The sequence below is a fragment of the Lycorma delicatula genome, chromosome 3 (genome assembly GCF_047948215.1).
Source record: "Lycorma delicatula isolate Av1 chromosome 3, ASM4794821v1, whole genome shotgun sequence".
Taxonomy (NCBI): Eukaryota; Metazoa; Arthropoda; class Insecta; order Hemiptera; family Fulgoridae; genus Lycorma; species Lycorma delicatula.
Window position 1 is genome coordinate 215,217,593 of NC_134457.1, and position 144,179 is coordinate 215,361,771.

Here is a 144,179-nt window from a genome sequence, read left to right on the forward strand (position 1 = left end):
TGATTTTATCTCAGAAAATATATTTAAAATTTACTCTACAATTCATCCGCAGCGTACATGTAATTTATTATAACGACCGCAAAGTTTACCGCATATATTTACTTTCCCGAGATATATGTATAAAATTAATAAACTTCATTCCAAAACTGTCCTCGTAGATAAAAAAACCTACCAGCATTGAAAAAATTGTACGAGTATTTCATTTGTTTTTTCCCACGAGATTCATCAATAAAACTCTTCTATACACACAAGCGCACGCAAACACACAGACAAACACAATTTTACAATCTGAGTCGGTATTTCAGAGAATCATAAAAGGAATTTTTTTTTTACTAATATAACTGGATTGCGCAATCGCTTGTCATTTAAAAAATTTAGAAAAAAATTTTTATTTAAAAAAAAAAAGTTATTATTTTCTTTTCCTTTGTAATCCAGATAATAAGTTTTTTCCCGAAAGATTCACCTACAAAACTTTTCTATTCTCAATCGCGCGCGCACACACAATTTTCCAATCTGAGTCGGTATTTCAGCGAATCATCATATAAATTTTTACTTACTGGATTGCGCAATCTGAATGTTTAATTTTAAAAAATTAGAAAAAATATTTAAATTTAAAAAATTTTATTATTATTATTATTTTTAATTTATTAGTATTTTTTCTTTTCTTTTGTAATCGAGATAATTTTTTTACACATGTAACTAACTACATTGTTGTTTAAAAGTATTTCCAAATTTTTATCAAATAATTATCTTTCCCTCCGGGGTTCTAAATGAAGAGTGGTAATTTAAAAATTTAACTGCAAATTTAACTTGTCCATCTCCGTGGCGGAATGATAGAGGCTCGGCCTTTCATCCGGAGATCCCGGGTTTGAATCCGGGTCAGGCACGGCATTTTTCAAACGCTAAAAACATTCTATTTCTACATTCCCACGTACAAGCTTTTAAAGCTTCTGAGGTGAATTAATCGTCAAAAATAATAATAAATTAACTACGATTAAACATTCCAACGTACATTTATAATACGTCATCGTTTTCACAAGATTTGAAACACTTTAGCTAATTTTCTAAAACGTTCTACCCTCATGGGATCTAAAATACGTTTAAAAATCTGGGCCATAAACCTTGTAGAAAGTTTGAATATTTTGCTAAATTTATATTTATAATATTACATAAGGGAAAAGAGGACCCAACTCCGACAGTTGTAAGGAAGCGGCCTCACGCCATACTGGACGAACAACCGTGATGGTGCGGTGCGGTAGCCGAAAATCGACAAACCAGGCTTAGGGGCCTCCATATCGCATGAGCCATAAACGGAATAGTGCGTCAGACGCGTTTCCGGGGTCGCGAGTGAATGGTTTTCGCGAGTTATATAGTTTGAAGACGTCAAACACGGTAAGTCGCGCATAAAACAAAAACGCGGTTTTTTTTTCCGCGTGTGTTTTGTTCTGTTTCTCTTGTTTCAGAAACGGGAGAAACGTGGATGTGGAACGACTCGACGTGCCGTCTCATCCTGCCAGCCGAAAGAAAAGTAATAATTAAATTTTTTTTTCTTTTTTTTTTTTTTTTTTTTTCGTGTGTGTGTTCTGCTTCTTTTGTTGCAGATACCAACAGCCACCACAAAAACAAATGGTTTCTTCACTGCGGTCACGCGGTCCCCCCAACCCCTTCTCAGACACACGTGTGTCTGAAGGTTAATAATTACGTGGAGTGAATAATTACTGTTTACTTCTTCCACAAAAATCGCCGCCCCAAAACCGCGATCGCGAATAGGTATCACCATTAGTAAGTTCCCTATTACCTTCCTTTCCTTTCAAGAAAGAAGAAAGAGGGAACGAGCGCAGCAGTCATCAGCCCAGCAGCCACCTGCCCAGCAGCCACTGACAGCACAGAAGAACGAAGAAACCTGCACTTTCCCCCGTTCAGCCCTTCGGGGCTTCGGGAATTACAAGGTTAATGGTATGTAACTTCGGTTACTACCAATTCTTGGAAAGTGCAGGCCAAAGAAGAACGAAGAGGTCTTCGGAAGAAGAAGAGGGAGAAGAAGAAGGAAGACCAACCACTCGCCTCAACATCACGGACTGGAGTCCGGAACAGAGCCCAGCAGAGATGCGTCCTGAAGGGCAGCCATACCAGAAGCGGATGAAGAGCTTCTACACAACCTCTCCTATTTCAAAACTTACAATAAGACAAAATAACCCAGCAATTGCGACTCCTCCGGAAAAGGGGACGCATTGCTCCCTCCTTATAGCTAGTGCCCCGTTGTGGCGTATTCCTGCTAGCCTATTAAAGAGTTAGCACCGAAAGGACTTCAGTGGACGGTCTGAAGGGGAATTACGTCGGGAGGACAGGCTTTATAAGCCTGGCCTTCCGCGGTCGGCCCGTAAAATGGGTTCGATAACGCTGGTTTAACAACGGATTGGAATGCAATTAAATCCGTCCTTAAAACACTAAATAATAATAAACAAAATTTGAAAAATTAGACCCGCCATTTAAAATTAACCCTTTTAAAAAAAAAAAAGCCCGATTAGAATGATCCAGCAGCAAGGGACTCTGTCCAGGTTCTGCGATAAAGTAGGGAGTAATAGACTCCTGCCAACTTTGCATTCCATTCCATAAGGGAAAGGTGAAAATCATGTAGGAGAAATCGATGTACATGCATTTTCATCCCAAAAAGTCTCATACTCCTAATCTCTCTCCTATCAATTATTAATAACATGATGTAAAACTATAAACCGTTTTTTTTTTCAAAACTTTTGCTATCATAAGGAAATAATTAAAAAAAACATATAAGAAGTTAATATTCAGTCCTTCTCCCTCCCAAAGATCTATCTCGCTTAAGTTAAAAAAAATTGTAATAATACTATATACGTTATTTTCTGATCTATTTTATCTTCAGAAAACCTTTTTTTAAAAACTACAGTATCTTAAACGTTTTGACCCCAGGTTTTTTCTTAAAGGGCTGTAGCCTTCTTGTTCCTTTTTTATCTGCCATCTTCTATTGAAAGACGATTATCACTCTGGCGATCGTAAACCTTATTAACTGCGGCGTAAACTAATTCTACAGTAAGTAACAAAACAATCTTGGTAATAGCTTACACGATAATGGATGCAATTGATGTAATGAACCGAAACTGAAATCGATTCAATTTTGTACGAAACAGGAAAGATTTTATGAAAGCATTCCCAGAAATTTTGCCTAAACAACACCTATTGAATGTAAAGTTAATAAATACAAATCGCTACGAGAAATTACGTCATTCATTCGCTTAGGAAAATCATAAACAAAACTTTTCAATGAAATCCCTAATATCTGAAGAACAGTTCATCCGATTATGAAAAATGAAATAACAACTACGTTTAATAAATCTAATTCACGGAAACTACTGTTACTATGTTAAAATACATTATTCAAAAAAATACTACCACATGAAAAATGAAGTTGTAAATACGGGACGCTTTTTCGATCAATAAGCGTTTAAGCTTATTTGATAAAAAAAGGTTAAGTTTAAAAGTGCTTAAAGGCTTGAGCTTTATTGATCAATAGAAAAATTACCTAGATAAAATTTACGGCTATACCTTGTTAAAGTTCAATAAGTACAGATGGTAATTGACCGACCAAACATTATTCTAGCTTTAATAAAAAAAAAATATATATGCAAATTTAAAAATATAGATTTCCTTTGATTTATATTTGTAAACCATTAAGCGACATCGATTTACGTAAGTATTTTAATAGTTTCATTAATCGTTTTTGTTTTACAATTTTTAAAAGTAAAATAAAAGAAAAAAATCGTACGTTAAATTCACGAAGGAAATTTTACTTCAGTTGGAATTATAAATTTATAAAGGAAAATTATCTAACGTTAGCTTTCACGCTACCTGTTCTTTTATGCACACAAGATCTTTAAAGTATTATTCCTCCTACTCGAGGAGAAAGTTTATACGTACATTTAAGCGAATCTCTAATGGAAATTAACTAACAAGTACGGTAAAGAACACTTTTTTCAACCTTTACGTCGAACCAACCGCACGATAAACAAAGACTTTTAAAAATGTTTCTTGAGGATAAAAAAATATTTACCTTTTTATGTAGATGTAAAAGAGAAGTTTTTTAAAAAGTTATAATCAACAAATTAAAATTTCATACTCCTGTAAAAAATTATAAAAAACACATAATGAGGAGGAATCGCGAGGTTATTCTGCGCGTTCTTCATATTGCGAACGCGTACTAAAATTTTTATGACCATTATTATTACACAGAAAACTACATTTATTTCTCTAATTCAAAAACTTTTGTTTATTTTATAATAATCACTTCTTACTGTTTAATAACAAAATAACCAGTAAAAACTGATGATAAATAGACTTAAATTATACTTAGAACTTAAAGAGGAGATCAACACTCTGTAGTGTAACTCCACACGAGGTAAAAAAAAATATTTTTCAGTGTAAATTTCCAACATTTAAAATTTCACATAACGATATAAAACTAGACAATTTGATTAAAGATTTGTTTCTTTCTCTTAGGTAGGGGTAAGAACAGTAGAAAGCTTTTCAACTACGGCCACACCTAACAACCTGGAGGGCTTATCTAGCGGGACCTTATCTTTTTCTTTCTATCGTTGTATTTAAAAAATCAGTCCCCTCGGATAAGATGTAAAAATCATTTTGTATTGTATCTGTCATTTCTATTAAAAATAATCGGTTATTGATGACACAAGAAACGTTTTATGAACAATTCTATAAAAGTACGTCATAAAGAAGTATTTCTGAGAGACTGATTTAATTTATTTCTATATTATAAACTGATATTTATCGTTAGGAATTTTAATCCTACTGGCGATTTAAAGATAATTCAATCTAACGTATATTAATGAAGGAAAAAATCGTATTTATTTTATTATTAAATTAATTAAAAACAGAAATCTGTTTATTAATAAATTCTGTTATAATTACTATTCAGAGCTCTTTAATATGGGACAATTACTATTCAGAGTCCAGCGACTGCACTTAAGTTGAAGGACAAAATTTTCTTATCGATTTAAGACCTGGTGAGAATTTAATCATTGACAACAGACAACCTAACGCCTGCTATTTCAATAACATGAAAAATATATTTAAACAAATAAAAATTGTCTGAAAGCTGATCGGTCACCCGTTATTTTATTTAATTAAATACTGCATAACGATGTTTAGTCATTTATTTCCATACTTTGTTTTCTTTTTTTAGTTCCATTTGTTTTTTTTTTATTTCAATTTTTAATTTTTTTTACTTATTATTTTATTGGCAGTAATGATTTTTAATTTATATAATTTTTTTATTATTTAATACTTTTGGTGATCATCGATAAAAATTTACGATTCGAAAAATTGTGGATATAACTTATTTAACGTATCGAGCCAAATGAAGAAATTGAAAGCATTTCGATTTATTTATTTAATTGGCGTATACCAATCTAAACTTACAGATTTCTCAAGCTATTGAGTTCCTCGAGAGACTTTTTATGCACCGTCAGCCCAGAACAAAATTACTGGAAGTATACGCCGTTCCACTTTGCCCTGTCCCCGTAAAGCATCAAATTCGACAATACTCAGCTCGATCCTCAATCCGATGCCGACAGCATTACTTCTAATCGTACTGTCATCAAACTCTAAAAAAACTAAGAGACTAAGAGATTTTTTTGCAAGTTCGGTTCGGCCAGTATTTAAAATATTCTGAAACTGAGTTTTATGAAAACGATATATAAAATTTCAAGTACGTTACATGGCAGCTTGATTGTATTTATTTTATATTATTATCGCAAAAAATATTTAATGGTTATTAAATAACCGTTCGTTAATTATAAGTGTAGTTATTATTTCAATCGTAAAAAAGAATGTGTGGCTTTATTTCATTACCTCTAGTTGCTGACAATTATTAAATTATTTATTTGTTATGACTTTTTTAACTTCCAGCATTATTACACTGTGAACTATTTGTAAATTTGCAATAGAATTACAATTCCTAGTAATAAATATCGGTTTATATTTGTAGAAATAAAATAGAATTATCGAGTTTTATTACAAATTATTTATTACAATTTTTTCTATCAATTATTTACTAATACAACAGATTGCATCAACCGATTTAAAATAAGAAAATATCCACTAAGATGTTGGTAGATGCTATGTTTCACAACAGTTATAATAAAAAAATGTTAACAATTCCGAGTTAGCTCGATTATCAAATAAAAATGAAAATTAAATGAGTTAATCAATTTTCTCAGGGTTAATTGTTTTATTGAAAATAATTTACAATCTATTATTAGAGAATATGTTACACAACAATCGATACTGTGGTTTGTATAAAATTAAATAATTATATATATATATATATATATATATATATATATATATTCCAGGATGCCTTAATATGTGGCTTATAAGTGTGTCTCTTCTTTTAACTACATTTTTCCAAATGCTTCTTTCTTCATCGATTTGCCGCAACACCTCTTCATTTGTCACTTTATCCACCCATCTGATTTTTAACATTCTCCTATAGCACCGCATTTCAAAAGCCAAATCTTTTCTTCTCAGATACTCCGATCGTCCAAGTTTCACTTCCACATAAAGCGACACTCCAAACAAATACTTTCAAAAATCTTTTCCTGACATTTAAATTAATTTTTGATGTAAACAAATTATATTTCTCACTGAAAGCTAGTTTCGCCTGTGTTATTCGGTATTTTATATCGCTCCTGCTTTGTCCATGTTTAGTAATTCTACTTCCCAAATAACAAAATTCTTCTACCTCAATGACTATAACACTCTTTTTGAAGTCTGACGGAACTTCCCTGTTTTCATAAATATTACACACCAGTTTGTATAATGTACCAATCGCTTCCTCACCTGCACTGCGCAGTAATGCTACAGGTATTTCGTCTGTTCCAGGAGCGTTTCTGCCATTCAAATCTATTAATGCTCCCTTAAATTCAGATCTCAGTATTGTTTCTCCCCTTTCATCCTCTTCGACTTCCTCTTCTTCCTCTATAACACCATTTTGTAATTCATTTCCTCCGTATAACTCTTCTATTCCACCCGCCTATTGAGTTTGCCTTTCGTATTATAAATCGGTGTACCATCTTTGTTTAACAGATACTAGATTTTAATTTATGTATCCCAAAATTTTCCTTAACTTTCCTATATGTTCCGTCTATTTTACCAATGTTCATTTCTCTTCCCACTTCTGAACACTTTTCTTTAATCCAATCTTCTTTCGCTAGTTTGCATATCCTGTTTGTAGTATTGTCTATAGTTCCTTTTACTTTCTTTAAAGAAAGTAGAAATTAAAGCAAAAAAATTAATTATAAAATCATAATTAAAAATAATTATATCTTCGCCAGAATTCAGCGGTTTCGGACCGCTTCGGTTTTTAACTTATCGGCTACTTCCGATCAATAAAAAAAGAAACCGGTTCGGTTCTTTTAATAAACTAAATAAGAAAAAATTAAAAAGTAACCATTATTTTAACGATAAAAAACGGTACTTGAAAAAAATTGTAAAGTAATTTCTACAATTAGTATGCTGAAGAGAAAAAAAAATATTCTAACAGTCACGAAATCAAGTAAGTACATGCTGCTCATAAAGCGTTAGGCCCGGCCCATTTTCTTGTGAAAATCAGTTTTTTTTATATATATACACCTCAATCAATTTGTGACATTTAAAATGTACTTTTTTCAAGTATGCATTTTCTTAATAATTTTATTAAAACGAACATTTCTAAATTTTCTTTATATGTTTGAAACGGTCGAAAGTTACGAGTAAGGTAAAAAAAAATTAAATTTTGTTAAATAATTCTTTAGTTTTTCTTTTTTTTTAATAGAACGATTATAGTAATGAAATGGTATTACATCTCGACTTTATATAAGAAGCTAAAATTATCTGTTCATACAAATCAGCAAAACATTTGGCTTACCAGGATGTACAATTCGGTAATGTTATTATTTTATATGAATCCAAAAACCAAAAAGAAGAAACCAGATTTTCATGGAATAAAGTAAAAAATAGAGACGTTTAATTAAAAGAACTCACACGGTAACAAAAAAATTCGTGACTTTTTTTAATATTTCGCAAAATTAAAATAATAAAAATTTATTTAAATAATAATTTTTTATAACGAACATTATCTAAGTAATAAATTAGTGGCATTATTTTAGTTAACATCAAATAAATTTCGATAAAATTTTACAATACTCATCATTACTTAAGATGACGTAATAATAAATAATGATTTATCGTGAAACTAAATCATTCTAAAATTTTCATCATACACTGATTTCTATTTTTTTTCTTTATTAAAAAACTGGTTACACCATATTTTTAACAAACAAACAAAAAATACTAATTACCTATTAAAATTATTATAATATCATATATTTTTCTCACATTATTATTTTTTTCTTAAGTTATACTAAAAAAGAAAAACAAGTAATAATAACGTTAATATTATTCGCATTAATTAGTCATTAAAATTAATTATCGTTTATTAATAAGAATAATATATTATAAAATCAAATCAGGCATAACAATAGGAAGTTTTTTCTTTTTATAATTTCCAAGAAGTGCTCTATTTATTATTTTTTTTATATTACAATAAAATAAAGACGCTAAATACCATTAAATAATTATCATTAAAAAGAAATTTGACACATTCGTTAAATAAAAAAAGGTGACGGTCGTGACCTTAGGTAACAATTTCTTCTTTTTACATATAACAGTAAATTATAATATTTTTATGGCACAATTATAAAAGTGAAAATAATTTCTGATGTAATACTCCATTAATAAACAGTAAATTGCATTGTATGTATAAAAACGTATGAATTTATTATACATAACGTCAAGTTGGTATAGTTATAAAAGTTAACATAATAACAGCATTGATTTCTTTATAATGTACAGCCTATAATATATACAGTATTATATCTTACTGCATTGTTAAACAGAAAATAAAAGAAAAACAATCTATCGTATATAATTCTAAATTCCTTTAGGGTATATTAATAAATACTTTTGCCCTGTGTAATATAATAAACATCGTACATTTAAATCGCAAGAAACTAAAAGTAAATAAATTTCCATTTAATGAGGTGCTTCATCCGTTCAATCGAAACTTTCTATTCGTAAATCAACGTACATAAGGTAAGCAAATGAATAAATATTACAATGATAAAATAATCCATTAATTCTTTTCTATTCTAAACAGATTCCTTCAGGCAGAATATTATAATTATTAATAAATAATCACTACCTAACGGTTAGCGAATGCATTAGGATCGACTCGTTATAAATTTTCCAGACCTAGCCAGGAATCGAACTCGGGACTTTCAATTTATAAAACAAGTACTCTTCTGCCTGCACCGTTTAGAAAAATTATTTTGTAGTTCCTACAAGTGCTTTAAAACGTTTTTAGAAATTAAAGCACAATCTGTAATAGTTATTCTAAAGGAAAAGGTAGGCTACACAATACTTCATAGAAAAGTATAGTTTTCAGTTAAATATTTTTACTTTCCTGGCGATTATGGTGCAAAATTCTAAAAGGAATGTAACGGTTCAAAAGTTTATAATAAATATAAAAGACGTAAAGTTTCATTTATTTATTTCTTTAAACATTTTTATGGATATGTTTTTACCGATTTTTCGAAGGAAAAGTAGGAATTTTCTTTAGGTTTTGAAGTAAAGGAGTGTGAAAGTACCATTCACTTAAAATATAATCTCCTTATATTTATAGGCGCACGTATAAAATTTATGGCTCGCAAATCTCCAAAACTACAGGATCAATTTCAATGAAATTTAGATATGCTGTAGTAATGTATATGAAGTTGTACATGTAGAAATTTGATTTATAATCGTCGAGTAGTTCTTCAGTTACGCTCAATTTAGGGTCGATACCGAGCAAAATAACCTCAATTTGAGGTTATGTTGACTATTGGTGTATTTTTCATACGCGCTCATGAAGTGAGTCACAGTGGTAAGCTAGTTCAAACTTGATGCTTGTGTGTAGTGTCTACTACTTATTTTTAATTATTTCATCAAATTACGGTTACAATAATTTAATCTTCTTATAAACAGGAAATATATTTTAATATTAAATTAAACGACCGTCTCTCAGGGGCGGATGACCTGAGTCTGTTCAGGAATACATGTTTACCGGCACGTTTACACCTACATATGCATCTACAAGCCGGTAGTACTAACTGCATTTGCATATACACAAATATACAGATCTTGCAGCAGCTGGAAAAACTGGTCGAAATAATAATATTAAATTTAAAAACTTACAGCTGTTTTAGTTTCCTCGTTTAATTTACATTTTGTATATTCTTGCGTAAAAAATTACACAAGATAATTATAAAATAAAATAACGTAAAGTCGGTCTTCTTGCATATTGCTGTTTCATTAATCAGCATATCTTACATTCAAAATTTAATTTAATTTGTTTAAAAATAATAATTTTATATAATTATTAGCGCCAAAGTACGTAAAAACTTTGAATTAAATAGGTTATTTATTAAAAATTTAAATACAATAACGGATTGCGCTAATGCTGATTTATTCTGTATCGTGATAAAATTAAATTCTGTAATAAAACACTTCACAATTGATATACTTGAATAAATTAATGATCTTAAATTTAGCGGTACTTAATTTTATAAATTTATTCAGAACTTTGATTGTATAGCGCTGACTTCCGAAGCCGAACGATAGTATCTGTACTTTTCATCCGACAGGACCTGAGTTCGAATTCTGGTCGGGATTGGTATTTTTTACATTGTTACCACATATATGCCTAATTTAATGTCGGCGGGCAAGCACGGCGGCAACTCAGATGCGAGCCGGGGCACAGTATACGGATGCGCTGATACAAGCATCACTACCATCGCAGATAACGGCGCAGTTCTCCCACCATAGCGGCGCTGCAGCCTCACCACTCTCATGCTCTAATAAAAGAGCGTGTACGAGAGTGAATTTTCAATTCATCGTCGACCACCACCTGGAGAAGACCAAGAAGAAGAAGAAGGAATAAGACAGAAGAAGTTCCCTGGCCGTCTCAAAGTGGGACCTCCCGGCGGATGCCAACATCTCCGCCGGAGCAGCAGGCCTGGCCGGCCCGCCGAAGGAGACGCTGGACACGGACGCTACCTTCCCGCACCAGCTCGCCGGGCTTCAATCGCACTGGCCGGCGGAGTCAGCAGTAGCCGGCACAGCGTGGTATCGCTCGGGGAGAATCGCTTCGGCCAAGGACGACCGACGCCGACCTGACACTGCGGGACTTTACAAAGGTGTCAGCGAAGCTATTATGCTGTACGCTGCGCTTGTCTGAGCTCACCTCATGGCTTTTAGGTATTGCGCAGACATTTTGCTGCAGGCCCAGCGACTCCTCTTGGTGGCTGTTATAGGCGGTTAGGCGGACCACGACTGCCACGCTGTAGTGGGGACCAACTGCCGCTGAGGGAAAGCCCGGTCGGACTTCAATGGACGAGCTGCAACTCCCCGACTTCACCGGAGACCAGCTTCCGGACCCAACAGCTTTTCTCAGGGCTAACGCAAAAAACGACCTTTTTCAGGGCTACCACAAGGTTACGAATTACGAGCCGTCGAAGCCATTCGACGACATTAGCCCTTCTCAGGGCTACCATAAGGTTAGTAATTACAGCTCGCTGTAATTACTAACCTAACAATCTACGATTGTTATCAATTGTTAGTAATTAATTACTAACAATCTACGAAAAAAACGGCCCTTTTCTGGGCTACCATGAGGTTAGTAAGTGCGAAGCCATTCGGCGACGACATATTATAAAAATCATCTATCATAAGCTGCAGTAATCGGGCTTTGATTTGTAGATAGTTTTTAAAATGAAAAATGGTTACGAGAAAATACTGCTCATCGAAAAATTCAACATTTTACAAAATTGTACACAGTTTAAAATTTTACCATTACAGATAATGGCGCTCAGTAAAACTTCCTCTAGCATAAATATTGTATCCAGATTTAATGTATTTACTCATTTTATTATCGAACGACAACTCAATTTTTATAAATTTAATCATGTTCTAAGGCATTGATTTCAAAACTTTTTCGCCCACCGTCCACATTAAGAATCAAAAATTTTCTAGAGCCCCAAACTTTTTAATCTCACCAATCTGTTAAAAAATAATAATTACAATTGCTGTTTTTAAGATGCGCTCTTACAAACAGCAACTGCAATTATTGTTTTTAAACGTGGCACATCTTATTTCTGAGTTGAAACTTACCTTTTTAATGAGATCAATTAGAACGCATATTTAATCATACTTGGAAGTATTTTTCCATATTTATTTGTATCAATACTGTTGTTTAGATCTGGAGATATGCAACATTAAAGAAAAAGTGGCTTTTTCTCTATAAAGTGGAATATTTCAGTTCAGAAAAATCGTAGAAAAACATACAAGAAAAGAAATTAAAGCTAAAGTCTTAAGCTTTTAAACGATTTTAACTCAGTTTACTGAAAAAAATTTCGTTTCCCCATGCGTTCGATCAAAAACGAAGAAATACTTTTAAATTATTAAAACTTTTCTCCTCACCGATTTTTTTTTAATCTGATAATTTTTGAAAGCTGAAGTATACTGTCAAAATGTGATTGTTCAAACTTGAATTTTTTTTTTATTCGTCTCTTTAAGCCTCTTGGTTGCAAACTTAAAGTATAGGGTGTCCCATATAAAACGCAACCCAACCTTATATTGGTAGGTATTGAAATAATAAAAAGGCATGTGCAAATGTAAATGTAATTTTTATTATTACCATCCATTACCTTACATTTAGAGTAAATGTTGGAAGTGGCCGCCATATTCTTGAATACAAGCTTCAATTCTTTTTACAGCGTTTCTTGCAACTTTTTTCAAAGTTTGTGGCTGAATATTTAATACAGCTTGTTCAGTATTGACTTTCAATTGTTCAAGTGTTCGTGGTTTGTTGCTGTAGGCTTTTTCTTTGAGGTAACTCCATAGAAAAAAAACCGCCGCAGTCAAATCTGGAGATCTTGCTGGCCACAAGCCTCGACCGATAACACGATTACCAAAGAATTCCTCGACGAAATCAGAAGTTGAACCTGCGTAGTGCGATGTCGCACCGTCATGTTGTAGCCAGCAGTGTCTGTCTTCCTCTTCCAAGAGTGCGATGAACTGAAATAAAATATCCTGATATCGTTCTGCATTAATGGTGTACTCGAAAAAAGTAGGACCTATTATTTTCTTCTGCGATATCGCGCACCACACGCCCGACTTCTGCGGGTGTAATTGTTTTTCGTGATAAACGTGGGGATTTTCAGCGCTCCAAATTCTACTGTTTTGGGTGTTTACGTAGCCGTCCAAATGAAACCGTGCTTCATCTGTGAAAAATAACGAATCCATAACGTTAATTCCCTCACGCACAAATCTATGGAACCGTTGACAATATTGTAGCCGTTTTTCATTGTCGGGCTCACGATGAACCGTTTGATTGCGATAAGGTCGTAATTGTAATCGTTTGGTCGCCCGATGAACAGTTGATTTAGACAAATTAATTTCAGCAGACAAACTTCTGATCGATTTATTTGGCGAGGCGACTAATCGATCTTTGATTTCAGTGACTGTATCTGTATTCAACACTGACGCAGATCTTTTGTGTTCCTTGTTATTAACAGGACCGGTCTGAAAACCGGTTCTGTTAAAACATACTGATGTTTTGTTAGGAGCCGGTTTATCTGGGTACTTATGGCGAAATAAATCTTGCACTGCAACCGCTGATTTCGTACTGAAGTACGACTCGACAATGAAAACACGTTCATCTAGCGAAAACACCATCTTGTCTCTAGCAATACACTGAACGTTATGATTGCATTGTTGTTACTATCGGTAGTGTTCTACTGCGTCGCCGCGATGTTCAGATGTTGGACAAGTCCATTTCAGTAACGAGTAGGGGAGTAACTTGACTTTTCAAATTTAATGGATGAGTGATTGTTGGGTTGCGTTTTATATTGGACACCCTGTAGTTTGAATACAATCATAAAATACAAGTGTCCATTTAATTTTTTGTACTAGTATAGTAGGTATTTAATTATAGTTTGGAATATCAGGAAAACATAATTTTTGCCTTTTTTTAATTAGCCATCGCCTTCCTAGACCGCCTGAACACTCCAATTTTTTTGTAGGCCTTCTATCACCCCCTCTGAAGGCCTCCAGCACCCACAATCGGGAGATATCGCTCACTTTGAGAACGAATGTTCTAGTCTTAAAGATATTATGAAGAATAATTTAAAACATTTCAGTTGACAATGTTTAGACTGTTTGAACAAAATATACTTGAAAAAAAAAATTTTCGTTCTTATGTTTTTATGTGTCCGTAACGGTTGTAAGGAACCTGAAATAGGTCAAACGTCACTCCCAAAATCAGGAAAACCAATCAGTAGAGCAGTTGGATTCTCAGCTAGACTTATCAAGGAAATTTAAGTATGATGTTACCCTTTCCAATGAGGAGAGGAATAGGCTTTTTCTGTTACATATCATCACATCAAGCCTTTTCAAGCGTAACATTCAGCTTTGAAAGCGATAGCTTCAACCTGTTCACCACAGGGTATAATGAACTGTACTCTGTAATAACTGTAATGAGCTGTATAATGAACATCATTGTAAGAAAAAGCGATATAACTATGACTTATATGATAGATATAGTGTAAAATAAAAAAAAATAAAAAAATGATAATAATTTACCCCGATTCTGTAGTGTAACTATGCATTATATAAACACATATCAACTCTGGAGGGGAAAAGCTCATCCAGCAATAAACGCAGAACGTCATTTCCACTTCGATAACGGCCTCGTTCACAAAATGAATGGTCGAATCAATAATTCATTTTATAAATTAAACAAATTTTTCAGAATTCTTTTTCCCACACTTCTAGATTAATTAATTTTCCCCACAACTATGGAAAACTAGAAAAAAAATTGAAGTCGATAGGCTAAAAGATTAAAATTTTGGTAAGTGTGATGCGACCAAATATTTTTAGAGCACGGATGCTTTTATAGAAAACTTTACCTATATATTTTTTTCTGCGGTACTTAAGGTGATGTTTTATTTTATAAACATGCAAGAGAAAATTTTTACGTAAACCACTTTTTGAGACATAATTAGTACACACGCTTTAATTATTTCATTTATTATTTGTTATTTTTTTATCGTCTGTAATATCCAAGTTACCGGATACATTTTTTTTTTTTAGATTAAACCTTTCTTTTATATAAAGAAAAATCAACAAACATAGAAAATTTTGCAAGGAAAATTTTATTGCTGATGGTCGCAAGCAATCTTAAAACTTTGAAAAATATGAATATATTTGGGGGGGCATTTTTTTTAAGAGTAGGAATTCAAAAAATAATACCACTGACTCTAAAATAACTCCATTAAGAAGATTCGAGAAAAAAAATTTTTTTTAAGAATGTTAAGTTATCTTAAGAATATTCGGGAAGTCTCTTCCAGATATCCCAAGCAGCTTTCTGGATTCGGGGCTCGTAGGCAGTTGCGTCCCTTGTTCAGTGAGATGTAGTCTTGAGACTCGACCGACCATACCGAGATGTATGGTTAATTGAAATACGACCGCCAAAGAATACCGGTATCCACGATCTAGTATTCAAATCCCAATAAAAGCAACTACCTTTATCAGGTTTCGAACTTGAGAACTCTCGACCTTGAAATTTGCTGGCGTGAGTTTTACCACTAAACCGACCCGGCGAATTTGAGGAATAATATATATTTATAATAATGTATTTACAGAAATATAGTATAAAATAAAAATACGTTAAGTTGATAAGACTATGGAAGTTCTCCAGTACTCACCGAAATAGTAAAAATTTGATCGACAGCAAACAATATAAAAGAAAACATTCCTAAATTATATTAACACTGATCAAATTTATATTAATAAGAAATTGCTGATAGTACTTACGTCACCGTTTATTAGAAATAGCATCAAACAAGGGTACAACTTACCTGTAACATAAAACAAGAATTCTCATTTATTATTTTTTTTAAATTACGTAGAGGGATAAAATAATGATATTGCAAATGACATTAAAAAATGAAATACATTTAATTTTTAAACATTTTATCGAAAGTCTACTACATGACAATTTCTTAATCAAAGAAAAATCGTGATGAAATAGTCATTCTTGTTTTACACAAACTTTTTTTTTTTTAAAAACAATAATTACACTAACGAGGAAGATACTAAACTACACTAGTTTGATTAAGAGATATTTAATTAACTATAATATAAAGGACCTTGACCGTCGTCGTTCTGAAACATGAAAATATTAAGCCTACCATAAACTACATAAACTATACAATTACAACGATATATATATATATTATACTATATTGAGTAATAAGGTTACTTATAATGATATATATATATATATATATATATATAAATATAAGGAGTGACAGATGAAATAAGCTAATAAACTACACTGGTAACGCTATATTTTTGTCGATGAGTTTGAAGTTTAATAACTCTCTTCGTAATAACGGTAAAAATTCGCGAATGACCTTATTTTATTCTCCAATTAGTTTCCTGTTACTGGAATTTTACTTTTAAAAAGTAAGAAAATAATCTTTTTATAACTTAACGTAATATTACTTTTACTGCTTTACTACTTAAGTCCGTGTGATAAGCATAAAAAAATATTCAATTAACTTCCTTATAACTATCATTTTGTCCTTAAAAAGGTCAGTTTTTCGTACTTCAATCAGATTTTCAGTAATTTTTCATAAAACAGCTAAAAATCGGAAATAAGATGAATTTTATAAGAGAACAAAAAAATTAACTAACATTCCAACGAGAATGAAATATGTAAAAAGAGGTTTCATTGAACCCTTCGATCCATTGCGGGCGATATACAGAAACTGTCACAAGTATATAAATATAGATTATGGATATGAACTGTAATAGACAACGTAATTTGTAACAGATATTTTGTATTATTAGAGCAGATTTTCTTTCTGCGGCAATTATGTCAAAAAATTATTTTTTTAAATATTCCATCATTTCCGTTATAATAAAGGTTAATTGGACTTAAAATTTCTTACGAAAAGACTAAAATGATGGCTATAGATCCTTTAGTTATTAATTCTGTGAATATTAATGGAAACAAAGTAGAACTTGTAGAAAAATTTAAATATCTTGGAGAGATCATTACTTGTAATTGTAACGAAAAACAAAATTGGACCGAAAGACTTAATAAATTATTTAAAGTGCTACAAGTAACCAAAAATACTTACAACAAAAAATCGCTCTCGATTAACACTAAAATTAGACATTACAAAACTGTGGTTAAACCAGTAATTACTTATGCGAGCGAGACTTTATTTAGATTAAATCAGAAAAATAGGACTGAACCTTTGCTTAAAGTTGAACGCAGGATTCTTAGAACCTGTATAAACAAAAAATATAAACACGAAAATCAGTACAGATTATCGCCTAATAAATTTCTGTACGAAAACTTGGAATCCTTAATTGATACTATGAAAAAGAAGCGAATTTCTTTCTGCGCACACTTGTTAAGATTACCGCAGGATAAGATCACCAAGAGAATTATCGATCGATTTTGGTCTTTAAAAAATCCGCCATTATGGATCAAAGAAATTAAAGAAGACATGCAAGAATTAAATTTGGCTTACGAAGATTTACTTAATAAATCCGAAAAATTAAAATTTATTAAAGATCCGAATACCGACTTTAAAGTAAGAACTTCTAATTATACGAAAAGTGTTAATTCAGAAGAGGATCGTAAAGCAAGATCATTAAGAATGACTAAATATTGGGAGAAAGTAAAAGCTAAGAACTTAAAGGCCAAAAGATCGGCAAAAAAGACTTGAATTATTCTGACTAAAGTGATCCTTTGCGGCCTTAAAAGTAAAAAAAGAGAAGAAAAAGGTTAATTTATTATACCACTGGACTACTGCACTCATACACCCCCTACACAATTAAGGGGACAAAACCAATCGAAAACTACAGAGGAATTTTACTACTAGATTGCATGTATAAAATACTCTCAAGAATAATACTGAATAAAATAAAAGATCATCTTGAAAATGAACTGGGAGAATATCAGGGGGAATTTAGACCGTGGAGAAGCTGTCCTGAGGAAATAATCACTCTCAAATGGATGTACACATAATGGATGTACACAAAATGAAACGAAGACAACTAGTAATATCATTCATAGATTTCCAAAAAGCCTACGACAGTATTCATAGACCATCACTGCTGAAAATACTAAGAAACCTAGGATTACACCCGAAACTAGTAAAAATGATTGAACTAACGTTAACTGACACATACTCCAAAATAAAATTCAGAGGAGAAATATCAGAACCATTCCTAATCAAAACAGGTTTAAGACAAGATTATTCCCACTGCTCTTCAATTGTGTCCTAGAATATGTAATGAGAGAATGGTACAAAAAAGACCCACCACATGTAACAATTGAAGCAAGGAAACATGTAAACCGTATCAAAGTAAACTGTCTAGGATTTGCAGATTACCTAGCGTTTCTAGCCGATAACATCGCAGAAGCTAGAATCCAAGTAACTTCATTGGAAGAACTAGCAAGAAAAATATGCCTAAGAATATCATATGAAAAGACTAGAATAATGGCCATATATCCTTTGGTATTGAACCACGTAATAATAAACGGACACAAAGTCGAGCTGGTTGAACGGTTTAAATATTTTAGAGAAGATATCACACATGACCTCAAAGAACAAAAATAAACTGGAAAGAAAGATGATAAAATGCCACCAAAACAACAAATAATAAAAGATGCATCTTAATAAATACGAAAATCAGACATTACAAACTGTAATCAGACCTATAATATATCATATGGAAGCAAAGCACTCTTGAAACTAAAATCCAACATTTCCTACTCAGCAGAGATGCAAAGAATAGAAAGAAGAATTCTAAGAACATGCATACATAAAAGACGACTTACTGATGGGGAGAATGGAGACTCACACCAAACCAAGAGGTACAGATGTAGAACCCATACTACTTTAGAAAGAAAGGAATCTCCTTCTTTGGACACATAATACGAACACAACCGAACAAGTTTCTTGGCTCACCAAGAAACTGGTAGAGAAATACTGAAAAATGTCCAAAACACCGACCTGGATAACCGAAATTAAACAAGATATGCAAGAACTAGAAATCACAATAGAAGATTTACGAAACAAAACTGACTATAAAAATACTAATAGAAGCAAACTCCAGATTTAAAATTAAAAAAAAGAAAACAACGAGGATTTGTTCAGAAGAACTCAAAAAAGCAAGATCTGACAGAAAGAAGAAGTATTGTGAATCAATCAAGAAAAAAATAAAAAGAAAAGAAACCAGAGTTGACTTACGGGGTCCACTGTGACCTCAAAAAAAAAAAAAAGGTTAATTTACTAACACTCTTCTAATAATTTTTAAGATAAAGTGTTACCGATTTAAATAATTATAATAACTAGGAAAATTGAAAACCATTAAACCAAAAATATCCAAATTTCGTGAGGAGATAAAAAAAAATATCATTTATTAGGTATATTATATAAGACATATATTTCTGACTTTCCCGGGTGGAGGGATATATGCTGTTGTAATAGTTGTAGCTATAATGGGATAGTTATTTACCATTATAGAATGGGAAAAAATCGGTTTTTTATTATGTTTTGTGCCTTAAGGAGATATTAAAAAACAATTAAAACAAAGAAAAAATAAATTTAAATTGTAAACAATGTTCCAAGAAATTTTGGTACTAACGTATTAACGCCACCGCAGCTACAGCTTTATTTAAAATTGAGTATTTATTTCATTGAGTCTCTTTATTATTTTAAGAAATGGTTATTTATATTTATTTATTTTATAAATATAATTTAACCAAACTTAATTTAACTCAAAAAATTACGGTGTTAATTAGTCAAGGTTAGCGAGCGAAGCGAGCGTAGGTTAAGATAAAGGGTAGGTTAATTTATTTAAAATAAATAACCATTTATTAAAATTATTAAAGAGACTGTTTTGAATCTATGTTAAACTCTATATCGGCCCATTTTCCACCGAAATCCGATTGACTACTTTGTTTTTAAATAAAGCTGTAGCTGCGGTGGCGTTAATACATAAGTACCGAAATTTTTTTATTTCAGTGTTCCCGAGTCCAAAAATATCTGTTTTTGTTAGGCGGAAGTTTGCGCGTACCTATGTACCTACAGATTTAGTCTTTATAGTCCGTATAGTCTTATAACTCTGGACCCCGTTCACCAATTTTCTTCATACTTGGCCGAAAGGAACTATTTTCGGGGTAAAGAATGTATTAAATTTTAGTAATATGTACTCAGTATCTTACAAAATGGAATGTATTCAATTTTACTAGGCCGAAATAAAATTTTCAAATCTTTATTGAGAATAAATTTAAAAAAACATTTCTTACAAAAGTTGGAGTTTTCAAAATCATCGGTAAAAATAAAACAATGTTTCCACGCGTAATTATACCTTCTTTTACTTGTTTAGCCTCCGGTAATTACCGTTCAGGTATTACTTTAGAGGATGAATGAGGATGATATGTATGAGTGTAAATGAAGTATAGTCTTGTATAGTCTCAGTTCGAACATTCCTGAGATGTGTAGTTACTTGAAACTCAACCACCAAGGAACACCGGTATCCACGATGTAGTATTCAAATCCGTGTAAAAATAACTGACTTTACTAAGACTTGAACGCTGGAACTCTCGACTTCTCGATGAAATGAACCCTTTTTCGGATTTCAAAAGCGATTAGGAAGATTCAGTTCTCGATCAACTGCTTGGTATTAAATTTATCCCAGATTCATCAGATTAACCCACCGGGTTGGGGTAGAGGTGAACGCGTCTTCCCAAATTCTTCTTCGAGAGTTCCAAACCAGACAAACAAGCCTACACTTCTTTACACTCATACATGTATATCATCCTCTGAAGTATTATCTAAACGGTAGTTACCGGAGGTTAAAACAAGAAAAAGAAAGCTTCATCAGATTGTCCTCTCTTTCACCGTGAGGAAAATGTCTCCAAAAATACCGAAAATATTTCCAAACAAGTTTTTAAAGTTGCATTTATTTTAAGTTTTTCCAATCCTTGAAATATTTTGATAAATTGCTTCCCAAATGAATTATCATAAAAAAAACTTTCGCCGAGAGTTCTGTCTAAAAATGAACTTCCTCTAAAACTTCATAAAAAGTTCCTAGCTTTAATTTGAGTTATTTATACAAAATATTAAATTCCTCAAAACTTCTTAAAAAAATTGATTTTGTGTGTGTGTGGGTGTGTGTGTGGCTGTGTGGGCGCGTGTGTGAGAGAGACAAAGTGCGTAGTGTTTTTCTTTTAGAGGATATTAAAGGAGTATTTACTTTCATAAAAACGTTTTTTGAAATTCAATCGACTGTCCTTTTCGTCATTTTGCGGAATCATTTTTATTTTTTGCAATTTACTGAGTGGTAGGTATGTACATTTTTACTAAATATTTCAGGAAGGAAGAATGTAAATTAGATGAATCTACTACAATGTATTATGCATTTTTGTTAAATTTTCTAAATAATTTTATTTAACGAGGAAATTGCGAGTTTTTAACAAAAAACTGTGTAAAGTAACTATTACATGAGAATCCCTACCAAGATAAATATACATGCATAGTATAAGTAGCAAGTTTCTGCCGCAAAATAAACAAAGAAATGCGACGAACTCCCAATTAGTTTTTTTTTATAAACAACAAAAATTAAATAATTTATGTTTTGTCAGGGTCTATTGTTTTTAAAGGAAATAATTTACAATGGATTGTTCATCGGTGAACGTATAAAACAAGATAAACATTTAACATCGTCATTTATATTATAACATGTACAACATTAATAATCGCACGTTTCAATGATAATTTATTCAAAAATGTTACCTACTTTTTATATTATAATTTTAAAACAGAATTCTTCATATAAAATGCGTCGTTACTTAATACATCTTATGTTTGTAAACTTTTATTTACACATATTTAAATGAGAAGTAGTGAAGACTAAAGTACAAAAAGTTTTATTTTCTTGACAATTGAAGTGTTATTCATTTAAGAAATGTATTTTTAGTTTTACTAATAAGTGTGTGTGTCTATAAACCGCTTAATACTTAAGTTGAACAAAAAAAAATTCATATCAGCTATGAGTCGATTTACAAACCAATAACGTTGTCTAAATTTGAATAACTAAACTAAAACTAATCTTGTAAAATATTAAGTAGAAGATTTCCCCTGTTAATATATGCAGTAGTTTCTTTAAAAAAAATGAAGGAAACTTAAAGAAAAATCACTTTTTAACATCGTTCGACTTTCAGGTCATATAAGACTACAAAAAATAAAACTAGAAATGCGTAATTACTTTCTTGCCTACGCCAAAATTTCGCATTTTAGACCGTTGATTTTCCTCATTCAAGAACTTACCATTAATAACTCTGATAGGAATTTAAGTTTTATATATATATACGAGGTGCGACAATAAAGTACTGCGACTGATTTTTCTTTGCAAAATGAGGCAACCCTGAAGCTTGCGTAGGCACACCGTCTTTGACCTTGGTCTATAAGCTACTTCTAGTCCAAGCGGCACATTGATGCAACTGCTCAGTCGTGAGTTGTGCTGTAATAAGTGAACACGTGTTTGTGTCTTTCGTCACAGAAATGAAACCGCAAAATATTGCGCAACGGTATGCCATTTCTTTTTGCGTTAAATCGGGTGAAAACGCGACGACAACTTACGGTAAGCTTCAGAAGGCTTTTGGAGAGGAGGTTATGTCGAGAACTCAAGTTTTTCGGTGGCGTAAAATTTTTAGTGAAGGCAGAACGAATGTTGAAGATGAAAACCGCAGTGGACGACCATCAATCTCACGGACAGATGTCAACTTGACCAGGGTGCGTGAAATCGTACGATATGATCGAAGATTATCCGTGAAAATGATTGCAGAAGAACTCAACATCGATCGAGAAACGGTTCGTCTAATATTAACTGAAGATCGTAGTATGAGAAAGATTTGTGCTAAAATGGTCCCCAAAATCTCACACAACAACAGCGAGAAACACGGAAAAATGTAGCAGCCGATCTGTTACAGCAAACGGAAATCGATCCAGATTTGTTGAGCTGTGTTATCACTGGTGATGAAGGTTGGTTTTTTCAATACGATCCAGAGACAAAACGTCAAAGTTCACAACGGTGCTCAAAGGGATCACCCAGACCAAAAAAAGCTCGCATGTCAAAGTCAAAAGTGAAATGCATGCTTGTGTGCTTCTTCGATTCCAAGGGAATTGTTCATAAAGAGCGGGTGCCTCCTGGACAAACAGTTAACCGATATTTCTACAAAGAAATTTTAGAAAGACTTCGTAAACGAGTTCTTCGTGTCCGTGCCAACATTGCTGATAATTGGATTCTGCATCACGATAATGCGCCATCCCATACTGCTCTGTCAGTACAGCAATTTTTAACCTCAAAACAAATTTCAGTACTACCACAACCACCTTATTCACCAGATATCGCTCCGTGCGACTTTTTTCTATTTCCAACAGTCAAAATGGCGGTCAAGGGACACCATTTTCAAACAACACAAGATGTCCAAAAAGCTGTGACGAGAGTCTTGGAGGATATTACAGAAGATGTTCCAGAAATGTTACCATCAATGGCAGAAGCGCTGGAATAAGTGTGTGCAATCAGAGGGGAACCACTTTGAAGGAGACAACACTAAACATGACTAAAACGGTAAGCAACATTTTTTTTTACATCAGTCTCATTGTCGCACCTCGTATAAATATAAAACCGTCACGAATTTGTCCGCGCAACATGGCTACTTGCGTTTCCCGTTGCGGACAATTTGTTTTTAATTTAAGTCTTTTAGTCAAGTAACCGGAGGCAGGTGAAGCCAGTCACGTTGCACACACTGTAACAGTGGCAGTGGCTGTATTGGTTAAGTCGCTGCGCCGTACACTTAAAAAAATCCGAAAAATGGTTTTTAAATATTTATCTGAAGAGTTATTTGCAAATCCAAATTGATTGAATATCTCGTTTAGTATAGTCGGAAATGGGGGAAATTTGCAATTATTGTTCGAAATGTTTTTACCTTTTTTTTTTTACTCCTTTCAAGGTCGAATTTCGAAAAAATCTGGAAATTGGTTTTTAGATATTAACATGAAGATTACACGCCAGAATCAAGTTCATATCTTCATTTGTTACAGAGAGATTCAAAAAAATAATAAATTTCATTGTACTCAATTGTAATCTTTAAATTCGGAATTTCAAAAAAATCCTTTCTTAAAGTGGACTTGCACCGTAAGGGGAGGCGATGGCATCCCTTGGAGACGAAAACGTATATACAGATTTTCAATTTATCTTCAATTATTTAATTGTTTTTAAATTCACGACTTAAATTCAATTAAAAGAAGTATTTTAAAACTATTTAATAACTGATTTTATCAATTTTTAATACACGTAATGACATTTGGTTACTAGTTGGTTTAAATAGTCAGAAGAAATTAATTTTTTTGATACCGTTTTTTCTTGTCTCGCAAGATATCACAAGATCATATGTCCCGTTTAAAATTTTTGAGCGAACACTCTCTCCTCTCCCTGAAGGTCGAATACTCTAAATTGGGGCTTACTGAATTAGTTTCTCTTATCGGAGAGGATTTCCCAAGAGATATCCGAATACCTCAAACAACGTAAAAATTAAAGAGGATCCATACAAATGTAGTTCTAGCTATCTGAAACAAACAGATTGCTGGCCGCCATTTTGAATTGGGCGATCAGAATTTATTTTTAAATGTATAATTTTCTCATCTCATCCAGATCTTTAAAATGAATTTTACTGTATAAGACTTGCCCTGGTGACATTTAACCGCAGTTTTATTTTTAAATATCAATCCATCCGCGAAGTAATAATGATTTTTCTTTAGTAATCGTCAAATTCATTTTATCAAAATGAATCTTCCATTTACTTATCTTATTTTCTAAAATAACTATTCCTGACCGAAATAACTATTACTTGGAAATAAAAAAAGGCGATAAGTAGAAAACTGTTAGTCTAAAAAAACTCAAACATTCGGTCAAGTCAATAACAAAACATTACTTATAAACATACGTTTAGAATCTTTTTTTGCGTATCATGTAACTTAAAAGCGAGTAAGTTCAAAAGTAAAAATAACTGCTCTTATTATGAGGAAGAATGTAAATTGATCAATCACATTTTCAAGTCTGTATGTTGTCCAATTTGGAATCCAATTTTTTTTAATACTGTTTATTCCATGAAGCGAAATCGAAATAAATTTTTACGATGTTTCAATTTTTTTAAAATTATTTTTCTTTTGTTTCCCTTCGGTGTATTAAAAAAAAAATTAAACTGTGAATTGAAATTTTATAGGTTAACAAAAGAATTAATGGGGAATAAAATAATAAATTATCAATTTTGTAACGTCATAAAACGTTATGTAGTTAATAAAACTCATCAGTAAAAATATCTGCGACTATTACAATAGTAACTTGCCCCTTGAAAATTTAAACGCATTCGTTAATTTTTTCCTTTTCTTTTTTTCTTTTTTCTTTCGGCTAGAATTACTATATCATCAGCAAATCGTAGCATCTTTATCTTTTCACCTTGTACTGTTACTCCGAATCTAAATTGTTCTTTAACATCATTAACTGCTAGTTCCATGTAAAGATTAAAAAGTAACGGAGATAGGGAACATCCTTGTCGGACTTCCTTTCTTATTAGGGCTTCTTTCTTATGTTCTTCAATTGTTATTGTTGCTGTTTGGTTCCTGTACATGTTAGCAATTGTTCTTCCATCTCTGTATTTGAACCCTAATTTTTTTAAAATGCTGAACATTTTATTCCAATCTACGTTATCGAAAGCCTTTTCTAGGTCTATAAACGCCAAGTATGTTGGTTTGTTTTTCTTTAATCTTCCTTCTACTATTAATCTGAGGCCTAAAATTGCTTCCCTTGTCCCTATACTTTTCCTGAAACCAAATTGGTCTTCTCCTAACACTTCTTCCACTCTCCTCTCAATTCTTCTGTATAAAATTCTAGTTAAGATTTTTGATGCATGACTAGTTAAACTAATTGTTCTGTATTCTTCACATTTATCTGCCCCTGCTTTCTTTGGTATCATAACTATAACACTTTTTTTGAAGTCTGATGGAAATTCCCCATTTTCATAAATATTACACACCAGTTTGTATAATCTATCAATCGCTTCTTCACCTGCACTGCGCAGTAATTCTACAGGTATTCCGTCTATTCCAGGAGGCTTTCTGCCATTTAAATCTTTTAATGCTCTCTTAAATTCAGATCTCAGTATTGTTTCTCCCATTTCATCCTCCTCAACTTCCTCTTCTTCCTCTATAACACCATTTTCTAATTCATTTCCTCCGTATAACTCTTCAATATATTCCACCCATCTATCGACTTTACCTTTCGTATTATATATTGGTGTACCATCTTTGTTTAACACATTATTAGATTTTAATTTATGTACCCCAAAATTTTCCTTAACTTTCCTGTATGCTCCGTCTATTTTACCAATGTTCATTTCTCTTTTCACTTCTGAACACTTTTGTTTAATCCACTCTTCTTTCACCAGTTTGCACTTCCTGTTTATAGCATTTCTTAATTTCCGATAGTTCCTTTTACTTTCTTCATCACTAGCATTCTTATATTTTCTACGTTCATCCATCAGCTGCAATATATCGTCTGAAACCCAAGGTTTTCTACCGGTTCTCTTTATTCCGCCTAAGTTTGCTTCTGCTGATTTAAGAATTTCCTTTTTAACATTCTCCCATTCTTCTTCTACATTTTCTACCTTATCTTTTTTACTCAGACCTCTTGCGATGTCCTCCTCAAAAATCTTCTTTACCTCCTCTTCCTCAAGCTTCTCTAAATTCCACCGATTCATCTGACACCTTTTCTTCAGGTTTTTAAACCCCAATCTACATTTCATTATCACCAAATTATGGTCGCTATCAATGTCTGCTCCAGGGTAAGTATTGCAGGCAACGAGTTGATTTCTAAATCTTTGCTTAACCATGATATAATCTATCTGATACCTTCCAGTATCGCCTGGCTTTTTCCAAGTGTATATTCTTCTATTATGATTTTTAAATTGGGTGTTGGCAATTACTAAATTATACTTCGTGCAAAACTCTATAAGTCGGTCCCCTCTTTCATTCCTTTTGCCCAGCCCGTATTCACCCACTATATTTCCTTCCTTGCCTTTTCCAATGCTTGCATTCCAATCTCCAACTATTATTAAATTTTCATCTCCTTTTACGTGTTTAATTGCTTCATCAATCTCTTCGTATACACACTCTACCTCATCATCATCATGGGCGCTTGTAGGCATATAAACGTTAACAATCGTTGTCGGTTTAGGTTTTGATTTTATCCTTATTACAATGATTCTATCGCTATGCGTTTTGATAAATTGGTACAACCCGAGAAAATGTTTAAAAACTCATTTTTCCAGAAAATCTCTTTATGAATAAGTAAACATAATGATTTCATTAATTAAATATAAAATAAACGGATTTGTAGCCCGTGTAATCAGCGCACATTTGCTTTTCTGGAATTCAATTAATAGCAGAATTTGAAGCAGTGTGGATCAAATTGAATGTGGGCAAAATCCATAACTCGTAAACACATTATCTTCTTTCATCTCTGTAGTTAAAATAATATAAAATATTAAATAAAAACACATGTTGACAGCTAACTTGAAATCCAATTTCATGCGCTAAATTTCTTTCCAGTTAACTTTAATTTGTAGTAATTCTTTTTTTTAAGAGGCGAACAACCGGATGTTGGTCTAATCAAAACCGGAAAGTGATCATTAATAAGTCAATACCAGAAAAATTTCCACAGATTAATCGCAATGTAAAAGCAAGGTTTTAGAGAAAAACTAACAACTTAAACGGAATGAGAAATAGATCAAATGTTATAAACAGACGACAAACTAAACTATAGATTGTTGTAAAAGGTTTCTCACATACAAAATGAAGTAAAGCAAAGCAGGTGAAATCCACTACATTAGAGAGAGAAGAAATTACGAGAAAAAAGCGAATTTTATATAATAGAAATAAAAACATGTGTGTGTATATATATATATATATATATATATATATATATATATTATTTTTTTAATTTATTTATTTTTATTAAAGAGCATACATATACATTCAGTGTCACTATGTAATATTTTAAATTTAAGCATTATTTTCAAGACGCATAACGTAAACAGTCAAGGAGAATGTGATGAACCGCAACTAAGCAGTTTTCCGAGAAGAAAATTGGAGCATCACTAAAAGACATGAGGAATTCGAGTGTAATCTAATGTAACCCGATCGCAAACAATAAAGGACAACCTCTTCCCTAAAACTGTCTCAAACTGATGAATTCAACAGCAATATATTACCTTCAATGTGTCGCAGCTTACTGCCGACAACATTCGACGGTTCATTCTTTCTTTTTTCCTGTTTAGCCTCCGGGAATTACCGTTTAGGTATTATTTCAGAGGATGATGATATGTATGAGTGTAAATGAAGTGTATTCTTGTACAGTCTCAGTTTGATCATTACTGAGATGTGTGGTTAATTGAAACCCACCCACGAAACAACACTGGTACACACGATCTAGTATTCAAATCTATATAAAAGTAACAGCCTTTACTAGGATTTGAACGCTGGAACTCTCGACTTCCAAATCAGCTGATTTGCGTTCACCACTAGACCAATCCTCCGGTGGGTCGACCGTTTATTCTGAAAAGCGATTTTCAGCATACACCTGTGGTTTGTATCGCTTTGCAAATTCCTTGTAGATATTTTTCTTGTTATCTATCCCCTTTCCTTTATCTCATAACCCTTCTTTTCCGGTGATGCTATGAGGATATTTTAAGTAAAAATAGTTGGACTCGTGAAAAAATGAGAGGACTTACATAATTTTGGTAAAACAGCACATTTCCTGTACTGTAGTCAGAAGAAAGTTTAACGAGAGCTGAGTGGAGTAAAAAAGAAATATTTACGTATTTATATAAATATACTAATTACATTTTATAAAATATTTGTGAAAATTCAAGGTATGGGACTTAAGAGGGGGGAAACCTTTATTTTATTACTACTATTATTTTATAACTTATAAAACCTGTAATACTAACATTTTATAAATGTATATATTTTTTTTTAATGAAAAAAGTTACTATATATAATTTATTGTAAATTCGTTACATATAAAAATACAAAAATTAAAACGAAATAAGAATTCTACTTAAAATAAATTAATAGCTTGAAATTATTCTGAAATTATACTAATTTGAATTTTACATATATATATATATATATATATATATATATATACACAAAGTAGTCCTTAAAAAAAGGATGAATGCACAAAAGTAAACGGTAACATTAGTATGGTTCGTATTAGACCAATTGATCTAAATAAATATTTAAAAACCTCATACATTGTCCTGCATTAACATTAAAAAAGAGAGAAAAATATATTTACAAGTATACATATACATATTTGTGTCATGGCTTCTGACAAGTTGCCATTGCGAACTCCATGGGAAATTTGCAGTAAAACCGGATTATTTACAAATATAAAAATAAATATCTATAAATAAAGAACAAATAACGCGCATATATTAACATAATTTGTGTATAAATTCATTTATTATGCAATTTTGGCTAAAATAGAAACGAATAAGTTATATAAATTAAGATGAATTAATAAGACTGGAGAACTGCCATCAGATTAAAAATAAATTTCTATCATATTAAAAAAAAAGCAGGACCAGTTCATGTAAATATCGCATTACCAGTATGACATGTCACGGAGGAAAATTAATAAGAGAGTTTAAGGACGAATAGAACAGTTAAGTAAGGCGGTTGGGTGTACTAGATTAAAACCAGTTCGACAATTAAAGAATATTTATACTCGTATAAGGGAGGTAAATTCAGCCCTTCCATTAATCTTGAAAGAAAAATTGAAGAATAACGTACCTATACAGTATTCGTCTCTAAAGAAGAAATTTTGTTATGTAAATCGGAACAAAACTTTTACAAAAATAAAATTCACAAACGTAAAATTTTTGGCAGAAAGCATCGAGAAAACAAACAAATAACACGTAGGGAGTGTTACAAAAAAAAAACAACAGTTTGAAGGAGCTAAATAAAAAAAAAAAGAAAAAGAATTTTGGTATATGGACATTAAACTTTAAAGGACAAGCTGAATCACCCGATATTATTATCGGTAACATTATCTCCTAATCAGAAGAAAATGAAACTTTAAAAAATAGATTTTTATGAAAATTGTTTCAAGCCCAATTTTATTTTTCCTGTATTTTTTTTTTACTAATTCCAACGGAAAATATGAAAATAAAAAATTCGCAAGAAGGAACTACTTTGAAATTTCAAAAATTTATATATATATATAAAAATGTTAAGTTCGTTTACGTTCGTGTACGCTTCAAAAACTCAAAATGTTCTGCTCCGATTGAGCTCAAATTTTAGCAGGATATATAACCCGCATCAAAGATTGTTTTCATCTATTTTTAATAAATCTATCTATCTATTTTTAATTTGTACAATTTTAATTTGGAAATGTAAACAAGGAAAATCAATCAGATCAATGCAAGATGGCCGCTGTCAAACACAACGACCAAATTTCTTTGAATTATATTTAACAGCTAAAACATATGTATTTATTAAAAAAAAAAAAAAATTTAGCACGATATATAACCAGCATCAAAGATTATTTCATCTATTTTTAATAAATCTATCTATCCACTTTTAATTTGTACAGTTTTTTTAATAAATAAGAGGTTAATAAATCAGATGGAAATATAAACAAAGGAAAACAAATCAGATCAATGCAAGATGGCCGCTGTCAAACACAACGACCAATCACAAAGAGCCCGTATGGCCGTTGCCAATGTAAACAAAATCACAACTGATTAAGTAACAAATTTCTTTGAAATATATTTAACAGCTAAAACATCTGTATTTTATTAAAAAAAAAAAAAAAACACCAAAACAAAAAGAAAAGCCACCAAGAAGGATGACTTAAAGTAAATATATTATAACACCCAACTTTCTTATAGCCCAGATAGACTTAAGACTATGGAGACAAAAAAAGTCGAAATAACCAAATACACAGAAAATAATATCCCTACATAATGACCAAAAAATCCTTTGTTAGGTTAAATATTCACTTTTGTCTGAATTTACAAAAAGCATTTACAACGAAGCATTGATAAATATTGAAGACAAGTGCTTAGCTAATGCAAATAAAGTTCTTAGTCGATTGGGAATGCCAGCACCCACCCGAGCTGCGATTGCTTCATTTGATGTGGATTTACGCCGTTAACAGAGTTACAACATTGGTGATCTTCAGTCATACGTCCAATCAAACATTCCCAAATTAACGCGTGTACAGAAAGGCATTTATGATCGCATAATGCAAATGATAAATGACGGAGTTGGAGGGACCTTCTTCTTGGATGCGCCAGGAAGAACTGGGAACACATTCCTCATTAGATTGATTCTAGCAACGGTTCGATCAAAAAATGACATAGCCTTAGCTCTTGCTTCGTCTGGAATAGCTGCGACATTGTTACCAGGTGGAAGGACTGCGCATTCAGCTCAGAAGTTGCCATTAAACATGCAAATCATCGAGACTCCCACGTGCAATATTTCCAAAGCATCCTGTATGGGAAAATTATTACAAAAATGTAAACTCATTGTTTGGGATGAATGCACGATGGCACATAAAAAAATCGCTTAAAGCTCTTGATCGATCGTTACGAGATTTGCGTGGAAACTTTCAACCGTTCGGGAATGCTTTGATATTGCTCGCAGGAGATTTTCGGGAAAACATTGCCTGTAATTTCTCGATCGACACCAGCAGACGAAATAAATGCTTGCCTGAAATATTCAACACTGTGGCGACACGTACGTACATTGCAGTCGACTACGAATATGCGTGTCCAGTTTCAGAATGATCCATCAGCTGAGGTATTCTCACGACAGTTATTGGACATTGGAAACGGACAGCTGCCAGTCGATGAGACGTCTAGACGAATATCATTTCCTGATAATTTTTTTAATTTAGTAACATCGAAAGAAGAACCGATCGAAAAAGTATTTCCTGATATTCAAATTAATCATAGAAATCACGATCGGCTCGGTGAACGAGCTATTCTTGCCGCAAAGAATAAAGATATCTATCAACTTAATAATGTTATTCAATCCAGCATTCAAAGTGAGGAAATTACATATAAGTCGATAGAGACCGTTGTGGAAGCAGATGAAGTAGTTAATTATCCAACTGAATTTTTAAACTCACTTGATCTGCCAGGGATGCCACCACACATATAGCCTATAAATACATAGTCTATAGTCTATAAATACATTACCTAAAAATTTTATCTGATTTTCTAATTTTCATCTCTTGAATTGTTTTTATTAAAATACTAGCTGTACCCGCCACGCTTCGCTGTGGCACATTATTAGGGATATTATTTTCTGTGTATTTGGTTATTTCGACTTTTTTTGTCTGCATAGTCTTAAGTCTATCTGGGCTATAAGAAAGTTGGGTGTTTTAATTTATTTATTGTAGGTCATCCTTCTTGGTGGCTTTTCTTTTTGTTTTGGTGATTTTTTTTTTTTTTAATAAATACAGATGTTTTAGCTGTTAAATATAATTCAAAGAAATTTGGTCGTTGTGTTTGACAGCGGCCATCTTGCATTGATCTGATTGGTTTTCCTTTGTTTACATTTCCAAATTAAAAATAGATAGATAGATTTATTAAAAATAGATGAAAACAATCTTTGATGCGGGTTATATATCGTGCTAAAATTTGAGCTCAATCGGTGCAGAACATTTTGAGTTTTTGAAGCGTACACAAACGAACTTAAAATTTTTATATATATAGATATAATCATTAGAAACTAGCTCACAAATACTCGGTTTCAGTTCAAAAAAAAAAAAATTGCAAAGAAAGTTGCTTTAAGCTTTATTTCAATTTTACAACCTTTTATTAAAATGAGTCCTAAGCAAGTAAATTAAAAAAAGAAGGATTTTAGCATAAAGGGGGTTATTTTATTTTTTTTTTTATATATTTGAAATATCTAACTTGAGAGAGTATATATTATTTTTCTTAAAGAAAACGCGGAAAAAAGGTATTTCAAATGAAGATTTTAATCAAGTAAAATATTATGTCTGCTTAAAATAAGTTCAATTAACATTTTACAAGTTTAAAAAAGATTTTGCTTTTTCAAGCATTAAAGTCTAATAATTTATAATTATTGTGATTCATATACATTGTTTGTTAATACATATGCGGTAATAAAATATACTTTTCAATTAATTATAGAATTTTATTGTTAAATTTGACCTCCGAGACCACTTTTAGGTATGGCTTCAGAGGATGAGATGAACGATTTTTACTGTGTGAAAATGTCATGCCTTACCGGGATTCGAACTCGGGACCTGCAGATGAAAGGCCGAGACGCTACCACTCGCGCCGAGACCGGCCAAATTTATTTCTCCCCCCATTCTTCCTGTTTACCCTCCGGTAATTACGCTTCACCTTCAGAGGATGAATGAGGATGATATGTATGAGTGTAATCTTGTACAGTCTCAGTTCGACCATTCCTGAGATGTGTGGTTAATTGAAATCCAACCACCAAAGAACACCGGTATCTACGATCAAGTATTCAAATCCGTATAAAAGTTATACGGATTAAATATTAAATATTAAGTTATACGGAGTTTATTAAAGGCTATTGCCTTTAATAGGACTTGAACGCTGGAACTCTCGACTTCCCAAATCAGCTGATTTGCGTTCACCACTAGACCAACCCGGTGGGTTCAAATTTATATCCTTCTTTTTTCTTTCTTTTTCCTGTTTAGCCTCCGGTAACTACCGTTTAGATAATACTTCAGAGGATGAAATGTATGAGTGTAAATGAAGTGTAGTCTTGTACATTCTCAGTTCGACCATACCTGAAATGTGTGGTTAATTGAAACCCAACCACCAAAGAACACCGGTATCCACGATCTATTATTCAAGTCCGTGTAAAAATAGCTGGCTTTACTAGGATTTGAACGCTGGAACTCTCGACTTCCAAATCAGCCGATTTGGGAAGACGCGTTCACCACTAGACCAACCCGGTGGTTTCGCCGGGCAACGGAAATTGTAAAGCAATAGAATTTTCTATTAAACTTTTAATATCGAAACAACAGTTAATCTAATTTTCATGAACGATACATAAAAATAAAATTTAATTTATTTTCAAATTCTTATTTTTATTTAAGGGGACCAATCTACACTGACAAAACTTCATTTAGTCGGCGACTCAAAAATTTTTTTAAATAATCCACCATTGAGTTCTACGCATTTTTAATGTTTTAACAGCTTCCTTATTTCAATGGCTTAAAAGTCTATTGCTTTTATCTTTAACCAGTTATTGAACCGGCGTTCATCGATTCGCTGTCATTTTTGAACCCGTACAATCCGAGCCGTTTCTTTAAATACACGAGTAAAGGTAATCGCATGGTGCGAGACTAGGGCTGCAGGTTAGGTGTCAAAAAATTTCCCAACCAAATTTTTCCAACAACTGAACAGTTTGTACTGCTGTATTACGCGAGCGTTATCGGTACAAACAGCTCAAACTTTATGATGTAAAAGCATGATCCCATTTTACATTAACCCACGTCTTTGGTTTTGAATGGCACATAACAGTTTTGGCAAGATTTAACAATCGTTCCACGTCATGTTTGCGGGATTATCAAAGTAGCACTCATTGTTAAAACCGCCCATACCAAATAATAATGTAGCTGATTACGTAGCTCCGGGTTTAATTAAGAAAGCAAGGATATTGCACTGTTGTAACGATTTAGGAAATAATATTTCTTTCAGTGTTTTAGATAGCTTTCGTTTTTATTTTTATTTATTTATTTTATTTTTTGTATTTCACGTTATGTATTATGAGTTCTTTCATAATACTACGAGGTACTCCGTATTGTTCCAATAAATACAGTATAATTGTAAAATTATGTTTTTTCTTCCTCCTGTTCACATAATTGTTGAGTTGTAACTGCATCAACTGCTTAACACTGCTACTTGCCACCAACAACCCACTTTCATACTGTAACCCATAATTTGTATGGTTTTGGAGCCGTACTCACAAAAAAATGTTCAAATTGACCCAAAACGATTAAAACTTCAAAACTGATTTTTTGGACACCAAACCCTTTCCTTCAGACCAGATCACATTATGCCTCATTATTCTCATTTTTGTTTTTGGCTCATTTTGGTTCGCATTTGTGGGATACTAGCTCACATCTGGCGGTGATCGCAAAAATCTGATTTTGGTTTTGTAGCATGGTATCCTTCAAGTTACAACATGGAAACTTTGAAATAGGTTTTCAGGTTTACATCTTTGAAAACGTACCGAAAACTCAATTTTTGCCTCTAAATTCAATTCCTGTGAATCAATTCGCTTGAAAATCAAGCGAATCGAGTTTTATATCAGTTAGGTTTAAATCATCCTTCTGTGTTTTATCCATATCGGTTAAAAACTGCGCCCAGTATAAAAAAAAGTTGAAAATTTACACAAAAACCCCTTGTTTTGCCTCTAACCCCGGTTCCTATGAACCGAGTCGCTTGAAAATCAGTAGGACTCTTTTCCCGATACACATATGTATTGCTCCACCAAGTTTCCTCAAAATCGCTTCATATTTGCGGCTGAAAACTCTTATACAAACATAATACATACGTATATGTATAAACATTCCAGAATCGTATTCAGGAGACTCGAGAACGTAAAGATTACGGTCGGTCTCCCTCCCATCGACACTCCCTCGATTAGAAAATCTGGCCGGACGCAGTAGCGATTTCTACAAATAATTTGATAAAATTGGACATCTTTCTAAACGTTCAGTAAATAACATATTATGATAAAGATCGAACCGACAATTCTGTACATTTATACAGATCGAACCGACAATTCCTAAATTTTAAGCTAATATCTACACGAACAAACATATGGACATTATTTTTCACATATAAACTGCACAAGCCAGAGTAATTTTATAGAGAAAAGACACCAGCAGGTAATAAAAAATACAGATCTAGGAATTAAAAAAAAATATATATAAATTATTTAAAATGATATTATGACGTTAGAGTTTTATTGTAAAGAAATTTGGAGAATAGTAAAGATTGAAATTTAAAATATAGGTAAAAAATGTGATGTTTCAGGCTAATTAAAAAAAAAAAAACAAATTGGTAAATAGTGCAAAAAAAAACACGAAACATTTAAGACGATTTGTAGAAGATAGAAAGACCTTTGCGAAAGAAAGATGAATCGACAACATCTTTCATATAAACTATAATGAAAAGTTTTCTGTTGAGTTAATTTAGTACAAAAAGTTAGAATTAACTACAAGTTAGTAACTGTATTAAAATAAGGATTAGAGCATATCAAACCGATAACATTTAAATATAATACAGGAAATAAGATATAAATAAATAAAGATAAAGATAAATGAAATATGAATTTATAAGATATAAATAGATTCATAAACTTTTATGAACAAATATTCAGAATAGAATTTTATGCAAAAATAAAAATATTCTGAAAAATGTATTGCATAAATTTACTATAGAGGGACAATATTAAACTATTCATTACTGCATAAGAGGATTAATTAAAATTGAAAAGGGCTTATGCGCAACATTTTACAGTACCTAATAGAATTCATTTCTTACCTTAACTCAAAATATATTTTGTTACAAATAATAAATAATTCATTTTAAATTATGGTAACTCGATATTTATCTGCCTATAAATAAAATAAGAAATTTGCTATTTTGTGATTTATTTTTAATTTTATTTTTCCTGGATAAAATGACACTTCGGACGTCATTTGGTTTGTTTTTTAATGTTAAATGGCTAAAGCTTGTGAATTCAAATTTTCCAGGTCAATAAGTAAAGAAGGCAAATAAAATCGTGCAGCAGCCCTCTTCTATTCATTTCTCGATATATACAGAGTTTATATTTTTACTTTACAAACTGATTAAAATTTATAAACAAGAAATACAAAACCGTACAAACCGGTTGCAAATATTACCGAACACTTGTCACATCGAGTTTAGCAAAATAGTACACCATTAATGTGAGATTTAATCATACAAGCTGAAAGACCAAGTGTAAATATTATTGTACCCGGAAGAGAACAACAATATCAGTTCTACAAAAAAAAAAAACATTTTTACGAATTTTTTTTATGTGTTATTTGGTTTCATTATTCGCCGACTGAATTTTTTTTGTGATAAAAACACTGTTCTCGCAAGAATTGGCGAAGAAATCCCGGTTAAAAATTTCAAAAATTGTCTACAAGTTGTAGGTCTATTCAACCTGTTTGCTTTAATTTTCAGAGCTTAAATTTTTTTTCTCAAAATGAACCTGTAAATTAAAAAAATGTTTTTTTTAGAAAGGGAGCGGAATTAATTTTCTCCTATTACTTTTTTGTTGTAAAGTGTATCCTTACTAAATAAATGCCAAAAATCTGTTTTTCATCAAGAGTAACTTTATTTAATTGTATATGTAAAAAACAAATACAGCACGTAAAAAAAAATTACGTCACTATCTACTTACGAATGGTACAGTAAAATATTCTACAAAAGAAATGATAACTTAAAAACCGTACATCCGGTACCGATAAATGAAGTACCAATAGTCTTTTTTCTAAATTTTTACTTTACTCATTTAAGATATACAAACACAATTCTATCGAAAGGTGATCAAGGCCAGTATACGACATTCAATATTAGCGGAGCAGTTTGCGTGTGATAACGACTTTGGTTTATCTGCTCAGTTATTAATATGCTGTAACTCCTGTCCGTTCCCAGCGTAGTGGAACCAATTAAAAAATTCAGCTATCTGTAATCCGTTCAGCCAGAATCCAACTAGAGGCTGATTAATTTGTCAATAGATTCTTTTTAAGCAGTTGATTTACCTCCCAATAATCCTAAATTTGTAAGAAACGGATTTATATTCGTAATTTCCATTCAAGGAAATGAATAGAAGCCTTTGAAATTTATTTCATAAGGAGGGTTGATTAAATACGAAATAAAAATTCTTAGGACCAATGGAAGAGAAATTTACAACAGAATCAGTAATGGCTAAGTAGATTGGTAAACTATATATTAAAAGTTTAATTAGTTTTGGTGATAAAGGAATGTGAGGAGACAAAAAATTTAAAGGATGACAACTGTTTTTATAAACACACCGGGTTGGTCTAGCGGTGAACGTGTCTTCCCAAATCGGCTGATTTGGAAGTCGAGAGTTCCAGCGTTCAAGTCCTAGTAAAGACAGTTACTTTTATATGGATTTGAATACTAGAAGATCGTGGATACCGGTTTCTCTGGTGGTTGGGTTTCAATTATCCACACATCTCAGGAATGGTCGAACAGAGACTGTACAAGATTACACTTCATTTACACTCATTCATATCATCCTCATTCATCCTCTGAAGTAATACCTGAACGGTAATTCCCGGAGGCTAAACAGAAAAAAGAAAAGACTGTTTATATATATGTTAAACGGATAACTGAGAACATTAGATGGAATAAACGAATGAGGAAACGTACTAAAACAACAAAATTATAATGATTCAACAAAGGTCATAACCAAAAATTTACTGTTTGTGGCTTCAAGCCAATAAGTTGCTTTTGTAGATTTTTGATAAAGAAGATTAAAGCGGATTTTATTATTTTAGCAATAATAATTAATTCACAACCTTTATAAAATAATAGTTACAATAAAGCTATAACAATAAAGCTGTAACAATAAAGCTATTATTTAGTTTTGAGAGCTCATCTTTTACAAGAATTTGACAAACTTATCTCTTTTTTCAAGAATTCATAAAAAACCTCTTTTTTAATTTTGTACGTTATCAATCTGCTAGATTTCCAATAATCTCCTAAACAGCATATAAGTTGTAATATTTTCCTTAACTTTTATGTTTTATATAAAACTCATTTTGTAAAAAATGCAGTTAATGAACGTTTGTGGATATAAAAAAAGCCATTTCTCTACAATTCTCTTTTGTCTTCACTTGTACTAACAACTTGAATTGTTACCTTTGGTGGAAGATCTCCAATCCCACACTACAGATGAGCTAGTAAAAAATTACATAATTTAAAAAAAAAATTAAATAAAAGTAGATAAGAAATTTTTCAAATACAGCATAACATGTTAACAATATGTGGGTATGTACGGGAACCATAATAAAAGGAAAACAAGAAACGAAGATAAAAACACTCAGAAAAATAATCAAAAACGTAGTAACAATAAAACAGACGTAAAAGTACAAAAAAATAAAGAAAGTACATATAATTTGAAATCCTTTCATAATGATAATGTTTTAAAACATTTAAAACAAACGTGTTTTAATATTATAGAACTTCGTAACGTTACTTAAAAAGAATAAGTAAATAAATCACAAATTCTGAAAACATAGCAATCGCTCCCTACTCAAATTCTTAATTCTATATTTAGAAACAGTGGGAAATATTTTTAATAGAATGTCGCCTGATCTACCAACTATTTCAGTTCAACTGCAATGTCTTTCCAAGTGTAGCCATAACTTGCTTTTTAATAAAAGCAGAACTGCAGGGCTAAGAACCGCAGTCCTAGCGTGCCAACCCGTAGGGAGCAATTGCGTTATTCATTTAATTTCTTACCTACTTACTATCTAGTCATACTTTTACTTACTAACGGAATTCGTATTATATTAAATATTAATACTGAACGTTATGCATACAAAAAAAGTTAATAAAATAAATCAAATAAAAAAATAAAATGTCATCTTATAATGAAGCATCGGCTCTCCATATTAAATATCTACCAGTAATTACATTTATCTGAGAATAAAATTACTGCCGTTAAACAATAATCATTAAGCAATTAAAATAACTAATTATACTAAGTAAATTGCAAACAAAGATGTGAAAAGAGTCCCAATTTTATTCGATAGGTTGTTTAGCTTAATAGAAGTATATAAGATATTCAGGGTAATAATGGAAAATTAAAGTAGGGAAAATAAGTGGTAATAGGGAAAAAATGCTCCCGTAGACATGAACCGGTTGGAAATCTTATATCAAATCCTATTAAACATATATGCTCTCTACAGATACTCAGCATCAATCCAGAAGAAAAAGAGATCAAGAATGAAGAAGGCTAATCGGTGAGAAGGATACTACCTCAGTGAAAACGTTGCATGATATAAACGCTGTTCTCTGAAAACCATCATCATATAGTAGTCTTACTCATTACTGAGATTAGAACATTTTATCAGAGTGGGAGCACTATGTTAATGACTTTGCGAGAGCCAGCTTAACTAACATCTTTTTTCTTTGCAAATTAAAGGACAGCTTCCTGTATGGTCAAACTTCTTGAAAGAACATTCACCCGTTTCTGAATTATAACGCGGATATAATCAAGAGTCCAAATTATTTTTAACAGACCATTTTAGTTTAACTTTTTTTTGTCTTCAATCATTGGGCTTTTTTTTCTTTTTTTTTTCTTGTTTAGCCTCCGGTAACTACCGTTTAGATAATTCTTCAGAGGATGAATGAGGATGATATGTATGAGTGTAAATGAAGTGTAGTTTTGTACATTCTCAGTTCGACCATTCCTGAGACGTGTGAAACCCAACCACCAAAGAACACCGGTATCCACGATCTAGTATTCAAATCCGTGTAAAAATAACTGGATTTACTAGGACTTGAACGCTGTAACTCTCGACTTCCAAATCAGCTGATTTGTCATCATTGGGCTAGTTTGATGCAGCTCTCCAAGATTCCCTATTTAGTGCTAGTCGTTTCATGTCGGTATAACCCCTACATCCTACATCCCGAAAAATTTGTTTACATATTCCAAATGTTGCCGGCCTGCAGAATGTTTTTCTTCTACCTGTCACTCCAATATTAAAGCGACTATCCCAGGATGCCTTAATATGTGGCTTATAAGTCTGTCTCTTCTTTTAATTAATTTTCTAGCAGCTAGTTAGGACACTGGTCGCTAAAATGTTTTGCGGCTCAGTAGCCGTTTGTGGCACAGACATTCGGTCTTATGCTTTAGGGTGACCGAAGGGTGGCGGGAGAAATGCCGAGCAAACCACAAAAAAAAAATTCTTTAAATTATATTTTTCCAAATTCATCGATTTGCCGCAACACTTCTTCATTTGTCACTTTATCCACTTATCTGATTTTTAATATTCTCCTATAACAGTACATTTCAAAAGCTTCTAATCCTTTCTTCTCAGGCACTCCGATCGTCCAAGTTTCACTTCCATATAAAGCTACGCTCCAAAAATATACTTTCAAAAAATTTTTCCTGACGTTAAAATTAATGTTTGATGTAAACAAATTAGATTTCTGACTGAAAGCTCATTTCGCCTGTGCTATTCGGCATTTTACTTCGCTCCTGCTTCGTCCATATTTAGTAATTCTACTTCCCAAATAACAAAATTCTTGTACCGCCAAAATCTTTTCTGTTCCTATTTTCATATTCAGTGGTCCATCTTTGTTATTTCTACAACATTTCAATACTTTCGTTTTGTTCTTATTTATTTTCTTGCGGTAGTTCTTGCGTAGGACTTCATGTCGTTCATTATTTCTTCTAAATCTTTTTTGCTCTCGGCTAGAATTACTATATCATCAGCAAATCGTAATTTATCTTTTCACCTAGTACTGTACCTTATACTTTAAGTAACGAACCATAATTATACTAAATCTCTAGCGAAATTAACGGTACAGCGTGATGCAATCATGAACTTATAAATGCTGCAATAAAACGATTTCAGGCAAACAAAAATATCTAAAAAAAGCGAAAATTTATAAAGGACGTCAACCTTGAATATTTACAGAAAAAAAAAATAGAAAGCAGTAATAAATTAATTGTTAAAAACGTATGTTATTGGTTGTAATAAATTATTAACAAAGGATTTATTATATTTCCACTACACTCGACTAAAAGTCATCTTGAAAACGAAATTTTCAAATCTAAAATTTTAAAACGAATGGGAATCTAATCACAGAAAACAAGTCTTACCGATCAAATGTTTAATTGAAAGAATATTTTTTAACTTAAGTACAAATTTATCTGATAACGAGGATTTTAAAGGACTTGAAAATAATTCGGATAGACAAGCACTGTCAACAAACAACACTTCAGAGGAGTATACAGGTTAATTCAAGATAACGGTTCATATTTTAATTAAACAGACCTTATCTTTGAAAGACAAAGCCGAAACTTTGTCTATTTGTATTTTTGTTCTCGCATCACGCGAGAACTAATCGAATGATTGCTTTCAAATTTGCAGGATGCATTTGTTATCTCAAGGAAGGTTTTAAGCCATAGATCAAGGCCCTAGCTCCCTTGGAAAGTGAAGTTGTGAATTAATAATATTTATTAAAGAAAAAAATATATCTATTTAATTCATTATTATATTTCTGTCTCCATTGCAACTGAAATACGTCATTGGGTTTTTCTCAATAAAGGTCTGTGTACTTTAGTTACCATAGTTACTTACTATTCCGTCTTATGTAATTTAGTTCTTTTTCAGGTTTCTATAAAGCCTGAATACTTTAATTGTTGTTTATCACTATTATTTACACAACCATTTGTTCATTTAATTTGAAACAGAAAGAAAGTAAGATGTAGTTGGTTCATTTGACGTTAAAAATTAGGCATTTATAGAAATTTAACAATTTTTTGAATAATTTTAATGCGCTTTCGGTATATGGAAATTTGGACGGTCCGAAAGGAAAATTAAATTTAAATAATATTTATTATTATAAAGAGTTCAATACACTGACTTATATGATGATTCTTCTTGGCAATTTGATATTGGAACAAAACTGTTCAAAAATAGGAATTATAGAACAAAACTAGTGCGGCAATTCTAAATAAATATTGAACCGGTGAACCAGTTCTAGCTGATAATGTTCTTCATTGCAATAAAAAAACTTATTTTTACAGTTAAAAAAAATAATTACGAAAACCTAAAAATTAGAAACAAGGATTTATTCTCACATTTTATACAATCTAACTTTTTTTTTTTTATCTTCAGTCATTTGACTGGTTTGATGCAGCTGTCCAAGATTCCTTATCTAGTGCTAGTCGTTTCATTTCAGTATACCCTCTACATCCTACATCCCTAACAATTTGTTTTACATATTCCAAAGGTGGCCTGCCTACACAATTTTTTCCTTCTACCTGTCCTTCCAATATTAAAGCGACTATTCCAGGATGCCTTAGTATGTGGCCTATAAGCCTGTCTCTTCTTTTAACTATGTTTTTCCAAACGCTTCTTTCTTCATCTATTTGCCGCAATACCTCTTCATTTGTCACTTTATCCACCAATCTGATTTTTAACATTCTCCTATAGCACCGCATTTCAAAAGCTTCTAATCTTTTCTTCTCAGATACTACGATTGTCCAAGTTTCACTTCCATATAAAACGACACTCCAAACATATACTTTCAAAAATCTTTTCTAGTTATTATTATCTGTTAAAAAACTAAAACCGAGATGAACTACATTATAAAAAAAAAAAAAAAAATTAAATTAGATTCCTAAGGAGAATTTAATTTTCTAATCGTCTATAAACACATTACAATTATTAACTAAATGTATTTCTATATAAAGATAGTATATAGCATGCGATAAAATACTCATAAAATACATAATTTATATACTTTTTCTTTTAACTTAATAATTACGTGTATACACGCCCGTGCGTGTTTATTAAGTCAAGTTATGAAGAGTGTAAAGTGGACGAATAAAGAAAAATTATTTTCCCTATGTTTGAGTTATGAAAAGGAAAACAAAACTAACCTTTAATCTAAGTATGATATATATATAAATAAACTCAGTCGCTAATTATAAAATGTATATAATCCGCATGCACGCGCGCAGGCACGCAAATTTAAATTAAGTTATAGACACATATTAGAATTAAGTATGTACATACCTTAAGTCTTCTAATTAAGATCGAAAAAATTACGAATTTCTATATTTGGTTATACTGAGAATCTTGTAAATTGTAATAATAGAATTACCATAACAGGTAATACAAGGTTAAAAATATAAATTACCACTTTAAATGCCAATCGATGAAACATAAACAATGAAAAAATCTAAAGAAAAATATGTAAAAATCTAAACCAAAATAACCATAAAAATGATTAATTTACTTTTTTTAAATTGCTTTAATCCCTTAAAAACATAAAAAAAAGAAAGTAATTAAGACAAAAGAAAAAAATATATATATAAAACGTTAACTAACAACATAAATAGTTCACGATAGGAACATGATACGCACTTTTTAAAATTGACACACTTGTTTAAATAACACTTCAAACGTGTTTCTATTATTTGAAGTGTAGACAGTACAACACAATACAATACAATCAACATACATTACTCCCCAAATGAAAAATGTTTTTACTAACGTTTGAATGAGTCATGAACTGTTAAGTAAATAATAATCTAAAAAAAAATATTAATAATAAAAACAATAATGAAAAAGAAAATACGGTAATAAAAATTATTTGAAAGTTAAAAAGATTTATAACGATAGAACACATACGAAATTATAAATTAGTATTTTTTGTTCATTACATCTGGCTGTATATATAATCTATTTTAGTTTGATATAAAATCATTAAGTTGACAAATTTATCGCTTAATCCAAAAATATAAACCAATATTTAGACATTATTTATCGGTTATAAAATAATATTTATTATTTTTTTTACGTAACACATAATCTTATCTAAATAATTATTAATGGTTTATTGAAATCAGTAAATCTTGCCAAAAAAAAAAAAATGTAATAAAATAGGATAGGCCAGCAATGAATAAATAATCCATATATCTATATTTGTACACGTATACGAGAACACATACACGTTCACAACAGATTAAATAGCTTACAATTTTTTATATTTGAACTATAAGTTTGACCGTCTACTAATGAAATAAAAAGAAGTGTAATTATAGAAAAAAATTGCGATAATTATTAAACTTTCATTATTTGATATTATGCGATTATATATTTGGTAAAAATGTAGACGTATTATCTACTTCAGATGTTTTTCTATTTTAGAAAAGATTTTCTTGGCGTACGTTAATTCACACTGAAGTCTGATATTCATTTCAAATAGATTCTGAGCTCATTCACATGTTTTGCCCGAACAATCGCCGCACTAAAGGTTTAACATCATATCCATTAAAAACCTACGATAATTTACATATTATTTTAATAATTTTTCAAGTCATACATATAATTAAAAAAAAAAGGTATAAAACATTACATTCTATAAAAACACTTTATATAATATATTATGTTACATTTTTAAATAACTAATTAAAATAAACTTTTTTACGGCAATAAATCTGTTAACACAGTTAAAATTTACATAAAAACTTTATGCGAGAAAGAGAAATTCAGTACAAAAAACAAGTATAAAAATTAATAAAAACATATTTACATGTATAATTTAAATACTCCTTTGTTGAATAAATTATAACCTTCGTAAAAAAAATATGTTCAGTTTTAGTTTTTTATAGTGATTTCTGTCAACTCCCGAATTCGAAGAAGTAACTTTTTGAAAAATTTGTGCATCTTATATGAACTTATAATTTTTAACTACGTTTAGAAAAACTCACATTTAAATTTAGAAAATTATTTTCTATATCGTTTATAAAAGATATTAAACAAAAGAGGATTTAGGATTGTTCCTTGTAGAGCGACTCATTTAATAGCGTTAATTAAAAATCGAACCGTTATTAAAAGATATTAATTAAAAATAATATTTTCATACGTTTTTGATGTTAGTAAAATAAAAGTAAGTTTTAGTGTCTCTTAAATCATCTCCACAAATTCCAAAAGCTTTAGAAGTCGGGTAACGAGAATGTGAAAATATAATAGGAAAAAAAAGAATACCTAATTTTGATAAAAAGAGTTTTACGATGATATTGATATTAGTATAAAGTAATTTCCCAGAATTACTTAAAAAATTAAGAAGGAATAGTTAATTTTAGCAACATTTTATATAGAAGTTTCTGGAGTATGCTGAAGGGGTATAGTATGACGTAATTTTATAATTCTTTTTATTAGTCTACTTCATTATATTTTATTTATAATGTTTATATCCGTTGTTCATGATTTTTGTAACATTCTACAGCGAGATAAAATAAGAGGAAATCGATACAGGTAGTTTTTTTGGGACGACCATCTAGTATACTTAATATACTAGATACTCACCACCTTTCGTAATACATCGCCATCGTGCTGTTTCATGTAGATTAACGATCGACGATATTTCCAAGGCACATTAATTCTCGAAAATAGTAATAGCGATAATAGAGAGTGAACAAATTGTCCAGCAGATTTTAGGGATAAATAAAAAAATGAACAAAACAAGGTAGGGCGCGTTGATTTTTTTTCAAACATTAGCGTAGGTACTAGAGTTACTGATGCCCTTGAATGTACACACCGGCGCGATGTGATCGTTAGTCGAGCAGTGGCTACGACGCAATGGATAGGATTCATGAAAGGAGATCCGTTATTACTGTTCCCAGACGCTTTCGTTTAGAATACGGCCGTGATCGTCCTAATAAAGACTCTATTAAACTTGAATCGGCAGTTTAAAGACACAGGAAATGTAGTAACAAAAAAAGGTGCTGGAAGACCTCCTGTAACCTTGGAAGCTGTGGATCGAATTAGAGAATCTTTTCAGAGAAGCCCAAACAAATCGACTTGTGCGAGTTAAGAACAGGGAATATCGCAATTGACAATCTACAGCGGCGCCTAAAACTTCATGCCTACAAAATTCAGTAGGTGTATGCAATTGAAGATGACGATAAACCACGTCGTTACAATCTTGTCGTGAACATTCTCGATAAAGTGATGAACGAAGATGATGCGTTTTTTAGAAAACGCAATCTTCTCTGATGAAGCTACCTTACATGTTTCTGTCCACGTTAACCGTTATAATTTTCGATTTAGGGTAGCGAGAACCCTCATTCCATTCGACAAATACAACATGATAGCCTGAAAATTAACGTTTGGTGTGCGTTGACAGCTTATGAAGTGATCAGATCGTTCTTCTTCGCCGAGCCAAAGGTTAAGAGTGCTAGTGATCATATTACTGGAGTATGCAGTACCACAAATTGAACACCAGCACCTGACGTTTACTTCCAACAAGACGGTGCACCATCAAACTGGGGGGTTACATGTTAGGGACTACCTACATGAGCAATTTCCTCAACGTTGGATTGGCCGTGACGGATCAATTTCCTGGTCACCTGGATCTCCTGACATTACGCCACTCGATTTTTTCTTTGGGGATTTGTCAAAGACAAGGATTTCGCAACCAAGTTTACCGACAACAATAAACTTCGAAAGTGTAATTAATGGAATAACTCAAGATATTCTTTGTAATCTGTGGCGTGATTTTGAATATTGTCTAGACATTTTGCGTGCCACAAAAGGTGCTCAGTTGGAACTTTTTAGAAGTTAATAGGTGTTGTAAATAAAACTGTTTGAAATGCCCATTCAACAATAAAACAAGCATGCTAGTAATATTTCTTTGTTATTTTTACTTCCTTGCACAAAGTAAATGAAGTATTGTGATCGCATAAAATTTCAGTTATCTGATTTCAATTAAAATATTCATTTTGACTATACCTGAATCCATTTTTATCAGTTTCTGGGTGACGTATCTCGCATAACTCAAAAGTTGTACACCTCCCTTTTTGATTGCAACGACTGGACCAAATTGTCCAAAAAAATAACAAAATCCCCAAAGAGTCCAAAATTTTGGACTCTTTCTTAACTGCAGTAATAAGCCTTCATTGAGAGATTTTCAACAATATATCATAAGTAGTATTTATTTTCATTGATTCCAGAGTTATAACCTAATGAAATTTTAAGTAATGAAATATTAGGTTCGAATCAGACATCATCTCCTTTTTTTTTCTTTAACCTTAAATAGATTGATTTATTAATAATTGTTAAACTCTGATTGTAAAAAAAATTACGATAAATAATAATTCAATAAGAAGAATAAAAATAAATATGAAAAAGGTATTAATGAAATAAAATTTTATGTACTTATCATTTAAAAAAATGTGTATATGTAATTTATTTAATAGGCGTACAAGGAAGTCATGTGGTGTCCACATTAGATTTTTTTTTATTAACACCTAAAATGCGCTGATCAGTCTACGATCATCCTAGATAATGAGCAATACTGCTGTGTATTTTTCCTTCATTACAGAAGTAAGGTATATGTTACACGGAATATTACTTTTGGAAGAAGACGGTTACGATCAATTCTAAAAATTTATTTATTAAAATGCTTGCATAATTTAATAAATTATTATGAATTTCTTCCATTCCTTTACAGTTACATAAGTTTCAGCTCTACAAAAGGAAAAACAATTAAGTATACATCGATTACACTAGCTTAAGCTCTATGTAGTGTTTAAAATTAAGTATTGTATCTGTAAGCATCATCTTTTAAATCATCGTAAATATTAAAATTGTTTTCTATGCTTCTAAAGGAGAAAGGAACTGGTCACGTCTCCTCCCCTCTTGACCGCAGACAATTTATCTGATGGGAATAATCTGTTCTTTATATAACAAACATCGGTAATAATAGGTACAGGTGGGTGCATTTATGTCATTTGGACACAGTATTTATAAAAGTTGACAATTTAAAATAAGAAAATGCGAAAAAATTAAGAATTCTAGTTTTTACCAAAATGACAGAAGCATAGTACGGGACAAGAAAGTACTATAAAAGTAATACTTTTAAAACTTATTTGGATTTATGTAGAAATAATGTATGGAATTTTTTCAAGGTTACTATGTTATGCAGTATTGTAAAAATTGTTAACAGCGCAGACTTGCAGCATTATTGTTGCCATGAAAGCGAATTTGACACAGACGCAATATTGATAATTGTACCCTACTATCTGTTTAATTGTTAGTCAATGTAAATAGTCCATTGTTAATTCCTAGCACTGTTAACCTCTTCGCTAAAGCGCATCGTCTTGCGTTTAACGGTATGGGTGTCTTGTGAAAGTGATGGAACGTGCTTGTAGATTACTAAACTTAGCTGTTTTTTGTTTTGTTTTCCAAAACACAAAAAAAAAACAACTAAAAAAAACAAATACTTAATTTTATTATTAATTTTAAACACTACATAGAGCTTAAACTACTGTAATCGATATATACTTAACTGTTTTTCCTTTTGTAGAGCTGAAACTTATGTAACTGTGAAGGAATGGAAGAAATTCATAATAATTTAATAAATTAATGCAAATAATTTTTAGAATTGATTGTAACCGTCTTCTTCCAAAAGTAATATTCCGTGTTTTTATTAATATTTAAATTCAATAAAGCTTATTTGACAACTTCTAGAAAATATTAATGCATTCACTTCAAATAAAAACAAAAAAACGAAACAAAAGGACAGCGTCGTAATAATTCAACTTTCTTTCTTTCTTTTTCCTGTTTAGCCTCCGGTAACTACCGTTTAGATAATTCTTCAGAGGATGAATGAGGATGATATTATGAGTGTAAATGAAGTGTAGTCTTGTACATTCTCAGTTCGACCATTCCTGAGATGTGTGGTTAATTGAAACCCAACCACCAAAAGAACACCGGTATCCACGATCTAGTATTCAAATTCATGTAAAAATAACTGGCTTTGCTAGGACTTGAACGCTGTAACTCTTGACTTCCAAATCAGCTGATTTGGGAAGACGCGGTGACCCCTAGACCAACCCGGTGGGTCGTAATAATTCAACCTAAGTTTTTAACAAACGCTTTACTTTGAATCATAACAAGCAATTTAAAGGAAATAATGTCAGTTTTTATTCAAAATTTAAGTCTAAGCAGCGTTTATTTTTGTAATTCAAACCGTAATTTACAACAATGTAAAAGTTTTTTAATTTGTCCATTAGTGAACACAGAGACTTTTTGAGGCATAATAACTGCTCTATATGTTTAAATACAGACCACATTCTATTAACGAGTGTATTTAAAAAATGTATGTACGATTTGTACTAAAAAACATAATACACTAGTTCATAAGGACAAAATTAATTTAGATGAAAATAAACCTGAGAAGGTAATACCTATCGTTCATTTAATAATTAGTCTAGTATCAGTCATCAGAACCTCAACGTGTATTTAACAGTCATGTATCATTAATTTATAACAACGCTACACATGTGAAGCGTAAGTCTGATTATTATAATAAAAATAATTTGCGATATAATCAAAACAAAGACTATTATTAATTTCATCAACCAGCGAATAAAATAATACTTAGAATAATTTCAACCCGACCGACGTATTAAACCAAGGCGGCAAATTATTTGACATCCATTTTAAGAGACAGTTACTTCATTTACCACCAATAAGGAAACGAAACATGAAACTGAACATAATTGCCCGTCAAAAATCCGATGATTTTTTCCTTTATAATATTGTAGTGGGATATTACAAGTGATCGCATGAAATAATATAAATAATCTTTCTTTGTAATTTCGATAGGTTTAATAACAATACAATTGAAAAGACAACATACAATGAAAAGATGAATAGATAATAAATATAATCTATGATGCTATATATCAACATGAATATCAAACAAAGGTTACAGCTAATAACATGAAAAGAATATAAACAATCCTTATTTTGTAATCTCAATAAAACTTATAAAAATATAATTATAAATGTATATTATACAACGTAACATGAATGTCAGACAAAGTTTAAATGTATATATCGCATTATTATCGCTTAAAAATTAAATATAGCTGAATTATTGAATCTACGAGTATACATAGTTTTAAATTATATTCACGCTTGTTTGCATATAGTATAATAATAGCGAGTAATAATAAATAATAATCATAGAGCTCGGATATATATTAAGTTGCTTTATCAACCATATTTTTCTTGTAACCTGTGAGTGCATGTATAACTTGATCAAACGGTCGTCTTCACGAATAAATCGGGTAATATATACCGCTTGCTAATTGTACCTAAAATCATATAGATTTAGGATTTTCTTTGTGTTCGTGAGTCCTTATGACGTGTAGTGTATTCATTGGAGAGCATCTCATTCCAATGAAGATTAACGTGTACAAAATGCATAAATATTACATATAATAAATAAACAATGGGAAATCTATTCCATTTGAGATGTTTAATCCGAAACAAGACAGAAACAATGTATTATATATATATGTGTGTATGTATATATATATATATATATATGTTGTATGTATGTATATGTTTGTATTGTATGCATGTATGTTGTACGTGTTTGTTAATGTATGCAGTATAATAACTAGTCTATAGTAGTTTAGTAGTGTAGAGCAATTTGAACGTTATGTAATAATTACATGAACGCGTCTTCCCAAATCAGCTGATTTGGAAGTCGAGAGTTCCACCGATCAAGTCTTAGTAGAGGCAGTTACTTTTTCTACGGATTTGATTACTAGTCGTGGATACCGATTTTCTTTGGTGGTTGGGTTTCAATTAACCACATCTCAGGAATGGTCGAACTGAAACTGTATAAGACTGCACTTCATTTAAACTCATACATATCATCCTAATTAATCTTCTGAATTAATAATACCTGAACGGTAATTCCCGGAGGCTAAACACGAAAAAGAAAAAAAAAAGAAAGAAAGGTCTTTTTAGTGAACCATTAGCAGCAGTGCGTACATCGACAACTCTGACCAGATTGTCAGAACTCATTGCAACGGGTGAAGTATTTTCGTTGGAGATCAGAACTAAATCTACAACAGAAAGGTTACGTGAAGGGAAACGCCAATTGCTGCGTTGTTGTAGATAGTTCTTTGACTATCTCTCCAAATGGATTGTATAAATTTTTAGAGTTAGTTTCTGATTTGACTTCACAGTCATTTATTGCCGTCTTTAAAAGACCTCCCTACCTCATAAATCCCACTCCATCGCAGACTGAATTTTTAAACAAAATATACATTATTAAGTAACTGCATTAAAAATATAAGATTTATGAATTGTTTTTTATCTATTTTATAACTAAATTTCACTAAGCGTTTTTCAACAATTAAAACATTTTACAGTAAATCAGTATTTAAAAAAAGAAGTATTTCAAAATATACTTTTTTTAAATTTTAGGAACTTTATGGCTACTTATAATAATCACTATAAAAATAATTCGTCTTTTAAGAATGGATTTTTTACAATGATTCAACCTAACTACCATTTTAAGAAAAACTATAAACACGCGCGCGCGCGCGCGCGCGCACACACACACACAGACAGAGAGAGAGAGAGAGAGAGAGAGAGAGCGAGAGAGAGAGAGAGAGAGAGAGAGAGAGAGAGAGAGAGAGAGAGTGACGAGAGGGGGGAGAGGGAGGGGGAGTGAGAGAGAGAGAAATATATATATATATATATTTATTTTTTCATGTGTTTAATTGTTCTCTATACAAAAATAATAACTTTAGCAATTTTTATATAAGGAAAAAAGCTGGCAAAATATTGCGTGATTATGCCAGTTAAGTCATACAATATTAAAAAAAAAATGAATAGCCTTAAAAAGTTATTATATGTTGTTGCCCAATTTTGCCGCATTAAATAATTCTTTTAATAAGGTTATTATTTACCAAAACTATTTTTATTCATGTCGATAGTTTTATTCACGAGAAAAAACAGAAACACATGTTTCCGAATTTTTTATAAAATAGAATATATATATAAGGCTTGTAAATATATGGGGGGCTTGATGATTGACAAAAATAAGAAAAAAAATTAATTAACCTAGAAGGAGAAGAAATTGAAGAGATGGAGTCCTTTACTATTTTGGGAACATTATCTGTGACGATGTACAAAAAAATAAACACAAGAATTGCAATGGCAAAAGCTTATTGTGCAGTAAGCTTAATAATCATCTGAGGAAAAGACTCGCCAAATGTTTTGTATGGAGTTACGCATGGAAATGAGACAAAATTAAGATTAGCTTTGGAAATGTAGATCTGGAGGAGGATAGAAAAGATAAATTGGAGAGATTTTAATTAGTTATGATGAGGTGTTAAGGAGGATCACTACCGCCGACTTTGAAAGATAGAAAAAGAAACTGGATCGGACATGTATTATGGAAGGCTGTTTGTTAGAGGGTACAGTGAATGGTAAAAGAGGGATAGGAAGACTTTATTATGTCAGAAAGAAGTTATGTTCATACAAAAAGGTTCGCCGAAAATAAAAATGAATAGAGCAATTACTGTGTAAGGACCTGCTAAAAAGCAGAACACTGATCTATGTGGAAATTCTTATCTAAAAAGACAACTAAAAAACTTTAAATAGAAAATATTCCTGTGTTGTAAAAATAATCCAACAAACTTGGTTTGTCACAAAGAATTGTAACACATTTAACGTATACAGAATAAAGGTTTCTGACGTAAAACAAATTGGGCTACGGCAACCCTAATAATAATGGTGGTTATTTGATATTTTACACTGCTAGTTTCAAAAGTGGCCTACATTACACATCCCTAGTAGTAGTCTCATAGAGAAAAATAGATCGTTTTGAGGTAGAACGATTTGCTAAATTTTATTCTTTATGGTTTCATTGTTCAGCAATTATTTAAACGGTATACCTACTGCAGACCACGTTTGAATCCACCTGTCAAAAATATTAAGTGATCGTAATTTTGGTTAGAGTTGTCATTGTCAAAAGATTTTTATGTAAAAATTTTTGTGTTTTCAATACAGTTTAAAATAATCTGTCCAATCCACTTTCAAATTAAACTTTTTGAACTGCTCTCTTTATTGAGTCCCCTGGGCGCTTGGAGTATAGAAATCTCATTAAAAAAAAAAACGTCATAACTAGGTAAAGACATCTGTTAAAAATTATTTATTCAGGTTTAACGGTTGAAAATTTGTTAAAGAATGGTCATTCTTTATTTTATGAAGTCCGCATGTAGCTACGCATTTTTTTACTTTCGTGGGATCAGAGCTCTAAAATTACGCTGCAAGAAGGAAAGTATTTTAATCGATCAAAAAATTGGGTATAGGGTGTTTTTGAATTTCTCAACGTTTCATGACCAAGGGACCCCCTAAATAAAATGGGGGATAATGGTCGAATATTCGTAAGAACGTACGCGTGGTTGGCGTGTTTGAATCTTAATAATTTTATACTGGATAAACCAATTTTGATGAAAATTTATAGAGAAACGGGTATATACGGGACAATTTGTTGGTAAAATATTAGGGCTGAAGTAAGTAGCTTCTTTGGGGTAGATTTTCTTAAAATTTTGCAAACAAAACCTCACCTTATATTAAGTTCAGTACATGCGTGCATGCTTATCTTACCATTTAAAAGTCGAAAACCTATCTTTTTATTTATTGCTTATTTTTAACCGAATTTTTGTAGTAGTTATGCAAGTGACCCAAAAAAATACTTGGAGCAATATTGAGGGTGGGGAGCCGATAAATTTTAATATTAAAAATTTAAATAATAAACTTTTAATAATATTACAATAAAATTTCAGTTTCATAACAATTACAATAACATTTTCATAAAAAATCCACACCCCCACTGGTCAAAAAAATTTTAAGTAACTTTTTATAGGTTCATTTTTCAGTTGATTTTTTTTTTTTTAGTTTCTTGGATTTAACTTAGTAAATCTAGAAAAATAATTTAAAAAAATTCTTGGAAGGTGCTCTTGAAGATGGGGAGCAGAAAAAAAAATTGTTTTAATCTCGTTGTTTTTTTAAACTATAATGATAATTTTGCAATAAAACATCATAAATTACTCCCATCCAAAAAAATAAATCTTATGTAACTTTTTTCATTTATCGTTATTTTTTCACTAAATAAGAATAAATAACCACTGCCAGGAAGTATGAAAACTTTGTTGTCAGTTTTTTTAAATATATATATATCCTTACAATTGTTTTTTAATAAAAAGATTTACTTGTAATAGAATTTTTATTTTAGCAATTAAAAATAAATTTTTAATAGATTGAAAAAGAATTTTAAACGGCTTCTTACTGACAAAAACAGAAGAAACCTCACGAGTCTGAAGAATCAATTTTGCTAAGACTGACATCGATATTCGTATAACGATGCAATCATAAAACCTAGGGTTGACAAATATCAATGGCACCAAAAACTTTATTTATTTATACAAAAATATCTGTAATCAATGTAGAGGAATTAGGATTATAGATTACTCAAAAGCTTAAATAATAAAAAATAAACAGAGAATAACTAATCAGAAAACAGGATGTAAATGTATTTGTGAATCATATCCCGCTAGTAGGATAAAAAAAGAGCACTTCCTTTATATAAAGTACGTCCTGGATAAAAGAAATATTTTTATATTTTCTAATATATAAAAAACATAATCTATACAAGCAACGAAAACGGAAAACAACACAATTTATAAAACCAACTTACAACCCAACCGAAAGTGATTTACCGGTTTGAATTCTCCCTCGTTAAAATAAAAGAACAATTCTGACATGATGAAGAATTTTGGTTCAAATACAGTTAAATATAAAACCGGGTACACTTTGGTTAGAATATAAAAGCACTGTTGTTATACAATTGATCCCGCTTGACTGTAGAGAGAAAAAAACAACGCTTATAAGAAAGAGGTTGTACAGATTAATGCACACCCACAAGACTACCTATACACTAAAAAACATCAGGCTATACATAACTCTCATTAATCAGTTTTATTCATTACTTATTCATTTTACGAATTAATCATCTGGAAGGGTTTTTATCCCGGTCAATTTTTACATTATTTGAAACGATAGAAAATTCCCCTTTCATAAGCAATTATAATTGGACATTAACTTGCAGTTGTTTAAAGGAAATAAATACGTATTTAAGGTACATAAAATTAGCATTTTTAATATACTTTTACAAATATCTTACACTTTTTTTGATGTTGTGAATTTCATAAAATGAAAATAGTGTGGTAAAAACGTTTAATTAAAGAAACTCTAAAGTAGACCAAAAATTGTTCAACCAGATAAAATTAGAAAAGTGGGACTAGACAAGTGGTTGTGCACAGTAAGCCTTATCGTTTAGGTGCCTATCGGATAAAGACCCAGACATTATGTATTCGCTTCTGAATAATACTTGATTATAATAAACTCGATTAAAAAACGAAGTAAAACCGATCTCCGTGGTGGAGTGGTAGCGACTCGGTCTTGCATCCGGCGATCCCGACTTCGAGTTCCAGTCTGGCATGCCTTTTTTCACGTGCTACAAAATTCCATTTCCATATACCCATATACCCACAAGCTTCTCTGGTGAATTAATTTATCAAGAATAAAAACAGCTTAAAAAAATCTGTTCTTAGAAGTAAAAAATTGTACTATGATCACCCAGAAAGTAAGAACCGTCTGCGCATCGCATGCGCACAGCTTCACTCACAACACTGAGTCAGGCCAGCTGGTATTAGTTGTTGTTTACCAAGGCTGTACGAAGTTTCATAGCTGTACAGTGACACCGAGTGATTTTGCGCATGTTTATAATGAATAAAAATTCATTATAAACATAATGATGTGGACACCACATGACTTCCTTGTACGTCTATTAAAATACATGTACTTATTTTTTGCCGCACTTCATTTAAACTTATTTCATTTGAAAGTGAGATACGATCCTCCAGTTCTTTAATAAAGTGGACATTTACATGATTGCTAAAATATTAGTATTTATTAACATCAAATATTTATACAATTATTAATCAACAATCTTCTGAAATATTAGGATAAAGTAAAAGTCCTCAACATGACAGTCAATTATTCTAAATGTCGGTTGTCCAGCCGATTTCAATCAAAAAGGAAGGTGCACAACTAAATGTTCCAACAATCCTAAATACAAAATTTAAATATTCTACGGCTAATCGTTTTTGAAAATGTGTAAAAGGTAAAACAAGATAGGCTTTCGAAATAAAATTATCATAATAAACTAAGATTATGCTTAATGTTTAAAAAAAATCTAAAGCTTTTATATTAAAAAAAAAATCTTGAGAGCTCCAAACCATTTCACCTATTTAAAAAATTGAAGGAGTTTATTGGCAGAAACCGCTAACAAAGTGACGACGACGTCAAGACAGCTGCTAGTGAGTGGCTTAATGGACTGGCGGCAGACGTCTTTAACGACAGCATATAAAAACTAGTGCCACGATTTGACATCCTTGAACTTAGGAGGACTTGAAACTTTCGTCTTGAAAAAAAAAAAGGGATGAGGAGAAAAGAATTAACGAAAATGTTAATGAGCGTGAGTTAAAACTTAGATTTTATAGGATAGAATGCAGAAATAAATATTACTTTTTATACTCTAACTTTTCCGACTATTTTCTTGAATTTTCGCGTTAACGTACTCCGACTATCAGAATTGAAATTCTAAGCAAAGTTTTGTCTCTATAGGTTTTTCGGTAAACCCACCGGGTCGGTCTAGTGGCATCTTCGCAAATCAGCTGATTTGGAAGTCAAAAGTTCCAGCGTTCAAGTCCTAGTATACGGCTTTGAATACTAGATCGTGGATACTGGTGTTTTTTGGTAGTTGGGTTTCAATTAACCACACATCTCAGTAATGGTCGAATTGAGATTGTACAAGACTTACACTTCATTTACACTCATACATATCATCCTCATTCATCCTCTGAAGTAATACCTGAACGGTAATTCCCGAAGGCTAAACAGGCAAAAGAAAGAATGTTTTTCGTTAAAAGAATTCTTACTTCTGAGAAGATTATGTGGAAAAAATTATAACAGGCCATCAAAAGATTCTTCTCTAAAAAAAAAAAATTATCAAAGTTGATCCATTTAAAGAAGAGTAAGGCTGAAATAATTAAATGGTTTGAACTGATAACCTCCTCCGTTTAGTAAAGTCTGCTAAAAATAGCAAAATACTTGAAACGTACACAGTTCATTAATGCTAAGACATTTATAAAGAAGAGATACATTAAATTATTAATTTACGTTACCTCTGTTTTAATTTTATTCAGGTTTGAATTAGAAGTGAAAAATGTTATATCTTTCTAGATTTATTTTCGCAATTGCCGACCGATTACGAAATAAGTATAGCAATAATGTTAATAAATAGTTAGCAAATTGTATGCTAGTAGCAGAAAATAATTAATTGCAAATCCTTGATAAATAATTAATCCTTACAATTAATTCTTAGTTGTAAATCCTTACTGCTTTATAATTGTTTCTTTTGTTCAGCGTTTAGCGTTTTCGTAAAGATCTTCGATTCATCACAACGTATATTTTGAAATTCACATTAAAAACTTAGTTTAAAGAATTTTAAATAGACAAATCTGTTTGTATCTCAGTCAAAGAAATAAAAAATTATTATGTTACTCGCATATTTAAAAATATGTTTCTACTCTAAATTTCTATATATACATTTTGACGCAGCAAAAGGGCTATACATCTCTGCGAAAAGGCTAACATATAACAATAAAAAAAATAAAGAAGTAAATCACTGAAAAAAAAAAAAAATGGATCATCAAGTAAAATTTGGTGTATACGTAATTACAAAGTACAGGTAGTAGTAATACTATCAAAGCAAATGTCAAAGAGGTGTGAACATGTTCCTGATGCAACAATTTTGGCTTTGTTTCTACTTAAGCGAGGTCTGTTCAAAAAATAACCGAACATTTTAAATTACGCGCCAACGGACATATTTACTGACGTGCGGTTGACAGCATTGTTTTTCGCATAACGTCCTCTGAAACCACATGCTCTTGGATTGTTGATATCTCGTTTACTTTTCTTGTTATTGTTATTTAAGTGCAACTTGTTTAATTGTTAGTAGCGATTTTTGTAACGTGCGTTTTTCGGGAGCAACGATGATACGACGTAAAATTTTGCGTGAAACTGGAGAAAACTTTCACAGAAATATTTCAAGTTTTGAAACACGCTTACGTAGATGATGCTCTTGGGTCGTACGCAATGCTGCGACGGTTTTTACGATTTAAAAGCGGTTGTCAGTCGTCAAATAAAGATGACCCTCGATCAACAAGGCCTTCGACTTCTATTGATGACACACACGTTCAGAAATCAACGATCTAGTGCGTTGAAATCGCCGACTGACTGTCAGAGAACTTGCAGAAAGGGTTAGCATCTCGATTGGATCACGCCGTGACATTTTGACTAAAAAATTGAACGTGCATCGAGTTGCAGCAAAGTTTATTCCTCGTTTAATGACCGAACATCAGAAAGAATATCGAATGAACAATCGCCGGCAACTCCTTGAACAAGCCGATGACGATGAAACATTCATCAAAGGACCGTAACGGGAGACGAAGGTTGGGTTTTCGGCTACGAGAGATCGAGACAAAAGTTCAATCATCAAAAAATCGCACATTACAAAAATCGCTACTAACACTTAAACATGTTGTACTCATACAATAATAACAAAAACTAAACGAGATATCAACAATCCCAAAATATGTGGTTACAGCGGAGGTCATGCGGGACACAATGCTGCCAACCGCACGTCACTAAATATGTCCGTTGGCGTGTAATTAAAAACGTTCGATTATTTCTTGAAAGACCTCGTACATATTAAACGCAACATTACAGAAGTAATGATTAATATTATGATAGACTTAATCTCGTTTTCTTTATCTCTTTATACAGACTGTACATATCCGTGGTTGCAGAATTGTATGTGCGCGTTTATGAATACGAACCAATACTAGGCACGAGTAGTGTAATGAGTGAACAAACAGCTTGTTACCAGATAGATTACCAGGCAGGATGTGCGCTTAATTAAATCCTTTTTAACTAATTATAAATTTAATTAAAAATCATTCTAGCACTGAAGATGAAACGATGTACAAATAAAAACGTAATTAAATATTTCGTGCCAGCGCAGGCAATACACGATAACTATTTCAAGAAATGATCTTACGAGCAAGTTAAAAAGTTCAGTTATAACATGTAACTTTCCTGACGATAATAATGTAAGATAAAATTTTCTTTTTCAAATACTAATTTTGTCCCTGTGATAATAATTTTTAATAAACATATATATTTAGTTACCCGATTATTAAAATTTATATGTTACCGTGATAGACCGAAATTAGAGAATGTCAATATTCTTCTTTGAATGTCGACACATACCAAATACGTCGGTGAAAGACCAAAATATTTGCTTATTCGGACCTTCGCCGATATATGTCGACATTCCAGTATGCACTGATGTGAAAGATGAATAAAAATATTTTTATAGAAAAATTGAACAAAGGGTAAACTATGCGACCTTTTATTTGTATCGTTCATGCAGTCAACATATTCTGTTTATTCTGACTGAGCCTTTTAAATTTATGAAACGCTGAAAATTTTATTAATTTTTTTTTTAATGAATGCGGTGAATATGATTAAACGTCTCCAATGTTGGAGAATAACATACATAATTTCTAGTATATTTAACTTTAATTAGACAAGCTTAGCGAGCGAAGGTTATGTCTGCCTTTAAACTTTTTTTTTTTTTTTTTGAGAATTTTGAGGTCACAGTGGACCACTTTAGTCAACTCTGGTTTGTTTTTTCTTTTAATTTTTCTTCTTGATTGCTTCCCAATACTTCTTCATTCTTTCAGAACTTGCTTTAAACTTCTTTTATTTACGAGGATTTCTCGTAATTTACTTTACTTAGAGATTGGTATCGTTTCGACCTCCACCAAAGCTTATCTGTGTTTGTCGATATATAACGGCGAAGGTCAGAAATAAGCAAAAACTCGTATCTTTCATTGACGTATTTGGTATGTGTCGACATTCACCGTAGAATATCGACAATTGCCATAAATCGGACTTTAACGGTAATGTATATACTACTTTATTTAAAAAAAGTTTTATAAATAATTTTAAAATAAACTCGTCTGATTGAAATAGTTATCGCTTAATGAATGATCGATAGTCTATAAAATATTAATTCTCAAAGTGTGCGATAACGCCACCTTTGTGAGTACTGGGAGCCTTCAGAGGGGGGCGGTAGAAGGCCCACAGAAAATTGAGGGCGTTCAGGCGGCCTACGAAGGCGATGGCTGATTAAAAAAAAGGCAAAAATTATGTTTCCTGATATTTCAAACTAAAATTAAATAAACAGCTACTACACCAGTAGTAATTAACTAACTGGTAGTAACAGCAAAAATTGAAGTTGCTGTTTTTAAGAACGCATCTTAAAAACAGCAATTCCAATTATTATTTTTAACAGACGGTAAGTTTAAAAATTTTGGTTGTGCTAGAAAATTTTTGATTCTCAATGCGGGCAGTGAGCGAAAAAGTTTGAGAATCAGTGCTATAAATCGTTAGTTTAGAAACCCTAAATTTGATGAGAAAATAAGTAAAGATCATTTCTTAGGATACATTTTTAGAGTTTATTTTTCGGCATTTTACATACGCATAAAAAGTAAGTTGAATTTTATTTAATTTCAAAAGCGAGATGAAACTAAATAAGTTTTAAAAAAAGTGGTTGGAGAACTAAAATAACACCACCATCAATTTTTTTAATCGTTATTAATAAGCCGATTACTAAGCTTCAAACTCATCGGTAAAGACGTAACGCGACAAGAATATTCGAGGAATATCATACCCTACACATTACGTTAATTATAACGATTAAAATCGTCATCGTCAATAGTATTAGTGGAAAAGATTTGGAGGTAAAACTCATCAACCAGGGAAGGCTAGTGGCGGTTAAATTTTAGTCAGCAAGCATATTGTAGTTATACCTGGTGCGTTAATGTACAACGAACGGTAGGAGGGTACAGGGAACTGAATAACACTTCGCTTCAGGCCGAACCAGACGAAGCAGTATCAGACACTTTCCACTAATATAACATTATCATTTACGTATGTTTACTATGTATGTGTACTGTGTGCTTGAACTGAACTGTTGTGCTGCAATTCAGGTCAATGACCTTTACTCAATAATCGAAATATATATCTACATCTGCAGCAAACAGCAGACAGACCGAAAGACAGATACCACAACCTACTCTATAACTATATTTCTCTATTTTATTATTCATTATTAAAACCACAAAAGAAACCGACATAAAAACTGACCAAATGAACAAGAAAGAGAAGTCAGCCATGATAATCATTTATTATTATTCTTTCTTTTTAATAAATAAAAGTAATTATTCATATAATCCATGTTACATAACATATATTTTTTTTATTTCACTTAATTTTTAGTGAATATATCCAACTTAATGGGGGAGTGCACGAGACACTTTTCTCAACAATAAAATGTACACAAACTTCATCTCTCCCAGTCATTCTCTATGTTATGATATCTTTATTTTTTCTGTTAATAATAATGATTTAAAAAAAAATTACAACTGGTTCTTAATGAGTTGAAAAAAATAAAATATCATCATATCATTTGTAGGTCTAAATATAAACTTAAATTTTGCAAGTAAATATACAATTACGATCAAGGAAGAATGCATCTGGAAGTTACTTCTATCCAGAGTATACATTTCACGGGATATCGATAAGTTTAAGAATGATTGTCAGTTTTGGAGAATAAGGTTTTTACTTCCTTGTACTAAATAAAAGAAATATTGTGACCGCGAAAAATTTCGGTTTTCAGATTTCAACGGAAATATTCATTTTTACCATCCCTGAATCCATTTTTACTAGTTTCGGCGTGATGTCTGTACGTACGTAAGTATCTCGCGTAACTCAAAAACGATTAGCCGTAAAATGTTGAAATTTTGGATTTAGGACTGGTGTAACATCTAATTCTGCATCTCCCCTTTTGATTGCAATCGACTGGACCAAAAGCGTCCAAAAAAGCCCAAAATAAAAAACAAAATAGGATTTTGGACTTTTTCTTCACTGCAGTAACAAGCTCTCATTGAGAGCCTTTCAACGATATATCATAAGTGATACTTATTTTCTCGGGTTCCAGAGTTATAGCCAAATAAAACTTTAATTAATGAAATATTTGAATCTTAGAAGGGAAGACACATCGGTTCGAATCAAACTTTATCTCCTTTTTTTAAATTTAAATATATTGATTTATTAATAAAATTTTATGTACTTCTCATTTTTTAAAAATGTGTGCATGTAATTTAATAGACGTACAAGGAAGTCATGTGGTGTCATCAGATATTTTTAATGAAAGACACGATAATAATTTTGTCCTAAGATTAATGCATTAGCTGATATGAATACAACGAAATTGTTATAAACAGTTGTAATCAACTTTTATTACTGCATAAATAGTAGTTAAAATAGACAACTATCGGTGTTAGTGCTGTTGAAAAATTAATTACTGTTAGAAAAATAAAGTGTCGTTGGTGAACTCAAAATTTACTCGCTGTTTTGAGCTCATAGAAAATAAAAATAAAATGAAATCAAAATATGTTTTTTTAATTTTCACAAAATTTATTTAAAAAAAGATAGCTGTTTTAGTTCACAGTACCTTTCTCAGATGTTATTTACAGAATACAAAAGCTTAAAAATACGATAAAAAAAAGGTATATTTATAAAACCAAAATAAATAAAATGTATAAACATAAAGAGCAACAATAGGGAATGTATAATTGTATCAATAATATATAGATTTAACAGTAAATAACTTTCTGGATTGACCAATAATATTTACTGTTAAATTTATATATTACTGATTCATGTGTACACGCCCTATTGTTGCTCTTTATTCTTACGTAATCTGTTTCGTTTTTATGCATTTATCCTTTTCTTTGTATCGTACTTTTAACCTTTTGTATTCTGTATGTAACATCTGAGGAAGGTAATATGTACCGAAACAGCTGTCATTTTTTAAATAAATTTTGTGAAAATCAAAAACATATCTAGTTTTCATTTCCTTTTTGTTATGATGGATTTTCATCAAGCTTGTGCAACGATGGACCAAGTGCGTTGAAATGCAAGAGGACTATGTTGAAAAAAGATGTACATGTAAGTTCCCTATTTGTATTGCAATAAAATTTATAACTACACAGCGGATAATAATTGACTTACCCTCGTACATTAGTTTCCTTATTTTTGATACCTTCTAATCTGATTTATTTTGTGTATTTGAATCAGACTCTGCTTGGTTCTCGTGCAACGATTATAGGCTTTTTTGAGTGATATGGTTTAAAAAATCAAAAGATAATCCGAGGATACGTTTCCTCTTCGGTAGTTGCACAAAAGCCTGATTCTTTAATAATCAAGTAAATCACGATAAGAATTTTTTTTAAATCTTCCCTAACATGACCTCCGCGGTGCAGTGGTAAAGTATTTACCTTTCGACTGGAAGATTTCAGATTCGGATCCCGGTCCGGTGCGGCATTTTTACACTATCTCTAGCTCAAATAATGTAACCAAATCGTATCTGAAATTTGTCACTGTTGATAACTTGTGATATAAGCCATCTTTCTATCCAGTGTACGTATACATAAGTTGCCTTAAGTATTCTTGTAATAGACTTTATTTACGTATATGTACGAGAATGATTATAGACATCGCGAAATATAGTTTTATTATTATAAACAAACCTGAGGAGTTCTTCTGAGTGATATAAGCGGCAGTGCAAAGAACTGACGGCATATCGAAATTAAATATATATATATATATATATTTGAAAAATGTGATTTTTTATTACGTCATTTGAGATGGTCAATGAATAAATGTCCCCCTAATCAGTGTATCGTACCAGGTCATCTACAACATTTTCAATAATGACGAAAGTAAACAATAAAAATTTCTTGTTAATACGTGTATATAACGAAAAATTTATAGAATAAACCCATTCAGAAAGGTAAAGTTCAAATTTCTAAATGTCTTACTTTCGTTAGATTGACGTCTGGTTTAAAAAACCAGACGTGAATCACAAGTGATTCCCAAAAATTTCATATCCGTGCTTAAGAATAAAAAACAATTCACGCCAGATTTAATAAGGAAAATGAGAATTGAGGTGGATTCCGTCACCTTCACTGAATTAGGTATTTGTATTTTAACCCTTAGAGCCTCAAGGTAACGATATATCATACATGAGTGCTTGTGCTAAAAGTCTCACCCGTACGATATATCGGTATGTAGTTTTTATGTTCATATATTTCTTTACGTTACTGCTAGATCGTTCATATAGTATCTTTTCTTAAAGCTTCAAATTCGTAGATATCGTTAGTGTAGGTTGTTTTGAATTTTCGATAAGGATTTTAGAGAATAATCGATTTCAAAATTCCGATAATCTCTGATGTGAACAGAAGTTTGTTCCGTGCATTCACGGTTATGTTTTGGTTACTCCGTTGGTTTACAAGGGATTTTTATAGGTATTCTAATGTTATTTTATGAAATTAGAGTTTCAATTATAGTGTTAGTTGTAGTTTTAGTTACCGTGATCCATAAAATATTCAGATTTATTCGTTAGTTCGGTGTTTTTTTTTCTATAATGTCCGGGCCTAGTAGACGTCTTACCGATGCAGAAATTAATAACTTTTTGTTGATTATACTGATAGCGATTTCGAATTATCTAGTGACAGTGGGGCTGAAGAAGATGATGAATTAATCACAAGCGATAGCGATGGGGATTCAGAAGAAGATGAGGCATACAAAAACATCACTGAACCGGAAGATAATGTCCCTCTTCCACATCAATTTTTGGAACTCCCCGTCCCAAAACATATACCTAATCCAGGTTCCACACCTATCATTTATTTTTATTTATTATTTACACTTCATTTATTTGAACTGACGGTGAAAGAAACCAATAGATCAGCCGATCAATATTTTAATGGAAATAGAGATAGGCTGTCTGAACCATACCGAAAATGGAAAAATATTACCATTTCTGAAATGAAAGGTTTTATAGCTTGCTTACTGAATATGGGAATAATTAGAAAGATTAGAGTTACTGGAGTAACTCTAAAAAATTAGAGTTACTGGAGTACAGTATCATCACAGGCAACCCCTTGGATTGGTAAAATGTTTTCAGCGCACCATTTTAGAAATATTTTGAAATTTCAAAGCATAAATGTTACAAAAAATGGTAACACAAAAATTTCAATAAATCTGTAAATAATATGAATTTTTAAGTGAATTTTTTTTATTTTGTTCACAAATAATTTTAGTTTTTAGAAACAGAGTTAAATTAGATATAAATAGCAAGAATTTTTTTCAAATAAAGAACAAATTCAGTATTTGTTTTTTTTTTAAAATGAAAATAGTTGAATTTTATTTTTTAAATAATTAATCAAGGGTGTAACACCATTATGGATCGCAGAACCACAATCTACATAGTTTACTGAGTAATTAAAATGTTTTTCATAATGTTATCGTGTATATTGTTATTTCTGTGGCATTTCTACCAAACATGTACTTTTTCTGAAAAACGTGCTTGAGGCTTTTAACTAGTACTTACAAAATAGGCTTGAGGCCGTAAGGGCTAATCGCACCGGAATAAAGGTGGTAGTATTATTCAGCTCTACAAGTAACACTTCAATTCTGTTCACCACAGGGACTAGATTTATCGTGAACATCATTACTCCCAAAAAAAGCAACTCTAATCGGTTCTTCTTGTATCACATGTACAGCCATAAAAATACCAGTACATATAATATAAAACAACGGCCACTTGTATAATTAAAGCTAAAAGGTTGTTATAATTAAAGTAAAATTCAGCTTGTGTAATCGATTACACAAGCTACCATAATAAAATATAACGACTACGGTAGAAACCTTTACTGAAATATGAAATAGAATCATGTATTTGCATACACACATTCAGATATAAGATATATTTCAACTGAAATTTTAATTTTTCTTTATATAGAAAACCTTAGAAATCAAGACATACAATGTAGGAAAGCCCTTTTTTAGACTAATAAAAATGCATTTCAAAGGAGATGTACTAATTCCCTGAAGTCGGTCACCTAATTTGTGTTACATGGTAGAGGCAACGAGGACATACTAAAACCCGCTAAATTCTACTTCATGAAGCTTGACGAACGTTTAAATATCGGAATGGTTGTTTACTTTAATGTCAAATGCGATAAAATTATCAATAGAAACACGTTCCGCTTATTATGCTGTTAAAACAACAGGGAAGGTATCTGTAAGTAAATTTCGCTAGAAAGATATTAGAAAACGTAATAAAATAAAAAGCTTAATGAAAGAAAATAACAGACAATGAATAAGAAAAAATTACACATAAACGTAAACAAAATTGTAATTAAATAATCTACTGTTATTAAATAGTAAATGCAAATGAATGTTACATAATCTATTACGTCTATCTGAAGATTACAAAACAGGTATGCATAACCCATGTTATTCACTACTTATTTCCGGATGCAATGTGTGTCGTTGATAATGAATAAAAACTACTCTCCTGTTTTTATTCGTTAACAACACCTTAAACCAGGTGTTACTCAATGAAAATATTTATTTTTATTGTTATTCATAATATTTATTCGGTGAAAACAGTAATCCAACCAAACAAATGCGATAAATTTATCTAGTTTCGAAATTAGTACGATTCCTATTCCAAAAATACCTACGTTTTATTATTTCCAGTACTCTATTGCAAACCGATGAGAAAATTCTGATTATCTAAATATACATTTCCCCTGGTAGTCTGACTGAACAGATTTAAGTAGTATTAATTCCATATCCCGACCATTTCGAGATGGACAACACTGTTCTTTTATGAACTCTGTACCTGTTTTCGGTAGTTTTATAATTTCTAAAAAAAAAACTTCAGCGCATATTTAAGCTGTCATGAAATTGACGATCAGTTACACGTCTCTATAATCTAAAAAATATTTTCGATCTACCGGTGGATTACGAGGAAGTGAACCGTTTGTTTGGTACTGCGGTTTCACTGAAAACAGATCATCTTTTCTCACGTCTCCTCAGAGAAAAAGGGGTTTCCCCTTTTCCTTCGAATTGGATCCCTTATTCCCACATTCGGTTTCGTAATGTAACGCAACTAGTCCGTACTAAGCATAGAAAAGTTCCGAATTATTGATATGAAACCCGTATTGAATATACAATTATATGCATAACTTTTTATAGGATCTATTGATGAAGGCACTACCTTTAAACCGGGTCGAGAATTCTGTTTTCTATTAAGTGACTACACAGTTGATTTTAGCTTTAACGTTTTATATAAGTAACTTTGTTAATATTTACTGCTGCTACCAAACAATTACGAAGTAGCGAGTATAGCACATCCAACACATTCTTTGATGAAACTTTCACAATTTACAGACATAAAGGAAACTTTATTGAGGATTTAGTGAGGTACAGCAATAGTATTTACAGATAATGTTCATATTTATTAACGGCAGATAATATGATCATTACATTATCATAACGTTAATCATAAAGAAAACGTTATCATAAAGAAAAAAAATATTAAAAATAAGGAATTTTTACGAGAATATTATGCATCTTATCTGTTTTAAAAGAATCCTTATTAAGACTACTGAGCAATATACCAGTCTTATTACTATAAAAATAACGTAATTCAAAACAAATACTTTCATACGTTTTTTTAATGAAAAGAAGAATAAAACTGTTTACGACTCTTAATTCTTCATTAAATTAACTGACTTGATTCATTTGGGATTTCCTCGGAGTAAGTTCTTCTTCAATTAACTTGAAAGGAACAACAATCTGATAAAAATTTAAAACTAATTTTGTAAGAAAGTTGTTTAACTGCTTATTTGATTTAACTTGTACTCTTTTTCTAAAATGCATCCCTAGCTAGTAAAGACATACAAAAATTATAATTATTTATTTATTCCAAAAATACATATAAATAAAGTTTTATTCGTAGGGGCGAAACCCCCGCTCGAAAAGTAAGTAATCTTTATCTGAACTTTGATTCATATGTAGTGTTATTTAAATCTTATTTTAAATATTTTGTTACCTTCAGGAATAAAATCAAAACCAAGCTGGTGTGTAATATTTATGAAAAAGGGGAAGAGAGATTTTCAAACTGGTTACACCATTTTGTATAATCTATCAATCGCTTCCTCACCTGCACTGCGCAGTAATTCTACAGGTATTCCGTCTATTCCAGGAGCATTTCTGCCATTTAAATCTTTTAATGCTCTCTTAAATTCAGATCTCAGTATCGTTTCTCCCATTTCATCCTCCCCAACTTCCTCTTCTTCCTCTATAACACCATTTTCTAATTCATTTTCTCCGTATAACTCTTCAATATATTCCACCCATCTATCGACTTTACCTTTCGTATTATATATCGGTGTACCATCTTTGTTTAACACATTATTAGATTTTAATTTATGTACCCCAAAATTTTCCTTAACTTTCCTGTATGCTCCGTCTATTTTACCAATGTTCATTTCTCTTTCCACTTCTGAATACTTTTCTTTAATCCACTCTTCTTTCGCCAGTTTGCACTTCCTGTTTATAGCATTTCTTAATTGCCGATAGTTCCTTTTACTTTTTTCATCACTAGCATTCATATATTTTCTATGTTCATCCATCAGCTGCAATATATCGTCTGAAACCCAAGGTTTTCTACTAGTTCTCTTTATTCGCCTAAGTTCGCTTCTGATGATTTAAGAATTTCCTTTTTAACATTCTCCCATTCTTCTTCTAAATGAAAATTTTATTAGCTATTACTAATTTATTCGAATTATTTTATTTTTTAAATAGTTTCTAACTAAATAAACTTAAAAAAAATTATTTTCTACCAAAAATAGTTCGGATCAACCGGTAAATAATTTAATTTAAGCAACTAAAATTTCGATAAGTTCATCCTTAAAATTAAAAAAAATCGGTTCTGTCATTCTTGTTGTTTACTCGGGTAAACAAACAAAAAGATAAATCAATAAAAATTAGCTGACATTCTGACATCCTGAGATTTCGGATACGAATTCCGATCAACCGTGACAATTCATAAACTATAGATTTTCATACATTTTATCTGTTGTAAATCGATGTGAAGAAGGGTATTAAGACGTATAAGGTTTGAAAAATCTCATTCACCAATTCTAAAAACCTAACGATAAAAGCCCAAAAAGAAAAAAACCGAGATAATAAATTACTTTTCTTTATTTTTGCACGAAAATAAAGTTATATTATGAAAAAAATACTTTTCAGCATTGATGAATTTTAAAAAAATTAGTACGCCTGGTTTTACCAAACAAGTAACTCGTTCTTTCAACAGAGTTTTTGTACAGCTACCAGAGAGAATCGTAATTCCAAGATGGTTTTAATAGGTACGCTACCTCATCATAAACCCACATAAATATTAAGTTTCATAGTAATTCTATACCCCATATCCTTCGGAGGGGGGGAACTTAATGCATTTGTTCGATAAAAATATATCTGAACCTATAGAATATCGTCCTTTTCCTCATTAAAAAGAATTTTCGGTAATGAGAAAGTTACGGTTGACGGTCTACCAGTACAAGAACTGCAAAAATGATTACAAATCTCACAGGAAATCAGAGTATCTTTACCCAATATGGGATTAGCGTAAGATCATCGATTTTGGGTGTGTTATAACAAATTGATTTTTTTTTTAATATTTAAAAAAAAAGTCTGTAGAAAAAAATGTAAGGATTTCTTGAGGGAAACTTACACCAAATTTTAGAGCAATATTGTTTCTGAAATTATCCAACTGGATTACTAAACTGTTCAGCCAGATCTCCCAACTGATGGGTAATTTTAAACAAAATATAAATAATTTTTTTTTAACTGTAATACATTTCACAAAATACGTTATTGTAAAATAAATAATTTACAATCTAGACTAAGATAAATTTGATTTATTTATGCAGATGTAAAAATAATAAGACGAAATGAAATGTCAATCGTGTAAGTCCTGAAACATTCAATTTTAATATTCAATAAAGTTTATAGATTAAATTAACCATTCACGGGTACTGAATGATAAGTGTATAGATTATGTATAAAAATTTGTATTTAACCCTAATACTTTTAATTATAGAATCTAGGTTAACTGTTTTAATGATTTTTTTTTCATGTGTTGGTGAATGTTACTATTAATTATAGTACAAGTCTAGATAAAAATATTACAATGTATTTTTACACAATGTTTATTAATTATATTATGACGTCTTACCATAATGTAATTTTCGCATGTAATATATTCTCGCGCGCGTGTATATAACAGTGCACATATATATATAAACAAATTTAACTGTAAAGAAAAGAACTTTATTTCCTTGCCACTCACATGTTATCCTCTTCACTGCTACACCAAGTCAATATAATTCACGATATGTAAAAAAAGCAATTTATTTCTAGTAGTACGTATAAGGGAGAATTAAGTTCTAATATCTTTCGTAATAATAGGTTAATAAAAAAAGTAACTTTTGCTAGCCCCTTAATAAGAATACTAATCACTAAAATCTACCACTTCTATTCTTATTTATTCCACGGGTAGAGATCCACGGTAATCTTCTAAGTTCAAAATGCATAACTCAAAACTGAAATTATATAGAAAACTTACCAGACCAGTGGTTGCACACAAAGTACAGAGGTATTTTTAGGCTTAAAACGTCTCGCATATTTTTAAAGAAAATATAACTAATTTTGGATCAAATAAAGATTAAATGACACACGAAGCATAAGAACTAATAAAGAGATGTCACTGACGAATACTGTAAACTTTGTAAAAGGGCGTAGGATAAAGTGGCTGAGATACTTAAAGAAATGGAAGACTGCAACTCTGGAAAATCATTAAACGGAAGAAAATACAAACCAGTACGACCAAGAAGGTTGCGCTGTTTTGTGCAGAAGGGAACTTGACTGTGCCTTTATTCGACAGCTCCCGGATAATCATCGTGTCGTTGTCCGTGAAGATTTTCAGAATTTGCATCTGTATGTTGCTAGTTCATATTTCCAGTATAGAGATTCTGATGATCGTCATCTTGAGGTCTGGGATAAAATCCTACGATTCTCTGGCACTGGTCCAATTCTTATAGGTGCGGATGTGAATGCTAAGTCACTCTTGTGGCATAGCGGTATCATTGATGTCAGCGAAGAATTAATAGATGGCGTTTTAATCCAGGATAATCTAAAGGTATATAACGTACCTGGTGAGTCGCCCACCTACGTAGGTATGTTAAATGAACGTCAATTGTTTGGTGGAACGAACATCGATATTACCGTTAGTAGGTTTATCCCTACCGATGTTTGTAATCGGAAGGTAGTTCATGATTGCTCGAGTGATCATCGATTGATTGTCTATGATGTTGCTGGTGGCGTGAATGACCGCTACCGATGTAACGTTCTGGTTCAGCAGTTTCATTTCCTGCAAAGGCGTGCGGACTGGAAGAAATTTGTTGATTTACTTTTGACCACGCTCAGAGTTTTGGATCTGAGTCTGGATGTCTTGGATTTGGAAGATATGGTAGTCGGTTTGTCGGCGGCTTTTCTTGATGCCGCTGAGTGTTCAATCCCCCTTAGTTCTGGTCGAAAGAGGTTTGAATCGTGGTGGATTAGGGAGCTGTCCGGTATGAAGAGAGTGGTTTGTCGTTTGCGAAGAGCTTCTCAACATGAGGGTGATCCAGAACGACGGACAGTCCTTGTTGCTGAATACAGGATTCGGAGTTGTCATTACTTTCAAAAAGTCCGGACTGTAAAAAGGACTCCTAGCGTTCCTTTAATCATTACCAAGAAAAAGAGATCCCTGGGGGGTAGTATACATGGTATTGGGACACAAACGACGAAATGACGTTCTTCTGTCTGCTCTCTCGACCAGGTTTGGTGTAATTTCGGATACTTCTGAGATTTTACACAAATTATTAGACGATAGACTACCTGATTATAGTGAAGCTGGAGAGACTGCATACCGCCTGCGGCTGCGGAAAGAGGTCGCTCAGTTACGTGGGGGGGGAGTGTCCTTGGAGATAACCGAGGTTGAAGTGCATCAAACTATCTGTAATTTAGGTAGGGGTAAAGCCCCAGGCTTTGATGGAATAACGGCGGAGCTTCTTGTTCGCTCAGTTGGGGTGAGTGTGAGAGTTGTCACACGTGTATTGTTGTTTGGAGGGTACTTCCCTGTGTGTTGAATCAAGGGGATTGTGAAACTGTTATTTAATGGTGGCGACAAGGATCCTGCTGTTAGTTCGTCGTATAGGCCTCTGATGTTACTTTCGGTTATTGGCAAGGTCTTTGAAAAGGTTCTGTATCTGCGTATAGATGAAAGGTTAACCGCGCAAAGATTGTTGATAGAGAATCAGTATGGGTTTCGTTCCGGAAAGAGTACTGAGAATGCCATACTCCGTGTGATGTGATTGGTAACGACCAGTGAGACGGAATATGTCGTGGGGATTTTCCCGGGAATCTTTGGAGCATTTAATAATCTATGATGGCCTTCTGCTATTTACTAACTCCAAAAAAGAGAATGTACTGTAAGTGAATTGCAAGTTATGCAAAGTTACTTCAGTCATCGGGATGTGCTGGTCTGCGAGGGCAGCCATGAGCCATGAGGCTGGCAAGACGCTGTCTAAGGGATATCCCCAAGGCAGCGTGGTTGGGTCCGTTATTGTGGGTGGTGGAGTTTGATTCTCTCCTACGGCGGAGGTTGCCTAGAGGGTGTTGCATCGTGGCTTATGCTGACGATGGGCTCCTGCTGGTCGAAGGAAGCTCGCGGAGGGAGGTAGAATCCCGAACCACTCGGGCTTATAGGATGCTTGAGCTGTGAGATCATCAACACAAGATGACGTTTAGCCCGGAAAAGACCAATCCTGATTGGGGGTCTTAACTTTAAAACCATGAGAATCCTGTATAAAGGCGTATGCGAGGCTATTATGCTATACGCAGCGACTGTTTGGGCGGATAGGCTAAAATATAAAAGTTATCGGGACATATTATTAAGGGCTCACCGCCTAATATTGTTAACGGTAACGGGTGGTTACCGTACTATTTCACGGGATGCAGTCTTGGTGTTTGCAGGCGTGAAACCGATAAACTTGATTTCCTCTGAGAAGCAACAGCGGAAAGTTGCTAAGAAGTCCGGTGAGCTGACTTCGGATAAAGTTCGAGAAATTGAATAACATGGCAATGCCTTGTGACAGGCCAGACGGGATAAGACAGATGGTGAGCGTTATACGCATGATATTTCTCCAAATGTCGTTGGTTTGCGGGACGCCTCTTAGGTGGACCCTAATAAATACATAACGCAATTTCTTTCCGGCCATGGAGCTTTTAGGGAGAGACTGCAGAAATTCGGCCTGGTAGATTCTGAGTCGTGTCCTCAGTGTGGACAATTGGACGACACCTACCATGTTCTATATGATTGCTCGAAGTACGAGCGTACGGAGACCATCTATCGCCTTGATCTTATAGGGTCGGCGTTGGATCTTCGTGTAAATTGGAGGAACTAGGCTGAATGGGCAACAGTGAAGAGTTTTATAATGTACATAGCAAAGGAAAGGATTTCTGACGGGATCTAGAGCTCTGCTTGGATTTCTCTTGTATTCTGTTTTTATTGATGTTTTCTTCTATAAATTATGCTTTTTGCCCTCCTTTGTTTTGATTTGTTTCAATGTTACTGTGTTGTTATTGTTCCTATAATATTTTTATGTTTCGTTTTTATGTCTCGTTTGTGTGTTGAACTCACTTTTACCTTCTACGGGTAGGTAGTTCAATTCTTTTGATTAGTTATATCCTTTCAGTCTTACTTAAGATTCGGTGAGATGCATTTTGTTTTGAGTTCATTAATTAATAGTACACCGATGGGAATGTCACTCGTGGCATTCACATCGGTGGCATCCTTGCCGAGGTGGACTGGAATATGTCAAAAGCCGAGGTTTCGAAGATGATCTCCGGTAAGCCCATAAGGGTTCGGAACAGAGGGTGTCTTCTCGTACGGGGGTCCGGATGATGTGGAGAATCTGCGAATGATAAGTACTGGATTACGTACAGAACTAAAACTAAGATATTTTGATTGAAACGCGGTTATATTTCGGACCGCAGTGCTGTAATAAAAGAAGAGATAGATACAACCCGCTGTCGATGTTATCCTTCAAAAATAAACAAACTAAATAGTTTTACATTTAACTTTGCGATAAACTTCTTTATCATTCTATAATCATTATAATATTATTCTTCAAGAGTAAGATGATACAAAATTACAAGTTTATTGATTGAAAGCTATAGAAATTTGCGGTCAATGACATTTGCGGTTATAATTCTCTATAAAAAATACAATTTTTTTCAGTCCAAGATGTTTCCTTTAACGTCTTATCTGAACGGAAATAATGCTATACGATAATTTATCGTATAAAAAAAAGATAAAATTAACGATATTTGGTTCAATATTGGATTTTATATAAGCGTAAACTTCAGTCCACAGTTTCCGTAGTTTAGAATCAAGAGAGTTTACTCAAAGAAATAATCATATTGGGTTTGAATTAGGTGGAATTTATTATTTAATTAATATAAAATATTTAAAGTATAATCTCTAATATATGTAAATTCGGGCTAAATAAATCACATCCTCACATGAGCCATTCAAATGTACTCAAAAAAATCAGAATTAAAAATAAAGAAAGTACATGAATTAGGCTTTAAAAATTAATGTAAAATTTACACTAAAAAATTATACTGTTACAATTTTTTTTTTTAATTTCTTCTTTTTTACACGTCGATTCCAAATTAAAAACATCTACCAATAACTTCCTCGTAATTTTGTGCTTACGTCTAAAACTAGAAATTAGAAGAGTTGAAAAAGTATTATTTTTAAAACGATTAATTTGTTTTAAAGTCTACTTTAACATTTTTAGTTTATTCTTATTTAAAATAAGATATGCTTATAAAATTTCTTTATAAAATTTTTTTAGCGAATTAACCGGGCGATCGATTTCGAGACCCGGCCAGAACAAGTTACCATTTTACACTTCAAATATTTTTTATTGATTTAATTCTACCACTCACTTGTAACGTCATAACACAGCATAGTTTACAGCATTTTTTGAAGTGCGGATAGAATTTCGTAAAAAAAACTTTCTAGCAAATATTATTATTTTTTAATCTTTAACAAATGCGGCTAAGAAAAATACGACCTTAATCAGCCAAAATCTCGAGATACTGAGGGTGACCTCGCTCTACAGCCTCACTCCTTTGATCTTTTAAGTTGAAAATTTAAAGGCATCAATGCCCCATATATAAAAGTAATCTGACCGAATTTGGTCAAAATCGGTCAAGTAGTAGTGAAGATATAAGGTGATTTAGAGGCCGACACCGAACACACACAAGTATATACAAACATTAACATTCCGTCCGGTTTTTTGGATACCTTAGGTGTCAAAATATCAAGATCCGGTGAAAACCGTATATTCCCTAATCGGATCGATTACAATACTTTCCCTTCTAGAATTATAGCTCTGATACAGTGCTATCTAGAGAAAGTAAAAAATATATACAAAGAGTTATAAAGGAAAAAAAATACAAAAATGCTTATCACTCGTTACAAAAATAATTGAACAGTGTTTCTACAGTTTTTATAAAATTTGTTTAAATTGATATTTTTGTATTTTCAGCGACATTATTACGTACATTATTTTTTGTTTTTTCTCAAAAGGGAGTGGAGATCCAATATCGAATTTGCTAAAATACATCAGCAGTGAATTAAAAAAAGTATACAACAATACTTCTCTACTTTTCCGATGTTTTCATAGAGGCTTAAATTTAATTCTTCTCTTACGTAATAAAAAAAAATTCAAACTAATTTGCTTCAGATATCTAAAGTAAAAGCTTAACTTAATGTAATAATCTCTATTATATTACATTTGAACTCACTCGAGCTTGCCGAAGGAACGCGTTAAACTTCGTTACGTTTTACTTTTGTATTTTGAATTATCTTATATGTCTCATTATATCTACAGATGAGAGTTATTTAAAAATTAAAATCCGCAACTAGTACTAATTTTTTTTTCCTTTAACGTTTCTTGACCCTTTTTAATTGCTAGAATAAAAGGCGTATTGCTGTAAAATAATGCCCCAAATCCAGACAAAATAAGTGAATAATTAATGACCCGGGGAACATGCATGATCGTACTGAACATATATATATATACATACACACACACACACACACACACACTACCCCCCCCTCTCTCTATCTATATATATATATACACGTGTATGTGTGTGTTTTGTGTGTATCTTAAAATATCATAATTATTTTATTATACAGAATATATACATAACTAGAAATTTAACACTTCCAAGCTAGTTATATTAAGAAAAAAAATTACAAAAATATATTTGATTACACATAAAAAATTAGTTTTTAAAAAGCGTTTATTAACTTATATTAATATTAACAGAAAAATTTTTGGAAAAAAATTTAAGAAAACCCCTCTAAAAAGTAAAAAATAAGGATTAAATCAAATTGAGAATTTTTAAACAAAAAAATATAATATATTAATATCTAATAAATAAAAAGTAAATAAATGTAATAATTATTACATTTTAAAATTAAAAGTAATGAAAATATTTAGTTAAATAAAAGCGTGGCGCAGTTTTTATAATTTATTTAAAACAACAATTAATCTTCATTTTCATTTTCAATAACGACGCGAGGAGGCGGAAAGGTCTGTTGGAACCTCTCCAGTTGACACTGACTAACTGCAAGTAACAATCTTGGAAAATGCACCCACTCCCTTTCTTTGTACATGTTCTGACATAGTTGAAGTTCATCTTAGAAATCTGCTTGTAATCTAAGCCAAATTGAATGCACTGTTTCCGCTAAAAGTTTCATTTTAATTAATTATGAATTTTTATTTAATGAATTCATAATTACAATTACAATTATAATAATGATAATAATTAATAATTTTTCAGATTGCCGTCAAAATGTAATAACTTTGTGCAAGATTTCTAAATTTAATTTTTATTTTTAAATCTTATTAACCCTTAAAGGTCATCTCGGTGAAAATTTGAACCATCAAAGAATTAAAACTTGTGTAATTTTATTACAGATAAATAAATTATATACATATACTAAACAACCTCATTAAGCAAAAAATATATTTTAAAATACAGCAATGTCTATAAATACTTATTCGAAAACATGGTTATAAAAACTGCGCCACACTTTTATTTAACTAAACAGGTTCATTACTTTTAATTTTAAAATTTAATAATTATTACGTTTATTTCTTTTTATTTATTGATTATTTATTAGATATTTATATCATTTATTTTTTACTTTTTAGTGCATTTTTATATTTGTTAATTTATTATATTTTTTTGTTTAAAATTCTAGTTTGATTTAATTCTTATTTTTTACTTTTTAGAGGGTTTTTCTAATTTTTTTCCTTTTTTATATTAATGTTGATATTAATATTAGTTAAATAAAAGCTTTTTTTAAAAAGACATTTTTTATATGTAATCAAAATATTTTTGAAATGTTTTTTGTAATTTTTTTTTTACTTTTTAGTCTTAATGAACAATAAACTTTTTACATCCAAAAAAAATATTCTTAATAATATTAATATCTGAATATTATTGTTTGTTCAAGTTTGTTTGTTTATTAAGACTAAAAAGTAAAACTATTTATTTTTACACATCGAAGTTACATACGTGTACCAAATTTCAATCATTTTTATACGATAGTTTATGAGAAATGAATTTTTTCAACTAAGTGCATGAATTTAGATTAGGGGTAGGGCATGGTTGCGTGGGGGTGGGTCATATCAAATTCCGACACCGTAGTGCTGTATTGTCATCGAAGTTACATATGTGTACCAAATTTCATTGATTTTCATACTATAGATCAAAAGATATAGCAGTTTCAAGATCTGATTATTCCTAAAGCGAGTTAAATAAAAGCTTATAAAAACTATTCCTTTTAATATACAACTTTTTTATTTACATTATTATGTATTTTTTTTAACATTTTCAAAAAATGTTTAATTTAACCAGTTAAGATGATAAAAGACTTTTATGGCCCGGGTGCAAAGCAGCTATTATAAAAAGAAAAAAATTCTTTTTTTTTATTAAAAAACCAAAGAAAACAAGTTTTTTGTTGAGATAAAAAAAAATCTGGTGGAGACCACATGACTTCCTTGCAGGCCTATTAAATTACACATACACATCTTTTTAAAATGAAAAGTACATAAAATTTTATTTCATCAATAACTTCTGATATTTTTTCATACTTTTTTTTATTGTTATTATTGAACTATTATTTATCGTAAAACTTTTTTTACAATCACAGGTTAATAATTATTAAGAAATCAATATATTTAAATTAAAAAAAAAAAGTTAAAAAAATGTAGATGAAGTCTTGATTCGAACCGATTTGCCTTACCCCTTGTAAGATCCAAATATCTCATTAATTAAAAATTTATTTGGCTGTAACCCTGAAACCAATTAAAATAAGTACCACTTATGATATATTGCTGAAAATCTCTCAACCAGGGCTTAGTTAAGAAAAAGTCCAAAATTCAAATATTTTTTGGTTTTTGGGCTTTTTTGGACACTTCTGGTTCAATCTATTGCAATTAAAAGGGTAAGTGCACAACTAGATGTTACAACAGTCCTAAATTCAAAATTTCAACATCCTACGGCTAATAATTTTTGAGTTATGCGAGATACATACGTAAGTACGTACATCCCAACCCAGTAGGGGAAGGCACCCGCCTAGTGACGTTCCAGTCGCCACAAACTCCCCCCTCATGAACCTAGCCCATTCCGTTAAAGCCGTTGGGCTTTAACGGAATTTAACGGCTTTAGACTAGTTTCACGCTGAAACTAGTCAAAATGGATTCAGGGATGGTCAAAATTGATATTTCCGTTGAAATCTGAAAACCGAAATTTTTCGCGATCACAATACTTCCGTTACTTCGTATAAGGAAGTAGAAACTGTTTCCATTCAAGAATTTAAATCGACTAGGCTAAACCATTAAAAATGAGATAAATTTATAATGTTTCAATATTTATAGGTGGTATGCATTTTTACCAACTGTATCATTTTTTTTTTTATAAGCTAAATACACGCATAATTAAAACTTATTTTAAACCTCAGCAGTATACTCTTAATATCTCTCGACTCATAAACAAATTCTTTTTTCAAACAATATCAAAAGAAACAACATTTGTTTAACGCGTAAGCATCGCGTAAATATTTATGACTGTAACTTAAACCATTTCTAAGATAGTATAGCCGAAGGGATTCCAGCACGCGTGCTGAATTTTGTAATCGTGAATTTAAATTTATTATCATTAACAATGCTGACCTCAAAATTGTGAAAAATATAAAACTTCGGAGGAGGTAATGTTTTATTCTTCGACTAGTAGTCCGATAACTTTCTATTAATACAATATATATTTTTTTTATTTTACAGTTTTTGTACTTACAAAACGTTTCAAAATTTATCGTTGAAGTAAATAAAACGATTTCAATTATGCATCAGCAGTCTAATGGTATAAAAAGATAGATTCTCTGGTAATAATAAGAAAAAAATATCGAAAAGGTAAATTGCATAACAACAAATACACAACACGTTTGTATAACAGTAATTTCGAGAAATAAATAAAAGGTTACGTGATTTTAGTTTCATAAGTACTTACAAGAGAAACCGCTTTTTCATTACATCTACTGAATTTACTTTGTTTACTACATCTAAACTAAAATAAACAGCAAAGGTTTTTACGTAATTAGATAAAATGTAAACGAGAAAATAAAAATGTCATAAAAAAAATAGAAGCGTAAACCGTATGGAAATATGTTTGCGGGTAATAAATAGAAAGAGCGATGTCAATAATTTATATATATATAAGCCTAATGTATATAAACCCAAGTTGATCAAGGAAATTCTTGAATTAACAATACAAAACCGCATTTTTAAAAACGTAAAAACAGCATTTCAACTCGTTAGGTTTAATTTTCTTTAACGTAACAAATCCAGCACCAAAACTGTTAATTACTAAAAATAAATTACGGTATAAAAACTTTAGAAACTCACAAAACTGGTTGAATATAATTTAAAAGATAACGAGTAGTATTTTTGCATAGGTAAGTCGTAGCAATAGATTTAATGATTAACAATAAAATATCTATTAATTAAGTACATACACTTACGATGCTGTTCAATGAACCCCTGATTTAAATTAGGTCAACTGATTTTCTAAATTAAACATGGAGATATCAAAAAATTACGATTAAATAGAGATAATGTCAGATGTCAAACGGATCAAGGTTTATTATTGTTATTACTCTGAAGAGGAAATATAAAATACCTCTTATTAAAAGCGGAAGTAGAACTATACATACACAAACTACGTATACAGGAGTATATAAACACTCGCATACATCTGTTCTAACTGAAAAGAGGATTCCGCATTAGGAGCAGCTGATATTAAAGAGTTTGCGAGAAGGGGTGAAATAAACAGTAAAGCTAGCAGTCACTTCCGTAATCTAGTACATTTCCGTGCTATTTTTTTTATAAAATTAATAATTTTTCATAAAAGAAAGAATGAAACGCAAAATAAAATATATAAAATATATTATTTTGTAAAAGAAGATAAATTAATGAAAAATATAAAATCCATAAACATAACTTTTTTACACTTTTTTTTATATAAAATATTAAATTTTCCAGTTTTTTTAGAAAATCTACAACAATTTTCTTACCAAAATCTATGAGAGTTTTGTAACTGTTCAATATAAAAGCTTTTTTATTCCCGTAAAATTGTCCAGTTGTCATTTAATGTAAATCTCGTTGAAATCATTTCACAGTCTTAAAAATTTCAGGACGGCTTTTCTAACATACCGGATTTTCATTTATTACTACAGGTAATGTTTTTACGAAAGAAACTAAATTTCGGCTACCGGTCTGAAATTTAAGCACTCGTATTTGAGATGCAAAAGTTTGTTGCTATTTTCATATCGAGATGCTAATTTGTTTTTTTGAATAAACTATATTTTTGGAAAGAAATAATATAATGTAACATTAGTCGTACTAATTAATGGAATTAAACCGGTTACATTTTTTATTAATAAAAGAAGATACGAAGGGAATTACGGTAAAGGTTCAAGAAGAAAAGGAAAAATTAACAGTTGGCTGATTAATGTGAGAATGCGGACAAGATATAACAAATTAAAATCGACCTCAGTCGATTTTGAGATTATTTTACAGGAAATTTAGTAAAATTATAGATTTAATAATTATTTATGGAGAACTGGAAGTTGTAGTTATAAATCCATTCGTAAATTCACGGCATTTATTGAAGAAGATAATAACAGTTTTTAGCGATTAAAATTTTAGTGTTGTTTGTATTATTTTCATTCAAATATTTCCCTTCAAACTTTGTTGGCAATTTTTACGACAGTATTACTTTTAACTATATTATTACAACATATTAGCTTCAAAACAGATTTTGTATAGTTCCAATATAATTTATTTATTTTTTGACTCTGCGATTATTGTCGCTGGTTTATTGTTAATTCTCTATTCCTTTCTGTTACGTGTTAATCTTATTATCTCAAAATATTTACTACATCTTAAACTTTATTTTTTTTTGTTGTAAATTCCGATCTTTGTCTTTCTGTACTCTCTCTCTTTTTCCTGTTTAGGCCTCCGGTAACTACCGTTTAGATAATTCTTCAGAGGATGAATGAGGATGATATGTATGAGTGTAAATGAAGTGTAGTCTTGTACATTCTCAGTTCGACCGTTCCTGAGATGTGTGGTTAACTGAAACCCAACCACCAAAGAACACCGGTATCCACGATCTAGTAGTCAAATCCGGTAAAAATAACTGGCTTTACTAGGACTTGAACGCTGTAACTCTCGACTTCCAAATCAGCTATTTTGGGAAGACGCGTTAACCACTAGACCAACCCGGTGGGTTCGTCTTTCTGTACTGTTTCTTCCTTATCATACGTCTCTTATCACTAAATTAAACGTTCTTATTTTATTACACGGATAATCTAACTATCCGTCTTCTTATGGGATTGTGCCGTAAATGTCACTCATCTTCTATTCGTTTTAAGATCTCTTCATTTTGAATGTTACCAAACTATCTCGTTTTCAATATCCTTCTGTAACTCCTGGTGTAATTTCGATAACTTTTTTTTTTTACATTTCACCTTATCCTACGGCTCAAGTTTACTACCATAAAGCACTACAACTCAATATAAATATTTCTTTTTAATTTGCGGTCTTATCTCTAATTCTTATAATTTAATTCCTCACTTCTGTTGCACTTCATTAATTTTTCACTCTTATTTACTTCAATCTAAATTTCTCTTACCAATAAATCCAAGGGATTCAGAATTTCTTCTAACTCATCTTCGGTTTTTGGGAGAAAAAACATCATCGGAAAATTTCAGTATTTTTCATTTTGGATAAAAACTCTATCAAAAACTTGTACTGGTTTTCCTACATATAAGTTGAAAAGAAAATGAGAGCAGACTAAATCCTAGACACAGCCTTTCTAAATCACACTTTGTCTTTCTTCATTTTAATAATCGTAAGTATTTCAACACATTTTTTATATTTTTCCATTTTTTTAACATTAATGTTTTAACCTAATGTTTTCTTATAATCAAAGATGCCGTACGTTTTTTACAATAAGAGAAATGAGATTCTAGGAAGAAAAAAAAATTTATAATGATAAATTAGTGAACGTGTAAAATAATTTATATAGAAATTAAAATTCAATTTTAAAACTATTATATAATCTATTGTTAGATAAAAGAAAAATATCTGGAAATCTACACTGCTTTTTCCCGAATTTGGAATATACAACTTTATAGGTTTTCAATTCACATTTAGTATTAACCAAAATGATAGAAGACGAAGAAATAAATGTAATTTGAAATAAAAATTAAAGTTCTTTAAAAAAACAAGTGATCATACTAAAAAAATTAAGATGCTTGTCGATGGAAATTAAAATTTCTAGAATCTTATTAACAGAAATAAAGTAATATTTTCTCGTATTTAAATACGAAGAGAAAAATCCATAGATATAGCAATTAAGATATTTTTACTTCTTTTTACCAAGTAAAGAAAGTATTGTGATCGCGAAAAATTTCGGTTTTCACTGGAAATATCCATTTTGACCAGCCGTGAATCCATTTTGACTAGTTTCGGCTGTACGTCTGTATCTCGCATAATTCAAAAACGATTAGCCGTAGTGTGTTGATTGCAATCTCTCCCCTTTTGATTGCAAACGACTGAACCCAAGAGTATCCAAAAAAATCTCAAGATCCAAAAAGTTTGGATTTTGGAATTTTTCGTAACTACAGTAATAAGCCCTGATTGAGAGATTTTCAACGATATATCTATCATAAGTGTTACTTATTTTCATGGGTTCCAGAGTTACAGCCAAATGAATTATTAATTACTGTAATATTTGGACTTAGAAGGAGAAGGCACATCGGTTCGAATCAGACTTTTTTACAGATTTTTTAATTTTTTTTTTAAATTTAAATATATTGATTTATTAATAATTTATTAACCCGTGATTTAAACAAAATTACAATAAATAATAATTCACTGGTAACAATTAAAAAAAAAAAATATGAAAAAAAATCAGGAGAGTTATTAGTGAAATAAAATTCTATCAACTTTTAGAAATGTGTATATCTAATTTAATAGGCATTATTACATATGTGTATATGTAATATAGATTTGGTCAAACATCTGATTATTTAATATTAATTAAAAATGATAATTTAGAATCGTATTGTTTTTGGATTTTATACTTTGATTTCTGTTTAATTTTATTTAATTATTCTGGTATTTCTGTTTAATTTTATCTACATTAAAGTTAATTACAGAGTGACTGAAAAATAGACCCTCACAAGAACAACATATAAGCTGAGGCACATACATGCCCGAACTTAAGTAAATTGAAAAATTTTTTTTTTATTTCATTACTCCTCTGATATTATCGGGCAATATTCTCCCTAAGTTGATCATCATCTCGTTTTTGTGTTTTTTGTTGACAATCATTTAATCGCTCTTTGGTTTGATGTAATTCTTCTGATCTTAATTTCTGTACATGTTTCTCTAGTTTTCAAATTTTTTCTTTCTTTATATTCATCATTCTCTCTTAATCTTTTTATTCTTTCCTTGGTCTTATAGTTTTCTTCCTCTTTATATTCATCATTTTCTCTTAATTTTTTTATTCTTTCTTTGTTTGCAACATTTTCTTCCTGTTTATATTGTTTTGGTTTGCAACATTTAAATATATTGCTTTATTAATAATTATTAACCTCAGATTGTAAAAAAGTTTTACAATAAATAATAATTCAATAATAGTAATAATAATAATAAATATATGAAAAAAATCAGAAATTATTAGCGAAATGAAATTTTATGTACTTTTAAAAATATGTATATGTAATTTAATAGGCGTACAAGGAAGTCATGTGGTGTCCATAACAGATTTTTTAAATTAAATAAATTTGAATTTTAAGAAAGTTCTAGCAATAAATAAACTCATTCTTTGTTACCGACAGCAAGTGCAACGGCCATGACTTACAAATTTTGGCTTAAATCCAAACGCATAAAGGAGTATTGATTGTAGTTAATGATGACGTTTTTCAAGGATGTAAGAAAAACAGTCATCTTTTATCGTTATAAATTAATTAAAAACGATTATTACAGATAATTAAAAAATATTTAATTTTCCTGTATTATAAAAAAAGTTATGTCACTTCTGTTTAGTCTTTGCACTTTAATCCACTAAATTAATTTTTTACGTTCATTAATGACGTCTGAACCTTGAAATTTTTTTCTAGGAAATTATGAAAAATTTTCTTTCATCGCCTTTAACTTTAACTTCGTATCGTTCAGGTAATTATATAATCTTTTCAACTTCTCTCGCACCATAAACCACTTCTTCACTATTACTGACTCCGTTTTTATGTAATTAAGTTAATCTTCCAGTCGTTCTCTTTCTTTAAACTAAGTAATATAATCACGGCAATTATTTAATGCGTATACATACACATACATGTGTAAAAGAAAAACATTTACTGGCTATAAATTCGATAATTTACAATATATTGAGTGCTATAAAGGTTACAACTTAACATATAAAAGTTATAAAACCGTAATGCTTAAGTGCATGGGCTATTAAGTCTTAATATATAATAATGAAAATTGCGATATATTTCCATCACATGTTCATTTCTTATGAATATAATTCTCAGGAATTAGGTGATCTTTATTTAAGATCTCATCCAGTAAAAACAAAAGCAATGTTTACTTCCTTGTACGAAGTAAAGGATGAATTGTAATCGGGAAAAATTTCGGTTTTCAGATTTCGACAGAAATATCCATTTTGACCATACCTGAATCCATTTTGACTAGTTTCGGCGTGACGTCTGTACGTATGTATCTCGCATAACTAAAAACGATTATTACTTGGAGGATGTTGAAATATTGGATTTAGGACTCGTGTAACACCTAGTTGTACACTTCTCCTTTTCAATGCAATCGACTGGACCAAACGTATCCAAAAATTTGAATTTTGGATTTTTTCTTAACTGCAGTAATAGGTCCTCGTCGAGAGTTTTTCAACGATATATCATAAATGGTACTTATTTTAATTGGTTCCAGAGTTACAGCCAAATAAAATTTTAATTAATGAAATATTTGGATCTTACAAGGGTAAGGCACATGGGTTCGAATCAGACTTCATCTCATTTTTTTTTTAACTTAAATATATTGATTTATTAATAATTATTAACCTGTGATTGTAAAAGATCTTTACAGTAAATAATAATTCAATAATAACAATTTAAAAAAAAATCAGAAGTTATTACTGAAATAAAATATTATTTATTTTTAAAAATGCGTATATGTAATTTAATAGGTGTACAAGGAAGTCATGTATTGTCCACATCAGATCTTTTTATAAAAAGTAAAGTAGTAATGGAGCGATGAAAATTGCCATACATGTATATTTGTTAGATATTGTTTCAAGAATCAGAGTCCACAGTACGATCAATAACGCAGTGGCCTTTTTTTTATAGAATGGGAAGGGGAAACTGCATTTATTTGCAAATACCTAAAACATAAAGGCTTAAAAAATTTTTTAGATATTTAAAAAAATATATATTAATATTGAAAACTAAACGAAAATAATCTAATTCGTTGATATTAGATTTGATTTGTAAAATATCAAGTAGCATAAAATTTATGGAAAAAATGAACATTAGAAAATTTTTTTTCTGTAATGTTTCTCGTATAGTAAATAGGATGGACAAAAAGTTACAGATAATTAAAAAAGAGGCTTTCAGCTTTATTTTCCAGTAATTTCTGCAAGTAGTGTTTTTTGAGTAAATTGCAAAAATAGGTTTTTCAAAAGCGCTTCGAATTTTGCATTACACTAAATTTTTGCTGTTCAAAAACTAAAAAAAAATAAATTAAGAGGAATTATATAAGCTTTGAATCTGGTATTTTATATTGTTTGAAAGATTAAAATTTTTAGTTATTTGAAAAAATGCATTTTCCTCCTCTCTTAAAACCACTTGGCATTCGGATTATGCTGTAAAGTTATCGATTCCTGAAAGTAATAAAAAATGAACATCTGTTGCAATTTTCATCGTTCCAACATATTTTTCCTTTTTATTTCCGATCTTTATTACAGTTAATGAATTGACACGTAACAGTTTTATTGAAAACAAGACTTTAGAGAGAAAAATCAACAGAATTTCTGAAATCATAATACTTTCGTCCTACAAATGATTTTAGCAACTCGATAATGTAGAAAAGCAGTGCAATTTTCTGAACAGGTACGACATTTTTTTAATAAGCACGAAATCAAACGACGAACAAAAAAGAAATAAAGAAGTTAGGAAACCGGATTAAGTCAACCTAATAATGGCTATTGAAGCTTAAGTTTATGACGTACGGTATCTCTTTCGTGTTAATAAAAGAATTATTTTATACTGTTCCAAGAAATTGCCTTTAATCATCTAATATTCCTAATTATAAATTCTATAATATTAAACAATACAATATTTTTCTTCATTAATAATCTGGTATGAGATTTTTAAACTATTCAGAATAATATATTTTTACAAAATATAAATTAAAGGGATTTTTAATGTTTTTACCGATGAAATATTTTTAAAAATATTCCTTCTAATTTTAAAATATTTAAAATTCTCACGTCGAATGTCAGATAAGAAACCCTTAATTCGAAGTTAAAAAATAAAACGATCGTGTTTCCCAATGGGAAGCACGAAACTAGCGAGCGATTGCACCCAAAGGAATAGCTTAGGACTTCCCACCAAAAGGAGGCATCCATCCTATCTACAAATCCCTCGGGAAATCAGAGTGTTTTTACCCAAAATACAAGCAGTATATCACCGATCGACGATGTTTCATAGACCTGCTAAAATATCTTTCGTAAAAACTACTTTACACCAGAAACAAAAGGTACACTAATATATTATATAGTCGATGTATTCTACATAAAAAAATGTTTAGAAAACTTACTTTAATTGTTATTAAAAAAATAAATACAGAATAGAGAAATTAGATTGAGTTCGGAAGTGGGGTTGGCTAAATTCGTTTGTCATAACAGCAGGTTCAAACTATTTGATTTTTTTAAAATCATGCTGGAGTCAGCTATTCCCCTAATACTTTTTTTTCAGTTTAATCATTTAAACTTACCAGAATTACACTTTACATCCTGTAAGATAAGATTATCTGTTTTATATATTCCAATCTACGTCTTCCTGGACAATTTTACCCTTTACACATGTCTCTACAACCTAATTAACTAAACCTGACTGAATAAATACATGACCCATCAACCTAGTTAGTAAATATTTGGAAAAATCTTTGGAAAATTTTTCAAAAATTTCTCTTTCTCCTGCTTCTTTAAGTATTGCTAGTTTCGTATTCTGTCGACCACCCTGATTTTTCGTACTCTGTCGAACCCTCTGATAGTTGAAAATCAAAGGGGTTCCTTCTGTAACATTATATTTCAAATGTTTCTATTCTTTTCTAGCTATTTTTTCTATTGTACGTATTTCAAAACCACAAAACTTTACATGTTCACAAGATTTATTTAAGACAAACTACGACACAATTCTTCGACGCCTAATTTTTTTATTTAAGCTGAAACGAAATATTGAGTTAGGATTTAGCTGAGAATATGGATTCGTTTTTGTATATAATTTAATTTACAAGTAAGAATAGATAAATTTGACTGTAAGCTAAAAGAAAAAGAATTTAATTATTTTGAAGTAATTTTATAAAGGCGCTACATAAGGTTAAGCAGAAATTTAAAACAATTACCATAATCAATGATAAAATCTTTCATGTATAACAGAAATCTCTATTTGGAAATACAGATCTAGGATAATTCTATTTTGGTTGTTGTTAAGGGTCAATTAACGGAGAACTATTTTAGGAATGGTCAATCTACGATCGGACGTGATCGACTATAGATTTGTAATATGATGTGCAGGCTGACATGAGGGAGTACATTCAAATACTATTAAATTACATTACCATTTTCTGTATATCTAACAAACCCTTAATTTATTTATTTTTAATTCTTATTTATAAATGCGAAAGTTTGTGGATCTGTCTGTTTCTTTGCAATAGCATCATGCCAGAACCAACCGACCGATTGCTTTCAAATTTTCAGGATACATTCGTGTTATCCCACGGAAGGTTTAAAGCCATAGATCGAGGCCCTAGCTTCCTTGAGGGTTAACATATTAAAGATATTCATTAAAGAAATAACAATTAATCCTTTTACTTCATTATATTTCTGTAACCGTGGCAAAGAAATACAGTATAATGAAAAAATACCGATTCCTTTTTCTTTATTGAATATCTGTAAAATATTAAATATTCTAAAAATCATTAGGATAATGAATAAGTCGAGAGTCCAGGGGACGGAGCCTCCTGGTTAGACGACGTTCGAGCGAGCCCTGATCTGCTGGTTAAATATAAAAAATTAAAACCAAATAATAATAAATGTTGAAGCGAATTTGTACTAAACACCTAAGTCGGATGTCACGTACCAATGATATCTGGTGAACTGAATAGAGAAAAAGTTGTAATGAAATTTTGTCAAAAGAATTAATTTAGCGTTCATACATTAAATTCGCGTTTAGTTAATTTGGTTATAAAAGGAAATCGTAGATTGTAATAATTTAACAGTAAGATAAAGTAGTAATAAATCTTGTAGTAAACAATTAGGACGTAGGATTACCAAACAGATAGAGATTAAAATATTACAAGAAAGGTAATTTACAACAAATCAGTAAAAATCTTTAAACTTCTATTTGGAAAATGATAATTAATCTTTCTTTATTTGCCACATAATAAAATGATATTAAATATAAGTGTAACATTGCATTTAAACAAGTCGTGCTTTATCTATACCGATGATTGTGAAGCATAATTACACACTTTATAATAACATTAAAAATAATTTCGGATGGCATTATTTTATTTACCTATCAGTTTTCTGATAATCTAGTATAATGTTTTTACATTTAAATTTGACTAAAAAATTACTGAAAAAATCTGATGTGAATACCAAATTTATTTCATCTGAAAGTGAGATACGATCCTCCAATTTTTTAATAAAAGTAGACAGTTACACAATTGTTAAAATATTAGATTTTATTAACATCAAATGTTTATACAATTATTAATTCAACAATCTCATCTGAAATATTAAGTTAGAGTAAAAGTCCCTTGATTACTCTTTAAATAAATTGTTTACAAAATAATGATCGGCGCGGGGTTTGTCTGGACAAAAAGGTTATTACCGGACCTTATCATGTGGATTAACAGACCCCACGGCGAAGTGAATCACCAGCTTGCGCAGTTCTTCTCAGGGCACGGCGCGTTTGATTATTACCTTTATAAATTTGGTAGACGCAGCTCTCCTCGCTTCATGTACTGTTGTGGCGAGGATTCTGCCGAACACACATTATTTTACTGTGAGGAGTCGAACAATCTCCGGGACCAGGCGGGTTTAACTGGTTTAAGTCCAGAAGACCTTGTCAAATATATGCTTGAGACAGTCCAGAATTGGCGGGCGGTCGACAAATACGCGTCCGAAGTTTTAAGAAAGAAGGATAAAGAGGCTTGAAGATGCGGGTTTTAAGACCAGTAGGGATGGACAGCCCCAGTTGCGAGGTCCGGCATGTCGAGGCATCTTGGTACCGATGAACAACTGGGGATTCCATGGATTGAAAGTACAAAACATAAAAGACTCGACACAGTGGGGATACCTTTGGGTACGCCCCATTAGAGTGGGCACAAGAAAAAAAAGAAAAGAGCCAATCGGCGAGCCGACCTGCCATGCCGGATTTACAGCCGTTAGGCGGGAAGACTCGTTTGAGTAAATGGACACTGTCCTGGGCTAAGGTTTACTTAATTGTATGTCCGGCCCAGGGAGTAGTGATGAGGTAAAAGAAAAAAAGTTCATAAAAGTGAATACTTTCCCTTTTGTTTTTTCAATAATTTTTCAAGAAAATCTTAAGTAACTGAAAGAAATTTTCAAGAAACCTGATCGGGGAATTGTCAGATTTGTGTATGCGTCTTTGAAGAGTGCTAGCTGTCTTAGAAACCGATGCAAAAAACTAAAAACAAAAAATCATTATCATCATATACTGTAATTTATATACACTTCTGCTTCTAAAATTTTGCTCGATTATTAATCTATACGTACTATTTCGCTTTACACTATTTAAAGAAAAAAAAACAAAAAAACAAAATAAAACTCGCACAATAGTCGTCTTTAAAAAAAAAACTTTCAGAAATAGAAGCATTTTTTGATTTAAACAAGAATATCAATTGTGATATTTAATTTTAACTAGTTACTGGTACATCAATTTCTCACCGAAAAAATATTAACTGGAAAAAAGTTTGGTACCATAATTGAATAAACAAATTTCGAATGAAATACAGGTTCTAATTTAAATAATATCTAAGAATTTAAATTAAGATTATTTTGAAATTAACTCATAGTCAAATATTTTCTTAAAAAAAACGACACTTGCAAGTTATTCAGATTCATTAGTCTTTTTGATAAAAATGTTAAAGTATAATGATTTTAAATTAGTATTAAACTGACAGATATCTAAAAAAAAAGTATTACGTTTTCCTACAAACTTTTAACATCCAAGCGTGTTTTCTTATATTAAGAAAAAAGAATCTAATATCTATAAAAAAGTTTCAGATCTTAACCGATTAAGAAGTAGCACTGTCAGAACTTTAATCCGAGAAGGCTTAAAAGCGTCTAAAACTTACGCTACAATATTATAAGATGTGAAACCACGAGGAAAAATAAGTTAAGTAACTGGTCCGTGTTTTTAATAATATAGAATAATGTCAAATAAGAAATAAATAACAGTTTCTTACACTATAAATCATTCTTGTAAATTATAATACCGTTTAAGAATTTTGTTTTGTATTTTTCTTATTAATTTAATCAAAAACTGCAAGAAGCTTTTCGTCTTTGTTTATAGAATAACACCATTAATGAAAAAGTGAAATCTACTCAAATTTTCACTTTTTTATAATAAAATTATGATTCGTAAAAACTTTTGATTATTAAATAATTCGATTTAGCTTTTCTATCTTATTTCGAAATCCTACAATATCACAATTAACCATATAACCGTACCGTCTTACCAAGTTTTAATAATGTACACTAACGGCCCCAATCATTCTCATAGAAGTGACACAAAAAAAGCAGCTGAGGTAAAACTGATAGTTATTTTCTCTGAGAGTGATGATATACATTGAACGAGTAATGCATGTAGTAGACAAAATGAGGGTTCCGTTTGAAAGACCGAATCTCGCGTACATTTCGGTGGACTTGGCATTCTGATAAGTAATTACATAATCTGCTAAACGACGATTGCAACAGGAAACCATTTCATTCCTCATTTTTCGTAGTAAACCTGGCTATTCGTTTCTTAGTTGTTTATATCGACACCAACAATCTTCCAATTATTGCACCAAATAGACAGATATTACGTTACAACAAGTCCAAAGATTACAGTTTATCGATTAGGTTTTGTTCACTCTCAAATAAATTAATACAACGATTAAGACATTCGATAATTTAATCCATCGGGTTTCAAATAGAATTAAGATTAAGTAGACCTAAAACTTTTTTATTTTTATTTTTATTCGTGAATTAATTCATCACAGAAGCTTACAAGGGAGCTTGTATATGGGAATCCTATAGCGATAATGATAATGCCACGCCTGACCGGGATTCGAACCCCGGGACCTCCGGATGAAAAGGTGAAACGCTACCACTCCGGCACGGAGATTGGCGGAGGGAAATTAGATTTGAAATGTATCACAGAACCCCTAACAAACCAATTTATCCACAACTTCCGCTGGTTACCCTACAGGAAGTCCATGGTGTGTGTGTATGTGTATAAAAATTTATTTCATTAATCATTAATTACTTATTTTTTCGATGGGTTGTGTGTGTGTGTATATATATATATATATATATATATATATATATATATATATATATATAAAGGCGAAGATTTGTCTCTTTTTTATGTTCTGTCTGTCGAAATTTGTCTGTTCTCGTATCACGCGAGAACCAACCGTTCGATTGCTTTCAAATCTGCAGGATACGTTTGTGTTATTTTAAAGAAAGTATTAAGCCATAAACCGAAGTCTTAGTCCCTTGAGGGTGAAGTTGTGAATTAAAAATATTCATTAAAAAAAAAAGATTAATCCTTTTATTTTCGTATTGTATCTCTGTCACCATAGCAACAGAAATAAGTTAGTAATTTTTTATAGTCAAAAGTGTGTATACTTCAGTTACCGCAGTTACTACTATTCTAACCCACCGGGTTGGTCTAGTGGTGAACGCATCTTCCCAAATCAGCTGATTTGGAAGTCGAGAGTTCCACCGTTCAAATCCTAGTAAAGGCAGTTACTTTTATACGGATTTGAATAATAGATCGTGGATACCGGTGTTCTTTGGTGGTTGGGTTTCAATTAACCACACATCTCAGGAACGGTCGAACTAAGAATGTACAAGACTAAATTCATTTACACTCATACATATAATCCTCATTCATCCTCTAAAATAATACCTGAACGATAATTCCCGAGAGGCAAAACAGGAAAAAGAAAGAAGAAAAAGTTACTACTATTCTGTCTTTTGTATTTAGTTTCTTTTTCAGGTTTGTATAAAGCCTGAATAATTTTAACTGTTATTCATCCGTATTATTCTCATAACCATGAGGGGTCCAAGGGGCGGGCCCTCTTGCTAGGCGGGAATGGCGATTGAAGTGAGCTCTGCGGGGATCCAGCTGGGTCCCGTGGCAAGACGGTAATGGCGAGCGAAGAGAGCTCTGCGGCTCTAGAATAGGCTCCAAGACGCCCCTTACTTGGCTTTGGGTTCGTCTGAGCCGACCTGGGCTCAGGGAATCCAGGTGCGGAGCCCTTAATGGCTAGTATATAATATAAATCCATCGAAAAAATAATAAATAATTAAAAACTGATGAAATACAATATATATATATTTGCATATATATATATATATATATATATATATATATATATATATATATATATATGCAAAATATTAGAATTAAATAAAAACAATAAACAAATTAAAATTATACCAACATTCAATGAACAGTTTTTTAGAAAAATAAACTAGCGGCTTTAAGAAATATTAATCCAAGTTAATCGGAACGTTAATAGCAAATACTATACCTTTATTTAATCGCAGATGTATTTTATAATAGAAAACGTTAGCAAAATTGGTTTCCTTCACGTTACATGATAGATGACTAAACTTCATTTCGCAGACATAAATTGTTTGTATAGACACAATATAAAAATATTTCTGTATATTCAATATATTGTAAGGAAGAAGTGGTGATGAAAAACGAAGGTTATTTTTCAAATGTAATGATAATACATCATCGATTAATGTCGGTTAGACAGATGTGATGACGTAACAAACCAGATGTGTTGACAATCTTGCAAGTGACAATATTATGAAAAATAATAATATACAATACCTGATTTCTTATTAAATCAATTTTACGTAGTAACCCACCGTACCATACCTGACGACTAACCAACTGTATTGTAAAAAGGAAAAAAAAAGAGGGAAGCTTGGATATGTTAAATAATAAACCCATTAGTTCAACACGACCAATATTTAAAAAAAAAGAAACCCTTGAAATCCGATGAAAGCAAACATCATTTGGAAAAAAATTGGGCTATTGATAGACACAGATTTAGCCACCCGTACCACGCAGGGTGTCCAACGTGTAGAGGGGTAGGGTAGATTTTTAGATTGTAATCAAAACGCACAGAAAATAAAACTAACTACCCTTTAAAAAAAAAAAAAACGTTTTAACTTGTAAGCTACCTTATAAGAAACAGTCACGCAAATAATGCAGTGTCACGGTAGTGGTCGCAAATTTATTTCATATAGTCTTTATACTGTGTATACAATATAATTTGTTAGACTGAACTTACACGTAATGCCAGTGGAACGATTTAGACGATGTTCTTCATGGCTGTCAAATCAAAACCGTTTCACAATACACCTTTTGTAAAATAAACTTAACAACAATAATTCTGCTCGTGTTTTGTTAACTTTATTTACTACTATTTAAATGTAAATTAACTTGAAACTGACTGAAATTACATTTTAACTTCTCTAATTCCGTTTTGTGACTAAACATACCCGTACATATTTTTAAGATTTATATTATCTTTATATTCTATTAGTAAATTTTACACAACTTTAAATAGTTTAAATAATAAAAAAGCAATCATTTTTAAATAATTTTTTATTGTTTTTATAAGTCTGTTTACATACAGTATCGTAAATCATTTTTATTCTATTTTCAGCATTAAACAAACAAAACCCATTTAAAAATTTACCTCTTCAAACTATTCCTTTTATTTAATACTTCTTTTCAATTTAAATTATAATAACAATATTAAAAAAAAAACCTAAAAAAGAACAAAGTTAGAATAATCATTAATTATAATTTCGAAAAAAGTTATCTTCTTAAATAAATATTGCTTAAAAAACGTGAGAAAAATATTTTCATTTAAAATTTTATTTCACTTAATATATTTTTATTCCTTTTTTTTGGATACATTCAATTACTAGTGGCTTGAATGAAGGCCGAGAAGTCAGAAAAATTTTCAATGGCTGGTAAGTTTTCTAAAGCGGGTCATCGAATATTATAATTTTTATTAAACATTAAAAACTATTAAAACGAACTTTGAACTCAAATAAGCGCTAAAACAACCGAAAATTTCTTATGAAATTGTGATAATATTTTACCATTATGGAACGATTGCGTGTTTGGTTTTAACGATGTTCATTTAAAACTCAAAAACCACTCGACCAATCTGAATAATCATTTTATCAATTTTTTTTAACACAAATTTTACGTTAGTTTTACCTCAAATTTATTCGTTATCAAGTGTTGTATTTTGGAACATAATTTTTAGTGTAAAAATGTTCTGAGCCGACTGTCAGAATCGCGATGTATAAGAGATAGTTACTGTATACGGTTTCCGCAACTTTAGTTTAGAAAAAAAAGCTAAGTTTTGATTTTGGACCCACCGGGTTGGTCTAGTGGTGAACGCGTCTTCCCAAATCAGCTGATTTGGAAGTCGAAAGTTCCAGCGTTCAAGTCCTATTAAAGACTATTACTTTTATACGGATTTGAATACTAGATCGTAAATACCGGTGTTCTTTGGTGGGGTTGGGTTTCAATTAACCACACATCTCAGGAATGAGACTGTACAAGACTACACTTCGTTTATACTCATACATATCATCCTCATTCATCCTCTTAAGTAATACCTGAACGATAATTACCGGAGGCTAAACAGGAAAAAGAAAGAAAGTTTTGTTTTTGGAATTTCATGTAAAAAAATCGGGTTAACCGTACTAGAGATATTTATTAGTTTTTTAAATATAAAAAACGATTTTCGTAGTAGGGCGAGTGACGAAGCGGACGCTATCTATGAGTTGTGCATATAATTAAATTACGTCTATGAATTACTGAAGCGTTCTTCTGTTTTCATACCAACTTTCCGTTCCACACAAAATTAAAGCAAACGGGGAGATTTTCCATCAATTGTTTTTTTCTTTTTGAGGCAATATCAAGATTTGTATCTGTACTATTGTAAGAAAGTAATGAACTACATAACTTGTTTTACAAAATATAACAATTTATTTTATCTAGGCTACCCGCACGATTGTAATCTTACAAATGTTTCTATTTCTTCTCCTGAAATATGTACCAGTAGTCAGTCTCCTCTTGATTAATTGAAGGATATATTGACCAAAGAAAAAATTATAGAAAAAAATTATTCAACCTGTTCCCTTTTGAAAAATTTTTTAATATACATCGTCTGTTTGCATTTTAGTAAAATATTTCAAGCGATGAAACTTAAAAATAATGAAATTCAACTACGATAGAAAAAGTTACTGAAATTTAAAACAGTGGTTCTTTCCCTAATGTTCAGAAACCTGTTTCGTGATTTACCCCCTGCGGATTAATTTTGATAAAAAATTTGAATACAACAAAAAACTAAAAAATTAATATAGTTTACTTTTTTTTTTAATTTTCGAGCGAAATATATATTTTTTTACGCACAGTTTGAAAGTATATATATATATGTATATTTTTGTAAAGACAGGTTGTTCTGTACTTAATAAAAGTTTTTATCCGTTGGGAGGGATTTCGGCCCGGCTTTACTCAATAATCATCACGGGTCTCTCAAATACAGGGCTTTTTATTACCTCCAACAATTAAAATATAAATACCCTTATATTATGCGACCCGATAAATTAATTCTATTAAAAGAATATGAAAGAAAATTAAGGTGATAAAAATACTAAGCATAGACCAAGACTAGAATACAGCGAGCAGATAACTGCGGATGAATTATGAAATACACTTTCAGATCGGCGTAGAATAAAAAAAGCCCCTTTCGGCACGCCGAAAGGTGGAGGTAGATTTTACCGGTACTAAACAAAGAATAAAAAATATTTCCACCTTAAAATTAAGAAAAACTTCAAGTTTACTCAATACGACAATGGTTGCATGCGAAAAAATGTTTTACATGTTTAGCATACTACATGCTCCATCTTCTCACAATTCCAGAAATATTTTCATCCCTTGCAGTAAGGGTTGGTCAAATCAAAGATTGTTTCAAAAAAAGTTTTAGGTAATGTTTAGAGGAATAACGAACACTTTAAACCGATTAGATACTGTGCGCATTAAGGGAGATATGAATTTTTTGTCTTCGAAACCCCATTTTTTAACCCCCTGAGCCAGTGGTTGGTGATGTAAAAAAAATTTAGTTAGATAAGATTTAAGCCCTTATCCAAAGAATAGTAGGAACTTCAAACGAATTCTATATTTTACTTAAGAAGAAAATTATAGTTATTTTGTTTTTTTCGAAAAGGCCCCACATTTCCACCTCCATGGTCCGATTTTTCCCATAAACGAGCTCGACCGGGATTTTGGATCGTTATATTTTAAGTAACAATTTGAAAGTGATTGTAGCAAAATTACGGCAGTTATCGTGTCCACAAAAAGTGAAATATATATATAAACTAAATGTATATAAAAAACGTTAAATGTATATATAAACTTTTGAACTGACGGTGGTTTTGGAGTCTGAGTGATGTGAAACGCGAAGATATGTCAAAATTTTCCGGAAGTCGAATCACGGTACCCGTTACAGTATGTAGCTTTCTTATGAAATCTACCTTAAAGAATGAAAAGTAGTAACGCAGGACACATTCAAATATAATTAAAAAAAAAAGGTTATCAAGGAAAAAGTTTAAAACAAAGAAAAAATACATATTTATTAACTTAAAGTAGGATTTTCCTGGAACAAATTAACCTCGAGTAACAAGGACCTATCGGAGAATGAAATCAAAATTTAAATTAGATATTAAGCGATAATATGTTTGGTTCTGCGAACACCATAGTTTATTTATATTAAGTACTTTCCAATTGCGGAAATACATTATACGTAATAAATACCTTCCAGTAATTAACATAATCAGGGGTTTATAAGCGGTAATATTTACAATAATAAAAAAATACCGTGGAGTATGCGCTAGAAAAAAATAAAAATAGAATGCAAATGAAGTAATTTACATGAAGTAAAGGCTTATTTTACATGTAACATTGAATTGTATTACATTGCACTATTATGTATGGGCTATAAAAGAATGGTTGTTATGTAATTATTACCAGACAATAACAATATACGATGACCATGAAACTTTTATCAATAACAATGCATAACGTAAACGTATTCATACAAACACCAATCGCGCACGTCTACTGTAAAAAGATCTAGTTAATAAGATTATTTATAATGGGCTGAATTAATATCGTCAACTTACATCTTCAATACATGAAGTATTATTATTATTCAATAAATGAATTCATAATTAATAATAGTTTAACTTCAATCCGTAAGTAACAAAAAACAATTAAAAACTCCGGAAAAATTCACCGAATGAAATTAATACAGAAGCTAAGTAAAAATACTGTGTCAAGCACGTAGTATTAATCGTGATGATGAACAAACAAGCTTTTATTTTCATTTTAACAAACTATTATAATTAAAAAATCTGATGTGGACACCACATTACTTCCTTCTACGCCTAATAAATTACATATATACATTTTTTACTGCACTTCATTCAAACTTATTTCATTTGAAAGTGAGATACGATCCTCAAATTCTTTAATAAAGTGTATAGTTACACAATTGTGTAAATGTGGTGGCTACCACAATGTATCACATTTTTTTGTGGTATCCGTAACAGAATTTTATATTAGTTTATGTATTAATTTTGTTTCATACCGCTGAAGTAGTTTGTCGTGTGAGTGAGAACGTCACGGATCCGAATTTATACATATTTTTTGTTAACTTTTTTTAAAATTTAATACATTGATTTATTAATAACGACTAATCTCTAAAAACATTTTTTAATTAAAAAGAAAAGTACATACAATTTTATTTCACTAATCATTTTTTTTCATATATTTTTTTTTATTGTTATTATCGAGTTATTAGTTATTGTAAGACGATTTTTAAAATCACAGGTTATAATTATTAATAAATCAATATATTTAAATTTAAAAAAAAGTTAAAAAAAGAAAAGAAAAAGTATGATTCGAATCGATGTGCCTTCTCCTTGTAAGATCCAAATATTTCATTAATTTATTTGGCTATAACTCCGGAATCGATGAAAATAAGAGCCACTTATGATACGAGGTGTGTGAGAAAAGTAATGAGACTGACTTTTTACTTACCAAAGTTTTTATTTTTTTCAAACAACAATATTATCCCCTTCAAAGTAGTTCCCTTGGGCAGCTACACACCGGCGGAGTAGTTGTTCCCAATCCTGGTAGCAGCGCTGGAAGGGTTCAACTGGTCTTTTGAATATTCTCCAGAGTTCCAAAATGACGTCCTTTTAAGACGTGTTTCAATTTCGGGAAAAGGAAAAAGACACAAGGACTCATATCAGGTGAATAGGGGGGTTGAATTGGGGGAGGGGGTGTCTAGTCCCACGCGAATCACTCTTTTCCTGAGCCTTTCAAGGACACCTTTGTAAAACACTTGGTTGACAGTTTGTCCTGGAGGAACAAATTCTTTATGCGCGATACCCCTAATGTCAAAAAAGCAAATCGGCACGGTTTTGATCTTTGATTTGCTCATTCGACATTTTTTCGGTCGAGAAGATGACGTAGTGTGCCGCTCTTCGCTTTGCCGCTTTGTTTCAGGATCGTCCTCAAATATTCAGGATTCATCCCCTGTGATCACAAGATTGAAGAATTCTTGGTCGTTGTCAATCCTCTGAAGAAGATAAACGCACACGTTTCTTCGATTGTCCTTCTATTCCGTTGTGAGGTTTTTCGGCACCAATTTCGTACAAACTTTTCGCGTGTCCAAATCGTGTGTCAAAATTTGATGTACGGTGAAAGTGTTTAAATTTAACTGTTCACTCGTCATCCTTATTGTTAAACGACGGTCTGATCTCACAAGAACCCTTACACGCTCAACGTTTTCGTCAGATTTTGAAGTTGAAGGTCTCCCTGAACGAGGTTGATCTACAACGTGTTCTCGGCCTTCCAAAAATGATTTGTGCCGGCGGAAAACTTGTCCTTTTGATAAGCAATGTTCCCCATAGGCCTGTTTCAACTTTTCAAAGGTCACACTCACGGATTCCTCAAGTTTAATACAAAACTTGATTGCACAACATCGTTCTAATTCCGATGCTCCGTTTTCGTAACGCACAACAAAAACACAACTTCACTGATGGCGCTGTCAAAAATAATGTGTTGGCTAAACGGAGTTGAAACTCGAACTGAGCACGTGGAAGGGATGAACAAACCGGTCTAGCACAGACCGGTAAACACAGCGTTGCCAGATCGATCGCAGTGGTATCAATCTCATTACTTTTCTCAAACCCCTCGTATATCGTTTAAAAGCTCTCAATGAGGACTTATTACTGCAGTTAAGAAAAAGTCCAAAATCCAAATGTTTTGAATTTTGGGCTTTTTTGAATACTTTTGGTGCAGTCTATTGCAATCACAAGGAGAGGTCCACAGCTTGATGTTGCAACAGTTTTAAATCCAAAATTTCAACATACTACGGCTAATCGCTTTTGAATTATGGGAGATACATACGTACCGTACAGACGTCACGTCGAAACTAGTCAAAATGGATATTTCCATTAAAATCTGAAAACCAAAATGTTTCGCAATAACAATACTTCTTTTACTTCGTACAAGGAAGTAAAAATTCTCAAAAAATCCACCAAAATAAAAATTATATAAAAAGGACTTTTTTTTATTCAGTAAAATTTTTACAAAAATTTATTAGTTAATAATTGACATATTTGTTTCTATTTTAATAAGAAAAAAAACTATTTTAAGAATACACCGGAAAACCAAGGTAGATTAATAAAACTTCTCGTGAGAGTATTTCTTAATATTTCACAAAAGCAACGGGTAAAATATATTTTAAAATAGCCTGATATTAACGAGGAAAATTTTGGGATGAATCTGTAAATTTACTGAAGCTTTATTATTGCAAGAAGTCAATAAATTGAAAACTTTTCAGCGGTTAAAATAAATTATCTACAGAGTTTATGAAAAAAGTAGGTTAATATTACGGTAATGTGTTCCTAATATCAGTACATGAAAAAAATTCGAAAAAACATAAATTCTAAATGCCTTTTTATTTGTCCGTCGTTTTTTTATCTTTTAAATAAAACATTTAATTATTACTAGAATGGTTTGAGCTGTTTTAGAAAAATTTGGCAAAACATATTAAGTTAAAATATTCTGTATAGCATAAATAAATTTTATCTTCATAATTTTCAACACGGCGGGGCTTTCCTAATTTTCCACCCGCATTAACTCAATAACTAATATCGTAGAAAGTAATTGTTTATTTGTTAAAATGTTAAATAACAAGAGGAAATTCAGTTTTCTTATATTTGAGTTAGTCCGTACTAAACCAACGGTCAGGAACGATTTGCTTTTACGCCGAATAAAGAATATCTTGATTTCCTGAGGTAATGTGGATCAAACGGGCACTCAATACCTGATCGAGGCTTAAGCCTTCTTTTTTTATGTAGTATTTCGGGCATTCCAGATAGGTTTACACTGGATCAGTGATCCAGTGATCACATGAGAACGTGAGATCTATAAGTTTACTGTGGGTTTAGAATTTTTATTATTTGATGGGGCAGCTTTGTCTTTGCACATACTTGGAAGTGCGTTTCCTATCCGATGGTGAACAAAAATGCTAATCGAACGGATGAGATTCTTAAAAGTAAAGCTGGGCCGCCCCCTAACCTTTACTTATATATAATTATTTTATCTAAAAAGATCGAAAAGGATTGTTTAAAATACTTTGGTAATTTGAATAGATGCGATTACACTTCTTCCTAACCCCCTTAACTTTTTTTTTTATAGAGTGCAACTTTTTTAGAAACAGTAATGTGCAAAATAGTTTTGTTTTTATTCATTGAATCGACCTTAACAATAGAACTGCATACTAGTAGTCTGTTATTGCTTTTAAACGAAGGGTGGGAAATAAAAGACAAGCCCTTTTCATTATAAAGTTATGTTTAACTATATTATGCAAACGATGCTATTACATGCAGTATTATATTATACAGTAATATTTGGGCCACGTTCCAAACAAGATAAATAGCATCCTGTAATAGTTAAATTAACTGTTGGGAGTCTCATAGTAGGCATGCTAATCTAAAAGTACTTTGATCGTATCCTGCTCACACCAGTTAGAACTCGAATTAAGAAAGAGTATTTTTTCCAGATATAATTCCTAACCGTTAAAGGAAGAAGTAATTTAATATTAAGGTACAAATATCACCCTATTGAATCTCATTTCCCTATCTAGGGAAATGAGATTCAAAACGTTTTCTTATCCTTACTTGAAATAGAGCTTTTATTTCAAAGTATATAATGCTTTATTTTCATTTTATATCTTTATTTAATATACATGAAAGTGCTCGGTTAAGACGTTAAACTGTATTTCTTACGATATGATGGTTTCTTAACACTGTTACATTGAGTTCTTAGACAGTATCATCTCCGAAATTGAAAGATCGAAGTAAGGATAAACAGTCAGAAGGTCACGAATAATAAACCGGTTCTCCTAGATCACCAAAGTTAAAGAACGTAGGATTAATTTTTTTTTCTCCAGTAAATTAACTTAAAATATAAACGAAAGAATTTGAAATGTTAAGGAGAACATTTTTATTAAAACAAAATAAAATTGTATACTTAAAAAATGACAATATACTGAATGATATATAAATAAAATAGAACACAGTAATCCTAACATACACAAATCAATTATGTGAACTTACATCACTAAAATCCAATCTGAAATAAACTTTTTGTTGTATACTTCATTCAGCGTGTATAAAAAATTCCGAAAAATGATGTTTGTCGTAGGACAAAACCGTAACGGTTTTAGGCGACCTTATACGAGTTTTTCTGAAAATAAACATAACTATTCTCAGGAAAAACAACATTTCATATCCTCTCTTTTCTGTTTTGCCTCTGGAACCACTGTAAGGTGTTACTTCAGAGGATTAATGAGGATGATATGTAATAATTTAAATTAAGTGTAATCTTGTACAGTCTCAGGTGAACCATTCCTGAGATGCGTGGTTAATTGAACCCCAACCACCAAAAAACACCGGTATCCACGATCTATTCAAATTTGTAAAAAAGTAACCGTCTTGACTAGGATTTGAACCTTAGAATTCTCGACTTCGAAATCAGCTGATTTGCAATGACAAGTTTACCACTAGACCAACCCGTCTTCATTAAACCATTCATTAAAACTGAGTAATAATTTACGGAGAGGTTTGCTATATTACAATAATTTTTGGTAGCAATTTATTTGATATCTGTATTTATTTCCTCCCTCTATGAATCATGAGACGTTGCTGATGGCGAGGGGGCTTGAATGCTCAGCGATACAGAGTAGCTGGACCGACGGTACAACCATATCAGAGAGGAATCTGTTGAGAGCCAGACTAAGGAATGATTTGTGAAAGAGAACAGCAGCTCTTTCAATACTTGTTCAGGGGGCAGGTTAGGAGGACTTAAACGGCCATATCAACATCAGTCAATCTTCTGAGTACTGCCCAGCTGAAAGCAATGGAAAACTACAGCTGTTTTTTCTTCCAAGAAAATGTAGCTCTCTGCATTTTTATGTGACAAAGTGGGAGGGCCTTCCTTAGTCAAATATTCTGGAGGTAAACTAGTCCCCCGTTTAGATCTCCTGGTGGGGACTACTAGGGAAAGGATCGCCAGAAAATTAAAAAATAACATTCTACGAGTCGGAGCGTGGAATGTTAGAAGTTTAAAAAAGGTTGGTAGGTTAGAAAATTTGAAGAGGGAGATGGATAGGTTAATTGTAGATGTAGTAGGAATTAGCGAGGTTCGAAGGGAATAGGAAAATTATTATTAGTCAGGTGATTTTAGAATAATTAACTCAGCGTCAAAAAAAGGGCAGGCAGGAGTACGTTTCGTAATGAACAAGACAAGGAAGAGAGCAGAGTATTTCAAAAATCTTAGCGACAGAATCATTGTAATCAGGATAAAATCAAAACCTAAGCCGACAACGATTGTTAACCTCTATACGCCTATAAATGCTAACGAGGATGATGAGGTAGAGTGTGTAAACGAAGAAATTGACGAAGGAATTAAACGTATAAAAGGGGATGAAAATTTAATAATAGTTGGAAACTACGAACTGAAACGACTGGCACTAGATAGGGAATGTTGGAGAGCTGCATCAAACCAATCAAATGACTGAAACAAAAAAAAAATAGTTATTTGATGTCTTTGATGTAAACACCGAAACGTAACTAAATATTTCTCTTTTTGAAACAAAACCCTTCGCGTAAAGATTTAAAAAAATAATTTCAGTAGAAAAAATAGCATTAAGAAATTGCTTATAACAGACTCTATTCATTAGTCTAATGGAGAAAAGATATTTACAGTATTACAGACCAAACTTAATACGTTTCATAAATAAATTTATAAGTAACATTATAAAATAATTTGATTAGTTTATCTCGTATTCTTACAATGTAACAACCGGATGTACGGTATTTACTTTAATCTAGTTAGAAAATTGATAACAAGTTTATATATATAAAAAGCATGCGATATGAAAATGTTGGAGACACGAAATGACGGAAACAAAGTTGTTTACATATAAGCTTGTAAATTCACAATTTCTCATTCTAAAAAAATGTATAATAATTACATTGAAATAAAACAATGTTATGCGTAAAATAAATTAAAAAAAAAAAAAAAAAAAAAAAAAAAAACAGGTGTAAATAATTTCACGACACGTGATGGATGATTTTTAAACCAGTAAACTGTACATCCTGCAAAAAATGTCATCAACCTAAAAAAAAAGATAACAAAATTATAATCCAAAAGAGCAATTTTAAGTATAATGAATGAATAAATTTCTTGACACAAATGTGTTGAAAATAGCGGGCTCATTTTTGAAAATTTATTATAAACTGGTAAGAAAGTATAATGCACTTTGATCTATTGTACTGTTTCTAAACAAAATTGGAATTTTTCTATCTTTTCTTTACTTTATTCGACTTATTTTACACCATTTTCTTCAGAATTAAATTTTCTACAAGTTTTGTTTAAATGTTTTAAGTGCTTATTACCCATTTAACAAAGTTATTGTGAATCAAAAATAAATAAACAAAACAGGGTTTTTTATCCCAATTTATTGGTTTTATCCCCAGTTTTCTAAAAAAAAAATACTGTAGATACGGTTCTAGGACCTATTTTATTCAATTTTTTCAGATCAGTAAACAATAAAATCACTAATTCTACCCCTTAATTAACGTTCTAAAAATTTCAGTACAATCTCATTTCACCGGGGTAGCTGAAATCCGAGAGAAATCTTTCACTAACCCGTAACTCGCAAACGAAGCATTTTAGGATATATATTTATATGAATTTTTTCCATTATATTTACGAGTAGAATAGGTTATGAAAGTCCCGGGAGAACTTCGTGATTCACCTGTATATAAAGACATGACAGCGCTCAGAAAAAGTGATAGCCTTTCTGTCAACTTTGAAAGGTTTGAAAGGCTGTGGATTCAAATCCCGAATTTTTGACAGTACAAATTTCAGACTTTATTTAAACAAATAACCCTGTTTAAACGTCACACCATATTCAAATACTAGTCTATCCGTGATGTAATGCAATTATTTAATTATACACATTATTAGAAAAACATCCAAGTTCGACCGACGTAATTACTGAATATTAGCTATTACGCTGTAATTAGGGTATAATTTTTTTACAGACCTAAGTTTCAGGGATGTCTTGATATATCCCTTCATCAATAAAACAATTAATATATTTTTATTTATGTTATGTTTTCCTTTTCGTTTTGCATATTTGGATTTTTGTCTCTCTAGGGATAATGTTTTATAAATTTTCATACGTCCTTTCGCTTTTCTTATAATAGGCGTACACAAATTATATAAGGTTATTTGAATTTAAATTAATCGATTTACAGACGTTTCACACTATCCCCTTTTATTTCTATTAATTATAGCAATCGTTGTAATCTGTGGACTATATTTGTAATCTTGTGAGTTTTATTGTCATTAAAATAAACGGAGTAGATTTTTATATTTTGCAAAGATTAAATAAAACATTTTTCACAATTTCACGAGCGTCAACAAGGAGGATTCGTTTATTTACTTTTCTCAATATTTTATGAAAAAAAAATTATAAATGAAATGAAAATTGTATAAACAAACGAAAAACATGGAGGAATAAAATAAGATCAATCAGTATAAATTTTTAGCGAATTTCCAAAGACTTTGGAAAACGCTACTGCGCCCGATCATGTTTATATACTTACGTACATATGTATGTATGTATGAGATTTTTCGTTCGCTCTACCGGACGCAAATCTTAACCAATTTTAACGAATCTTGGTGGGGTAATGTAGACCTATTTTACGTAGATCCTATTAATTTTAAAGCGGAGCGGTTCACGGGAATCGGAGTTAGAGGTAAAAACCTGAGTGTTTGGACACATCTGCAAGGTTAAATTTTTCTTTGTTTTTCCTGTTCAGCCTCCGGTAACTACCATTCAGATAATACTTCAGAGGATGAATGAGGATGATATGTATGAGTGTAAATGAAGTGTAGTCTTGTAAATTCTCAGTTCGACCATTCCTGTGATGTGTGGTTAATTGAAACCCAACTACCAAACAACACTGGTATCCACGATCTAGTATTCAAGTCCGTGTAAAAATAACTGACATCACTAGGACTTGAACGCTGGAACTCTCGATTTCCAAATCAGCTGATTTGGGAACACGCGTTTTATCACTAGACCAACCCGGTGGGTTTTTCAAGATTAACTTCTTTCTTTCTTTCTTTTTCCTGTTTAGCCTCTGGTAACTACCGTTTAGATAATACTTCAGAGGATGATATGTATGAGTGTAAATGAACTTTAGTCTTGTACATTCTCAGTTCGACCATACCTGAGATGTGTGGTTAATTGAAACCCAACTACCAAACAACACTGGTATCCACGATCTAGTATTCAAGTCCGTGTAAAAATAGCTGGCTTTACTAGGACTTGAACGCTGGAACTCTCGACTTCCAAATCAGCTGATTTGGGAAGACGCGTTTACCACACTTTACCACTTTACGGTAGTGTTCAAGATTAACTAAAATCGGAAACCCGCACTTCTGACGCAATTACTGCGACAGAAGGTTTTTTACCGTTATTATGAAGAAGTCAAGCTTACATTTGCATATACAACGAGACTAGCATAAATAAGACTGAAAAATTTATATTATTATAAATTTTTGTGTGTAAATTTTTCTTTCGACGAAACTTATCTATTAATCTGTCTAACTAACGCAATTTATTTAACAATTAAAATCACAAGAAAAACATTAAAAAAAACCAAAAACTTAAAAGTAAAATTTATTCAGTATTTTAAAGGCGTTAAGATCGGATGAAATCGAGGGGACTGCAATTACTGACGGAAACGATCACGGTTTTTGATTCCAGAAAATAATCACAAGCAGAAAACCTGTGGGCAAAACGGAAGATAAAGACATACATAGGAAGATAGAGACTGTAATAGATCGCAATCGAAGAATTTGCCTATCTGAAAAACAAAAAAATATATTTAAAAAATTTTTTGAATACCTTAAAGATCAGTATCACACGCATTAAACAAATAATGTTATCTAAGAATTAATTTTCTACAGCTAATAATACAAGCTCAGGTTGGAAAACACGATAACTTGTGTTGTTTTATTACAAATAATTCAATATATCAACAATAGGTTTGACTAAACAAGGAATGCTAATAACGAGTTTTATTAAATTAACCTATTTACAGTACACGACAAGTCAGTTTATGTATTTTAATATTTATAAATAATTATAATTAAAAATAAAATACTAATAAAAGAAAGTGTAGCTATTAACGAAAGCGAATACATTTTTATTTTACAAGTAATGTAAGTCCTTAATAAAATCTGTAGATAACCTTTACAAATAACAAACAATTATTACTAAATTATTAATGTTATATTTAATTTATAATATATAATAATCGCCTGGCTTTCCACAAATAAAAAAGTCATAGTTCGTATTTTTATAAAGTAGCATATATAAATATAATAATTGATGCAGCAATAAAAATTATAATTCGCAAGTTAAGTGAACTCTATTAAATAAAAATAAAGTTAACTTATGTGGAGTACTAACAGTCTACTAACCATATAGGTTTACTAGTACATATAGGGAAATGATCCCTCCCTCGTGTAAACGATTATAAATTAATCCTACACCATTAATTTCAACCTAAACCGATAAGAGTAATTAAGCAATTTCAACCGTACTCGCCGACTATGATTAAAAAATTCTTGGCACATTTTTAAATTAAATAAAATTAATGAAAAATAAAATAAAATAAACGTAACATTATTTTTAATGTTACAAATAATTACACACATTAACCGTATTTTAAAATAAAAATATTATTATTTATAAGTGTTTAAAAAATCTAAGTAGAAATTAAATATCAATTATGAACAAAAAAAGTAACTTACTGAACAAAAAAAAAAAAAAGAAAAAAACGCTAAAACGTTTAAATCTTCCTTTAATCTCGAAAGATAACTTTCCATATCGCATTTATTATGTGAAAACAAAAACTTCTACCAAAAGCAATCTTTCTCAACTACAGTAAATTTTAATACATTTTTGAAAAAGTTTTTCCTCAGGATAAGTTTTAAATATTAAAATAAACATCAAATAAAGTTTTTATAACGTAAAGGATGATTATCAGAGTCATGAAACATATGTTACACCAAACTACATAGAAAAGCCCGTAAAATCAACGAGCAGTCTAGAATTTTCATAATCCTCGAGATATCATGTAGATTTTAACCTGAAAGTATTTCCTCCTACCTAATAGAAAGATTATACAAAAATGTAAAAAAAAATCTACTTGTATAATTTACACCAGTCAGATTTATTTTCTCTGAGATATAGAGAAATAATGCTCACTATATTCCTGGTGAATAGACTTAAATGTTAAATAGAAACGATTATCAAGTAAATTTCTACGAGCTTGGCATTCTTATATTTAATAGTACGTTCAGCTCAGTGAAAAAGGTAACGAGAAACTACTTCACTCCTAAGTTTCTGATCTTGGCATGGAACGTTGTTATTCTTGACAATGGCTGTATGGGTGTAACTTCGTATCAGATTTACCTACAATGTATGCGGTTATGGTATTTAATAGACATTTAACCAAAAATGTTAATAGTTTAGCACAGGTCATGTTGAATGTGGTTTCAGGCTTCCTTCAAGACCTATCGGCGAAGCGATTCTCTTATGGGATGAATCGACTGGGTGACTGCACCATGATGTGATTAAATTGCCCGATGTCTATAGTCGGCCCGGACCGAGACCTTCCTGACATACACACTGCTTTCGACATCGAATCACATTGAAAATAAGGAGGGTTGACGCACTTGTTCATCGGGCGGGATGCCGAATCCGCGCTGGATTGGTAGCTTTCTTTCTTTTTCCTGTTTAACCTCCGGTAATTACCTTTCAGATAATACTTCAGAGGATGAATGAGGATGATATGTATGAGCGTAAATGAAGTGTAGTCTTGTACAGTCTCATTCCGGAGATATGTGGTTAATTGAAACCCAACCACCAAAGAACACTATCCACAATCTAGTATTCAAATCCGTGTAAAAATAACTGCTAGGACTTGGCTGGATTGGTTACGCTGTGGCGCACGGTGACTATGATGAGCGTTGTAAGGGAAGCCTTTTATATACAAGTGCCACACCTACCGCTGCATTCTTCAGATGTGGTTATAAAGACGTGGGAAGGGGTAAAAACCGTCGCTTAAATCTGATGCAATTAGTGATTAAGTGGGCGACATGTAGCTTGATACAGCAACTATTTACACTAGGTAAAAGCACATTTGTTTGCAGAAAATTCATACGATGAATTTCCCATACGGAATCTCTGTCATTTTTTGAACGTAAAATATTAACGGGAGATAAGACGTTTACCTTTTATTTTCCCTTTTTGATTTAATTTTATTTTACTTTTGACGCGTTACATTTTATATTTGTTTAGAAAAATGTGCGAAAAAATATTGCTTACTGATCTAATAACGAGTAAACAGCGTAAAACTAATGCAATTTAATTTACTTTTGCAGGATCAGTAAAAATTATATTATGAAAAATTTCAAAACTGAATTTCTGAGATGGGTTCATAAAATTTTATGACATTTTTTTATATTTGTTGTTATGTTGAATAATTTTTTTTTAATCGACGGTAGGCAACATTTACTAAGTTACTGTAGACAATATACGGAATGCATTTTTTCTCGGCAGAAGTACGTTATTTGCTTTAGAGACTTTTTGGTGTAAAGCATCAGATATAAAAAAGTGCCAGTCGGAATTGCTTTACATGAAAGCAACGATATTCAGCATACGACCTTTGATGAGTAAAGAGAAACTGTCACTTGTACAGCAAAACATTATTTGTATTTTGATGGGCTTAGCATACCGATGTGGCGATGATACGTTTGCCTTAATAAGAATAGAACTTGAAACCAATTCTCTTTTCACGTTCTATAGTAACCAGACACGAGAAACTTGCGTTGAGAATGGCTATGCCGGTTTGAAAAGCGATTTGTACCCCTCATAATTTTAGTGATAAAACCAAAATTTACAGTATATCTGCAATGAATGTTCATCTTTGCTGAAGAAAAAGTAGAAAGTGGTCGGACATAATGACAAATTGCACCAGCCTCTTTTGTAGAAGACCAGAACCCAAATGCATGTACTGCAACGAGGATGACACCGCTGAATATCCGTTTTTGGATTGCGGTAAATGGAACACCTTGAGATATGAAGCTGGAATCGCAGGGAAAATGCCGGAAGAATTGATAACTTACATGCTCGGCAATGAATTGCAGTGGAAACGGGTGGATGACTACGTAAGACAAGTGATCAAGCAAAAGGAGATAGAGGAGCGGCGAAGGGGGTTTTAGAGTAGGATAGGGCGGATAGCCTCAGTGGTGAGGACTATCAGTGGTGTGTCGGCTTCAAAGATCCACTGGGGACTGCAGGGGATGCTAGGACAGTAAAAGAAAAATGAGAAAAGACCCGACATCGCGTCTCGACAGAAATGTTCGGGCGTGGTGGCAAAACGGCAACAGAAAAATAACTCAAAAGAGCTGACCGGCGAGCCGACCTGCCATGCCGGATTTCCAGCCGGTAGGTGAGGAGGCTAGTTGAGTAAACAGACACTTCTCAGGGTGGCGTAATACCAAACAGTTGCACCGGCCCAGGGGAGTAGAGGGAAAAAAAGCCTGCTTTGTAATATATTGCCTGTAAAATGTAGTAACTCTACTGTCTCATCAGTCTCATCAGCCTAAAGTACTGACTGCTTTACTAGGTAACTTCAAATAAGAAAAAAGGAGTAGATACACGTTAATTTTCTTAAAAAATACTCTAATGTAAACAAGACTATACAAGTGGCACTAGGAAAGTTTTGTAATACGACGGAACGGATCATCGCATGCAATTACAAGTTAGCGCGTGTTTAGACAGGTCCCAGCCTGCTATGTAGCCGTTCTAGTCACTGTCTCAGTGTCATTTGCTTTATAGCTGTTCAGTGAAAAGAGATAGTGATGTCGTCGTGGTCGAGAAATGAATTTCGAGCATGTGGGTTATAAGTATTGATCAATGTTTACAGAAAATGATTCGTGTCTTTTCCTCGTGGAGAGGATTGTCCTCATCGTGTACAACAATATTTAAGTAGAACAGAGAGTTTGAAAAAGGAAACTTTTATCTTGAGAACGCTTTAAGATCAGTCCAGTCTTCATCTGTGACTAAGTGAAATATTGCAACAGTACGAAAAATGCTTGAGAAAGTTACGTATGTGACCTACCACCAAATATAGATGTCGTTGGATATTAATGCACCAGCAGTTATTGCTATTCTGAGAGATCACCTTCGCGTTAGAAAACTTTGTACCCTTTGGGTGCCGCGTAACTAGACCGACGATCAGATGGCACATCGTGTTAATTCATATCAGAGAAGAAGAGAATAGCGGTCGTATTTTTTAGTGTGAGAAGAACTGTGTTGGAAACTCAGAAGACAGTTTGAGGTAAGCTGTATGCCGAGGAATGCCTGATCATATTTATCGAAGCTCTCAAAAAAAGCTGCACTTAAACTCAAGGATGGACACGTGGTTTTTTCACCACGATAACGTTCCAAAACCACCACTCCAAAATCTGCTCCGAGTATTTGACCAGCATTGTAATAAAATTGTTAGAGCACCCTCCTTATAGTCCTGACCTCGCTCCATGTGACTTCGCGCAGTTCCCCGAGGTGAAGTACAGGCTGAAAGGAGGCATTTTACGAGGGATGATGACCTCCGAAGGTCTTGGGACGATGAGTATGCTCAGATATCCGGTGAAACATCAGGGTTTCTTTGAAGACTGGTTTCGAAGAATGAAGAAATGTATAATGGAGGAAATTATTTTGAAAAATTAAAAAAAAAATTGTATTGGAGAACTATATTACTGCCCTTTGTAGATCGTAGTTAAGAATATTTTTCAGTTAGGCGAGGATGCACATTATCGAATAATTTTAAGGATAAAAATTAAAAAATTATTTAAAATAACTTTTTCAGGGAACATTTTTTCATTTACAACTTTTTTTTTCTTTTCCTCTTTAGCGGATGCATTTTTTATAATATATTTGTTGGAGATAGATTTTAAGCAAAAGGTTCAGGAATTAAAAATTCTCATATGAAACATCTTTCAGAATTTTGATCGAAGGTTTCCTTACTTGTAATCGATAAAACCTGGTATCGGCAAGAATCCCGGGTAATTTATATGGTAAAATATAAAATAAAAATCAAGGCTGTAAATTTTTTCAGATCCGATACTGACCTCCAAAATAAACAACCGGTTCTAAAAATCGATTTTATTACGCATCAAAATTTTTATTTTTTGGAAAAAAAAAATCATCTATATTTGAATACTTTACACAATTTTAATTTTTAAATAATAAGGTTATGTTTTTAATTAATAAGGTTTATATGTTCCCTGCTGTTTTTTTACGATTCTGTATCGGCAAAAAAATATTTATTTATTTTTTTATGTGTTATCTTGTTTTTATATTATGCCAGCAATTGCGTATTTACAATCGTTTAGTTTATTTGTAGGTTGACGATATTACTCGCGTCAGTAATTTATAAACAACTTATTTTCTGTTAAGTCGATATTTAAATTACATCCAAACACTTCATTCCATACAGATGTTAAAGTAAATCTGGTAAGATCAATACGCAAAGCGCACATGCGTAGGTAAACAGAATATATACAGAACGCGCGCGCAAATAATATATAAAACCAAAACATATAGGATGTTTTTTTAATGTTGTAACATTTAATGTTTTTAATGTTAACATAACTGTAAACAAGTTCTACTTTGTAAATATCGAATCACGTTTTATTACAATTTATGGTTAGGAAGAAGTAGTGCTTACGTAACGCGATAAACATGTATAATTAATAAAAAATAAAATCCAACTATTCTATATTATTCGAGTAATATATTTACCGATCATTTTAAAATTTATACAGGCAAAAGATCAAGGGTGGTTTTACTTTATTCCAAGTTTTTTTTTTCTGTAAATGTTTCGTTACTGCAATTTTTTTTTCAAAATAATTAAAATTAAAACAAAGTAATAGCACAATTTTTTATTACTTTTTAATCCGGTTCACGCTTGAATGAAACACATGAAAAAGATTTAAAATAAACACTATTTTTATTATTATTAAAACATAATTATTTATTACTATTTTCCCCCGATTTGAACCATCGCTTTTCCATTTATCGTCAACTTTCCACCTTATAACTACTGCAGTAGTGAAGAAGATATACAGTCATTAATATATACAGAGTGTTTATAAAATTCGTTTCAAGAATTCACGGAATGGCTCCCATATCGAAATAAAGAAAATTACTTTATTATAAAACATATACCCTTTTCTTTCTTTCTTTTTCCTGTTCAACCTCCGGTAACTACAGTTTAGATAATTCTTCAGAGGATGAATGAGGATGATATGTATGAGTGTAAATGAAGTGTAAGTCTTGTACATTCTCAGTTCGACCGTTCCTGAGATGTGTGGTTAATTGAAACCCAACCACCAAAGAACACCGGTATCCACGATCTAGTATTCAAATCCGTGTAAAAATAACTGGCTTTACTAGGATTTGAACGCTGGAACTCTCGACTTCCAAATCAGCTGATTTGGGAAGACGCGCTCACCACTAGACCAACCCGGTGGGTTATCAACATATACCCGGAAACACTTAGTTTACCGGCTATCCGCAATTTTCTATTTTTTACATAAAAATTTATTTCTCAGGAACGGTTAATCGTATCGAGCTGAAATTTCGTATACTGCTAAAGTACTTGGAGGTTTACTTGTATAAAAATAACGAACCTCATCTCTCAATCCATTTCAAAGTAGCAGCCATGTAAACGTTTTAATTGTTAATATCTTTGTAACCGTAGGTTTATTTAAATGTTATATTATTACAAAAAAATGTTAAGCGTTCTATAACAAAGAAAAAGATACCTTTTTATTTCACTCGATTAAAAATAAAAAAAAACACTTTTTATTGCCACCCGAATAAAATTAAATAATTTGACCGATTTCAAATGGAATAATTTTATTAATGCTATCATGCAATGAATTATAATAATTACAGTACTTTTTTCTCTACGCAGCATTTAGTTTGCTATAATAATCTTTTAAGTTTTTTTTTTTTTTATAAATACCTTCACCTGTACTAGAAATGGTGACTAATTTCAATTGCAACAAATATTTTTGTTTTCTTTTATTAAAAAGAAAAATATAAGACCTAACATAATATTTAAATATGATTTCTAACCGAAGTACCCTAGCTTTTACTTGAAATAATAAGCGATAATTGGAAAACCTTCAGTCCAAAAGTACCTAAACTGGGTGATGACAATGAGAAAGAATTAGTTATTAAGCAGTACCTAATAGAGAATAATTTTAAAATTAAAAACTGAAATTATCTAACACATCCCTAAACCCAAACAAAATAAATAAATAAAGGATCCGTTCCTTTAATTTTTCTTCAATTCTATTTTTAAAAAAAACTTAAAACAAAAAATGTCATTGCATATTTTAATACAAAACTAATTTTTTAACAACCCCGCGATTTTTTACCATCACTAAGAAGCGATTTATAAATCTTAAAATCCATTGACCAGCAAAAATATAGTTGTTTTAATTTCTGATTGTCGGTTATTCATTTGAAGTGATTTCTAAAGAAATTACAGCACATTGTACGAAAAATATCTTGTCATTGCTTCACTTCCGTAAATTAAATATAAAGCTACCCTTAAGCAGTGTCAGATTAAAAAATTTAGACACAATGATTTTATGTACAAAGATTCTTCTCGATAAGCGTACAGATGAAGACTCGTTCAAACGATCATAAACGATCTATGCCGTTCCCAGCAGCACCACACGGGTAGCCGGGACTAGGTCTTCCCAATGCCTCGCCTCAAGCTAGGGTCCCCCCGAAGGGATAGCCCCACCGGGACTGTGGTCTTTTCCAGTGCCGTTGCCTCTAACCATCCGATCGGTCACGCTGGGCCCGTTCATGCCGAATCCAGCAGCACCACCCGGATAGCCGACTAGATAGATATTTTCCATGCCTTGCGTCTAGTCGAGGTTTCCCCACCGGGTTTTCGTCTTTTAATACACCGTTTTGCGCAAGTAACCCAGCTCACTTCAAGAAGAAAGCTATTTTCCCTACCATCCTCTTGGCACTCCAGGTCCTGAAGCATCTTCGTTGTCAAGATACAGACAATCACGCCGTCAGATACAGTCCACTTCTCGGCCTGAGGCTCAACCCGTCACACTTCATACATTTTATGTATGGGCCTCTCTCTGCAGTCAAGAGGCCCGTTGACCTTCTCGGTCACAGTTAAAACACGCGCCTGACCTAACAGGGCCACTGCAATTTGCCGCAATGTGGCCCACCTCCTGATACCTGTAGCATTATGGTTCCCCATACCTAATGACGACACGACTTCTGCTTTCACCAAACGAGTTGCCACTGCATAGGGTAGTGCTGCAGTGGCATTCTTCGTACCATTCGCTGGCCTGAGAGATGTCACTTTCGCCTCAACCCCATCGTCTCCAGCAATCTCCCGTATAGCCCGTGGTATCCTCCTCAAGGTCTTTGATGTGAACATACACCGGTTTACTCCTCGTTCGCTTAGCAACGTTAACACCCTGTAATTAGTCCTTGTTGTTGCACTGCCTCCACATGCTTACTCGTTCCTTCAACCAATATACTTATCCCAGTCCCATTTTAATATAGAGAATATCCACCAGATGTCCCACAGTATCCACTTTTTTGAAACTTCTTAAGCAAAGGAGTTTTGCTTAAGAGGTCCCTCCACCAGTTGAGGACAGTCGGTGAACGAAATTTCGATACGGAAAAAAACATTTTTTTCTACACGTGCATGTTACAGCTCATACGTCAGCTAAAAGTTACACACATACGCATTCATATACAAATGCATTTTTATTCGACTGATGAAGCAGCAAATTATTGTAAATGTAAATTCTTCACAATTAAATGAAGACGAAACATCAGAAATACCACCACGATAAAATGCTCACACAACCCATTCGGATTTAATTCCTACACACAAGACGGTACATCCACATTTAAAATAAAAATTATAAGAAAAAAATCTTCTATCGGTATAATGGGATAATTAAAATCAATATTTTATTACTTATATTAAATCATTGATTCCCAAAGTGGTCCAGGTGGACCCCCAGGAGTCCACGGGAGACTCGACGGGGGTCTACGTTGGCGTGACAAAAAAAATGGGGGTTCACAATTCGTAAGCGGGGGTCCACAAAAATTCATCTGGTTTCGATAGTGAAGAACTAAAATGTTGGCTTGTCTTTGCGTATCAATCTAGGCAGATAATGTTTTGAGAAGCTCAGCGACTGTTACTTGTAAAAACTTGCATATTCCATATTCAGTACAACGAACGTGTCGAGACTTGCAAAGCGCCGGCGCTGCCGCTGTCGCTGCCGCCGTCCGCAACGCTTGTTTGATAGCGTTTCCCTCGTCATATCTTGTCGGAAAAAGTTTTAGTGTCGTTACAAATCTTTTATCAAAAAAAAGGAGCAGATTCAATATCACAGAACGGGGAGATTTGCGCTTATTCCTAACAAAACTGAATCCAAATATTGATAATTTGCTGTCAATCCATCAAGTACATCCCTCCCATTAAAATTATAACTATTTTGTGATTGTTATTGTAGAAGTTACATTACGTTATTAATGTTTAATTTTAATTATATTACGACAATTTTATAATATTACATTGTAATACGATAACAATAATAATTAATAGCGTAATGATTACATATTTGAATAAATGCGACACAAAAAATATACTATTTTTCTTTTGCTTTTTACCACTCTGAATGGGAAGTTTTCGGAGGCTGTTAGTTCGTGGAACTCAGCCGTAACGCAAATTTTCATAGTTAGATCTAATCTTCACATTTTCCGTCGACTGGAAATATGGTAGAAATGTAGCTGCAGGGGGTCCACCGGAACCAGCAAAATTTTGAAAGTGGTCTATGAGAAAAATAAGTTTGGGAACCTCTGAATTAAATAAATACTACGCTTCTATTAATTTACATTTAGAAGTGCCGAAAAAAACAAGAATAAGCAAATCAATAATTTGTGAATCCGTGAAAATTACTGCGTTGTACTCTAGAACATAGAAAGAAAATATTTTTTATTGTAATTTTATACAATAAGACTAGGCATGCGTTAAAGATAACCTCTTAAAAACTAGGAGTATTTTTGGTTAGACACATCTGGCGGACTCGCATGTTCATATTTATCAACAATGCATGGATGAAAATTGAACAATATAAGAACAAAAATTAATTATAATAACAGAAATACGCATATTTTTTAAAGATTTCAATTTCTATTAAACTAAAAAACCTATCGGTAAAAATTTACAGTAGAAAAGGGTAAAGTTCACTAAAAACGAAACATTTTTTTAATTAAATTTTTTAACATCGCTGCAGTATTATATATTTTTTAACTTTCTTTCTGGTATATTCAGTTAGTATCTAATGCTCTTTCCAAATTAGATTAGATAGATTTGCCAAAATACGGAGCGCTTCAACAGCGAGGCCGAACAGTAGACTTTTTTTTTGGTAAAATTCCTTACAGAAAGGTCTTCTTTTCCTGTATTTTACACCTCTGTAAATCCACGGTATGTGAAACTGGAACGTTTTTATTATTTACGTATGTTAAATCTATCTGAAAACTATTTCTTTAGCAATGTATAAGGCCTTCGTTTTATTTACACCCGGAACAATATTTTGTGAAAGCCGTACAGGCAGTAACAACATAATAATGAAACATCGGTAACTTTAATCGGAGTATGAACATTACTATACGTAACTGATGCCGTTATGAAAACATTAAAACGAAACGACCTAAGATGGAACGATATGAAATAAGAATTTAGCTTTTCTTAAAAATTTACTTAATAAGAAATACAATTACATAAAAAAAATGTTTGCTTTTAAGATTATTAAACATTACATCATGAATATTAAGACGGTTCAAAAGTAACATAGTGGTTCTCAAATATAAGCGTTAATCTAGGTTCAAAACATTTAAAATATTATCTACTTAATGGTTTTTTAACGATAATAATATTTATTTTATTATAATGGAATAATGTAAAGCTAGATATCATAATAAAATTAAAAAAAAAAGCTCACGGGTAAAACGTAGCTTTATAGTATGTTATTCACGTGAAATTTGAACAATGGCAAAGTGATAAATAAAGGTCGATAGAAATTTGTAAATATGAGTCTCACGGGATGATAAAAAATAAATCAGACATATATAACAACGAGTTGAGAAGTTTATGAAAATAATAATAGGGAACAAATAATTTGTTAAAAAAAGGAAAGTAAGATGAAGCAGTAGTAATATACGAGTACATATTTAAGCGTAACAGTTTTCTTCAAAGTAATCAAAGGTCATAATTTGATTTTATAGGCAACATAATTAATACCACAGATTCGCGAAGGTAGAATAGTTTGTAGCTTACATCAGCATTAAGAAAGAAGGAGGGAGTAGGAGTGACAGATAAGAAAAAAAAAGTGTGCGTTTGGTTTTATTAACTGCTAATTTCTTTCAAGACCAATGGTTTTTCAGGCGGCGACAAGTTTTACTTTTATCAAACATTAGTTATTTTATATTACACACACACACACACACACACACACACACACACACACACACACACACACACACACACACACACACACACACACACACACACACACACACACATACACATACACATACACATACACACACACACACACAATTGTGTGCCCACGATTTTATCCACAGCGTGATCAACTCGAAAACATCTTACATCAAAGTATCCAACCTGAGACACTAATAGAAGCAATGTTGTCGTCAAAAGCAGCATGGAACGCAATAAGCACGTTTGCAACAGACGTCCTTACAGACCTGCGTTCCATCGAAAGAAAAAGAGCAAAGGACCACAACATCTAGAAGAAAGAAGTAATAACATCTTAGCTACAAGAAGGAAGAGCAGTAGCTAAATCCTCCCCCCCCACGAAGTAATGGCTAACGGCGGATACCGTGGGGGATCAGCGTTCAGAGGATAGCGGAGCTTTTAGTCGCTATTAGCATTAACAAGTCACCTTTAAGTTAATGTTCGAGTCCGACATACCAGGCAAAACATCTAAGCCAGAGATTCGTAAAGGAATTTCCTTCGCTATATAAAAAAAAAAAAAAAAAAAAAAACACACAGACACACACACAATATGAAAAAAAACAAAGTAACTGGTACATTAACTAATATGAGGAATGAAGAACTATTACCATCACTTAAAACTCCATATATTATACATAATTACGATTGTGGACTGCAGCTCAGAAATCTTAACTTACCAGGTTGGTCTAGTGGTGAACTTGACATCAGAAATCAGCTGAAGTCGAGAGTTCTAAGGTTCAAATCCTAGTAAAGGCAGTTACTTTTATACCGATTTGAGTAACTAGATCGTGGATACAGGTGTTCTTTAGTACTTGGGTTTCAATTAACCACACATCTCAAGAATGGTCGACCTGTGACTGTATAAGACTACACTTCATTTACATTCATACATATCGTCCTCTGAAATAATACCCTACGGTGCTTCGGAAACTAAACAGAAAAAGGGACAGCTCAGAAATGTTATCGTCAAATTATTTTCATGCGAAAGTTACTGTCCAATCGCTTCTAACAGTGCAAAAATATTTTATCAACTTTTCATTTTTAAGTACTACATCTTCGACGTATAACTAACAGCTAAACGGGCTAAATCCTGTTTTAATTCGACCTTTTGATATTTCATCCGTTTGTGTGTATCAGACACGCAAACGTGATTATTATAAAATTCTAAGGTAAGCGGTTGTTTTGTATATAAGGAGGGTATATATAAGGACTGATATTATGTAATCTTTTAACGAAGATATAAATATCGAATTCGCGCTACATAGAAAACGGGGTATTTTTATATGTTATTTGTCTTAATGCCGACTACTTTTTTAAATAAGAAACGTCTACTTAGACCGATAACCGATAAAATAGTAATGTAATTTAATGTTACGCGGCCTGTTCTAACAGAATTAAGAAGGAAACATTACAAAAAGCGTATGCGAATTGAAAAGATATTTAAATACTGTAGTAAATAATTATTGCAAGCAGACCAACAAGTTATGGAATTTAATTGCTATTGGAAATTATGATAATTTTAATAATTATTTATAGCGGTTAAATGTAGCTGTGGTGTATCCTTCTCTAAGTTCAAATTTTTGTTTGTAATTTTTCCTTTTTCCATTGTTTTTAAATTTTATGATATCCTCCAATGATCCGTGAACCAGGGGTTCTTATATCAGTTTTTATTTATTATTTGCTACTATTAAACAACTGGCCAGTCACGGCTCGCTTCGCTAGCCGGACCGTCTGGGCAGGGAGTTCCCTGGACCACCGACGCGTTCGTTATTCTCATGGTTGTTAGAATATTAAATACTTTACAGAAATCCAATAGAAAATATTAATTTTACTTCATTATATTTCTGTTGCCACGGTGACAAAATATAATAATGAGGTTAATTTTTTCCTTTAATGAATACTTTTAATATCTTAAACCTCAAGGAAGCTAGCTAGGGTTCGATCTGTAGCTTAAAACCTTCCCTGGGTAACACGGATGTGTCCTTTCTTTCTCCTGTTTAGCCACCGGTAATTACCGTTCAGATAATACTTCAGAGGATGATATGTATGAGTGTAAATGAAGTGTAGTCTTTTGCAGTCTCAGTTTGACCGTTCCTGAGATGTGTGGTTAATTGAAACCCAACCACCAAAGAATCCCAGTATCCACGATCTAGTAATCAAATTCGTATAAAAGTAATCGACTCTACTAGGACTTGAACGCTGCAACTCTCAACTTCCAAATCAGCTGATTTGGGAAGATGCGTTCACCACTAGACCAACCCGGTGGGTTAACACGAATGCGTCCTGCAAATTTGAAAGCAAACGGTCGGTTGGTTCTCGAGTGATGCTGTTGTAAACTAACTGACAGAACCACTAACTTTCGCATTTACATAAATGTTTAATTTTCTACATTTTTTTATACTATATAAATTAAAATCCGATAATATTCTTTAGGCATAAATTCTAATTTATTTTTGCGTTTAGAATTATCAAGTGTTTATTTTATTGAAAATTAATTTCAAGTGTTTATTTTTAAAATGTAAGTATCTGATAAATAATTTAAACTTAAATCAAAATCTCTTTGAAAAGTAAAAATAAAATTAATTTATATATTTTTGAAATAATATTATTTAATAAAATCAGTAAATCAGTAAAAGTGTATTTAGTAAATAAAAAAAATTCTTAATAGACTCTTAAAGATTATTAAAAAAAAAAAAAAAAACACTATTTATGGTATCATATTAATATTTATTGTCTAACAGCTTACATAATATCTTCAAGTGTACTTAACTTTAGCCGTAAGTATTATTCAGTTACTATTAGTTATGTAAGGCGGACTTAGGTAATCAGTTGAAGGTGGAAATGTGGATTTATAGGTAATCTGAATTAATTAGCTTCATTTTAAATTAAGTAATGTTAATTTATAATATAACATTATGTGATTCTTGTTTACTTCCGGTTTTACAATAAACTTTAACAGTTTTTAAACTTTAACTTAAAGTTTTAAATAACTTTAACTTTTATAGATCTCATTTAAACATTAATGTCACAAATACAAAGAAACAAATATTGAAATAAAATCATGCGTAACAAAGCTAAAATATTATTTAATAAAAAATAATAATGTAAGTAAAATTAGATGTAGGCGTTTCGATTGTAAAACAATCATCATCTGGAGGAAAAGGTAATTAATAAATTTAAAAAAACTAATAAAAAAGTTTTAAATAAATTAAAGAAATGTTAATAATAGAAAATGACTATAAATAACAAATAATCAAACAATATTTGCAAAACACAATAAAAATAATTTCTTGTATATATAATAAAATTATCAACTAAACTATATACGTATATACTATATCGTTTTAGACAGTCCAAGCTGGAAGTGGAAAATTAGCTAAAATATATTTTTAATTCTTTAAAATTTCTCACTCAGACTAAGTTCCTTAAAATAAAAATTATATAAAACGTGGAAAAACCTTTAGCTTATCATGTCAAGCCTTACCTCACAATATATGCATACCGGTAAGAAATTTAAGCTAACTACATGCTCTTTGATTTTGACTATTTGAAAATAGGTTCTAGAATTGTTTGTTTTGTAAAACGTTAAGGATCAATTGTTGTATTAGAAAACGCGTTTCATTTCAGAAAAGATAGTTATGTTTTTTATCGGTCGTGTATTTTTTGTGTTTTATAATTACGAGTGAATTTAACTCTACTCTAAAAAACAAAAAACTGGCAGGTCCAGGAAATAATAAAGAGTGTATATGAAACAAAAAGGTGATCGATTTCCGGAATCGGAAAAGGAAGAGAAACACCTGATTCACATTAAAAAATATGAAGAAAGAACAGCAGCTATGTGTGGGGTGTCGCGATCCCAAGTCCAAAATGTAAAAAAAAGAGAAAAGAAGTTATTAGTAAAATTAGCCGAAAATCCAGCGGAGACTTCTTTTTCTAGTCGAATAAAGTACAAAACTCGTGAAAATCCTGCAACAAGACCAGATGGCTTTGACAAGTGTTTGGTGAGACGGACTATAAACGAATTTCACGATGTTCATAAACAATGCCGACGGTGAACAGGTAATGCTAGCGCTTAAAGATGTCATTAGTTATTCTGGAAAATAGATGAGTTGGAGAAAAATAATAAAAGGCTTTAGGTGGATAAAATCTGAAAATAACAGGAAGGTCCTCAGCGAGTGAAATGACATAAGGAATTCGGCATCTGACTTCCATAAAAAAATTTAGAACCGAAAATAGGCCAGTAGTGTACGTCGAAGAGTCATATTATTATTATTATGCTTTTACGGCCAACATGGGACCACTTAAGTCAATTTTAGTTGGATCTTTTCTGAGAAAAGCGTGTTATTTTACTCTTTCGAGCTGCCCAGTATTTCTTCATCCGTTCAGATCTTGCTTTCTTTTCTTCATCCGTAAACACCCTCTTCGTTGTATTTTGTCGTTTGTCTGTCTTTTGTTTAAATCTAATGCTTTTATCTTTTAGCTTTGTAATTTTTCCAGTTTTATTCTGTAGGTCGGTCAGGGAAATTCCCAATTCTTTCATATCTTCTCTAATTTCTTTGATCCATCCTACTTCTAGCTTTTGGAACCAGAGCTTTTCAATGATATTTCTTGACGGTCTTGTTTGCGGTGTCCTTATGAGATGACCGAAGAAAGAGATTCTTTTTTTCCGCATAGTATCAGTAACAGGCTCTATTTCTCGATACACCACCTCATTTGGCACAATCCACCATTGGCCTTCTTTTTGGTGTTTTTTATTAATACACGTTCTGACAATTCTCCTCTCTATTTTCAGAATTTTTTCAATTCGGTTATTCTGAGTGATTTTGAAAAGGGTCTCGCTTCCGTAGGTGACTTCTGGCTGTACTACAGTTTTATAATGTTTAAGTTTTGTTTTAGCAGAAAGGCATTTTTTGTTATATGTTGACCGAGTTAATTTTTGGGATTTAATCATTTTATTTGTCCTGTTTTGCCATGTCACTTTTTCATTTAAATTATAAGTTATTATTTCCCCTAGATATTTAAATTGTTTTACTATTTTAATTTTCTGATTGTTTACCGTAATGCGCTCTATTACCAGAGGATCTATGGCCATTAGTTCAGTTTTTTCGAAAGAGATATGAAGCCCTATCTTTTGTGCTAGGTTTTGAAGGCTCATGATTTGTGTTTTGGCTTCTTGAATATTATTTGCTAAAAGAGCGAGGTCATCTGCAAATCCTAGGCGATTTAGTGTGATGGAGTTTTTCTTAGTACCCATTTTTATATTTTTGGGATTTATTTCATACCATTTTCTCATGACAAATTCGAGGGCGCAGTTAAAAAGGAGTGGTGAGAGGCCGTCTCCTTGCCTCAATCCAGTTTTTATGTAGAAGGGTTGAGAGAGTTCACCTCTGAATTTCACTCTGGACTGGGTATTGGTTAAAGTTAATTTTATCGAAGAGTCATATATATTATCTTCTCGTATTGCAAATGAATCGAGGTATAGTAACTCAGGTGACGGGCTGAGAGTTCCTATTTTAAAAGGTAGCACCATATTTATTATAGCGCACGCCGGAGGAGAAATAAGTTTTGTACAAAACGCCTTACTAACTTGGCAAGCAACTTTAAAAAGCGGCGATTACAGGTGTCAAATGAAAGTGGAAAATTACTTACAATGGACAGAAGAATATTAATTCCAAACCTTCACGATAATTATGTGGTAATTTTTAACAACACACCCTATCACAATGCCGTTTTAGAAAAATCACCGACTTCCAATCCAAGAAAAGAAGATATGATAAAGTGGTTGCACAAGCATTCTGTTCCTCATTATTTTTCGATGGTGAAACCACAATTAATTGCACGAATTGATAAAACTCATCACAGAAAAAATTACTGTCTACGTATTTGATGAACTTTTAAAAAAAAAAGGGCAGGACATTTCTCCAGCTACCCAATACCACCCGGATTTAAATCCTATTGAGATGGTCTGGACAAAAGTTAAAGGTTGTAAGAAATAACGATTTTTGATATGAAAGATGTTCGGAGGTTATGTGAAAATAAAATGGACGAGATGAACGAAAAAAATTGGAAAGTATATTGTGATAAAGCTAAGGAAACAGAAGCTGCGACAAGAGCACATTATTGACAGTACTATGTAATCATTTATTAGCATTTCTTTACAACAAGATAGTGAAAGTGACAGTGATGAAATCGACGATGATTCTGATGACAATAACCTCGGAGATTCTAATAATTTTTGCGAAGTGAATGGCGTTCATGCTTTAAAATTAAAATAGTTTTATTTTGTTGGAACATTTAACAATAATTCATTTCTGTTGTAATTTCCGATTCCATTATCTAGTATATTTAATCGTTATCTTGCGTCAACTTTTGAAAATTGTTTGAAAATAAAATGGAACACCAGGAATCAATGGCATATTGTACCATTTTATGAGTAGACCTAATATTGTACAATTTCCAGATTCACATAAGCGCTTCTGTAATTCTTGTCACGTTAACTACATTTAAAAATGCGTAAAAACATCTTTACTTCGTTGCAAGAAATAAAGTAAGTATTGTGATTGCGAAATTTTTTGAGTCCAAAATCCAAAAACTTTGCAGAGATAGTTTCCTCATTAAGAGCTTTTCAACAATATCTAATAAGTGATACTTATTTTCATTGTTTCCAGAATTAAATTAAATTTGAATTAATGAAATATTTGGATCTCACAAGGGCACATCGGTTCGAATCCGACTTCATCTCCTTTTTTAACTTTTTCTTTTTTAAATTTAAATATATTGATTTATTAATAATTATTAACCTCTGATTGTAAAAAAAAAATGTTTAAAATAAATAATAACTCAATAACAATAAAAAAATATATATACATATATGAAACAATATCAGAAGTTATTATGAAATAAATATTTCATGAACTTTTCATTTAAAAAAAAAATATGTATATGTAATTTAATAGGCGTACAAGGAAGTCATGTGATGTCCACATCAGATTTTTTCAAAGAGAATGACGGACATAACATCTCTCTCTCTCTCTCTCTCTCTCTCTCTCTCTCTCTCTCTGTGTGTGCGCGCGCGCGCGCGTCATTAAATCAAATTAAATTTAAAAATGTAATAATGTTCAAAATATTAGCTGTACATTAAGGCAATAAAATTTTAAGAAATCGTGTTTTGTAATCCAAAACACGATTATACTACAATACTGTACATTGTAGGAAGGCACATTCGCTGTTAGATAATGAAGCAAATGATATGGTAAAAGTATAGCAGAATGATTCGAGTGCGGCTGCCAAGGCACCAAGAATCAAGACTCTTTCCGTCACCAATACGTATCCAGTTTTATTATATCAAGTAACAAATTATGATTTAAATGAAAAATGAATTTTTATTGAAACTACGGGAACCTCGATCATCAGGTACAAGATATTATAATCGCTTCACAGAGCTCTGCAGTCAAAAGTATACAGGTTACAGCTAATCTGGTGCAGTTTATGCGAATGCATCGTTTTATTAACTGCATTTACCGCAGATGTCTGCAGTGCTCAGTTGTCGACTGAGCATTGTGCTTCACGGTTCACATTTCCTTCAAATGTATCGATCTCAGTCCAGATGCTTGCACAGTAAAAAATACGCTTAAAAAATTTTACGACAAAATTAAGTAAACTTGCTTTAAAAATGATACTTCTATGCAGCATTAATATTTCTTAAAAAATGAACAGACAATTCAAAAAGGACAAGAAGGATAAAAAACTCGTTTCTAAAGTTCAGAAACTAATTTATTGTAAGCTGTCGTTTTCTTATTTCGGTGTTATTATGCTCTTTACCTTTCAAGCATTTGGCGGCACTGCCACGTATAGTTAAATAAATTCGCAGATATTCATTCAAATGGACGAATATATTGCTCGAGAATCCTTATATTAAACTATCATTTACCTTTACATTTATTTATATAATTTTTCTCATTTAAGTTGTTCTAATCTTGTCACACCGTTTGAAGATCAAGAATAAATTAAACATACTATCAAGAGCAAATTTATAAGTATCTTTAAATATAGCATTATCTGCGCTATCCGTCTGCGGTGTAGCCTAAATTGCCTTTACGTGCTCAAACATGTACTGAACTGCCTAAATATGTTCTGCGTAAATTCAATTTCCACCAGACTTTATATAAAACCCACCGGATTGGTCTAGTGGTGAACGCGTCTTCCCAACTCAGCTGATTTGGAAACGAGAGTTCCAGCGTTCAAGTCCCCTAGTGAAATCAGTTACTTTTATACGGATTTGAATACTAGGTCAAGAATACCGGTGTATTCTTTGGTGGTTGGGTTTCAATTAACCACACATCTTAGGAATGGCCGAATTGAGGGTGTACAAGACTACACTTCATTTACACTCATACATATCATCCTCAGAGTAATACCTGAACGGTAATTCCCGGAGGCTAAACAGGAAAAAGAAAATGACTTTACATAGACCAAACACAAACCATACCGTAGAAAAAATTTTGGTCGATCTTTTACTTAATTTTAATGTATAACTTCAAATGTTATTTCAAATTGTTTAATATCTACGAAATTCCTCATAACAGAATTCAAAGCAGGCAAGATTTTGAGTACTAATAACAAAGAATTTTAATTTAAAAAAATATTATTTTATTTAGCAGAATAACTATGAACTACGATATACGAGCAAATAAACAAGTTTGGCAAGCTAATCAAACACTGGGCAATAATCTTAATTCATTATCAGCTTCTGTTACAAATCAAGGTAGGCTTCGTGTAGAATGAAACTGATAGTTCATCTGAGTGTAGGTTTACGTGTAAATACGATCTGCATTAATGATTCCCAAGAAAGGAAATTTACTTGAATCTTTTCTCGTTGACACATCACGCCCTTTAATTCAAAACACATAAAACCAATCGTCCTCAGTAAATTCGAACACGAATACGCATAACAACTTTCCGTCAAGTAAAAAAATAGGGAGGTCATTCTAGATAATATTACTTAATTATATTATCAAAAATCTTAAGTTTTTTTAATTAAAAATTAATATTTTTAACAATAAAAGAATAAATTTAAAAATTATGATCATTAAACGTAACAGTTGTAATAAAGATATTAATTTTCTACAATAATAATAATCAATTGTGCCCTAGTAACACAGCTGTAACAAGTAGTAGTATTAAAAAAATACTCAGTTGATATAAGTAATTAAATTTAAAAAAAAAACCGTTTTAAAATAACCTACTGGTAATATATCAGAATTTCGAGAAGTCACAATAAAGAATATGAAATGGAGACATTATAGTATCAAAAGACGTGACTCAACTTTACCGTATTGTATTTACTGTTAAATATTATTCACCTTCGATCTAATTAGGCTATATAACACAGTCGATGCAATTAACAGACGTATAGTCTTGTAAGTAACAAAATTGATACATAGAAATCAGATTAAATGAACTTAGAGAAAATAATTTGTAAGAGACAGATTACATACTGAATATGTGTGGTCGATGTACTAGTACCCGTATAACAGATTGGTGACAAAAATAATACAACATAACTACAAACCTGAATACAAAATAACATAATTACAAAACTGAAACGTTTACTTCCAATGTGATGAATTTTAATTTAGCTGAAGTGCATATATATAAATTGTTACCACATATATGCCTAATTTAATACCGGCGGGTGACAACGGTAGCAGCTCAGATGTTAGCTGAAGCAGTATACGTAAAAAACATATGCGCTGGTACAAGCGTCACTCCCGCCGCGAGACAAATTTTTAATTCATCGTCGACCACCACATAGAGAAGACCAAGAAGAAGATGGAAGAAGCCCGGTCTGATTTCAATGGACGAGCCGCAACTACCCGACTTTGCCGGAGACCAGCTTCCGGACCCAACAGCTCTTCTCAGGGCTAACGCAAAAAACGGCCCTTTTCAGGGCTACTACGAGGTTATTAAGTGCCACATGCTGTCGATGCCATTCGGCGACAAAATCAAATAAACATTAATAGATAAGCATTCCTAATTTGCAAAAAAACAATAAAATTCAGTTACAACACAAAAGGGCCATTGAAAATAGAATTATATAAATTCCGATAACAGATGAAAAAGGTTTCATAAAAGACGCAACTTGAATATTTATAATATAATATACCCTACGTATTACAAAATCTGTTTAACACAGTTTAAATTAAAATGTGTATATAAATATCCAATTTCATACTAAAAACTGAAAGTGATTTCCTTTAACTGAAGTGCAGGTTTAAATCGGTTTCATGGCATTTTCAGCCACTTTTCGTAATCTTAGAAATTCACTTTTAGTTTTAGTTTTCAATTCATTAAATGCACAAATATTTTGCTGAGCAACTATAAATTATATATATAAAAAAAAATCTAGTGATCTAAGATTTGCAGATCCGAGTGGCCGTAGATCCGTATGGTATTCGATTGCTTTCGAAAAGTGCGAAATGTTTCTTTTTATACTTTCTATTTTTCCAATTATGGAGTCGGATTAGTCATCACAAGCCAGCTCAGCTATTTCTCTCTACCTCTCGCCAATAACGTTACCTCTCAACGGTAGAAGGAAAACACGTCCCTTCCATTTGCCTTTTAGGTGCCTTTTCTTCTTCTGAAGGCCAATAATATTCTGCGTTCATAAGTTTCTTTTTGTCTGGCAAACTGCTTTTTCCTTTATTTTTGTTCGTCTCCAAAAACTAATTATGCTTCCTAACCGCTTTCTTCCTCAAAGCCAAACCGTGTCAACTTGTCGCTTTTCCGCCAATCTTCTCTTCAAAGATTTTTGTACAATCAGAAATGCGGTGTTTCCCCATTTCAAACTCGGCGATAAACTTCCACAAAGATTATTTTAGAAGCGGTTAGCTATTGTATCTATTTAAATAACTAGAAAGAAAAAATTATTGACAGTGAAATTTGTGAATTTAATTTACTAAGAAATTTTATGGATGAATGAGTAAAAGGTTCCATTTCCTCAAGAACTTTCGAGTTAAAAGTGGATGGTCCTTTTAAAACTCAACATTCTCACTTTTAACAAGTATAATTCATATCAAATGATACTTTTCACGTAATGGAATCTACAACCAGGGGAAATATCAAATTCAAATCGTCTTTCACGTTTAAGAAAAATTTATTCACGAAATAAATTCTTCACATTAAGTTTCCCGATTCTTAGAAAATGACTGACGACGTGAATTCCTTAGAGATTGATGCACAAGAAAACAATCAATATAGAAACAACAATAGGGCATAAGAAGAAATATTCGACTACTAGAGCGAGCTAATCATGAATACAGTGCTGCCATCTGACAAAATGAGAAATATAAGATTTACCTACGCATAAGTTTTACTACCGCATTATAAAAGTACTATCCTTTAGAAACACTCGTTATAAAAGTAAGTTACAAATAGCATTCTATATCCTTCACCGAAACAGAGAGGAGAAATGCTCTTCCTTTTATCCCGTCATCTCAAATAAAATAATAAAAATAAACTTCCTTTTTTTTCTCTCTTGGTGTGTGTGTTCTGTTTCTTATGTTTCAGGTACCACACCCACAACAGCCAACACAACAAACAAAAAATGGTGTCTTCACTGCGGCCACGCGGTCCTCCCAAACCCTTTCCGGACACACGTGTGTCTGGAGATTAATATTATGTTGTGTAAAGAATCTGCTATTTACTTCTTCTACAAAAGGCGATCGCCGCCCCAAAATCGCGATCGCGAATAGGTATCACGAAAAATTGTAAGTTTCCTATTTCCTTTCCTTTCAAGAAAGAAGAAGAAGGAACGAGCCCAGCAGCCACTGGCAGCATGAAACAAAGAAGACAAAAGAAACCTGCACTTTCCCCCGTTCAGCCCTTCATGCCACGGGAATATCAAGGTTAACGGTATGTAATTCCGTAATTACAGCCAATTCTCAGAAAGTGCAGGCCAAAGAAGAAAGAAGAGGTCATCTGTAGAAGAAGAGGAAGAAGATGAAGAAGAAAGAAGACCCTCTACTCGACCCGACGTCACGGACAGGAGTCCGGAAGAGAGCCCAGCGGAGATGCACCGTGAAGGGCAGCCATCAAAGAAGTGGAAGAAGAGTTTCTCCTAACAATCCTATAAAACTTACAATTAACTTAAATCAAATCAGCAATTGCGACTCCGGAGAAGGGGGCGCATTGCTCCCTTCATACAGTTAGTGCCCCGTTGTGGCGTATTCCTGCTAGCCTATGAAGTGTTAACACCGAAAGGACTTCAGTAGACGGTCTGAAGGGGAATTACATCGGGAGGACAGGTTTCAAAAGCCTAGCCTCCATAAAAATTCAAAACTCAAAAGTCGGCCCATAAAAATGGGTTCGATAACGCTGGTTTAACAACGGATTGGAATGCAATTAAATCCGTCCTGAAAATTTAAAATATAATATAACAAAACTTGAAAATTTAGACCCGTCATTAAAAAATAAACCCTTAAACACGCCCGATATTAGAATCATCCAGCAGCAAGGGACACTGTCCAGGTTCTGCGATCTGTAGGGAGAAAGGGAAACTAACTTTGCATTCCATTCTATATCCCTTTTACTTTCTTTTCAGTTTGGGCATGCACAATTCAAGCGCAGTTCTAAACAGGGGACAAAGCAGAAATTACTCATCTCCGATCGAAAGTGCCGCATTTACGTGAAACATAGGCAGAGTAGAACGGTTCCTTAAATGTGTTGTGGTGTATTCTCAACCAATTACTTTGTTGAAATATAGGCGTGAAATCCTTCTTTCTTTATAATTACAGTAGCGTTGATTAAGCTTCTATTTCTGCTTTTCTTTTGAGACAAATAATTTAGTTTTGCTGTTCATTTTTGGATATATATATATATCAGTAAAATATTCTCACTTTCCCAAACTAATGTAACATAAGAGTTCCTTTGTTACTAACACTTCTTACTAATTCCATAACTGTACGCAACACAGAACGAGCGATAACAGTAAATTAATAAAAAATAAAAATTACGAGTAACCGAGACAAATATTATCAGTCGATAGCAATCGGATGTAAGAAATTATCTAAGATAATATTAGTACTACATTTTTAGTTACATAATATACTTTTTATTATTTTAAAATAAATTATTAATTTAAATTTAACTCGTAAAAGAAAGTTGCCACGTTTACTTTCAGAATATTGTTAGAATCGGATAGGATCAATAGCACGAATTACTTTTGCATTTGACTCTAAGCGACTACTCCAATTTGTGCATTTTTCCCTCACTGAAAAAACCGCATGAAGATGGCCCATTTAAGTTTATAACCATTGACTATTTAAGCCGTTTAATGATTGAACTATGAAAGGATAGTAATGCATTAATAACGCAACCTCATTTCAAAACTGAATACATTTACATTTCCCATTACTGTAATACATGAGAATTTTTTGCTTCTCCCACCGGGCTGGTCTAGTGGTTAACTCGTCGCCGCAAATCAGTTGTTTAACAGCTGATTTTCGAAGTCGAAGGTTCTGAGGTTCGAATCCTAGTTAAAACTAGTTACTTTTATACAGAAATAAATAATCGACAATAGATACCGGTGTACTTTGTGGTTGGGGTTCAATTAACTACACTCCTCAGGCATAGTCCTATACTTGATTATACCTCATTTACATGACGTACATATCATTCTCATCTCATTGGGCCGCGGGAGGGTTGCTTATTGATCACTAGTTGAACAGATTGCAACGTACAGATAAGTAAAAAATAAAAAATATCTTTCAAGTGATTTTGACAGAAATAGAAAGTAGAACGTAATAATACCGGTACTACAATTATTTCTAAAAAAAACTACATTTTGTTCTGCCTGAACAAGAGCTTGCAAGTAACAGTAATGGTAATGATTAGAGACCGGATTATAGCGATTTGCATGTTAAGCCCATTCTCACCGGTTATTGCATATTTTCCTTAAAATCTACTGATGAAGCATATTCTCGTTCTATTTACAATATTTTTCGGTAGGGTCCTTGTTAATAAATAAAATCTTACGTTGTAGCCGGCCAAACCTATTAGCTGCACGGCTCTTAGACCGCACTTAGCAGCCGCTGAACAGTACCTCCAATCGTTTATGTTTATAAAAGTAACAAAATGTTAAATAATTGTTAATTATCGAATTATCGATAAATTATTCAACTACTTACTAATTGTATGCTGATTTTGAAATAAAAAAATAAAATTTACTATTTCTTTATTATTTAAAGTTGCATATTTTGATACTTTTCATGCATATTTGCATACATATTTCAAGCTTTTTCTGTTGCATATATTCCAGTCTCTAGTAATGATGAATTATGAGAAGAGAGATTAAAATTCCAACCGTAATTATAAATCGCTTTAAATTGAATATTTATTTTGATGGATTAATTGGTCAACAAGAAATCTAATTTTTTGAAATGTACAAATTTTAAACATTTATTTTAAAAAAAAAGTAATGGTGAAATTTATAAAAAGGTAATTTTAAGTTTAAGCGCGTCTTATTTTTAAATTATTAAATACTTAAAATATTTAACTCTAAGTGAACTTTATATTTTTTTCTGTTTAGCCTCCGGAACCCCCACCATGATTACTTCGAGGATGAATGAGGATGATATGTATGAATGTAAATGCAGTGTAGTCTTGTACAGTCTCAGGTCGACCATTCCTGAGATGTGTGTATTTAATTGAAATCCAACCACCAAAGAACACCGGTTACCACGATCTAGTATTCAAATCCGTATAAAAGTAACTGCCTTTACAAGGATTTGAACCTTAGAACTCTCGACTTCGACGCGTTCACCACTAGACCAACCCGGTGGGTAACTCTTAGTGAACCTAAATTATTCTAAATGTGAAGAAATAACATCGCTGAAATATAAAAAACCATTATATATATATATATAAAATTTCTACGTAGTTAATACGATTAACATAACAAACAACAAATTATACAGTGTTTTTATAAACAAAAAGCTTTGAGAAAAAAGATTATTTTTTTAAAAATAACACTTGTTAAAGAATAAGTAAGTAATTTACCATTCAAGTGTTTATATTATAATAAAACACATATGTTTCTTAAGTATTTATTTTGAATCTGGTTAACTAGATAAGATTAAGAACTAGATAACTAAAGCTGATTTTAGTAACCTGTAAATCAAATACTTGACATCGTACCATGTACTGCTATTGCAAACTTTGCTCTATGAAAAAAAGGCTGAAATATTAGGTGGTTACGACTAAAAATTAATACTAGAAAAATAAAATATTTTTACTACATATCACTGTTCGGAGCAAAGAAAGTAAACGATATATCTCTACGCAAGAAACAATAAAGTAATCGCAAACAAATAATTTGAGTTCTCGGAAAAATAGATACTATAGTAAAACAAAAAACTTAAAAAACATTGAGCTAAAAAAAAATAACGTTTTTAAAATTCTTCCTAAGATTTTACCTTTTAAGAACAAATTACAAGACAATATAAGAAATAGCGTGGAATGTATGGAAAAGAAAACCATTACTGAAATTCAATGAATTTCAGTAATGGTTTTTGACCGTACATGCAACATGTTAAAATAATTCTGTCAACGGAATCCGTTGAAACTCACGACGAACAGTAAAACAAATTTTGAAATTATTTAAAAAATAAAAGCTGAAACGAACAAGCATTTACAAATTCAGGTGTGGAAACAAGGGCTTAATATAAATTGAATAGATTGCAACAAAATACTAGCTAATTTCAGTCGAGCAGTGTATTTAGATATTTAAGTTACTGCACAAACGTTTTGAGATATTGGATGACAAGTTTTTTTAATATTAGTTTTAATAGTTAAAGATAAAATGGTTTTTCTAATTTTAAACAACAGAAATTTGAAGGTTGAAGAACGGATAACTCCAGCTATTACCGATTCGAAATCGACTTGAAACGGTTTTGACAACCGGTTTTACAAAACGGACTTAGTATTTCTCAGGAAACCCGTTATATAGTTGCTTTAAATTAATTCAAAATACTAAATTAAATATTAATATGAAAATTTAAATAAATTTGTACACAGCAGTGCATTTCAGTCAACTGCGTAGCCTAACTTATTTAGTCTTGTTACCAATAAACAGCTATAGTAAAACAGTATTAATATAAATGCACTCAAACATTGTTGTAATGGTCGCATTCCTTCCACTACTCACGAGCTAGGAATAGACCACTAAGTAGCAGGTAGGACAAAACGTAAAATAAATATGTTACAGATGTATTTATACAGGCCGAACGTAAACCCTGTCAATTTCAATTACGATAGTCACAACTTTCTGCTAAATTATTTCACTAAATAATTTTCTAGTAGGTTTTTCACTTAAAATAATACATTTATGATAAGGGATTCTCGATACGTTATTTGAATACGGAAATTAGAAGCAGCTTGAAATACGCTTTAGTAGCAGCTTAGAACTATTAGAAGCATTAATATTAATAATTCTTTCAACATGTTACTTAAACGTCATGAAATTAATTTTCATTTCAACGTACCGTTATTGATATTTGTACCGGTCCGCAATATATAATCTATAATAAAAAGAAAATTTGGGAAAGGACTGCATAGCTTTCCCGCTTTTCGCCGTTGAGAGACCTTAATTTCAATTGTACCATCGGGTTTATTGAAAAATTAACGGTTTTATTATTTTCACTTAAAATCGATCAAATAAATTATGAAATGCAAATAGGAAAAGTGTTTGAACTCGATTTTAAATAACAAATATAGTATACGATTTTAGAAATCTGTTTCTACAAAGTTGTAGAAAATCTGTTTCTGACAATATTTCACAACCTGGTACCGAATGTAATCTCGTTGTAAAAATGATTAACTATTGTATTATTTTCCTTATTTTAAAACATTTTAATAAATTAATTTTAAAATTAAATTAAACCTAAGTCTAATAAATCTCGCGCGTTAAAATGAAATCTATTTAATGGTATTAGAAGAAAATGAATTAATATAAAATCGAGTACCATCTTATCTTTTCTTTTTTTTCTATTTCCGGACCTTCATTAAGTACTACTTCAGAGGATGAGATGAATGACAATTTTTTTTAGCGTGTGAAAATGCCATGCCTGACCGGGATTCGAACCTCCGGATTATAGGCCAAGAGTAGCAACTTACTTGATTCTACCTACGGATGGTGCCGCTTGTCTGAAAATTTTAGCGCGTTTTCCCTTAATTTTTGCGTGCTATTTTAAGATTTCGATTTATATAAATCGAATCCAATCGATTTATATAAATCGAATCGAATCGATTTATATAAATGGTGCCACATGAATCGATTTGAATAAATGAGGTGCCATTTCGTTTACAAAAAATTTTTAACAATTGATCTAATAAAACATTATTCGATAAAATTAATATTTATAGAGCAATTAGAAATAAAAAAATTGAGTTGCCGCCGTTTGAAAGTTTCAAAGTTAAAATTTCAAAATAATAAACTTATTTATTTTGTCGATGTTACTGGTTGCATACGTACCAAATTTAATTTAAATATCTCAATCCATTTATTTTGATGCCCTGAATCAGTCGTTAAAAGTTCAGTCCATATCTCCCGGAACGTCCTGTTGGGAGAAAAACTATGGATACCTTGATGTCCTTGATACGATAGGTATTTCGTCGTACAAAAACTCAATTTTCTTCAACCATTATAAAATTCAAAATTGCAAAAACTACTCCTCTATTTTTAATTTTTCCCAAAATTTAATATCACCAATGTCCTATATATAGCAATTTTTTTTAGCATTTTCGAAGAATTTATGTGTACCCAGTCCAAATATATTAATAAAAATACAGGTAACACACGTACTTATGCGTATACATTTTCCGAAAATCTCTGTTTTTTTCTTTTACTTTTTTGAACTCGGGGATCGTGAAACGTCGACATTTGCAGAAAAACAGATATCGAAATTCTAGACCGATCTATATACTTTCTCTTTATAGCTGCTAAATAGCAGAAACAGAGCAATAGCCTGTAAATAAAAAATTAAATTGAACTAAACAATATTTATAGTAATTTTATTCTTATACAATAGAAATAATTAAGTCTATGACAAAATTTCAGTTTATTTTATAAGTTAATGCAATTAATCAACGGAGGAAATTTTGCAACGTTTTGTTTGTAACAATATTATCATGGCTGTTCGCGTGGGTGCACTTCCCAACTTCTTCCAGACCGCGCTCCTTTCAGTTCCTCTAATCATGAAACATTATTTCCTTTGTTCAATTTACCTTCACTTCGATTCACTTCACGGAAACAGTTTTGTCATGCGCATTCAAACAAATGAGGTAATTTAAACTTAATAATCGTTCAACTGAAAATCGTTATTATAAAGTTATTATTTCGTACATATACATCATTATTTGTAAATAAATATGATGTCGCCAAATAAAAAGGCAGCATTGCATTCAAAAATTTAACGTGATTTTTTTTAATCCAAGATGTAAAGTATCGAAAAGATTACCGTCGCTTATGAATTACTCGTACAAATTTCCACAAAAAATAATTATTCACGTGATATGAAATGATTACAGTATCAATAATTAAATGTAATATCGTGTTTAAAATCGAGTTCGGATAAAAGACGTTTTGGTGATATCGAGATGACCATAACCTCATGCACTCATAATAATTGTGTTCTTATCTCGGTGCCATAAACAAATAGAGATTCGTAAAAACATGTTATACATCTGCAAAATTAAAAAAGTAACCGTAACTGCAAACCACTGTCTGCGGAGTATAGGAACGCATTCAATGAAGATGCAATCATACGTAAGCAGTCCTCTCTCTCCTTTAATAAGCAGTCTTCTCTGCAAGCCCAAATCTTTACCTTTTAACCACAACCGTAATTAATGAAAGATTGGTTTCCTAGGAGACTAAAAATACATATTTTTAGTTTCGTGCTAAGTAATTTCTTAGCGTAATGATTTATAAAATGAATTGCTTTCTATTAAAGTATTCGACAAACGGTCAATTTCATTTTGTAATTGTAATATACGAAAACGTTTAGAAAATATTCTTATCAATTTTTGAAAAACTATCGCCTGCTTTACCTAAATGTGTTTTTACAGCTGTAGTCCAATACAATTTTATAAATTGTTTTAACGTGAATCGGATCTTTTCTTTCGCCGTCGCCCAAAAAAGCATCAATTCAGCCAAATGTACGAGGGTAAGTCAATTATTGTCCGCAATTTAGTTTTTTTTTTTAATGTTGGTAGTACTATCGTGTTGCGTAGATGATGCATGCGTGGTTTAATTGTTGTTATGTCTGTGCAGGTTTGATGCTGCTAGGTTAGTTCCATTACCGCTGCCCTGCTGTTAACCACGGCTGCTCCGCTTTCTGTTTGCACAAAAGAAGAGTAACGTTCAATGATCTGCTTTTTGTGGTCGGAAGGTGTATAAGGGGCCGAAATTCATCGAAAACTTTCGGTACAGTACGGGAACAGTGTGTTGCCGCAACGGAGTGTCTACGAACGGATTGAAAAATTCAAAAACGGTCGCACAAGTGTTACGCACGGCGAAGGAGCCGGACGACCGTTTACCGCCACAAATGAGGAAAACATTGAGCGTGCAGATGACATGGGTTTCTTAGATTGACGAATAACTATCGATGAAGTGGCACATCGTCTGCAAATTAGTCACGGTTCTGCCTAGGAAATCATCCACAACAGACTTGGGTTTCATAAAGTCTGTGCAAGATGGGTCCCAAAACGACTCACACTGTTGCATAAACAAACGCGCTTGGACATCTGCCAAAAACATTTGGATCGCTACGGTAACGAACGGGACATCATCTTAGACAGAATCATCACCGGTGACGAAACACGGATCCATCGTTACGAGCCGGAGAGTAAACGGCAGAGTATGGTATGGAAACATCCAAATTCGCCCTGCAAAAAACGTTTAAGACCCAACCGTCCGCAGGAAAACTGATGCTTACGGTTTTTTGGGACTCACAAGGCCCTGAACTGGAACATTATGAGGAAAGGGACACGACAATAAACAGTGCGCGTTACAATGAGATGCTTACTGCCTAGCTGAAGCCTGCAATTCGAAGCAAACGCACAGGACTGCTGTCGAAAGGTGTTGTGTTGTTGCACGATAATGCCCGTCCACATACTGCTGCACTTTCTTTCTTTTTCCTGTTTAGCCTCCGGTAACTACCGTTTAGATAATACTTCAGAGCATGAATGAGGATGATATGTATGAGTGTGAATGAAGTGTAGTCAGTCTTGTACATTCTCAGTTCGACCATACCTGAGATGTGTGGTTAATTGAAACCCAACCACCAAAGAACACCGGTATCCACGATCTAGTATTCAAGTCCGTGTAAAAATAGCTGGCTTTACTAGGACTTGGACGTTGTAACTCTCGACTTCCAAATCAGCTGATTTGGGAAGACCCGTTAACCACTAGACCAACCCGGTGGGTTAACACATACTGCTGCCCGCACTGCTGAAACGCTCCAGAAACTCAACATTGAAGTACCGGCTCATCCTCCGTATAGTCCTGATCTTGCCCCTTCTGACTACCACTTGTTTGGTCCACTCAAAGAGGCATTAAGGGGCCGTTGACTTACCTCGGACGAAACAGTGAAAAAAGCGGGCAGTCCTATCTCGCAGTTCAACCGAAAACCTTCTTTTATGAGGGCATAAGGAAGCTTGTGCAACGATGGACCAAGTGCATTGAAATGCAACGGGACTATGTTGAAAAATGATGTAAATGTAAGTTTTCTATTTGTATTGGAATAAAATTTATAACTATATTGCGGATAGTAATTGACTTATAAAAAGGTCAAATAAAATTCCTTTGGACGGCAGGATTAGAAAATCATGTAAATAAAACGGGCCTAATATGTGTTGGTCAACATTTTCACCGATGAAACTGTTCATATGACATAAATACAGATTTAAATTCTCATGCAACGTTGAAGGTAACGTAAAAGGTTATTTTACATCTAATAAAATTATTATCTTAATAAAATATATTATCTTCGAAATGTGTACATTGCAATCTGTTCAACTAGTGTACAACAAGCAACACTTCACGTCGCAGTGAGATGAGATGATATGTATGACAAGTAAATGACGTGTAACTTGTACAAACTCAGGCCGACCATTCCTGAAATGTGTGGTTAATTGAACCCCAACCACCAAAGTACACCGGTATCCGCTGTTTAGTATTCAAATCCTATAAAAGCAACTAACGTTTACTACGATTGAATATCAGAACCTTTGACTGCGAAAATTAGCTATTAAATAACTTATTTGTGTCGACGAGTTACCCGTTAGACCAGACTGCTTATATATGAGCCGTATTTTTTTTTTTGTAAGGCTTATAAACATAAAAATAATAAATTATAATTCAAATACCAGTATTATAAAATACTGCAAAAATCTCATATCTATAAATTCTACTTTATAAATTTAAGATATATATATGTGTGTACGTACAGTATATTTTTATTACAGATTTAAAAAACGCGTGGCTATAATGAAAATATAAATAATTTAAAATCTTATAAATTATAACTCTAAATTATTACAGGAATGCAACACATGAAAAAAGCATTGTGTTAGTATGTAAATATGCTAATTTTTATTTTCTAATGATGATTTATTACAGTAAAGAAGAAGAAGAATTTTATATATAATTTTAAATAAATATATTTAATAACAAAAACTCGTATTAATGCTATTGTGTGTACTCGTAGGCATAAGAAATATGAACGCATTAATAATGTATGGTTACTGACTTACAATATACAAGTGTTTTCATACAAAAATACTTTTTGCATGAATAATGTTTAACCATGAATAGAAAAAAGAGAGGGCAATAAACTTTCTATGTAGTTCCACGTGTTAATAAAGGCAGACGTGAAAAATAAAAAAAAGAGGTGCTACAAAATAATAATAATACTATTATTAAATACAGTTGAAAGGATTAGAAAGAATCAGAAAATATATTCTAAGAGGGAGAGAGGGAAACGAGAGAGGGGTATCCCAGTGAATTAACAAAGAGGGGAAAAACTTGAACAGTTGTTTTCAGTATCTTGTTATTGTATATGTGATAAATAAATAAAAAAATTGTATTTATTATCAAAGAATATTTTATATTATAATATCTTTAAAGTAGAAATTTCATTCAGATGAGAAAACTGATATTGAAGTTAAAAATATTAATATATATTTGTAATTCTTACACTCAAGAGTAACAAATAAAATCATTATAGCTGTATCAAAAAGCTAAAATGCTCAAATTTAATTCTACTTAAAGTGTAGATTTTAAGAATTGCGATTAAATTTACAGAATTCTCAGAACTGATCGGCCTGAGGTTGGAAAATTGTCATTGTCTAACCGTAACTCAGGTCAGCGTTTGTCAGGTAATATTTACTGTCACCCGCATCATTAATTATTCGCTTCATACAGTCTAATCTCATCAACTATTATAGACAATTTTAATATCCAACACTTTTAATCGATATTAAAATAATTTAATTATATTTAACCATTAATTTTAATTCAGTCTGGTAGTTAGTAATTTAGTTTAGTAATACTTAGTAAGTTAGTTTAGTAATTTTAATTCGACTCGTTTATTCGGTAGTGATCTCATTTCATAGCAATATACATAAAGTTTTGACTCGCATAGTTCATTAGTACCGAATTCGGCCACCGGCGCTGTCACCAGGCTGTTAAACATTTACTGGTACGGAACGTGCTCGCTGTGTTTTGATTTCAAGATTTGCAGTTAACAAACACAGTTCATCGTAATTTTCGCAAAGGTGGGGATCCTCCTAATCCCTTACAATTTATTATTGGCACCAAATCTTCGTTGAGACAGGTTGTTTTGTTAAACGTAGAAAATCATCAGGATGCCCACGCGTCCTGAAGCTGCTCTGGAACAACTCGGAGAACGCTTTACACGTATTCCGAACAAATCAACTCGACGTGCGTCACGTGAAACTGGCAATCCAAAAACGACTGTTTGGAGCGTGTTACATAAACGAACGCATATAAGGCCATACTAAATAACCGATGTTTAACACGTTACAGATTACGACGAAGTTGCTCGGCTACAATTTTGTGTGGAAATGATGGATAGAACTACAAACAAGGATACATTTTTAGACCGTATAGTTTTTAGTGTTGTGTCAACGCTTCACATCAGCGGCTTTGCAGCAGATTCGTGATAGCCCTAAGGTCAATGTACGCCCAGTGTAGCCCAGGCGTCCCCCATACGTGTGGGGGCTGGGGACACTGCTCGTGCGTCTGATGGTGGCCACTGATAAGTGGTGAGACTACTTGAGATTTCTGTCTTGACTGTTGCGTG